General features: G+C 41.2%; 3 protein-coding genes across 5 annotated transcripts; all 3 read right to left on the bottom strand.

The window, feature by feature from the left end:
* Positions 1 to 54339: 54339 nt before the first annotated feature.
* LOC124121790 lies at positions 54340 to 106815 on the bottom strand. 3 transcript variants are annotated; one of them, XM_046484872.2, is made up of 8 exons: positions 106601 to 106815; positions 84883 to 85368; positions 84278 to 84364; positions 69534 to 69691; positions 63556 to 64299; positions 61839 to 63089; positions 58586 to 59983; positions 54340 to 56506 (listed from the first exon to the last, which is right to left on the bottom strand). In XM_046484872.2, exons 2-8 carry the CDS (start codon positions 85160 to 85162, stop codon positions 55412 to 55414), a joined length of 5013 nt encoding a protein of 1670 aa, XP_046340828.2. In that variant the 5' UTR covers positions 85163 to 85368; positions 106601 to 106815; the 3' UTR covers positions 54340 to 55411. The 3 variants fall into 3 exon arrangements, with proteins under 3 accessions (XP_046340828.2, XP_046340819.2, XP_046340835.2); XM_046484863.2 differs by lacking the exon at positions 106601 to 106815 and adding an exon at positions 106337 to 106531; XM_046484879.2 differs by lacking the exon at positions 106601 to 106815 and adding an exon at positions 85537 to 85686.
* Positions 106816 to 125329: 18514 nt separating this feature from the next.
* LOC125380970 lies at positions 125330 to 127215 on the bottom strand (the record flags this gene model as incomplete). Its single annotated transcript, XM_048396759.1, has 1 exon — positions 125330 to 127215. A coding segment is annotated over one exon (1263 nt), but the record flags the coding sequence as incomplete, so codon positions are not given.
* A 1794-nt stretch (positions 127216 to 129009) lies between these two features.
* On the bottom strand, positions 129010 to 141723 carry LOC124121781 (glycine-rich domain-containing protein 2-like). Its single transcript, XM_046484851.2, has 5 exons — positions 141565 to 141723; positions 135983 to 137385; positions 133343 to 133493; positions 131041 to 131179; positions 129010 to 130115 (listed from the first exon to the last, which is right to left on the bottom strand). The coding sequence occupies exons 2-5, from the start codon at positions 137377 to 137379 to the stop codon at positions 129421 to 129423; spliced, it is 2382 nt and encodes a 793-aa protein (XP_046340807.1). The 5' UTR covers positions 137380 to 137385; positions 141565 to 141723; the 3' UTR covers positions 129010 to 129420.
* Between the last annotated feature and the right edge of the window lie 2456 nt (positions 141724 to 144179).

Raw genomic sequence — 144179 nt, 5'->3', positions numbered from 1 at the left:
GATATCATCATGATGTGACGTAGATATGATCCTGATGTGACGTAGCAATGACCCTGATGTGTCGTAGATATCATCATGATGTGTCGTAGATATCATCATGATGTGACGTAGATATGATCCTGATGTGACGTAGATATGATCCTGATGTGTCGTAGATATGATCCTGATGTGACGTAGATATGATCCTGATGTGACGTAGATATGATCCCGATGTGACGTAGATATGATCCTGATTTGACGTAGATATTTTGTGTGTGTGTGTGTGTGTGCGTTAGCGTGTGTGTGCGTGTGTGTGTGCGTGCGCGTGCGTGCGTGTGCGTGTACGTGAGTGCGTGCGTGTGCCCCTGCTTCCCCGCCTTCCTTTACATCCAAGCATGTAGTTCATGTTCCATGGTCCACACTATTACATTACCCCCAAGGCCAGAAGATAATCGGCACTGTCCTATATATAGTCGTTATTGTAATTGTAACTGCATGTACTTTAAAGATAGAGCATATGAAATATAACCCAGACCAGTGTGGCGTGCCCCATTGTGTGGGGCATGAGGCTAACGGCGATATTGAGTATCCAAGTAATCGGCTCGTAGATTATGATAACTGGTTTGTTTTTTCGTGGGTAAAGAATTGCATTTCAACGGCGATGGCTTCATGAAAACACAGACAAGATCTGGCAAAAAATATTTAATTTTCAAGGTAGCATAGTCCTCTTTCGTGATAAATTATCTTTATCTTAATTGTTTCGAAAAAAACATTAATTTGGCTTTATTGCAACATGCAGATTATAATCGTCTAGTAATAGCTGTTCTTCTAAAATGGTTAGCCATTTCTGGTGTCCCCCGACGTGATATTGCTGGAATATTGCTAAAAGCGGCGAAAAACCATACTCGCTCACTCACTCACTCTGAAAGGGTTAACAAACACGCCCCTCCCAAAAAGCAAAAGCACCTAAAACAAAATTAAAAAACAAAAACAAACACACACAACAAACAAAACATATGCCCGTCAAATAAACGAAACGTAGCAACTCTGTTTGAAAAACGGACACATCAGCATTCGAAATGAAAACCCTTAGTTCCGGGGGTGACTGAACACTTCCCGATACAAAGTACCACATATGGGTTCATGTGTGTGTTATTGCTGCAGTTATTGCAAAAAGTCAGTTATATTATTAAAGTATAATTCAAAAGGCATTGTGATTGAAGATCTGAGTACGAAATGATATCCCGCAATACTAACAGCTGATAAACACAAACTGAAACAGAATATCGAGACAAAAACTTTCACAGTCTAAAGGTTAGTCTGACACACACACGCACGCACGTACGCACGCTGACTGCTGATTTGATAGTGCAGAACATTTTCCTATTCTTATCAACATCAGGTGAAATATCATGTTTGAATCATCCACACACTCCAGATATTTTACAGTATGAACTGTATTTGACAGTATCGATGTTTCTGTGGTGTCTAGGGCGTGGTAGAGTCGTGATAGGATTTGTTCGTTTGCTGTTTTACCCTGCAGTCGACAGGTGCATGAATCACGGTGAATCTGTGCCAAGGAAACCGGTGACTGTCAGAATGGCACACGCCCCATGTCGTTGGGGTGCGACGACACACAATCAGCCAAGCCACATAGCCTTACCACCCGATCCCCACTTTCTTAAGACACGCGGGTCATTGTGACGTATTGTGACCTTGGCCCACAGGAAGCCTGTTCGATGGCGGTGTGTGGTGTGTATATTTAATTGAACAGTTTGATGCAGAAGTACCGTGGTATTGTACATGGACATGGACATGGTGAACCGTGTAGGTAGCTACACACTGCAGTCAGGTATACTTGAACAAGAAACTGTTGATTGTTCCCTTAAAACAGGCTGTAGAATGGGTACCCGTAAGGATAACACATTAAGGAAATGGCGGAAATCTGCTACAACAGCAGCAGGCATCCCTGCTTCTACTACATATGGTTTTATCACTGGCACAGTTTCATTTGGTGCCTAGTATATGACAGCTACAGCTACAGTTCTTTGGTCTCTTCCATACCTGACACAAGAGTGCCGTGGTCTCTTTTATGCCTGACAAAAGAAATCCTTGGTCTCTTTCTTGCCTGATACAAGAGTTCTTTAGTCTCTTTCTTGCCTGATACAAGAGTTCTTAAGTCTCTTCCATGCCTGACACAAGAGTTCTTTAGTCTCTTTCATGCCTGATACAAGAGTTCTTTAGTCTCTTTCTTGTCTGACACAAGAGTTCTTTAGTCTCTTTCTTGTCTAACACATGAGTGCCTTGGTCTCTTTCATGCCTGACACAAAAGATCCTTGGTCCCTTCCATGCCTGACACAAGAGTGCCTTGGTCTCTTTTATGCCTGACAAAAGAAATCCTTGGTCTCTTTCATGCCTGACACAAGAGTTCTGTGGTCTCTTTCATGCCTGACACAAGAGTTCTTTGGTCTCTTCCATGCCTGACACAATATTTCTTTGGTCTCTTCCATGCCTGACACAATATTTCTTTGGTCTCTTTCATGCCTGACACAAGAGATCTGTGGTCCCTTTCATGCCTGACACAAGAGTTATTTGGTCTCTTTCATGGCTGACACAAGAGATCCTTGGTCTCTTTCATGCCTGACACAAGAGTTATGTGGTCTCTTCCATGCCTGACACAAGAGTGCCTTGGTCTCTTTCATGCCTGACCCAAGAGTTCTGTGGTCTCTTTCTTGCCTGATACAAGAGTTCTTTAGTCTCTTCCATGCCTGATACAAGAGTTCTTTAGTCTCTTCCATGCCTGATACAAGAGTTCTTTAGTCTCTTTCTTGCCTGATACAAGAGTTCTTTAGTCTCTTTCTTGCCTGATACAAGAGTTCTTTAGTCTCTTTCATGCCTGATACAAGAGTTCTTTAGTCTCTTTCTTGCCTGATACAAGAGTTCTTTAGTCTATTTCATGCCTGATACAAGAGTTCTTTAGTCTCTTCCATGCCTGACACAAGATTTCTTTGGTTTCTTCCATGCCTGACACAATATTTCTTTGGTCTCTTCCATGCCTGACACAATATTTCTTTGGTCTCTTTCATGCCTGACACAAGAGATCTGTGGTTTTTTTCATGCCTGACACAAGAGTTATTTGGTCTCTTTCATGGCTGACACAAGGGTTCTGTGGACTCTTACATGCCTGACACAAGAGTTCTGTGGTCTCTTTCATGCCTGACACAAGAGTTATGTGGTCTCTTCCATGCCTGACACAAGAGTTCTGTGGTCTCTTACATGCCTGACACAAGAGTTCTGTGGTCTCTTTCATGCCTGACACAAGAGTTATGTGGTCTCTTTCATGCCTGACACAAGAGATCTTTAGTCTCTTACATGCCTGACACAAGAGTTCTGTGGTCTCTTACATGCCTGACACAAGAGCTCTGTGGTCTCTTTTATGCCTGACACAAGAGTTCTGTGGTCTCTTACATGCCTGACACAAGAGTTCTGTGGTCCCTTTCATGCCTGACACAAGAGCTCTGTGGTCTCTTTCATGCCTGACACAAGAGTTCTTTGGTCTCTTACATGCCTGACACAAGAGATTTGTGGTCTCTTTCATGCCTGACACAAGAGTTATTTGGTCTCTTTCATGGCTGACACAAGAGATCCTTGGTCTCTTTCATGCCTGACACAAGAGTTCTTTGGTCTCTTACATGCCTGACACAAGAGATTTGTGGTCTCTTTCATGCCTGACACAAGAGTTATTTGGTCTCTTTCATGGCTGACACAAGAGATCTTTGGTCTCTTTCATGTCTGACACAAGAGATCCTTGGTCTCTTTCATGCCTGACACAAGAGTTCTTTGGTCTCTTTCATGTCTGACACAAGAGATCCTTGGTCTCTTTCATGCCTGACGCAAGAGATCTTTGGTCTCTTTCATGCCTGACACAAGAGTTCTGTGGTCTCTTTCATGCGTGACCCAAGAGTTCTTTGGTCTCGTTCATGTCTGACACAAGAGATCCTTGGTCTCTTTCATGCCTGACACAAGAGATCTTTGGTCTCTTTCATGGCTGACACAAGAGATCTTTAGTTTCTTTCATGCCTGACACAAGAGTTCTGTGGTCTCTTTCATGCCTGACCCAAGAGTTCTTTGGTCTCTTTCATGCCGGACACAAGAGATCTTTGGTCCCTTTCATGCCTGACACAAGAGATCTTTAGTCTCTTTCATGCCTGACCCAAGAGTTATTTGGCCTCTTTCATGCCTGACACAAGAGATCTTTAGTCTCTTTCATGCCTGACACAAGATTTATTTGGCCTCTTTCATGCCTGACACAAGAGTTATTTGGTCCCTTTCATGCCTGACACAAGAGATCTTAAATCTCTTTCATGCCTGACACAAGAGATCTTTGGTCCCTTTCATGCCTGACACAAGATTTCTTTAGTCTCTTTCATGCCTGACACAAGAGATCCTTGGTCTATTCCATGTCTTACATAAGAGATTCTTGTTCTCTTTCATATCTGACATAACAGATTCATTCGTCTCTTTCCGTGACCTCTCCCTAACCAGCACATCTGCACATGATCGAAATGTCACCTAACGACGGGCCTGTCTATGACTTTATTCAAATAATGCCCTGCAGTTTGTCATCGGCTTTGTTCTTGGGGAGCTATTAAAATCTCTGAGTCAGTTATTGTTCATCGTAAGTTATCAGGTTGGAGTGACATCCATTAGCCTCACACATAGAGTGGATACCTAATTGTGTCACAGAGTTGAAATATAACTGCGTACACCTCAACAGCAGAGTCATAGTCGTAGTTATGGACAGGTGAAGACAAGCAGAGTGCCACACACTCTCTCACTCTGCACAGTGAGACGACTCAGAACGTGATGTAGACTGTTCTGTGAGTGAAGTTAAGTTGTTGGTTAATGGCATATTCAATGAAACGGCGCAGCCAATAACACCATACCTCGGTTTTGTTGTTCAATTATAACATATCCGCTTCACGACACAATGCAAAGGGTCATCTATAAGCTCTAGTGAAGCTACATACACGTACCCAATGTGTGAACAGACTAGTGAAACAGTGGACGAAACATGAATGTTATTAACCCGTTCATAATTACTGATTCCAAAATAGAAAAATCATGACGTATTTCATTGTGTATATACTGTTGAATGTCAGACTTTGTACGTTCCCGTGTTTATATATAATTGTGTATATCCAGTAGTTAGATACCACTGCTAATATCCCTGTTAAGCACAATGTCATGCTGTATATCCCTGTTTTGTGATATCACTTTGATTGCCCAAGTATACTTGATCATCCTTTTGTGTAGGTGCCCCTTTTGATGCTTACCACCGGGTATAGTCACATATAAAGATATATACATCCCTGGGACTTTATCATTGTGTTTGTCTTTCGTTTTTTCTCATTGTACATATAAGCGTAATGTTGGCTATCATTTTCTGTGTAGTATATTGTGCAAATTCTTGTAGTTTGATATCATTATGTTTATCACCTTGGTTTAATATCCTTATATGCAACCACAATTCGATATCATTGTATTGTTACCTGTCGATTCCCAAATTGAGAAAATATGTTCACCCAAACATCTGTACGTAAAAGAATTAACATGTAGTGTGAAACCAACAAATAAACAACAAATGGTATACAATCAACATTTGTATTACAAAATTAACTAGGTTTACTAACCAATACAAATTACTGCACAGCAATTACTTTGGCAGTACACAATAGAGTGGTAGTACAATATTCAATGGCATTATCAAACACAAGATATGATGGCAGTGGTGATATAAAAAAGTTCAGCGATAATACTATTCATCTATCCACAACAGTGGTCAAGCTCCTGGGATAGGCCTTGGTTGAAAATCCGGGTCTTGATGTAATGTCAGATGAAATGAGAGATGAAATGTGAGATGACCCAGGAACGCGCCCGCTCCACTTATAAAGTCTAACTAGCTTCCAGTACTTTCCACACAGTGTTAAACCAGTCCAGTGTCACAAGAACATCACAGAATATTCAACATGTTTCTATAACGTCCATGCTATTCAGGAAGTTTAGAGCAACTAAATAAAATAACTTCCTCACCACTGCTTACATTAAATAGTACTACAACCCTGACAACTAATCATTGTCCAAATACAATGCAATGAACTTCAACTGAATCTCCAAAGAAACAATGTAATACAGTTACAATCACACACTAATCATACAAACACCTTGGTATGTAGCTAGGCTGTCAAACATGAACATGCCAACAAGCGTCAAAAGGTCTGAGTATGTTGACAATGTGATTAAGAGTTGAAGAACATGCTATTTATGCCTATGCCACACTGATTGATGCTTTTATGAAAGTGGCAAAATGGACAGCGACTTTTGAAAACATTGAAAAGTGCACAATATGAAGGTGATGGAAAAAGGAACCCAAAACCAAAGACGTACATACATACATCTTTGCCAAAACACACGCCTAAACGCAACCAGTGCATGTGCAATACATAACAAGTAACAGTCAATGTGGGTATAAAATGGTTCATTCCAGATGCAACTGCTTGCAACTGCACTCTTGGAAGTTGAACATGAGACGTTTTATTTCTAACTATCTGCATGACTCCTCAATAATGACGCTGGGTATAGTCTAACGTGTTTGTGTATATCACGTGTATTGATTTCATCGTGTAGATCCACGCAGTTGAACATGTATGGATGCACCCCTGCGTTTGAGAACCAAAGACTCAATCATAAATGTTCATTTGTTATGTTACAGTTTGCATGTTAAGTTTATCAAATGGCAAGAATAAATCGGTATTCGTGAAACGTTCTACTGCCATTCAAAATGCGGCTACCATTTACGCTAGGTTTGAAGAGACTGTAGTTTATATAAGCTCTGTGTGAGTAGGCCACGGTGACCACTCCAATAAGTTGCATGTATTGTGTCTGTGTGTAATAAAACCACTATCAGCGATAGTTGTACTTCCACGGGAGCACATACACTAATTTGTTTGCTCAATGTTTTACACGATGCACCCGAGGCGTATATACAGTGTATACAGACAATGGACAATGAGATGCAAACCTCATGTCAGCTCCAGTGTTGATATGGACAATACCATGCGATGGTACAGGCACCCTGTTGTTATTTTAACAGTGTAGTCGTGGCTATATTGTAAATAAAAGTGACAAACCCCTTTCCCCAATTCATAAGAAATCTCTGCCAAAAAACAGAGTCGATGGAACGATTCCGACTATATCCTGAGCGTGTGTTTATGAATCACTATCAAATAGTGATGATACCATTTGTTCGAGAAAAGGCGAACGGTAAGTTTAACACTGGTGATCAGTTTGGCGTCATGTTGAAGCCTTCTTGCGGCTAAGGAGCTGAGGAGCTATAACTTAGCTTTCTATCTAGCTTGATATATTGCCGATGCGACCTTAAATTGTAACTAACTCATTCTAGTACCTTGTAGGGTGGAGTCCATTCCAGGATTCGAGCCCACACTCACAGAGTAAGACACCTAATCGCCAGCACAGTAAGTCAACCACCTCACCCACTCAGCCACCGAGGCTTTCACGAAATGGAAGTAAGACAACTGGTCGTCTAGATCACGTACTTTGTGTACCCCTCTCATAAGAGTAACATTGACCTCGATGTAATGTTTTTGTTATTGTTATTGTTATTATTATTATTATTATTATTATTATTATTATTATTATTATTATAACTATTATTATTATTAATAATAATAATAAAATTAATAATAATCTTATTTATTCATTTAATATATGGATGATGATTCATGTAAATAAAAGAGCCCTATACGGCCGCTGACGTGAGTCAAAATGTGATTGTTGGTATCTGCATTCAAGGTCCACTTTAACCATGTGTGTTTGAAAATATCGCAATACATCATTGCTATCCTCTTTGCCATACGGCAGGAAGGGGGCCCTCCACTATGACATGACAATCCCCTCTTTCTAAGATAGTTCAAAGTTTACTGCCGTTCCTCACCAGCTGCCATAACCTCTTCATCTTTACACTGATCGTGAGTTGCGTCACTGTCATAGTCATCTACCCCGCCATCTTGAAGCACAATGGCGGCAGGACATGCTCTTCGCGTCACTTCCGATATCGCATCTGCACCGGATGCGCAGATTCGAATAACGGAAGCGTAACACTCACTTGAATAAGAGGCCTTTAGCCAGCCCTTGCCATTCAAGAGATTAAATACTCCATGTCAGACCAATTAGAGTCGAGATCGGCTTAACTAATGACCTTCTTCGGACCGGATGAAGCATGCGATTAGGTCAACACAAATGCATCTATAGGTCATGGGAGTTTACACAACATGCACGGGTGACGTTGGGAGTCAACAGTTGCTCGCGGATAAAACATAATAGTATTTGCTATTATGTATAAAGTGACGATATTTATATCTTGCCATCGAGTGAATAGAAAAGCCCCTGTCTTTTAATGGCATTTAGAAGTGATACACATTGGAAGATAATTTATGGATGTCAACTTTTTCATTATGAGGAACACAACGTTTCGGAGTATATACTTACTCCTTCATGTGAATAAATGCTGATGAAGGAGTAAGTATGTACTTCGAAATGTTGTGTTCCTCAATATAAAGAGTTTGACATCCAGAAATGCTCTTCCTTATAGGAAAGCTGTCTTGAAATTTTCTTCATTCTAGGTATGATAAAAAGTCGGTCTATTTCGTTTAGTATACCCTCTTCGTTAGTAAAATCTTATGCAATATTTTCAATTCAAGAGATTCGGCAAGAATATCAATACTTCCAATCTACCATTTTTCACGTTAACACATGACGTCATCCATTGTTCGATGCCGTCACTGAACTGTACAGCAGAAGGGCAGCAGTACCGATATAAGATATATTTAATAAAGTTAGATATATGTTCCAAGGATATAAGATATATTTAATAAAGTTAGATATATGTTCCAAGGATATAAGATATATTTAATAAAGCTAGATATACGTTCCAAGGATATAAGATATATTTAATAAAGTTAGATATACGTTCCAAGGATATAAGATTTATTTAATAAAGTTAGATATATGTTCCAAGGATATAAGATATATTTCATTCATATATTTTGCAGAGATATAAGAATATTATTATTTTTCATTGATGTATTTTGCTACTGCATTGCCAATGGTTAAATCAAATGCCCATGATTAAGGGACCTGAATTTATTGAAGGAACTTCAGCATGTTTGAACCAAAATACCTATACCAATCATTCTCTATCTTGAAATATTTGTAACACATGTCAGACATTACTTTGATAAGCTAAATGTGTTGATACTTAACGTATGGAGAACAATGAAATTAAACTAAGAAAATACCGGTTGCTCGAGGCTTGCCTACATGTTTTACAGTGCATTTTTTACATGCCCAAACCTTTGATTACTTACAACATTAATTCAGCTGTGAACTACGTTGAATATTCAGACAATGTACTGTATGTTGACGCCGGGAAACTAATGGATTATTTACAACCACATTGTCATTGTTGTGATCTTGTCAGGTCAGAGGTCATGTGATGACTTGGGTCGTATAGATGCGCGTGAAACCTCGTCCCTGTCCCTGAATATTCCGTCCATTATATCCTCAACTCGGGACGGCACCGACATGAACGTCATACCACTGCATCAACCCCGACATAAATGTGTAGGTTCAAATGTACCAAAGTAGCCCTAGGAAGATGCTGCTTGGGAAATTGAGAAATAAGCACCAGTGCCTCATTCACAAAATGTCTTTGTGGTACGATGATCTTGACGCCCATGTTTTAACACTTATGTTTCGCGAAAACCTGGTTTGTTTGTTTGTTTGTTTGTTGTTTAACGCCGCATTCAGCAATATTTCAGCTATATGATGGCGGGCTGTAAATAATCGAGTCTGGACCAGACAATCCAGTTATTGATATCATGAGCATCGATCCATGCAATTGGGACCGCTGACATGCATCAACCAAGTCAGCGAGCCTGACCACCCGATCCCGTGAATCGCCTCTTACGACAAGCCTAGTCGCCTTTTACGGCAAGCATGGGTTGCTGAAGACCTATTCTACCCCGGATCTTCACGGGCCAAAACCTGGTGTCATCACTGGTTCTCAGTGATCTATTCATAACATTTTCACCACCAGTTTGCCTTTTAGGCCCAATCTGTTTGGGCAGATAAACGAAACCGATTATTCTCTGGCTTTGATGTTTTACATTATATTTAAGACAGTCCTAGGTCTAAGATCTCTTTGAGGACCAGGGCCAATGTATTCATACGTTATCTGAAACATGATCAAGTTGGTTTTTGAGCTCTGTATTAATGTCATATTCATTCAAATGAATGATGTAAGGTGTATTTCAAATTTAAGAATAACTTCCAGAATATAGATCCAGATTTTTAAAAATAGGTTCGTTTCGTTTCACTGCATTTGCGACAGGTGGTTCCTTCCAGTATTGGGATAGTTTTTCAACCAACCATTTCATGTCCACATTTGCTTATACTGTAAGACTGTCGCGTTTATTTTGTACAGTTGAACTAGTGAGTGAGTGAGTGAGTATGGTTTTACGCCGCATTTTGAGCAATATCCCAGCAATATCACGGCGGGGGCCACCAGACATGGGCTTAACACATTGTACCCATGTCGTGAATCGAACTCGGGTCTTCGCGTGATGAGCTAACGCTTTAACCACTAGGCTACCCGACCGCCCCTACAGTTGAATTAAGAGCGTAAGTTAATTGTATTCTCTATGCAAATGCATCATATAGTTGTTCAATATATGTCGGAAGTAGGGACGCCCGAGGACATGGCTATCAATCTTACTAGTGCTTTGGGAGCGGTGGAGTAGTATAGTGGTTCAAACCTCCCGTTACCACGAAATCCTGGATTCGACTCCCAATATGGATACATAACAAAAACGCTATTGCTGGTGTCTCCCGTGGTGATATTACTGATATATTGCTAAAAGCAGTGTAAAATTATACTCACAGATTCACTGTGTACAATGGGATGATGAAATTGTTATTTCGAGTTGGTCAGTTTAATTTAATGCCACTTTTAACAATATTGAATTATGTAACGGCGTGTCTGTTTGATTTTGGAGGAACGCCCGAAGTAATAGTTATTAATGTAGCGCACGACCCTACTCAACCACTCACTCACCCACCCGCCAAGGGGAGGTTTCAAGACCAATACAGTGATATGCGATGAAAAAAAATGATCTTGCCTTATAAAGATTTTTGCTTTTTTTACCCATGACACATTTATACGCGTGCGTTATGCAGTCGCGACTATACTCAAAGCCAAAATGTCTATCGTCTTTGGAATTTATTGATAACTGAAATTAACGATAATCATGATTATATGAACTACATGGCGTTACATATTTATAATTCTACTGCTTTTTTTATTACATACAGATCGCAAGAGAGAATCACAGCTTATCTTTTCCTTCAAACTGATGTAAATTTCTAGTGTTGAATTAAAATAAACACACACGCCACCATAACTTTCACAAATTAAAGGCAGAATTCCATTTTTTAAATTTATTCTTTACATATGGCTTTGTTTTATTTAAATGTTCAGAAAAAACATAGAGAAGTATTGAATGAATATTCGTACTCGGTTGTTTATATTGCCATGCTATAGTCCGGTGTTTTCACGCAGGAGGATAGTGTTGTGACATATGGCGGTTATAGATAGTGAAATGGCCCATGTAATGGAACGAGCTGCTATCTGGTGACTGGTGTGTTACATTTCTACTATAGATACGACAAGGTGGATATTTATTTCACATGTCTGTTGTGTCAAGGCGAGTTGAAGGTCATGGCTACAATGCCCGCGTGTCCGACTGAAAGGAGGGTACATTTTTATTTCTACAGATAGATATGTTATGCTATCGCGTGCCGTTTTGATAACTGATACTGATAATTCATGTTATGTTAAATCATAATGGTCCACTGCCGTAAATTGATCCTTTCAAAACCGCATCCTTGGTCCAGTGGACGGGGCGTCTGCCCCGAGACCGGGAAATTACTGGTAAAAGACGTTGGAAATCACACGCACGCACGCACACACGCACGCACCCACGCACGCACACGCCATACACGTCATTTAGACCCCATTTCACCTCATCTATTAAACGCTTTTAGAGATTTTCGTAACACAACTTTTGTTGATTAGTCATTGACGGTTGTGATGTTGAATCTACAATTAAGGATTATCATCTGATTTATATTTTTAGTGTCTTGTTTGCATTTTATAAAGTTAACATACTTTTTAACGAAATATATTTAAAAAAACACGTGTGTTTAATGATGCATAATGTGGTACAAAGTACGACCGACATTCTTGCATGGTTGCACCTGTGCGTCACCTGGTCGGTGACATATTGTAAACATTTCCAAATATGGACATGTTTTGCAAGAAATGCACGTGGCAGTCGTGCAATGCACGTTTTGCACGGATTGTCGATCAGGAGTGATGACCACGACTGTCGATATCAGTTTGGTGGGCGAATATGCTAACAGATCTTAGTCACTCTTTTTTCGAATGACTTAGTTAAATATATTTGACATTGCTCACTTTGTTAAGTGACTAAAATTAATACATAAAGAAGTTGAATTGTAAAAAGATAAGTTGGATGTTTTTCGTGACTTCACAGGGTAGCTTTGACGCACACGCACGCAAGCAAGCACGCACGCGCTCTCACACACCCAGTTTTATCTGAAATGGCGTATGAGTGAATGTTGTTTAACACCGCAATAAGCAATCTTCCTGAAAAAGACAGCGGTTTGTAACCAGTCGACTCCCGGGGAGCAGTAACCATGCAACCCTTGCTTGCCGTAAACGGTGACTATGTTTGTCGTAAAAGGCGACTAACGGGATCGGGTGGTCAGACTAGCTGACTTAGCTGATGCATGTCATCGTATCGCAATTGGATCGATGCTCTTGATATCAATCACTGGATTGTCTGGTCCAGACACGATTATTTACAGACCGCCGTCATTATTGCTGGAATATTGCTGAGTGCGGCGTTAAACATAAAAAAAACACAATCAAAAAGTTCTGGATAAAGTTCTGGATAACCTGGATATTGGATCTCATCGAGACCCGTTAAAAGTCTAAGACATTCAGCAGTTTGGTGAAACCCACGAGCATGGGTATGATGAAACTGTGAGTGAGTGGGTATGGTTTTACGCCGCTTTTGCAATATTCCAGCAATATCAGAAATTTGCCTCACACAATGTGCCCATGTGGGGACTCGAGTCCAGGCCATCGGCGCGACGCGCGAACGCTTTAACCACTAGGCTATAATGTATTAATTTGTGAACAAGCTGATTGGGTATTATCGGTGGATTGTTTGCTTTTACATGTTGTAAAAGACAGATAATTACACATTTTTATCTCCGAAACGAGGAGCTTCTGGTTGAACGCATTCCTTTTCAAAGCATCAAGCAAGTCCATCGACCTGAGCCCAAACTATTTTTCCAGAATTTCTTTTGACTAAAAACCCCCAGCTTCCACCTTCGACACTTTCCTACACACACACCCCTCCCCCCCCCCCCCCCCCCCCCACACACACACACACACACACATCACCGACCCCCATCCCTCACCCACCCCACCCCACCCCACCAATATCAAATTGTCGGTCCGTCCGTTATAATGTCACAATAGATTTCATGTTGCCTTAAACCAGATTCGTTGTGCATATATTGATGGCACGTCTACAATATGAAGTTTACAATACCTTAACACGAACGGGTAATATTGTAAGTTGAACTTGTGAATACCACGGGAATGACCATTTGTCTTGCTAACACAATGACCGTCGTATCCTTTCCCTACCCCGTCCCTTTATGTCCCCATTTCCGTGACCCCTAACGTCTACCCGTCCATTGTGCGGCCCAATAAACTATGTTAAATATATTCCGCTCACGAACAGCAAATAACGCGGGACATCGGACACTCATAAGTATGTAAATAGTTAATATATGACCACTGTTGCAATTTGTACTAACGCTGGTTAAAGTGTATTTGTTTCTTATACCCTTATCGTGTGATATTTTTATTTGCTTTAATAGAACTTTGCTACTACTACTACTACTACTACTACTACTACTACTACTACTACTACTACTACTACTTCTACCACTACTACTTCTTCTTCTACTACTACTACTTCTACTACTACTACTACTACTACTACTACTACTGCTGATGCTATTACAGCTGCTACTACAATTACTACTATATGTACTACTCTGCTACTACAATTACTTCTGCTGCTACTGCTACATGTACTACTACTACTACTTCTACCACTACTACTTCTTCTACTACTACTTCTACTTCTACTACTACTACCCATTGATGCTAATGCTATTACAGCTGCTACTACAATTACTACTATATGTACTACTCTACTTACACAATTACTTCTGCTACTTCTACATGTACTACTTCTACTACTACTACTACTACTACTACTACTACTACTACTACTACTACTACTACTACTATTTCTTCTCGTCCCTTTGGCACGCCAGAAACCTTTGATCATGGGTTCGAATCCCGGTTCGCCTCGATAATGTTTCCAGGTTTGTCAGCACGATACCCGTGCTCGTGGGTTTCACTGAAGTGGTAAACGTCTAAGACCTGTATTACTTCGGGCTTTCCTCCCACATTAAGCTGTGATATAACTGTAGCACTGTTCAAAGCGGCTTTAAATCCAGTTCACTCACTTACTACTACTACTAGGGGCGGTGGTGTAACCTATTGGTTAAAGCGTTCGCTCGTCACGCCGAGGACCCGGGTTCGATTCCCGACATGGGTACAATGTGTGAAGCCCATTTCTGTTGTCCCTCGCCGTGATATTGCTGGAATATTGCTAACAGCGGCGTAAAACCATACACAGTCTCACTACTACCACTACTACTACAACCACCACCACCGCAACCACCGCCACCACCACCACCACCGCTGCTACTACTACTACTACTACTACTACTACTGCTACTACTGCTGCTACTACTACTACTACTACTACTACTACTACTACCACCACCACCACCACCACAACTGCTGCTGCTACTACTACTACTACTACTACTACTACTACTACCACCACCACCACCACCACCACCACAACTGCTGCTGCTACTACTACTACTACTACCACTACAAACAAACATTCAGTTATTATCCAATACCTCACGCAATATAAAAAATAGCACTACCCTTTTTATGACATTGACGAATACTCAATATTTTATTTGTAGAATACACTCATGAGCATAACACCAACATTGTCCCCACACCCTCCTATGTAACACCCACCCCCACCCGCAGAAAAAGTAAAGAATTTCATTTGTCGCCGTTCATGTCCATCTATAGTGGCTTGTACATAAGCTTGGGAATGTCAGTTAGTCAGTTTAGTCAGCTACCCAGGCAAAGTGAGGCATTGGTTACCAAGTTTCACCCAAGTCCACACACTGTTTCTTAAGCGTCCTCCACTTGAACATGGCCGACTAGCACGAAAAAGCGCCATGTCACATGAAAGATTATATAGGAGGGGTAGGAGAGTGGGTTTAGGGGCATCAGTACTGGACCTCCCCTCGTGACCGTTCAGCTAATCTTGAAACACATCTGTGGTATGTGTAATGCTTTTCCAATGCATGACACGTGCGTTAAACGCAGAAATGTTGAATCGCGTTAAACGGGGTAAGTTGTGTAAAACGTGACTGGCCGGCCCTTTAAAATGTATGTTAATTTAAGTTGTCAAACTACAGGTTCCATGTCAGGGGATAATGAATGTGCATGACGTAAGGTGGTAAAGACTATTCAACCTGACTGGAATATCAGCAGAATGTGGCACGAAATGATCATGCGCCGGAGTCATCTGGCCTATATGTGATCAGGTACATAACAGTATATGATATGTATCGACATCAATCAAAATATGAAACACTTTGTTATGACGTCATAGCTTTGAATACTGAAAATATAGTTAGGGATCAAGGATATTTTGGGAATATTTTTATAAAATTGTGTCCTCGATATAAATACAATATGATCACGTATGGCGTACAGGGTATGGACGGTTTGTGCAGGTACCCAAGTATGCTGAAATGCACAAGTATACAGTATGCCCTGTGCAGTAATACACGTGTTCGGTATGGTCTGTGCAGTAATAACGTGTTCGGTATGGTCTGTGCAGTAATAGACGTGTTCGGTATGGTCTGTGCAGTAATACACGTGTTCGGTATGGTCTGTGCAGTAATAGACGTATTTGTTATGGTCTGTGCAGTAATACACGTGTTTAGTATGGTCTGTTCAGTAATACACGTGTTTGGTATGATCTGTGCAGTAATACACGTGTTCGGTATGGTCTGTGCAGTAATACACGTGTTCGGCATGGTCTGTGCAGTAATAGACGTGTTCGGTATGGTCTGTGCAGTAATACACGTGTTCGGTGTGGTCTGTGCAGTAATACACGTGTTTGGTATAGTCTGTTCAGTAATACACGTGTTTGGTATGATCTGTGCAGTAATACACGTGTTTGGTATGGCCAGCAGTAATACACGTGTTTGGTGTGGTCTGTACAGTAATACACGTGTTTGGTATGGCCAGCAGTAATACACGTGTTTGGTATGATCTGTGCAGTAATACACTTGTTTGGTATGGCCAGCAGTAATACACGTGTTTGGTATGGTCTGTGCAGTTTTACACGTGTTTGGTATGGTCTGTGCAGTAATACACGTGTTTAGTATGGTCTGTTCAGTAATACACGTGTTTGGTATGATCTGTGCAGTAATACACGTGTTCGGTATGGCCTGTGCAGTAATACACGTGTTCGGTATGGTCTGTGCAGTAATAGACGTGTTCGGTATGGTCTGTGCAGTAATACACGTGTTCGGTGTGGTCTGTGCAGTAATACACGTGTTTGGTATAGTCTGTTCAGTAATACACGTGTTTGGTATGATCTGTGCAGTAATACACGTGTTTTGTATGGCCAGCAGTAATACACGTGTTTGGTATGATCTGTGCAGTAATACACGTGTTTGGTATGGCTAGCAGTAATACACGTGTTTGGTATGGTCTGTGCAGTTTTACACGTGTTTGGTATGGTCTGTGCAGTAATACACGTGTTTGGTATGATCTGTGCAGTAATACACGTGTTTAGTATGGTCTGTGCAGTAATACACGTGTTTGGTATGGCCTGTGCAGTAATACACGTGTTTGGTATGGTCTGTGCAGTAATAGACGTGTTCGGTATGGTCTGTGCAGTAAAACACGTGTTTGGTATGGCCTGTGCAGTAATACACGTGTTTGGTATGGCCTGTGCAGTAATACACGTGTTTGGTATGGTCTGTGCAGTAATACACGTGTTTGGTATGGCCTGTGCAGTAATACACGTGTTTGGTATGGCCTGTGCAGTAATACACGTGTTTGGTATGGTCTGTGCAGTAATACACGTGTTTGGTATGATGTGTGCAGTAATACACGTGTTTGGTATGGCCTGTGCAGTAAAACACGTGTTTGGTATGATCTGTGCAGTAATACACGTGTTTGGTATGGTCTGTGCAGTAATAGACGTGTTCGGTATGGTCTGTGCAGTAATACACGTGTTTGGTATGGCCTGTGCAGTAATACACGTGTTTGGTATGGCCTGTGCAGTAATAGACGTGCTTGGTATGGCCTGTGCAGTAATAGAGTGAGTGAGTGAGTGAGTTTGGTTTAACGCCGCTTTTAACAGTATTCCAGTTATATCGCGGCGTGTCAGCTTAATGTGGGAGGAAAGCCCGAAGTGATGCAGGTCTCAGACGTTTACCACTTCGGTGAAACCCACGAGCACGGGTATGGTGCTGACAAACCTAGAAACATAATCGGGGTGAACCGGGATTCGAACCCACAATCATAGGTTTCTGGCGTGCCCAAGGGACGCAACTCTGCACAGCGAATTGCGGCGCCTTAGACGACTGGGCCACCCGTGCCCCCTGCAGTAATAGACGTGTTCGGTATGGTCTGTGCAGTAATACACGTGTTTGGTATGGTCTGTGCAGTAATAGACGTGTTCGGTATGGTCTGTGCAGTAATACACGTGTTTGTTAGGTCTGTGCAGTAATACACGTGTTTGGTATGGCCTGTGCAGTAATAGACGTGTCGGTATGGTCTGTGCAGTAATACACGTGTTTGGTATGGCCTGTGCAGTAATAGACGTGTTCGGTAAGGTCTGTGCAGTCATACACGTGTTCGGTATGGTCTGTTCAGTAATACACGTGTTCGGTATGGTCTGTGCAGTTTTACACGTGTTCGGCAAGGTCTGTTCAGTCATACACGTGTTCGGCAAGGTCTGTCCAGTCAGACACGTGTTCGGTATGGTCTGTGCAGTTAGACACGTGTTCGGCAAGGTCTGTTCAGTAATACACGTGTTCGGCAAGGTCTGTTCAGTAATACACGTATTCGGCAAGGTCTGTTCAGTAATACACGTGTTCGGCAAGGTCTGTCCAGTAAGACACGTGTTCGGTATGGTCTGTGCAGTTTTACACGTGTTCGGCAAGGTCTGTTCAGTCATACATGTACAAGTATGCTGAAGTGTACAAGTATATCAAATTATTATTTTGCTGGATCTTTTGGAACAAATTACGTTTACAAGTTACAAATTACCTCCACCACCACCCACCCCCAACCACGTACATCACACACACGCGCACACGCATGCACGCACGCACGCACGCACGCACACGCACACGCACCAATAAAAGGATGGTACCCAAAGTCTAGTCATGTAAAGGAAACGGGTTCGTGGCTCCCTTGTCTTGTACTCATGTATTTAATGCCGTGTGTGAACTGGAGACTTTTGTAATCAGTGTGATAGTTTTGAAGCTTTGTTGACGTAGAAAAAAACACAACCAAATCATTGTTTGAATGTCCAAATCCAAAGTTACTAATCTTCCAGAGCCAAGTCTCTCTTTAATGTCCTTGGCTGAGTAAATATGAAACGGTGTCATATATTATGACTCCTTGCAGGTATTTGATTTAATTTTATTACCAGAATATTTACCTCATGAATATGCCCTAAGAGATATGCTAATGTATATATCACCGCTGTGTCGGCCATATTGGAGCCCCATATACATGTTTGCGACAGCGGCCATGACAGTGACATACGATGGGGGTTGCACAGGTCACCATATCAGGTCAAGGGTTAATCAGCCCGTGACCTTCAGACATGTGACGCTGCCGGTCTGTGAGTTACATGGACGAGAGTGCATAAAGAATGCATATGTGTCACCTTGGAATGCTGCCGCGTCCAAGTCAAGACCTACCGGTTGTCCAATACGTTATAACTCAACGTCATGAAGATGTAGACGTAACGGCACGTGATCCAACGGAAGCAGATACCACTTCCTTATAAGTAAAGTCGAGGTGCAGTTTTTTTTTATCAAATTACTGTATATAATTGAAAGTCCTGCTTCGATGCTGAACATGCATGAATGGCTTTGGAGACAGCAGCATTTAAGCTTATACACTGGCGAAAAGTTCTCTCCATATAAAAAATGTCGACTTATTTACTGCATAAAATTTGAAAGTGATAACGAGACAGTTCATACTAATGACATATTGCAGCTGTGTCTTACACATTAACGACAAACGGAATAAAACATTCTGAAGTTGTATCTTACACATTAACGACAAACGGAATAAAACATTCTGAAGTTGTATCTTACACATTAACGACAGACGGAATAAAACATTCTGAAGTTGTATCTTACACATTAACGACAGACGGAATAAAACATTCTGAAGTTGTATCTTGAACATTAACGACAGACGGAATAAAACATTCTGTAGTTGTATCTTACACATTAACGACAGACGGAATAAAACATTCTGTAGTTGAATCTTACACATTAACGACAGACGGAATAAAACATTCTGAAGTTGTATCTTACACATTAACGACAGACGGAATAAAACATTCTGAAGTTGTATCTTACACATCAAAGACAGACGGAATAAAACATTCTGAAGTTGTATCTTACACATCAAAGACAGACGGAATAAAACATTCTGAAGTTGTATCTTACACATCAAAGACAGACGGAATAAAACATTCTGAAGTTGTATCTTACACATCAAAGACAGACGGAATAAAACATTCTGTAGTTGTATCTTACACATCAAAGACAGACGGAATAAAACATTCTGAAGTTTTATCTTACACATTAACGACAGACGGAATAAAACATTCTGAAGTTGTATCTTACACATCAAAGACAGACGGAATAAAACATTCTGAAGTTGTATCTTACACATCAAAGACAGACAAAATAAAACATATTTTAGCTGCTTCTCAATCTTAAAGAGAGACTGAATAAAACAAATTATAACTGCGTCTTTTACCTTGAAAAGAAACAGAATAAAACATAATCTAGTTGCATCTTAATCTTGAAGAGAAACTGAATAAAACACATTATAACTGCCTCTTTCTTCTTGAAGAGAGACGGGGTAAAATATATTGTAGTTGTGTTTAACATTTTAAAGAGAGACGGAATAAAACATAATGTAGTTGTGTCTTACATCTTAAAGACAGACAAATAAAACATGCTGTAGGCGTGTCTTAGATCTAAAGAGAGACTGAATAAAACACATTATAACTGCGTTTTTTCCCTTGAAGAGATACGGAATAAATTATATTGTAGTTGTGTCTTAGATCTTAAAAAGAGACTGAATAAAACACATTATAACTGCGTCTTTCACCTTGAAGAGAGACGGAATAAAACATATTGTAGTTGTGTCTTAGATCTTAAATAGAGACTGAATAAAACACATTATAACTGCGTCTTTCACTTTGAAGAGATACGGAATAAAACATATTGTAGTTGTGTCTTAGATCTTAAATAGAGACTGAATAAAACACATTATAACTGCGTCTTTCACCTTGAAGAGAGACGGAATAAAACATATTGTAGTTGTGTCTTAGATCTTAAAAAGAGACTGAATAAGACACATTATAACTGCGTCTTTCACTTTGAAGAGAGACTGCATAAGACACATTCTAACTGCGTCTTTCACCTTGAAGAGAGACGGAATAAAACATATTGTAGTTGTGTCTTAGATCTTAAAAAGAGACAGAATAAGACACATTATAACTGCGTCTTTCACCTTGAAGAGAGACTGAATAAAACATATTGTAGTTGTGCCTTAGATCTTAAAAAGAGGCTGAATAAGACACATTATAACTGCGTCTTTCACCTTGAAGAGAGACGGAATAAAACATATTGTAGTTGTGTCTTAGATCTTAAAAAGAGACTGAATAAGACACATTATAACTGCGTCTTTCACTTTGAAGAGAGACGGAATAAAACATATTGTAGTTGTGTCTTAGATCTTAAAGACAGACAAATAAAACATGCTGTAGGCGTGTCTTAGATCTAAAGAGAGACTGAATAAAACACATTATAACTGCGTTTTTTCCCTTGAAGAGATACGGAATAAATTATATTGTAGTTGTGTCTTAGATCTTAAAAAGAGACTGAATAAAACACATTATAACTGCGTCTTTCACCTTGAAGAGAGACGGAATAAAACATATTGTAGTTGTGTCTTAGATCTTAAAAAGAGACTGAATAAAACACATTATAACTGCGTCTTTCACTTTGAAGAGATACGGAATAAAACATATTGTAGTTGTGTCTTACATCTTAAAAAGAGGCTGAATAAGACACATTATAACTGCGTCTTTCACCTTGAAGAGAGACGGAATAAAACACATTATAACTGCGTCTTTCACTTTGAAGAGATACGGAATAAAACATATTGTAGTTGTGTCTTAGATCTTAAAAAGAGGCTGAATAAGACACATTATAACTGCGTCTTTCACCTTGAAGAGAGACGGAATAAAACATATTGTAGTTGTGTCTTAGATCTTAAAAAGAGACTGAATAAGACACATTATAACTGCGTCTTTCACTTTGAAGAGAGACTGAATAAAACACATTATAACTGCGTCTTTCACTTTGAAGAGAGACGGAATAAAACATATTGTAGTTGTGTCTTAGATCTTAAAAAGAGGCTGAATAAGACACATTATAACTGCGTCTTTCACCTTGAAGAGAGACGGAATAAAACATATTGTAGTTGTGTCTTAGATCTTAAAAAGAGACTGAATAAGACACATTATAACTGCGTCTTTCACTTTGAAGAGATACGGAATAAAACATATTGTAGTTGTGTCTTACATCTTAAAGACAGACAAATAAAACATGCTGTAGGCGTGTCTTAGATCTAAAGAGAGACTGAATAAAACACATTATAACTGCGTTTTTTCCCTTGAAGAGATACGGAATAAATTATATTGTAGTTGTGTCTTAGATCTTAAAAAGAGACTGAATAAAACACATTATAACTGCGTCTTTCACTTTGAAGAGATACGGAATAAAACATATTGTAGTTGTGCCTTAGATCTTAAAAAGAGACTGAATAAAACACATTATAACTGCGTCTTTCACTTTGAAGAGATACGGAATAAAACATATTGTAGTTGTGTCTTACATCTTAAAGACAGACAAATAAAACATGCTGTAGGCGTGTCTTAGATCTAAAGAGAGACTGAATAAAACACATTATAACTGCGTTTTTTCCCTTGAAGAGATACGGAATAAATTATATTGTAGTTGTGTCTTAGATCTTAAATAGAGACTGAATAAAACACATTATAACTGCGTCTTTCACCTTGAAGAGAGACGGAATAAAACATATTGTAGTTGTGTCTTAGATCTTAAATAGAGACTGAATAAGACACATTATAACTGCGTCTTTCACCTTGAAGAGATACGGAATAAAACATATTGTAGTTGTGCTTTACATCTTGAAGAGATACGGAATAAAACATGTATCTGTGTCTTAACCCTTAGAGGGAGACTCGGCTACGCGCTTTGGCTTACTTTTAGGGAACTTCAAGACGTTTCATTAGTGCCATTTGTGAAATTACACATAATCTCTCTGCCAGGTTGAATATCCATTGTTAGATTGCTCCACATATAACATGTGTAATAAAACATGTCGACATATACTAATAACAAGTTCAAATCTATACTTGCTCGGACAAACAATCAACGCGAACCTGGTCTCGCTTATGATGTCATGGATGGCTGAACTTAAAAAACTTACAGGTTAAGGTCAAATGCAACGATTCGAGGATCAACCCGAACCTGGTCTCTCTTATAGTGTCATGGATGGTTGAACTTTAAACACTTACAGGTTAAGGTCAAATGCAACGATTCGAGGATCAACCCGAACCTGGTCTCTCTTATAGTGTCATGGATGGTTGAACTTTAAACACTTACAGGTTAAGGTCAAATGCAACGATTCGAGGATCAACCCGACCCTGGTCTCTCTTATAGTGTCATGGATGGTTGAACTTTAAACACTTACAGGTTAAGGTCAAATGCAACGATTCGAGGATCAACCCGACCCTGGTCTCTCTTATAGTGTCATGGATGGTTGAACTTTAAACACTTACAGGTTAAGGTCAAGTGCAACGATTCGAGGATCAACCCGACCCTGGTCTCTCTTATAGTGTCATGGATGGTTGAACTTTAAACACTTACAGGTTAAGGTCAAATGCAACGATTCGAGGATCAACCCGAACCTGGTCTCTCTTATAGTGTCATGGATGGTTGAACTTTAAACACTTACAGGTTAAGGTCAAATGCAACGATTCGAGGATCAACCCGACCCTGGTCTCTCTTATAGTGTCATGGATGGTTGAACTTTAAACACTTACAGGTTAAGGTCAAATGCAACGATTCGAGGATCAACCCGACCCTGGTCTCTCTTATAGTGTCATGGATGGTTGAACTTTAAACACTTACAGGTTAAGGTCAAATGCAACGATTCGAGGATCAACCCGAACCTGGTCTCTCTTATAGTGTCATGGATGGTTGAACTTTAAACACTTACAGGTTAAGGTCAAATGCAACGATTCGAGGATCAACCCGACCCTGGTCTCTCTTATAGTGTCATGGATGTTTGAACTTTAAACACTTACAGGTTAAGGTCAAATGCAACGATTCGAGGATCAACCCGAACCTGGTCTCTCTTATAGTGTCATGGATGGTTGAACTTTAAACACTTACAGGTTAAGGTCAAATGCAACGATTCGAGGATCAACCCGAACCTGGTCTCTCTTATAGTGTCATGGATGGTTGAACTTTAAACACTTACAGGTTAAGGTCAAATGCAACGATTCGAGGATCACGTCATATCTACACGAATGGAACGATACGTGTGTGAGTGAGTTTTAACACCGCTTTGAACAGCATTTCAGTTATTTTACAGGGTGTTATCTTAATGTGGTGGGACAGCGTGTGGTCATCATAAAATCGATAAAATAGATCCCGTACATTGCATCACATTATGATGAACCAACGGCCATTACCTGGGCGATTCTTGGATTCGAACTCATCAAATCCTGCAACTAAAGGGCAACTATACGAATAAGGGGTCACTTGTGCCTTCGTTATAAATGTTAGGTCGAGGGTGGGATATGTAAAACACATTGGTGAAACCCTCAAGCATGGGTATGTTCCTGAAAAAACTAGGATAATAATCACTCCGAGGCAGTCTTCACACTACATACACTGAACGTAATGAATTATTTATCAATGTCTGCACTGAATACTTTGTAATACCGTAAACTACGGTTATTACGAACTCAAAGGGATAACTTATTATAGTTCGTTTTAACCGTAGTTCGTTATAACCGTAGTTCGTTATAAGCATATATACAGCAAATGTTCGGGACCAAACAAAAGTTCGTGATATCCGTCATTCGTTATAAGCGTGTTCGTTATAAACATAGTTTACTGTACGAGTAACTATTTTGACTGTACACCAGTGTGGGCGAAGGCGGAAGTGTGGAATACACCGGCAAACATATAACTTGTTGTACACATAACGTTATTTCCTGAAATCAGGATATCAGGCAAATATATCAGATTGTTATGGCCCGTCAACTAGTTTCCTGCATCATTCGTGTTAGTGGAGACGGTCGACTGGGCTGACTTGTTGATTTTACAATGGTGTATAGTGTTTGATAGCTGGGTGAAAGATCAACTGGTACTAAGTTACAGATGCGCCTCCTTGTGCATGCGTTGAAGATTACCGATGGTATATGGGGCGATTGGGTCACCTACTGGAAACGTATTCGTTCGCTGAATTGAATTTTGAAAAATGACCGTAGTTATGATAGTTATTATAATAGTAATAGATATGACTGTTGTTACAGTAATAATTGCATTATACTGATTAATAATATAAGACAAAAGAGCACTATAATTATAGCTGTTGGTGTAACGCCTTGAGTAGTATTCCAGTTATATCACGGCGTGTCATCTAGTGTGGGAGGAAAGCCCAAAGAGATGCAGGTCTTAGACGTTTACCACTAGAATAGGACCAGTGATGATCCGTGGAAGAATAGGTCTTCATCAACCCATGCTTGTCGTAAAAGGCGACCATGCTTGTCGTGAGAGGCGACTAATGAGATCGGGTGGTCAGGCTCGCTGACTTGGTTGATGCATGTCATCGTATCCCAATTTCACTGGATTGTCTGGTCCAGGCTCGATTATTTACAGACCGCCGTCATATAGTTGGAATATTGCTGAGTGCGGCATTAAACAACAAACACACCACTAGAATAGAAACATAATCATTGCGAATCCGGGATTCGAACTCACAACAACAGGTTTCCGTCACACCAAAGGGACGCAACTCTTCACAGCGAATTTCGAGGAAACTGATACATTTCTTTAACAGAAATCTCTGGTGAATGCAAAGTCCGTTGTACGATTCGGACTACCAGTATGATATCACCACAAGCGTGCGTTTATGAATCACTATCAAGCTGTGATGATAAAATGTGAGTGTATCCTACCCACCGGTGCACCCGTCACAAACACACGCTAAGGCAAGTCAAACGTTTGCCTGAACATGACAGGGAGATATGACAAAATAGGAAATTACATCCGACGTCATTTTTTTGTCACTGATGCGGCAAATTTGGAAAAGTCCTCATTATGTCTTCCATAAAAGTTTTTGAAAGTATTATTTAACCCTGATCGAACAACTTTTGAGCAAGCCGCTCTTTGAAATGTTAAGAAAGGAATCGCACGAAATTTAATTAAAGAAAGATTAATGCCTTTAAAATGCTATTCAGGAATATATGTATAGACTAGGAAGAGGGTGCATGTATTTAGCACACAGATGATAAGATAGCAGTATCTATTGAGATTTGCCTCGACCTTTGAACGCGACACACGATGACAGTATTCTAATTCCTTTCACAAACAATGCTCTTGACTTACTAACTTTCATCTGCCCTGCTAATGACAAACGAGATCATATTACACGCGCGCAGTGTTGCGCATACTCCGGACATAACTTAGATATACATAGCACTGCTTCAAACCGACACTTTTGACCGTGTTTGGAGTTCAATGTTGACCTCTAACCTCCACCTCCTCACGTCACGGGATCGCGATATGGCGTCGTATTTAAACGTAGTAATTAACTTCATAACGCGCTGGGATGTCTCGAGCTGCCACGGGCACGTGGGGCCAGTATTGAGTTTCCTTTATGAGCGCTGAGTTGTCTGCAATTAATTTTGGGAACGAGATTACTTACTCTCGAACAAGGCGGTTCAAGCCACCAATTGTACACATTGCGGCATAATGTGTATGTTATGTAGCAACTATTTGAAACTTAGCAACATGATAGGGCTTATTTCGGCGAGACTAGGACAGGGCACGCTTATGATGCTCGCTTGTTTGTTTAATGCCTTGTTTCATACAGTTAATCAGCGCGATCTGTCCCGATAACACAATAGGGAGTGCAGAGGGTCCAAGCTGGATGGCTGGAGCTATCTGTGACTGCAGAGTAATCAGATAGCCGGCTGTACAATACAGGTTATCAGTTGGAGTAATTTTCCTTCATTGAGAAATAATTATTTAGTCCTGTCGCTCTGACGGTGATTAGTGGGTGGGTGTTGTTGTACGCCGCGCTCGGCAATATTCCAGCTATATGATGGCGGTCTGTCAACAATCGAGTCTGGACCAGACAATCCAGTGATTGACATCATGAGCATCGATCCACGCAATTGGGATACGATGACATGCATCAACCAAGACAGCGAGCCTGACCATCCGATCCCACCTGTCCCTCTTACGACAAGCATATTCGCCTTTTCTTTGGTTTATAAGCATATACCTGTGCTCTTGGGTTTCCATAACTCCACAACTCCCTCACTCACTCATTTAGTTGCTAGGCATCAAGCGTGACTGCCATTGTAGCATGGATTGCTGAAGACCAGTTCTAAACCGGATATGACTCGCTGTCTTGGTTGATGCCTGTCATCGTATCCCAATTGCATAGATCGATGCTCATGATGTCAATCTCTGGATTGCCTGTTCAAGCACAGTAATATTCACAAACTGTAATAACCATGCATATGCATATTCGTAATAGTTTATGAAAGGGGTTTTGTTTATATGTTGTGACAGGAAATAGGTATAACCAGGAAATATGTACAATTCCCGCAAATTTCAGGAAATATGTGTAATGTCTGATTTACTCAGTAAATGTGCATATTTCCTGAAACTTTCAGGAAGTTTACATGTTTCATATAATGATAAACAATAATAAGAGGAAAGAACAACTTACTGCACCTTTGACAGGAAACGACAACATAAGTGTTTTTAAATGTATTTTTTTTATTGAAACATCATTTAAAACATCCAAATATCATGACCGTGTTGATATTATTCATATTCTGAAACTGACAGGATGAACCACGTACGCTTGTTTATTGAACACGGCATTGTTGAATAATATACGTCGAAATTTGAAGATCATCTGATCCGAACCATCCAGTTCCGACAATCAAACACGTTTATGCCTGATTTACATTGGCTGTGACAATCATGCTATTAATTATGATATAAACAGTGTTTTGACGTTCATGCGTTACAGTGTTTTTGTGTTTATCGTCGCAATCATTAATTTTCGAAAAAAACTCGTTCTATAGATCATCATTGGGATTGTTTTTAATGATAAAGATTTACCGACCTATTTCAATGTATGTATTGTTTAGGACATTATTATGACTGAGATATTCTGAAAATGTATCCCCGAATCCTTGTGTTTTATACACATGTAGATGTTGTCGGAAAGCATCATAACAGGCTACTTCTATTTCCTGACAATTACTTGAATCTAGCCGTGATTAAAGACACTTCCTCATCTCACTTGATGCTGAAGCGCTCACAAAACACTTAAACTCCAGCGTGTACATGGCGGATAAGCGAAGGAATGGGGGTTACCATGGTGAGAGTTCTGTCAGATTTTTTGCCCGTGAAATGTGTGGATCCGTCACCGTTTCTGTGGAAAACTTGACACATCCTGCAGCGGGATATGTCTCCGGGTTGGCTCAACTTGTCATGCTCGCGCAGGCGCACAAACACTGCCTGACGTGTATACTGTGTATTAAGCCAACAATGATATAACAATATGATTTATTGCAAGGTGTTTGTTCATTGAGGCGTATGTAAAATATATTTTGAAATTAATTACTGGTTAAATATACACCCCGTGGCACGAAATGCACTTAATGTTAAATACACAGGAAGCTTTGAGATGTGGATATACAGAGGCAATGCGTTATACGGATCTGTCATATATAAGGAAGTTATACTTTATAGGGATCTGTCAGAAAAGTCGAGATGCATTATAGGGATCTGTCACATATATCGAGATGCATTATAGGGATCTGTCACATATATCAAGATGCATTATAGGGATCTGTCACATATATCGAGATGCATTTTAGGGATCTGTCATATATATTGAGATGCATTATAGGGATCTGTCATATATATTGAGATGCATTATAGGGATCTGTCACATATATCAAGATGCGTTATAGGGATCTGTCACATATATTGAGATGCATTATAGGGATCTGTCACATATATCAAGATGCATTATAGGGATGCATTATAGAGATGTCAGATATATCGATGTGCATTATAGGGATGTGCATTCAAATGGGCGTAAAAGACAAAATGGTACCCGCCACTTAATTTTCATAAACAAAGTACTGATGGTTAACTAAACTTTGATCTTCAGTTGGTAAACTAATGTATGCAAAGTTGCATGACATATCGCGTAGAAGTGAAATAGTACAGAAGATACCTATTCTGGATGCAGGTAGGTGTGATATATGTAGTCGTTGTCTGGACGTTGTCTATGATAAAAGGATTACTGATAATACGGCGAGCTTCACACAGAGAACCGAGAAATTGTTTCAACCTTTTGCCATTACGTTAAACATTTCGGAGCATCGAATTCTGAAGTAATGCATAGGTAAAACAGACAACACCCTTTACATATCCATCAGAAGTCTCTGCCAAAAGCAGAGTATATTGTACGATCTGACTCTTTCATGAGCATACGTTGCCCTGAAGGTAAAGAATGACAATTAGCAGCTCCAGTAAATCAAAGTAATGAAAAAATGACCAGGACATCTACTTTGCTAAGCAGATTTCTATGAGTGAGTGAGTGAGTTTGGTTTTACGCCGCTTTCAGCAATATTCCAGCAATATCACGGCGGGGGACACCGGAAATGGGCTTCACACATTGTACCCATGTCGGGAATCGAACCCGGGTCTTCAGCGTGACGAGCGAACGCTTTAACCACTAAGCTACCCGACCGCCCCAGATTTCTATGAACTTCGAAATGAGACGTAGAAGAATTGAAAGGTGGCCTGGAGATCTGGGTGCGGAGCGCGGAGTTCTGTCCTGTAGATGCTAGGATCCGCATTGCAGAAAGGGTAGACTTATAAGAACACAGTCTGAGACAACATATTTAGTTTGGGAGCAGGGGTCGCAGATTGTGGCGTGACAGGTTGCGATGGCCCCGTTGGATGAATTGCTTGTCTTTCAGTGAATTCATTTACTTGCTACATATAGCTGTTAGCATGTGATTGTTCAGTCAGACATTATAACATTAAACTAACAATAAAAATTGTTCAATAGTGCGACAAATGTGACGACAAATTTTAGATGTTTTGAGTAATGCGAAATAATTCTCTACATATGAACCTTATCACCTTTCCAGTTCCACAAAACGTTACCGTTCGTGATTACACGCCATCTAGTAAAAGTAAGGTAAAAGCCTGGAGCCATCAATTGACTTCACGGAGTTTAAAACATTACTTATAAGATAGGCCTCGATCAGGCGATCTAACAATAGGTGAACTTCTGTCGTAGCCTTTTAAAATTTAAGAGTTTTCAGGGCACGTGCGAAACATTTAGAAAACACAAAGACTTGAGAATAATTACCGAATTCTTTTCCGATCTACCCTGCCATTTACCCCTGTTTATAGGCGTGTTAATGGGCGAGCACGGCAATGGGAAACTATGGAACCCCAGGTAGGTCATCTCGCTGTATATTTGCCGACATGTGAACACGTATGCGAGAGTTTGTTGAGATTAACTCATATGAGGGCAGTAGTTCAGGTCTATCACGTCGTTTCAGCTTATTGTGGGATCAAAGTCCACATATAAAGGAAGCAGATCCCAAAGTGACCATAAAGCAAATAGTGCACGTTTACCACAATGGTTAAACCACGGACACGACATGGTGCGAATTAATCAAAGATCATAATCAGTACGATTCTAAGATTCGAACCAACGGTCAGCGGATCCTGCATAGACGGGATGACCAGTTGTAGATGTTTAGACTTCTGGGCCCCAAATGCCGTCTGGACATATATTAGGTCGGAGATATTTTCCACTTTGCCGAACACACCGCCCCCCCCCCCCCCCACACACACACTGACATACCCCCCCCCCCCAAAAAAAAAAAAAAAACCACCCCCCAAAAAAAACAATAAAAAAACAACAACAAAAACTACAAAAAAACAAAAACAAACAAACAAAGGTCTTAATCAAGACGAAACGTGGATTCGTACCCACGATCAGCGGATCCTGGTAGTTTAAGGACGATCATTTTCAGTTCTTCAATCTAACCAATGGGCATACACCGGAAGCTGGACAGTTACATATTCATACGCTAGCTACTATTCTTCACTAAATAAAGTTATTTAAGAAACGAGAAATCTAGGTGTTTGTTTGATGTTGATGTATTGATAGAGAAACAAGTACGACCTCTTGTTTGTCTGAAACTACAAACAATGTCTATTTTCCCAAACTGGAGTTTCGCAGGTTTAATTGCTTTTTTATGCCACGAGAAGCAGAGTGCAGGTGAGGAATAGAACAGGAACACAACTAAACATGACACAACCGTACTTGCGGTGACACAGATGACAGCCGAGGCTGGCAGTATATACGGTACATGACAGCTGGGCTCTAATGAATTTCGTCCACCTGACGGGATGCATATTCATAACATTATACACGTGAAAAAAACTATAGACCTTAACGTAGATTATAATTTAGTCTAAAATGATAATTGAGGTTTATTTGCACATTCATCATTTCGTTTGTTGCTTGATTACGACAATGCATTCTCTTGACGTTGCGGGTACAGGACAGTGACATTGACCTTCATGCTTGATAGGTACTTCCGGTAGGTTAGACATGTACATCCGGTTATCGGCTCCCAGGTGTATTATTGTCAAGATTCCTTGGCATCAACATCAGGCTGTCCTGGCTTTCAGGACATATAGGCCAAGAGGTAGGCGACCCATGCGCACCAATATCTGCTCGGATTGGCAAAGCCAGAACAATGTAATTTGACCAAGAGCTTTAACTTAAGCTCCAGGTGTGTCGATGATCTGATATTGTTCTATCACCATCAAAAAGCCAATTCCCTTTCACGGATTAACCCACCTGAACTAGAAATAAAGGAGACCAGTGAGACCGCCTCATCTGATTCATATTTAGATCTATGCATAAAGATTCAGAGTGACAAAACACTCTTAAGAAAGCAACGAAACATGTAATACTACTACTAATAATAATAATGAAAAAATATTTTAAAAATATAAAAGCGACAAAACCCTTTCTCTCGATTGTATCATGAGCATGTATATGAATCACTATCAAATAGTGATGATACCAGGTGTTCGCGAAAAGGTGAGCACCCGTGGCACCCGTCACAAAGACATGCAAAGGCAAGTCAATTGTTCACTTGCAAAACACGGGAACATACGGTACACGTCAATATAGAGATTTGCCTTGGACATCATGTGTGTCACTGATGCGTCAAAAAGTCCTTTACATGTCGATCATAAAACATTTCGAAAACTTTACTGAGGCCTTCAATATTGTAGCCTTGATCAAGCAACTTTTGAGCAAGAGTCGTATGACGCTCTTTCGAAACTTGGTTGAAAGAGCAAGCTCGATTTTACTTCAACAGATGTGAAATGTAGACACCAAGAGCTGGAGCTGCGGTAATGTTGCTCGTCATAAAGGGAAAGTTGACCATAAGTCATGGGGAGGGGGTGGGGATGGGGTGGGGATGACCCCCCCCTGTATTACGTTATACCGTTATTGTTACGGGTGCAACACAAACACATTCCGAAATATACTGAACGCTATGTCCCCGTTAGGCTTCCATAGTATGTATGCATTATATCTACATGACCTTGTACTGTTCACCGAGAGATACACATATAACGGCCTGAAGATTCCATACTTTGATGTTTTCCAGTGAAAACTAAGCGGTGGAGGGCAATATTACTGTTAGCATAATGCTCTACTTTATAATCACAACAAAGAACATAGAGTAATACTAGTGGTCTTCGCTGGAAGGGGAGCAAAGAACTGGGTCTATATATATGTCTAGGAATTATCAGTTGAGTATCGGGGGCTGCACTTTGTTACAGATGTGTTACAGGTGTATAGTCTCATTAGTGTCTTCTTTCTGAAACAATAGTCATTTTAGTTACAGCCGCACCCAATCATGCCTTCTCAGTTTACAAAGCGGATACTATTGTGTATATATAGCCTGATCACGTGACCAAAACGTAACAGAGTACGGCGAGGCTGTATGATCACGAGTGAGTGAGGGAGTTTGGTTTATCCCGCTTTGCTTCGATTTTCAGCGATATCAGGACGTGTCAGCTACATGTTTTCCACTTGGTGAGTGAGTGAGTTGGGTTTAACGCCGCTTTTAGCAGTATTACAGTTATATCACGGCGTGTCAGCTTAATGTGGGAAGAAAGCCCGAAGTGATGCAGGTCTTAGACGTTTACCACTTCGGTGAAACCCACGAGCACGGATATGGTGCTGACAAATCTCAAAACATAATAAGGGCGACCCGGGATTCGAACCCACAATCATAGGTTTCTGGCGTGCCCATCGCGGCGCCTGAGACGACTGGGCCACCCGTGCCCCTCCACTTTGTGAACCCCCCTGGCATAGCATGGTGTTGACAAAACTCATTGGCGGATCGAGAGGGGGTCGGGGGGGGGGGGGGGGGCGAACCCTCCCTTCAACTCTTTGAAATCAAATGTAGCATGTTGCAGGCAGTAACATAGAGAGAGGAGTTTTATAGTTTAGGCCCCTCCCTTTTCAAAATGTTGGATCCGCCCTTGAAACTAGAATCATAGTCAGGGCGAACTGGTGCTCCCTGATCATGAACTCATGTACTTTATTAGGATACAGTCCGACACAAGTTATGTCTTCCCTTCTAATCCTAAAATACTCACCCGTGAACATGTCACTGCCGAAACCAATCACATTTGCTTACAATTGTGTTGATCATGACATTGCTTGCGTATTAGAGAACGGAACATACTGTTGAAATATCAGTCAGTTTAAAATATGACATTTAATGTACCATTCATGTAAGCTTTCTGGCAAAATAGAGTGTAACCCATGTTTGTTAGGTGGTGGGTAACATGATACCAACAAGAAATGACTATTCGATGGTGATGTATTTGATACGGGTATCATAGGCGATATTACATCCATTATCTAAACACGTATATCACTACAGGCGACTGTTTTTAATCTGGTAACGTTTGAATTTTTCCGTCAAATCCAATTTTCAAGTGTATACTTTCTTTTGGCCGGCAGTTTAGTTAGGAAACAGTTTAAAAGTTCGATATAGAATTAAAACATCTTTATTTTAGAAACATACTCCACCCACTCACAAAAAGATTATTGGTAAAATGCTGAAATTGTCTAAGGGAGCTTTTGTCAAGCAAATCTTACTTCTTAAAAGTAAATAAAGCTTGGTGATGCAGCCGAGATATGAGAACGTCAAAATGACATTTTTGGCACTCAACTCAGAATGATGCCATTGTGTTTAGACGGTTTCAATGTAACTGCAAGCTAGATCCCAGGTTATAGAAGTCGAATCGTTAAGGCAACCCATCTCTGTGAACTATTCACTTCACAGCTGTAGAAATGATGAAAGATGTAGAGGGTCCGATTTGTCTCCTTGGCGTACACCTTTATCTGACGTAATAAGTCAGGTAATCAGAGCTCAAATTGAAGATTAATGGGGGCAAGGAGGTTCGGGATTAATAGACACTAGAGGATAATAGAATGTCGTCTTGTTTAACAAACTGCCATACCAGGGAAGCCTGGCTTAGCTGTACAATGCGTTTGCTAGATGTCCAGTCAGATGGGTGAGTGAGTGAGTTGGGTTTTACGTCGCTTTTAACAGTATTCCAGTTATATCACGGCGTGTCAGCTTAATGTGGGAGGAAAGCCCGAAGTGATGCAGGTCTCAGACGTTCACCACTTCGGTGAAACCCACGAGCACGGGTATGGTGCTGACAAACCTAGAAACATAATCGGGGCGAACCCGGATTCGAACCCACAATCATAGGTTTCTGGCGTACCCAAGGGACGCAACTCTGCACAGCGAATCGCGGCGCCTTAGACGACTGGGCCACCCGTGCCCCCTCCAGTCAGATGGAAGTGAAGATAACTATATTTACTTGCGGTTTAATAGTTGGTTTAATCATAACACACCATGTATATTAGGCCCCTTAATCTGGCGGTATTGTGAAATCGTCCTGATCAGCACATGTCCGATCTGACGACACGTTTGTACCGATAACGTGATAAAGATTGAATAAGATAAAACAACGGTGTTAGAGCAACTAGCTGTAAAGTAGTGTCAGGATTTAACCCCGAAACAGCTTTAGAAACTTTTCGTAAACAGTGTCAGGATCTAGCTGTAAAACAGTGTCGGCATCTAGTTGTAAAACAGCATCGGGAATTAGCCCTGAGACAGTGTCAGACATTAGCCCTGAGACAGTATCAGACATTAGCTCTGAGACAGTATCAGACATCAGCTCTGAGACAGTATCAGACATTAGTCCTGAGACAGTATCAGACATTAGCTCTGAGACAGTGTCAGACATAAGCCCTGAGACAGTGTCAGACGTTAGCCATGAGACAGTGTCAGACATTAGCCCTGAGACAGTATCAGACATTAGCTCTGAGACAGTGTCAGACATAAGCCCTGAGACAGTATGAGACATTAGCCCTGAGACAGTGTCAGACATTAGCTCTGAGACATTCCTCCCACATTAAGCTGACACACCGTGATATAACTTGAATACTGTTCAAAGCGGCGTTAAGCCAATCTCACTCACTCACTCGGGACAGACACTTGGGATCCCCGTTATTCACAGGTTGTCCTGTAAGTCCCGCCATGAATAAGGTTAAATCATGATATAAACAATGCATTAATATTCATCATGTTGAAACACAAATTTATTCCAGATGTGAGCGCGATGCGCTTCGTGCTATCAGTGCAGCATAAAAACAATGTTGAAATACTGTTACAGCATGTATATCATTCTTTACTGACAGATCTAATAAGAATGTCCATCAGCATATATACATTATTCAGCAGTACATTCGTGGCACCACATGTTTTTCTACCCCACTTAAATTGGTGGTTGTAATGTACCTAGTTGATTTAATTTTTTTTCAAGCTGTGGGAAAATGAAATTATTTTGATTCACAACTCTCAAGATGTTTACACGGCATTTTCCACCTTTCGGGCAATTATCAGCTCCAGACTACTATTAAAGCTTCGTACGCTTCACGTGTCTCGTGGCCCCCGGTCGTCTAACGTCTCGCGATAAAATCCGGGAATCCCGCCCCAGGCGAGATGTTCCACCTGTAAACATGCAGGGTTAGTGACGCCTCCCCCATACTCCATCCCCCTCCCCCAACCCCCTTCCACAGACACAGCGTGACAGAGAGTAACAGTAACAGGCAGCAAAACGCATGTCCTAACTTGATTTTGTATGTTTGCTGATACAAATAACACGTCGATGTGTTTTGCATTACAGAAAACAACCTTTAAAAGTTTCTTCAGGGTAAACAGTAGAATATGCAAGACCGGGTATTTCTTCAAGCTACTTATGTTCGTTTGACGAGCGTTATATCTACACATATACACAATCACTGAACCAATGCATCGGTTCCCTTTAATCAGCATTCTAAATATTTCTAATCTTTAGGTGGCTCAACTTGATGTGCATACAAAAATAAAACTCGATGCATGTGAACTGGTTTAAAATTAGCAAAAGCGTTTATAACTATGCAAAACATTTTTTTCAAATCCAACACATTTCTTTTTCATATTTTCATATGGTCTTGCACGATTAATTAATATTGCATGTCGGTGAGTAATTGGTTTAGGAGCATTTTGATCAGTAATTCATTTACACAATGGCTTGTCAAGTTAATGTTAGTGATTGAGTGTGGTTTTACGCCGCTTTAAGGAATTCCAGGAATATCACGCCGGGGGACACCAGAAATGGGCTTCACATATTGTACCCATGTCGGGAATCGAATCCGGGTGTTCGGCGTGACGAGCGAACGCTTCAACCACTAGGCTGCCTGACCGCCCCTCAAGTTTATAGGAGCGGAACGCTAAAAAAGACGCAAACTGTAGATGTGTACCGCTTTCATTAAATAACTGAATAACAGTATGGACAGATACATATTTTATTTGAGTACACCTTGACTACAACATTATACATTATAAAACATCTAGAGAAATACACAAGCCATTTCTTATGGCATGGTGCTAAAACAATGATGATCATTAAAGGGACGAACCCGGGTTCGAACCATGATCAGCGATCCTGGTACTACTAAAGGACACGATTCTGCTCAGTAAAATAGCAAGTTGCCCACCCCTGGCCGCCATTCGTGCCGTTTATTAGTACGAAAAGTATACATACACAGGAAACTCTACCCATGCTCATATTTATTGTCACACCTATGCTAAGACGCATATATCTAGTGACAATAATAACCCTTTACTAAGATGCATATATCTAGGGGTGACAATAATTACCCCTTTACTAAGACGCATATATCTAGGGGTGACAATAATTACCCCTTTACTAAGACGCATATATCTAGGTTGACAATAATTACCCCTTTACCAAGATGCATATATCTATGGGTGACAATAATTACCCCTTTACTAAGACGCATATATCTAGGTTGACAATAATAAACCCCTTTACCAAGATGCATATATCTATGGGTGACAATAATTACCCCTTTACAAAGATGCATATATCTAGGAGAGACAATAATTACCCCTTTACTAAGATGCATATATGTAGGGGTGACAATAATTACCCCTTTACAAAGATACATATATCTAGGAGAGACAATAATTAACCCTTTACAAAGATGCATATATATATGGGTGACAATAATTACCCCTTTACAAAGATGCATATATCTAGGAGAGACAATAATTAGAAGCATCGGTATATGTAAGAAGGCAGATACCAATCTTCTCGTTCTTATGTCCGCATCTCGTTGTTCAGCAGTAAAGAACTACAACATACATGCTAACATAAAAGTCCTTTCATTTCTCAGGTTGTCATGTGTGTACTGTGTTTTTTCAAAGTGAGATCTGCGTCTGTCACCTTATTGTCACGGCACACTGTCTCACGTGTGCATAAATCTCAAGGCCCATCTGCGGGGCTGCGGAGTCCTTCACAGGTGAAACCGAATATATTCCCGACACCAGCTTCTGTCTTAACACCTTGTGTACAGATTCATTTCTCCACATTATTATTCATAGTTATTTGTCAACATCAAGGTGCAAGTGTTATGGTATGTATTTATGTATGTATGTATATATATATTTAAATAGGGTATATAATTCTTCTCGGTGTCACCACATACGTCTATGTCTTTCAACCGACTCTTGCGTCCATCTTACTGTTATGACTGCTGACTGTGAGGGCTATGACGCATTGTATGTAGATCGCGGACGATCGTCAAATCAGGGTTTAATGTCTCTCTACTGTCTAACATGTGTATCCAGCGAAGCGAGAAATACTACGTGTTTGGGTTGAATGCGGAAATTAGAACGTGGGAAACGGAGATTTAGCACCCGGAGGAGATATATAGACTGCGTGTGTGTTTGTTCTTTAACACCGCACACAGCAATATTCCAGTTATTGGATTTGTTTGTTTATTTGTTGTTTAACGCCGCTCTCAGCAATATTCCAGCTATATGACGGCGGTCTGTAATTAATCGAGTCTGGACCAGACAATCCAGTGATTGATCCACACAATTGGGATCGATGACATGCATCAGCCGAGTCAGCGAGCCTGACCACCCGATCCCGTTAGTCGCCTCTAACGGCAAGCATAGTCATGATAGTCGCCTTTTGCGGCTAGCATGGGTTGCTGAAGACCTATTCTACCCCGGATCTTCAGTGGTCTTCAGTTGTAGGACAGCAGCCTGCATGTTCTTGAGTCTGGATCATACAATCCAGTGATTGATATTTTGAACAACGACCCACATAATTGGGATACGATGACCAAATCAGGGAGTCTGATCTCCCGTTCCCGTTAGTCGCCTCTTACGACAAGCATGGATTGTTGAAGAACCCGGATCTTCACGGGTCCCTACGTAGGTTGCTAGGGACCACATCTAACCCGGGATCCCCACATAGGGATGCAGGAGACTCATTCTACCAAGGGTCCCCACGGGGCATATACAGACTGCATTAGTCTATAATTTCATCTATGTTATACGCACACAGTGGTTAAAGGGATAATATTATTGATTTCGTATTAGGTACAGGAAAATATATTTTTCTTATGTAGAATTATATGTAAACTGCCGGGCAAAAGAAAGTATACGTTTTATGTTCGATGGTCCCTAAATGAAACAAACAAGAAAGGTTTTTGAGGTTCTGGTGATGTATTTGATATGGGTATCATAGTTGCTGTTTGGAACGTTTTGAAACGTTTGTAATTTTTCGGTCAAATCCAATTTTCGAAGCGTATGCTTTTGCCCGGTAGTGTATTACTGTATGTCTCCCGAGTCAGGTGTTGCTGTTTATGAAAGGAGACTAGGTCAAGGCAAGGTTTGTCAGTTGCAGTTTAGGAGAAAGCTGATAATCCATGTTATAACAGCAGACGATGGGGATATTGAGTGATACACTCCATGACATGGTGTATCGAAGTTCAAGTGTAGTGGGATGAGGGGCTCTACTTTGACGTAGAACTAGGATATCATTAGGATGGAGGGTACACGGGTGGCCCAGTCGTCTAAGGCGCCGCGATTCGCTGTGCAGAGTTGCGTCCCTTCGGCACGCCAGGAACCTATGATTGTGGGTCACAACCCAACTCACTCACTCACTCATTAGGATGGCGGTGACCAGCCTTCGTGTGGTAGAAGAAACAGTTTAACTAGTTTAACAGTAGAACTAGGATATCATTAGGATGGAGGGTACACGGGTGGTCCAGTCGTCTAAGGCGCCGCGATTCGCTGTGCAGAGTTGCGTCCCTTCGGCACGCCAGGAACCTATGATTGTGGGTTACAACCCAACTCACTCACTCACTCATTAGGATGGCGGTGACCAGCATTCGTATGGTAGAAGAAACAGTTTAACTAGTTTAACAGTAGAACTAGGATATCATTAGGATGGAGGGTACACGGGTGGCCCAGTCGTCTAAGGCGCCGCGATTCGCTGTGCAGAGTTGCGTCCCTTCGGCACGCCAGGAACCTATGATTGTGGGTCACAACCCAACTCACTCACTCACTCATTAGGATGGCGGTGACCAGCATTCGTGTGGGAGAAGAAACAGTTTAAATCAAGTCATTTGTTAATTGCCTTCCTGTAGTTGCAAAATTGACATGACGCTTTTTAGATTATAAAACCATACTATGTATGTTATGTTTTATTTCGTATGGCAAACATTTTATAGTTTAAGGAACTGATAAATTAATTTCTACATGCTGAGTTACCGCCCACTTCTAGGTACACTGTATAACTGGTTGCTGGCAAAGGTCCCGTTGCGTTCCTTAGTCGCACCAGGATCCGCTAATAACGAATCTTAAACCATACACGTGCTCGTGGTTTTCACAAAGTAGGTCAACGAAAAAGATCTGCGTCATTTCAGGTTTTCCTCCAACATCAAGCCGACGGGCTGTGATATTACCAAACAGTTACACTTTGGATAATTACAAATGCAGGTAGAAAGACGTGTGTAGATAAAAACTGATTGAAATTGTAGATTAGCATATGAAGACAGTAATAAGTGTGGGTTGGGATGTTGAATGTATATTGATTCGTATTGATACGGTCTGTCAGGACCGTAATCGTCCTCATGGAATCCAAGCAAAGCGGCGAACGTCTGAGACCTGCATCACTTCCGGCTTTCCTCCCACATCAAGCTGACATGCCTTGAGATAACTGGAATACTGTTGAAAGCGGCGTTAAACCCAACTCACTCACTCACTCACTCACTCACTCACTCACTCACTCACTCACTCACTCACTCACTAACTAACTCACTCATTCACTCACTGTACATATCAGTTCCTGACAGTTATCGACCAGATGGTAGTATTTCCGGATTGACGGGGTTTGATTGATGGCAGGGTCTCCTCTGACTATCGTCCGATTTGTTAACCCAAGTCACACGCCTTGCTGGGGAATGAACGTTGCCCGACAGAGAACAAACCCCACTTCCTCATTCCATGGCGTCCTACACGCGATCACGGATACTAAAAGTACGTTAATAGTGTGGCAACTGCAGCCCTGTTGATGTTGTGTTTCTGACTTTATACCCCTTTATGGCCTTGCTAGGTCATGCATCAGAATGTCAACGTACTATAACGCCCCTGGACAACCTGGGTGTGTTGTAACAGCCCCACCCCTGGGACAAGTGAGTGAGTTAATATGGTTTTACGCCGCTGTTAGCAATATTCAAGCAATATCACGGCGGGGGACACCCCTGGGACGAGACACGCAGCTTATAGCCTTATCTACTGAGTGAGGGCTGGTGTGTGTGTGTGTGTGTGTGTGTGTGTGTGTGTGTGTGCGTGCGTGCGTGTGTGTGTGTGTGTGTGTGTGTGCGTGCGTGCGTGCGTGCGTGCGTGCGTGCGTGCGTGTGTGTGTGTGTGTGAGAGATCTATTTGTTTTTTGTATTTGTGTGTTTTTTGTGTGTGTTCTTTGTTTGTTTGTGTGTGTGGTGTGTGTGTGTGTGTATGTGTGGAGTGTGTGTTTTTGTGTTTATGGTGTGCGTGTGTTTTGTGTATGTGGAGTATGTTTTTGTGTGGTGTGTGTGTGTTGTGTGCGTATGTGTGAGTATGATATATGTGTGTGTGGGTGGTGTCTATGTGGTGTATGTATGTGATTTGTGTGGTCTGTGTGTTTGTGGTGTGTGTTTGTGTGTGTTTGTGTGTGGTATGTGTGACGGTGGTGTGTGGTGTGTGTCTGTATGTGTGGTGTGGGTTTTTTTTGTATGTGGTGTGTGTGTGTTTGTGGTGTTTTTTTTGGTGTTTGTGTTTTTTTGTGTGTGGTGGGGTGTGAGTATGTGGTGTGTGTGTATGTGGTGTGTGTGTTTTTGTGTTTGTGGTATGTGTGTGTGTTTTGTGTTTGGTGTGTGTATGTGTGCGTATGAGATGTGTGTGTGGTGTGTCTATGTGGTGTATGTATGTGATTTGTGTGGTCTGTGTGTATGTGGTGTGTGTATGTGTTTGGCGTGTGTGTGAGTGGTGTGTGTGTTTGAGTGTGGTATGTGTGTTAGTGGTGTGTGTGTATGTGTTTTGTGGGGAGTGTGTTTTTGTGTGTAGTGTGTTTTTGTGTGTAGTGTGTGTTTGTGGTGTGTGTAGTGTGTTTTTGTGTGTAGTGTGTGTTTGTGGTGTGTGTAGTGTGTGTATTTGTGTGTGTGTTGTTCGGATTCGAACCCACGAGGGGGTTGTACTCGGAGTTTATGTTGGTAAATGAAGCACCACCAACTGGGATTCCCTAGCGTTTGACTAAATTCCTACATTTGCTACAGTTGTTGCATTGGTGCCACTGTTAATGTAAGACGTGAAACCAGAACACAATACACGTATGTGTAAAAATATTCATTGACAATTTAAATATATGAAAATAGTACTTTTTGCGCCCAACTATACCATTTAAATAATACAAGTTGTTTCTTTGATACGTACATCTACAAAACAAACACGAAACACTCCAGCACACTTCTCTTCCTGGTGAGCACAGGCATCCGTAACGTCACGGTAGATGGCGCTGTCAGCACGTGCCAGGCGGCGTCGAGGGGGACAACCTATGCAGAGATGATATCTCGACATTTAACATTAAGAGAGAACGGTGAAGGCTTTGATTGTTGATTCGGTTTTGTTTACCATGAGGTATTTCTCACCCGCATTTCTAAGAGCCACCAGAAACGCTCAGAGCAGGAAACTATTTTAGATATGTTTGTTTCATATCGTGTTTGAAAACATCGTTTTTTTATCTAAATATATGAATAACTCATTTAATTCGTGGCAATGTGTAATAATCACATAAGATTTTATGGAAATACTGTTCAGTGTCATTCCCCGTTTTGATCTGAATGGCTGCACATGATGTTTCAGAGGCGGGATCCAACACGCCCTGGGTGACTAAAATACCCGTCCCACATTGTTGTGTGAAAGTGTTTAAGTATATGTACTTATTTGATCTAACGTAATGACGTTGTTATTATTATACAGACTGAAATAAATAAATGCAGCAAAGACGGTGTTGGTGATCCTGGCACAGTCAGGCTAATCATCAGCTCAGGGCCCTTGTCACCTCCACGCGCAGCCCAGACTTCTCCCAGGGACCCACCGAGAACTTTTCGGAGAATGTGAATCTGCATTACCCAGATTGTCAAAAGGGTTATATTCCTGGCAGCAAACCGGGCTACTCTCCCAATGTCAGACAACAGATTGGAAGGTACCAAACATAATGCACCTAGAACAATGAGTCAGACAACTTGGTACTTGTGATGCTAGCGTGACATTTCGAAAGCAGGGTATGCTATTCCCATGTTTTTCCTGAACTTGCAAATCATATTAGTGTCAAAAGGGACAGAACATTCAATGATATTCAAATGATTTCATTGCATTTATCAAAAAGGACAAATCAGATTTCTTGACCCGAATTGGTCTCAGGCAGTTTTCGGGCCTCTTCCAAAGAGTTTTGTATGCATCATTTTTCATGACGCCCTCTACATATTCTGGGTCGTGCCAAAGATGGAACTCTGTGTCGAAACCACAAGCATGGGGAAGACGGTAATAAAATGACCGAGCCACTCTATCATGTCGCTTAAGATACTGTATTTGTGCCAATGTTGGGCATCCACTGGCAATGTGTTTGATAGTCTCATTAAATTCATTGCATAATCTATATTTCATATTTACACTTTGATGCCAAAATCACACATTTGCGGTTTCGAGTGGGAAGTGACTGGTCCTGAGCAGCAAATCAAAATCCTTCCGTTTCACTACATCCAATCGAAGGACTCTGCAGGGATGCTGACCCTCTCAACACACTGCACATAAACTCGATGCAGTGGTCGGTCAGAAAGCCTGGGCAGAGTCTGAGCAGATAGGATATGGCATTTCGCTTGGTTGACACTCATTTCTGTACCGTCAAGCAGTACAAAATCATCAACAAAATTAACATTGCCATTGAGTGAGTGAGTGAGTGAGTATGGTTTTACGCCGCTTTTAGCAATATTCCAGCAATATCACGGCGGGGGACACCAGAAATGGGCTTCACATATTGTACCCATGTCGGGAATCGAACCCGGGCCTTCAGCGTGACGAGCGAACGCTTTAACCACTAGGCTACCCGACCGCCCCCATTGCCATTGAGATTATGTCCCACATCCTTGACTCTTTTAAGAAAACTTGTTTTCATCACGAGTCTTGACATGCTTCACAAGAGGATCATCAGACAAATAAATGTGTGAAAAGTGCACAGTATGATTCTATCACGAAGAACTTCCGCGTTAATCAAATCACGCGATTCACGTCACTACCCTGCATTTTTGGTATTTCTTCTTCTTCTTCTTTTTCTTCTTCTTCTTCTTCTTTGGGTAATTGAAGTAATTTGAGAAAGAAACAATCTCAAGGTAGTGTATTCATTGCTAGCTCACGATCAGCTTGTGATGTTGGGTCGTATTGTTAGCTGCATGTTCGTTATAGTGTGTGTATAGAAACACGTAAGACGCTTCGCGACCTCTTGCCCGGCCGTTGTACAAGCCTCGAGCATTAGTTATAAGATGGTTCTTCCTTATACACAACGGATGCACTCGTAAGATCAGGTTGACCTATTTCAGGAAGGTCTACACGGGATCAAACAGTAGCGTGTGTTAGATCTGCTTCAGACATGCCCAACCCTGATATTCTATATAGGTTACTGCGTATACAGCAGGACATGTCGGACCAGGCGCCGATAAGCGCTAACACATAGGTCTGGATCTCGAGGGTGCCTAAGGCGACAAATGAAGAACATAGACACCGTCTTCATCTGGGTTTTTTTATGTGATAAGCGCAGTACACATACACTTCGATCTCAAGGTTGTTAAATGCAGAAACACACAAGAAACGCAGGTGATATAAGCCTTGATCGTGAGGGTGTTCAAAGCAAGAAGTGCAGGTGATATAAGCCTTGGCCGTGAGGTGCTCAAAGCAAGAAACGCAGGTGATATAAGCCTTGATCGTGAGGGTGTTCAAAGCGAGAAGCGCAGGAGATATAAGCCTTGGCCGTTAGGTGCTCAAAGCAAGAAACGCAGGTGATATAAGCCTTGATCGTGAGGGTGTTCAAAGCAAGAAGTGCAGGTGATATAAGCCTTGGCCGTGAGGTGCTCAAAGCAAGAAACGCAGGTGATATAAGCCTTGATCGTGAGGGTGTTCAAAGCGAGAAGCGCAGGAGATATAAGCCTTGGCCGTGAGGTGCTCAAAGCAAGAAACGCAGGTGATATAAGTCTTGATCATGAGGGTGTTCAAAGCGAGAAGCGCAGGAGATATAAGCCTTGGCCGTGAGGCGCTCAAAGCAAGAAACGCAGGTGATATAAGCCTTGATCATGAGGGTGTTCAAAACGAGAAGCGCAAATGGTATAAGCCTTGATCGTGAGGGTGTTCAAAACGAGAAGAGGAAAAGGTATAAGCCTTGATCGTGAGGCTGTTTAAAGCGAGAAGCGCTGAAGATATAAGCCTTGATTGTGAGACTGTTCAAAGCGAGAAGCGAAGAAGATATAAGCCTTGGACTTGAGGATGTTCAACGCGAGAAGAGCAGAAGATATAAGCCTTGAACTTGAGCGTGTTCAAAGCGAAAAGCTAATCCTGTATATGACTATGTTTACTCAAAGTAGACCTAAAATATAGATAGCAACGTCTTTATTATACTGTAATAGGTATAGATCATTATAGTGTTGCCAAGCAGAATGAATATTAAGTGAGTGAGTATGATTTTACGCCGCTTTTAGCAATAAGCCGGCAATATAACGGCGGGAACACAAACTATGGGCTTCACACATTGTACCCATGTGGACTGTATCATGAACATGGTACAAAATAACATATGATGGGTGAAGGACTAACAGTAACAACAATTATCATTCGTCGGGATTAACATGAGAAGGTAACATAATAGCAACAGAAGGCAAAACATAGTAAAACATGGGGGACAGAGGACACACGACGATGAAGCCAATTAAAGTGGAAGCCAATAATCCATTTCAACCGGATTAAAGACTTGGTGAGATGCTTGGAAAAACTATTGCTAATGAGAACATAATAGGCGGGTGGGATGAAATAGCTTTGATCTCTGTTGATACGAGTGGAAGGCTTGTTGCGGAGGATCTGGACTACTTCTTTCTTTCAGTGAAGAGATGGAGGTTGTTGGAGAGGATTTGGATGGTTTTTTCAATTGATACTGTGATTGGGGAAATTGCTGATATGGTCCGAGACGGTTGATTTACTGTCTGAATTGATGGTTGAAGTTTTGTGTTCATCGATTCTGGTGTTGACAGGGCGTGATGTTTCGCCTTCATATTATTGTTCACATCACAGTCAATTTTGGAAATTACACCCATTCGTTCTTGAGGTTTGTGGTGTGTCTCTATAACACTTCAGCTATCCACACTCTGTCTCAACCATTGCATCTCTGCTCTGCTCGTCTATCAAACATCCCAACTATCCACACTGTGATTTCTGCCATTGCACCTCTGCTCGTCTGTCAAATATCCCAACTATTCACACTGTGGTCTCAGCCATTGCACCTCTGCTCGTCTGTCAAACATACCAACTATTCACACTGTGATCTCTGCCATTGCATCCCCGCTCGTCTGTCAAACATACCAACTATTCACACTGTGATCTCAGCCATTGCATCTCTGCTCGTCTGTCAAACATCCCAACTACCCACACTGTGATCTCAGCCATTGCATCTTTGCTTGTCTGTCAAACATCCCAACTACCCACACTGTGATCTCAGTCATTGCATCTCTGCTCGTCTGTCAAACATCCCAACTACCCACACTGTGATCTCAGTCATTTCACCTCTGCTCGTCTGTCAAACATCCCAACTACCCACACTGTGATCTCAGCCATTGCATCTCTGCTCTGCTCGTCTGTCAAACATACCAACTATTCACACTGTGATCTCAGCCATTGCATCTCTGCTCGTCTGTCAAACATACCAACTACCCACACTGTGATCTCAGTCATTGCATCTCTGCTCTGCTCGTCTGTCAAACATACCAACTACCCAAACTGTGATCTCAGCCACATCATCTCTGCTCGTCTGTCAAACATACCAACTATTCACACTGTGATCTCAGCCATTGCATCTCTGCTCGTCTGTCAAACATACCAACTACCCACACAGTGATCTCAGCCATTGCATCTCTGCTCGTCTGTCAAACATCCCAACTACCCACACGGTGATCTCAGTCATTGCATCTCTGCTCGTCTGTCAAACATCCCAACTACCCACACTGTGATCTCAGCCATTGCATCTCTGCTCGTCTGTCAAACATCCCAACTACCCACACTGTGATCTCAGTCATTGCATCTTTGCTTGTCTGTCACACATCCCAACTATTCACACTGTGATCTCAGTCATTGCATCTCTGCTCGTCTGTCAAACATCCCAACTACCCACACTGTGATCTCAGTCATTGCATCTCTGCTCGTCTGTCAATCATCGTATCTATCCAAACTGTGATCTCAGCCACATCATCTCTGCTCGTCTGTCAAACATCCCAACTACCCACACAGTGATCTCAGCCATTGCATCTCTGCTCGTCTGTCAAACATCCCAACTACCCACACTGTGATCTCAGTCATTGCACCTCTGCTCGTCTGTCAAACATACCAACTATTCACACTGTGATCTCAGCCATTGCATCTCTGCTCGTCTGTCAAACATACCAACTACCCACACTGTGATCTCAGTCATTGCATCTCTGCTCGTCTGTCAAACATCCCAACTACCCACACTGTGATCTCAGTCATTGCATCTCTGCTCGTCTGTCAAACATCCCAACTATTCACACTGTGATCTCAGCCATTGCATCTTTGCTTGTCTGTCACACATCCCAACTATTCACACTGTGATCTCAGTCATTGCATCTCTGCTCGTCTGTCAAACATCCCAACTACCCACACAGTGATCTCAGTCATTGCATCTCTGCTCGTCTGTCAATCATCGTATCTATCCAAACTGTGATCTCAGCCACATCATCTCTGCTCGTCTGTCAAATATCCCAACTACCCACACAGTGATCTCAGCCATTGCATCTCTGCTCGTCTGTCAAACATCCCAACTACCCACACTGTGATCTCAGCCATTGCATCTCTGCTCGTCTGTCAAACATCCCAACTACCCACACAGTGATCTCAGTCATTGCTTCTCTGCTCGTCTGTCAAACATCCCAACTACCCACACTGTGATCTCAGCCATTGCATCTCTGCTCGTCTGTCAAACATCCCAACTACCCACACAGTGATCTCAGTCATTGCATCTCTGCTCGTCTGTCAAACATCCCAACTACCCACACTGTGATCTCAGCCATTGCATCTCTGTTCGTCTGTCAAACATCCCAACTACCCACACTGTGATCTCAGTCATTGCATCTCTGCTCGTCTGTCAAACATCCCAACTACCCACACGGTGATCTCAGTCATTGCATCTCTGCTCGTCTGTCAAACATTCCAACTATCAACACTGTGATCTCAGTCATTGCATCTCTGCTCGTCTGTCAAACATCCCAACTACCCACACTGTGATCTCAGTCATTGCATCTCTGCTTGTCTGTCAAACATCCCAACTACCCACACTGTGATCTCAGTCATTGCATCTCTGCTCGTCTCTCAAACATCCCAACTACCCACACAGTGATCTCAGCCATTGCATCTCTGTTCGTCTGTCAATCATCGCATCTATCCAAACTGTGATCTCAGCCACATCATCTCTGCCCGTCTGTCAATCCCAACTATCCACACTGGGCAACCCAAGGCGAGATATGTTTGTGCATGACGGGACAATGGGCCCCCTACCAGCATCTCCGCGGTGTTGGGAAGAGAGGCGTGATGCTGAATACCTGTACCTGCATACCCTCGCACTCCAGGTCACGGCGACCTGTGACTATGTCTCGTCAGAACCCGCGTGATTTGCAGTAGAAAATATAAGTTAAAAATATAAGTATAATATAGATCACAGCACGTGGGTCACAAATACAAAACGCTATTGTGTTGTTATGTGAAATGAATGATTATATACCGGTCAACTTACATACTTACATACTTAGGCTCATGGGTCTGTCTGTCGTCCCATTTTGTAACGTTGCATCTTGATCACTGCGCCGGATTGCAATAATGGTTTTCATTAAGTGCCATATGCTTAAAGTTGCAGATTATCTAATGAAGTTTCGGCATCCAGTTATTCTTAGACACATTTGGTGACCTATCATAGACAAATGCCATTATCTTTGCCTTGACTCGGATATTTCTAGGCCGCTTCGGTCACTTTCGCCTTCCTTCATTGCATTAACAGCCAGTGACTGTTGAGTTAACTTAGCAAAAGTTTACAAAATATCTGAAATTAATACAAACGTAATTGTAATTTGCGATGTGTTCATCATCTTGGAAACAATTTCAGTCAAATTAAAGAGACTTTTAAGAAGGGCTCCTTCTGTCTCAATCGTGTTGACGTTTCCGCACAGTTCATCAGAGTTGCTGACCTTGGTCTACAAGTTAATGTTGTCAATTATAAAATCCCGGTATGATGTTCATTTCATTCAAAGCTATGTCACGGTGGCCTGTAAATGATAGAGCTTGGGCCATGCGAACCAGTGATTGACCGTATGAACAAAGACTCAAGTAGTCAGGGTGCGGTGCCAGGCAGGCAGACCGATCAACAATGTGAACCCCCTAATCCCCATTAATCGGCCTCGTCTTAGATACTGCCGATGTGACGTTCAATTGCAACTCACTCACTCATTAGTAGGTTCTTAGGAGAAACATGTTGTTCTGTGGATCAGGGTGTCGTTGTACAAAACAACCTTAGAGCTACGACTGTATTAAGTCTATGTTAAGGTATGGGGGTTACGGTCACCTTAGCGCTAAGATCGCTTTGTACAACGGCACCCTGTCCTGCCCCGGAGATGGCTAAGGTTTCTAGTTTTCACCTAAAGTGTTTCTCGTAAATCCGATTATAAATATATATTTTTGAACATTTTATAGTTTCGATTACCTAAAACTAGAGATATCCATAATAATAAAAATATATGGAGCCGAATTTACACTGTCAGTAGATTTTTGCAATCCTCTTTTCAATGAAAAGAATATATCCATGAACGCTAAAGTTTTCTTTAGGCGTTGTATTAGAAGCGGGAAGAGGACTGCTTCCAAACCTAACATTTCGCTTATGAATATGACCACTTCTGCCTGTTTCTTTCAAAAAAATGATGCATATACATCAGATATTTAATGGACAAACAAATACACACGGACGCTGTAATATTATGCTGTCACGCGGAGTTAAACAAGGATGTTATTATTACCAATACTTCCATGTCCTGTAGATCATGGTACTTGTGAATGATGAGTGAGTGAGTGAGTGAGTTTTGTACTACGCCGCTTTTAGCAATATTCCAGCAATATCACGGCGGGGGACACCAGAAATGGGCTTCACACATTTACCCATGTCGGGATTCGAACCTTGGTCTTCGGCTTGACAAGCGAACGCTTTAACCACTAGGCTACCCGACCGCCCCTGTGAATGATGAATGAACTGACTATAACCCTCTGTCCATAGCCATGTTTAGAAGTGAAGCGTTCATATGATTTTTTCTTTTTGTCTAAGTCTAATTACTGCTAACTGTTTACTTCAAATGCTTGTAAACAAGCTTTCAGTTAATTTTATCATGTCAACTACCTCTGATATACTTTTTTAAATGCATTTGCCCACATTGTCTTGAAATAAGAAAAGGTGTAAACAATTATTTTTCCTGTTTTTCGCCGATGCCAAGGTAGATACTTTTTGTGACAGGAACTAGGCAGCATCCTTGGAGTTAATACTTGGGAACTGCATCTTCCCGAAGAAACGTGTTCCATTCATACTAAGACATCTCGATACATTTAACAGTAGAAGCATGGATGACACAGTGGTCTGAGGCGCTGCAATTCGCTCTTCAGAATTGCCTCCCCTAGGAGTGACAGGAACCTATAATCATGGGTTCGAATCCCACATTCGCCCTGATTATGATTCCAGCTTTGTCAGAACCATGCCTGTGTTAAAACGTCTGAGACCTGCATCACTTCAGGCTTTGCTCCCAAATTAAGCTGACACGCCGTGGCATAGCTGAAATAATGTTCATCGCGGGGTCACTCACTCACTCACTCACTCACTCTCTCACTCACAGACATTTTACGAATAATAAATGTCTACCCTGTAAGTAATAATAGATTTGTTATATGTCCCATTTTTATAGGGTTTACAAACTTCACCTTCGTGTTCAACCATCACAGGTCGTGGTGTTTACATGTCTTGCATATAATGAATTCCGTTCGCCACTAATAAATGACGCATTTACGATATATTTATTCCTATTGTAGCCATCGCTACTGTGTGTATATATGTACAATGGCCTATGACCTTTTCAGTACTGTAAATAAAGACGGATTTATTGAATTACGCATGTAACCCAAGCGTATTGGCAAGATTAGACAACTGATGTTGACTGCTAAAGATTGGTCACCAAAAATGGGCTTCCCACATTGTACCCACGCAGGGATCGAACCCGGATCTTCTGCGTAACGAGCCAACGCTTTATATTTAACCACTAGCCTACTCCGACGCACCTTAATGATAAGCAAAAGGAAGTAAAGTATGAAATTGTCTGCAGAGTGTTCTGTTGGTGTTAAAACCGTACTTATACTATTGTATGACACAGCACTATGTTACGCGCCAGTGTACTACACTGACGTCAGCCTGTATCTGCAAATCCAAAAGTTGGCTAACACCTCCGCACTTAGAATAAACACAAGAAAATTAATAGTATAAATATTTATTTACATATGGTACATACATATTTATATGTGATATCTTTATCGCCTGGTAACAAGTCATTATCAAATACAAGAAATAAACAATAACATGTTAACTGAATTGTGGAAGTTAGCGCAAGTATAGGGTACAACAAAGTTGAAGAGACTTCGTAATATCCTGCATCGTAATGTGGGGGGATCATTTCCTATTCTGCAATGTCCGCGTTTCCTACTCCACAATGTCCGCATTTCCTACTCCATAATGTCCGCATTTCCTTCTCCTTATGCCATCATATTCTACTTCTTGTCCGTATTACTTCGAAATTCCTTCTTTTCCATTCCAAATTCCTTCTTCACGATGTCCGTCTTTCCTACTCCTTAATCTCCGAATTCCCTACTTCGTAATGTTCGCAGTTCCTACCCCGCAATGTCCGCATATTCTATTTCGTAGTCTCCGCATATCCTACTTAATAATTGCCGTATTCGTAGTGTCCGCACATCCTACTTCGTGATGTCCACATATCCTGCTTCGTAATGTCCGCATTTCCTACTTCGTAATATTTGCATATTCAGTGTCTCCTTATCATTTACATCGGAAACAAATAAAACCTCAAAGGCACGAGTTTTATGATCTTAGCTCCATGGACAAGAAACTATGTTTCATATCATTTTGTATATTTCGATTCCATTCCGTTAAAGAATGAACACGTCGTAAGAAACGTAATGTAGAATTTTGAGATCTGATTGGTTCACGTGATTTTGATAGAGGGAAATAAATTTATCAGCGGGAGAATAAATCCCTTATACCCAATCACGAAGAAAACAAACTTCACGTTGATTCCGGAACGGCAGAATAAATCCCTTATACCCAGCTTCGAAGCAAAAGCCACGCTTTTTCGAGTCAAGGAAGTCACGTGACACAGCACAAGTTAACCTCAGCTCAATCGAACAGCTGTTTTCTATTAATTTTGATTTTTTAAAATTCTTTTACAATGGCAGATTATAACATGTCGGTGAGATAGATTCGTTGTGGCAGTATCGCTCGGTCCGGCTCGTGGTATAAAACATTACGCGGATGCATATAACCACATGTACCCCTCGTGATACTTCCACAACTTATAATGTTACACGACACAATTGTCGAACCACTCACATAAATAGTTAAATATATAGATAGCATTGGTGACTCAATGTCATCTGAACGTTATATCATCTACTTCAGTCTACGATGACGCCCACGCTACTGATCAGTACGATACAACTGCCAACACCATAACACCATGTTGTTATAATAATGGAGAAAGTAACAAGTGGGGCGCATGTCAAATTTCAACATAAACTGTTATAAGATAAACACTTTTTTCTCTTCATTACGTCATTTCATTTATATCTCGCCACAGCTGACTGAGGAGGTTCGATTCATGCAAACTGATCGGCATGACTTGTGTAACGAAGATTACAATAGGAATAGCCGCGGCACTAACCGGTAATAGAGGAACCTGGATATAATGGACACCCTGAATACTGGACATGGCGTGACTTCACATTGATGGTGGGTACTATAGGCAGGAACACTCGTATGTTGCTGGGTTGAGAAGCTAAGAGAATCCGAAGTTTTACCACGCATGGAGCAATGAAAATGATATTGTTCCTGCCGTTATCTGACACATTTACAGTGACACCCCTTTAATACTGGTGGTGCCGTTCCGGGTAAAATAGTTCGGAAAAAAATAAATCCTGATTTGGGAATCACAGGCACATTGTAATGCATCTATAAGTATTGAAGACGTAACAGAACTCGTCTGGATAGCAGGGCATCTGGATTAGCGGGGTCCAGACTACTGGAGTTTCACTGTACATGTAACTACATTATTCCATGTAGGTAACGTCATGCGTCTAAATTGTATACAACGTAACAATTGTCGAAAAGTAAGTTGAACAAACATTTTGGATGACTTTGTTGAAATTTATGTATTCTCTGATACGCTGGAACTGGTATCACCTGATCAACAGTCGTAGCGCTACGATCGCATTGTGGGAAGATTTTGTCAAAATCGTTGTTTACATATGAATATGACAATGCATCGCTAGACTATAATACGGGGATCAATGCATAAAGTATCTACAAATGTGATCTGATTGTCATAACGTCATCAATATCATAGGAAAAATCAACTGGCCAGCGTGAACACAATGTTAGTGAGCTACATGCGCTCTGGAGTCAACTATACACACAGGTTCTGATATGGGAATAAGTTCATTGCTTATGTATAATTCATAAACAACGCAGTAACACAGGGTAACATGACAGTGTGACCCTGACAAGCATATGATGTACGTACTTCCAGCGAGGTTCAGACATTTGCAAAATTTGTATTTCGTTTTCACAAATTCGATCAATGGTTGAAATATTCTAGCGTCAAGTAGGCTAAATGGAAAGCATTCTGGCCTCGGGTAGGTTAAATGGAAAGCATTCTGGCCTCAGGTAGGTTAAATGGAAAGCATTCTGGCCTCAAGTAGGCTAAATTGAAAGCATTCTGGCCTCAAGTAGGTTAAATGGAAAGCATTCTGGCCTCAAGTAGGCTAAATTGAAAGCATTCTGGCCTCAAGTAGGTTAAATGGAAAGCATTCTGGCCTCAAGTAGGTTAAATGGAAAGCATTCTGGCCTCAAGTAGGTTAAATGGAAAGCATTCTGGCCTCAAGTAGGTTAAATGGAAAGCGTTCTGGCCTCAAGTAGGCTAAATTGAAAGCATTCTGGCCTCAAGTAGGTTAAATGGAAAGCATTCTGGCCTCAGGTAGGTTCAATGGAAAGCATTCTGGCCTCAGGTAGGTTAAATGGAAAGCATTCTGGCCTCAAGTAGGCTAAATTGAAAGCATTCTGGCCTCAAGTAGGTTAAATGGAAAGCATTCTGGCCTCAAGTAGGCTAAATGGAAAGCATTCTGGCCTCAAGTAGGCTAAATTGAAAGCATTCTGGGCATTTTATCCGCGTGAAGAAATCGAACAATGCTTTGTTAGTCCTTCGTCCCTTATTTCAAGTACAATAGTAAGGTCTATGTTATAGAAAAACATGTAGCAAAGAAGCTGATGTACTTTATCAGCTGACTGACTACACAATGCCAGGTGTATGGAAACTGCCTGGGGTTCTCGAGAACCCACGCACATATAATAGAAGACACATTTTATGACAATACAAAAGGTGGATTATACATAACACGGTTGCTGTAGTGAGGTATCGTCAACACAAATGACAAGAATTCTGGCCTTGCACTTGAAAAGCGAGTCTCTATCTCACCGTTTGAGTGTTTGTTTTCACATACGACGAAACCCCTTCATCCGGACCGTACGTTTCCCATTGAGTCCGGATCAACAGGTGCCCGGTTAACCAATCGTAGTTACATGGTTCCTTCATATTTCAAGATCTTCCCAAATGTTGTCGTTGAGGGGGCGTTCACATAACCAGTTTCCGGACTAACGAGGTTTCACTGTAGCCTGTACTAAGCTGTAGCGTTTACTGGCATGACTAGTAACTCAGTGACGAGTCAAAATGTTCAATGCTTTTGGGGTAGGTTTTCACCGAGGAGTAGGAACTCGTCAAGGTTCCTGGCAGAGAGTATGGCCTCTCGAACATAAAGTCTGGATCCACCTTGTATCCGTTCTGCATGGAAGTTGTTTGTTTGGAGACATCATATTTCAGTCTAGCGACCATATGTATTTTTGGAATGAAAATGACCGTGAGCATGAGAGTTGCGCACGCCATGATCCCTGCGCTGATCACTGGCTCTATGAGCGTCACGTCCAGGACCATGAGCACCACTGTCCACCCCACCCACACAAACACGCACAACCAACTGCTCGTTAAGAGGAGACGTGCTTCGCCCATGTTTTTTTGTTCTTTGCGCACCCCTATTCCATATATGGAGCTGAGCACGAGCACGAACATGACGTACACCAAATACACAAGGAACTCGCTCCGCTGGAATGCGCATGCGTAGAATGTCTGAGATCCGGTGGATTTTTCTGTGACGAAAGGCGCTTTTAAAACCCAGTACTGAACCCCAATCGCAATTTGGACACTTGTGACGAAAAATACGGATAAGAACTGGTTCAGATTGGACACCTCCCCACCTAAACCAATCAGCTTATAGTCCCGGATGGAGGTCATTTTAACAAGGACGGTAGCAAAGCACAAACAATATGTAAAACCTGGCGCGAAAAACCGTAGGCCACAGACTGTATTGGAGGGAGTGAACACAAACGGTAGAACAGCCAAGTAGAGGATGAGAACCCCGATGAGGAGGAGGAGACCCAGTCCGACGTAACGCTTGGCTAGTGCGCCTGCGCAGACTTTGTAGATGACGTAGAAGATGAGGATGAGGGTGACGAAGGCTCCTGCTGCTGATATGGTGACGATGATTGTGGCCCACAGCTCCCCGTTAAATCTTCCCGAGGTTTCGTAGAAAACTGCGTCTGCCGGTGTGATGTTGCGGTTGGAGGTGACGTTGTTGAGGCAGATGCATTTACTGTGACAATGAGCAACGTTGGCAGAGGATTGTCCGTCGATGTAGTAGAGTTTGCTGGCGTCCAGAAGGAGCTGACCACTCCGCCATTCTCCAACCTGAAACAGGACACAACAGTGAACAATTATTGGTGCTGAGACCTTTTTAGTAATGACCTTCTTAAGAAATGCATGCGTGTCTAATATGGACATTGTTTGTGTACAACACATGCTAGACCATCATAACATAACTTCAGTATTTGACATTTTCTATTCCTGTAAGGAATATGAAAAACATAGCAAATTCGTTACTATTGGCGTAGGAATACATAACGTACACTACTACATTTTAATATTATAAAGTGAACCCCGGTGACCCGGAATCGGTAACGTTCCAGGTTAACATAAGTACTGATTGTATTTATCTGTGGGAGTGTGTTCTGGAATCTTATTGGTTCAAAAACGTTGTTATTGAGATTTGATCTCGGAAATCTTTCCAGACTTTTCACCGCGTATGAATACTTCATGTGTATCGTCTTCTCACTCTCCTTCCCAGAGTTCCTTGCGGTTAATCCAGTACTTCCGCCACAGGCACGAGAGAGACATAACAATTCTTACACAGTCCTTTCAACAAATTACGCTGTTTTTCATCTTTTTGATGTTTGAAAAGTGTACACATTTAGGTACACGTCATGAAATGATTAAATTTAATTGAGAAAATATGATGAAACGTACAAAAAACATTTCCATTCGCGCATTTATCCTTTGTTTATATTGGTTGAGCTAGCGATAAAGATATAATGTCTTGCACGTCAGTGTTGCAGGTAGCATATCTATGCTATTATGCCAAACAAAACGTAAATCGCAAGGACCAGGGGCGGTATTCACAAAGCTTCTTAGTATTATCTTAAGCCTTAAGAATTCTTAAATCCACAATGAAATCTTTGTTTCCCTAACAACCAGCTTAAAGTTTAAGTAATTTCTTAAGTCATATTCACATAGGTTCTCAGTGCTTAGTTCTCAGTGCTTAGTTCTTCAGGAGCTTACCTTACTCCTTAGGAATGTTGTTAAGACCTCCAATATGGCTGCCATATGTATTCCACAAATCACATCTAGACGAGATGTACTTCAAATATTTTCTGATAATGAACTAATAAAAATATACTGGTGGAACAAAAGTGGTATTGAATATGTGACTGGTTTAATATCTGATAAAATATTAAACTTAAGTCAATATCTTAGAAAATTCTTAGAATCTTTGTGAATACCACCCCAGCTTTCACCAGGCCAGTCTTCCTTGATTTCACCATAAACGCGTTTGTTTACAAACATGTATCTTGACGGTATGCCATTCCAGCATAACGTCATATCATTCCAAAGTGACGCCATGTTTGTCTGTCTGTTCTGGTGAGAGAATGCTATAATGCCACAATGAATGCATTTGAAACCTTATGTGCGTTCAGGTTTGCGGTTTTTTAAAAGTAATACAATGTTAGAATTTCCGGGCGTCGAATATTCAACAACACCGCAATTCTGAAAACACAAATAGTTTATCTCCTACACAACGAATCGTGGGTATGGCGTACTGCCCATTTGTTTGTTTGTTGTTGTTGTTGTTGTTGTTGTTGTTACTGAACGCCGCACTCAGCAATATTCCAGCTATATGACGGCGACTCGAAATAAGCGAGTCTGAAAATCCAGCGATCGATATAGCGAGTATCGATGCACGTACGATGACGCGCAATCAACCAAGTAACCGAGCCTGATCACCCGATCCAAATGGTCGACTCTTACGACCAGCATGGGTTGCTGGGGATCTATTGAAACCTGGCATCTCAGCGGGGGTTCATTAGTCATCCTATGACAGTAATCGTCCGGAATATAGGGTGTCTGGATTAACAGGGTTCCATTGTGTTGTAAGGTAAATAAGCCCAAATCTTGTCTTGCACACAGGCGAAGCCCAGCATTTCTATGTTGTTATTTGTTGTTTAACGCCACACTCAGCAATATTCCAGCTATATGAGGGCGGTCTGTAAATAATCGAGTCTGGACCAGACAATCCAGTGATTGACATCATGAGCATCGATCCACGCAATTGGGATACGATGACATGCATCAACCAGGTCAGCGAGCCTGACCATCCGATCCAGTTAGTCGCCTCTTACGACAAGCATAGTTTCTACCCTGTCCTCTACATACCTTCACTCTTCCCCGGGGGTGCACGCTGAGGAGGCTGTACGATGACACCAACTTCCCAGATTCCGCAAACTTGACAATTTCGTCCTCAAACTCAAATGCCACGGCTTTAGCCGAAGCTGGGACTCGTCCAACACCCTCATCAGCGAAGCGCCGACAGAACCCCTTCTTCTGGTCACATAACGTCACGTACTGATTGTGCACCGCGTGCAGTATGACGTCAACACCGAGTATGATCCTCGTGGCAAGCTGGGAAGGTATCGGTCTCTCATCGGAGGATGTCGAGCAGGGTTGCAGAAACGGAGATGTGTCGGTGAGAGAACATCTGCTCTTGTCCTCCCAGTACTGTTGCCACCAAGCTGAAGCGTTCTGTCTTACCATCATATTGGAGTAGAAGTCGGCGAAGGCGGGACTCTGTTTCCCGTTTCTGTCCAAGAGGAGTGTGCCTGTGGGGACGTTCAGATCACTAAGGACTGACCAGTCTGCAGCCGATGTGCTTATGAGCCATGTACGTGGAACTCTCTTTATACTGCCTTCCTGGAACAGGCGCACAGTGTCTTCTTTCGATGCCATCACTACTATGGGGACAAATCCAGTTAGGGTAAGCTGGCTTGTTGCGTATTGTAATGAGCTGAGGATTGTTCCATTAAACCGTACAAGTTTAGAGACACAGATTGACTTCGCGGCGGTTTGAGATAAAAGAAGGTCTGACTTCAATCTGAAAACGTCCTTGTCAGAAATGATTAATACTACCTGAGTCCAGTTAAGGAAGGTTAATGTTTGCACAATGGCTGATACCTCGCTTCTGGCTTCGTAGTCAATGGTTAAGTAAGACTTGGTGTTGGTGCTACTTTGTCCCCAATCTGATACAGTGGCAACGGCTAACTTATCGACTGCGGACACACACTGCTCCAACTGTTGCACATCACCCTGGCTGCCGTGGAGAAGGTAGCCGAGAGTCTGGGAAGGATGTGGAGGAGCATCAGCGTTGGTGTTGAACGTTGTTGTGCACGTCTCAAAATTCACAACCTTCTGAACTGCGGTGTTTGCATCTGAACAGGAGTCTATCACCAGACCCCCAACTTTCACATTGGGCAGGAGATACGGGTAGCGCCTGGGGAAGGTCTCAACTGCAAACATGAACGCTTCAACCACTTGTTCGGATTCAACTGATGTGGACAGCCCCCCACACTGCAGGCCTCCTTTGTCGCTGTTCCTGAGGGGGAGGACTCCCGCTACTATGACATCCCCAGGTAGATACAGAGATCTGTTTGTAGGAGAAGGTTCCCCCTGACAGCGTTGACATCTTGGACACCATCCTTCACATTCGCTCGTGTGAGGAAGAACTGCTGTTCCGTCCAAGATGAGTTTGGCGTCACCGTCTGTTCCAACTGTGCCGATCTGAAACGATACACCATTTTATCATCCACAACTGGCTCCCACAGGAGATATCGCTTGGGTGAGATCAAGCGATTTATTACCTGCACGTGAAGAGATCACCCGTTTAATAAATATATAGCTGTATTACACATTGTGTAATACCAAAACGAGTGCTTATGTACTCTAGGAACACGTTTCACGAACAAATATTGAAAGCTCTCAACATCCCTTGGCTTATTCAACGACATTGCGTGTGGAGATGATGGATCACTGAGAGGACTTATGCACACTCGATGACCCCAGCATCCGTGTTGCTAGGCTGACGTCACATGGCATTGTTTCGCGGATGGATCTTGCAACAAAAGTTACGTCATCGGGTATTGTGACGTGATTGTAAACTTTGAGGTGCAAGGCCCCGGACAGTCGTTAGTCTAAGTTAACGTATGTGAGTTGCGATAACCTTAGCACTACGATAATTTTGTGGAACGGACTCCTGAATTCTAAAGATGGGCCGTTGTATGGTATTAAATTCATACGTTTTAACTTTTGGCGTGTTTGAAATATTATTCTGTTAAACTCACTTGGATTATGCCGTGGATCGTGTAGGTGTCAGCCTATTCACACACAACAGTATAATTCTAAAAACGTTATTTATGGCAAGTAATACATAAAATACTAAACTCGCTCCCGTGTAAAACCAATTTTATGAAACTCGGGAATAATTGTGGTATCTGACTCGCTTTCGCTCGTCTGATACAAGAACTATTCACTCGTTTCATAAAATTGGTATTACACGGGGGCGAGTTAAGTATTCTATGTATCTACACTGTAGATATTTCTGCAATGAAATTGCCACTCTCCTACCCAGAGTTCCATGCGGCCGGCAGCCAGCTAGCATAGTACCTCTGCCACAGGCCAGCGCCATGTGACGATTCGTCACATCTTTCACAGTCCATTCAAGATATTGCATATGCTTTTCATCCGTTTCATGTTTGACAAGTCTACACATTATCATAAACAAATGGCAAAGAATGGTTAACTTTCATTGAGAAAGTATGCAAATACGTAAAAATCTACTTGTTTTTTGCGTAGTTATCCTATGTTTACATTGGTTGTACGGCTCCACGCGCTGTCATCGAAGCCCAACGGAGAGCTAGCGACACGGTCACTTTGATGCATAAATATATATTGTCATGCAACTCACTGTCGCAGTTGTAGTAGCATATCTATATAGTTATGCAAAACAATATGTAAAGCGCCCCCAAATACTTGCATTAGTCCGTTCTATACTGATTTCTGAAAAAGCGCGTTTGTTTACAAACAAGAGAAAAGTCCGGTCACGTGATATGCAAATTAGCCTGTGGCAGTGGTGTTATGCTGAGTCACCACTGCGACGGAGTGGGTGAAATTGCATCACAATGCTTTGCAAACCATTGTGACGTCATTGTTACCATGACGTCACAATCGAAATCACTAATGGCTCTGCTACTGAAGCTGTTAGCAGTACTTTTTACACTTAATACACTGCTTATTACTGTCTACAAACTGAAAATGTTGGAAGAATAGATGTTGGATGATAAATACAATCTCAACCTCGTGTCTTTTTATATCAAATATATCAACACTCGTTGATAAAAGTGGAAAAATTCCTCGGCAAGCCTCGGAGTTTTCCCACTTTTATCAACTCGTGTTGAAATATTTGATGTCAAAAGACACTCGGGGGAGATTCTGTGTATGTTATTCGTAACAGATCTAACTATTCGTGGAGAGATCTTTGTTAAGCTCCAACTGAGGAAATTAGTCAACGTTTAGAAGTCCTTAATAAACATGAGGGACACATGAACAAATATTATCATTGCATAAACCTTGTTCTTACCTTTTTAGATACAATTGTTCCGTCGATGAGAAAACGTTGAACAGAGATTTCATACTGTGCCCGAATAGCATTTTCTTGTGATTGGATGTGTGACTTCACATTCTCAAAGTCAGCGAATGCATCACAAAGACCGTCCCTGCTCGGACACAGCATTGTGTAGGCCGAGTTAATCTGCCTAGCAAGAGCATTGACCGCATCAAATATAAGAGAGGATTCAGCCATTTCTTGAGCTGCAAAGAACTTGGAACTGGATGAGATGTTTGTAGACCCTTGAAAACCTTCGAACCATGGATTACCAGACATGTCCATTACGTCATCGAGGGAACTTGTCACTGATTTAGGCCACACAACGAGAGTCTCCTCCACGACGGAGCTGAGATTCATGCCAGAGAGTACTCCCACGTTCCATGTGAACATCACCAGGCGATACTTTCTCCCACTTGGTGACAGGCTCGCTAGGATGATCTCGGTGTCTGTGGTGTTCGTGAGAAGGATGACAGTTTCAGTGTCAGCTGTTGCTTTCCTCATAGCACTGGATGCTGGTACTGCCTTGGAGATGTTATACACCCTGTCGAAACAGATCGGTGTTTGGGGAAGTTTCTGGTTCAGAAGGTCTAACATGTTGGATGAATGGTCGTCGTTTGAATGTATGAGGGATACATATGTCCATTTCACTTTAAGAAGAGTAGATATGACTGCTTCGATGTAATATTGAGCAGCCTCCCCATTCATACCGATACCGTAATTTGATACAATTGCTGTTGGCGATGAAGTTGGTGGGTTTCTGTTTCCACCGAGATTGATATAGGCAATTGTTCTCGCTGGCTGAACGATGACATCTTTTTCGTTGGCATCCTTATATTTATACAAGCATGTGTCAATCTCATGATGCTTTCTCTCAAACCAGGTCGTGTCGCCACAAGAGTCGAACATAACCCATCCAATTGATACACCAGCCGGAAGATCCTTCGTGAGACCTGTTGAGTTGATTTGACCAACTGCCGCAGTGAACGCCTGGGCTGCTCGAAATCCTGGAATGTTGGGATCTGCGCATGCTACACCGGATGTTGACTTGTGGATGGGAAATACTCCGACGATGTACAGCGTTCCCTCTTCCACCACGACTCTCTCATTGGACGTTATCAGTGGCTTGCACTTGACACACTCGGAGCAGAAGCCGTGACAGTGTGAGTTGTAGAACATCTCGGGCAGGGACAGCGGAAGTTGGAGACGGCCATGCTTCGTCTGGACCTACAGAACAAAGAAAACCATGAGATCCAAGACATGGTGCATGGATAGTGCCTTTCCCGCCTGCACCAAACTGAGACATGTTTTATCCCTTCACCCTTTCATTTAAGGTCAAATTTCAATCAATTTTGCAAGATTCCTTAATTATTGCATACGATTCATTGGATATTTTAGATACATGTATAATCGATCTGAAGACACGAGGCATTAAAATGGAACTTTGTGTAATTTTGATATATTATACGAAACTATAATCCCACGAGGCATTAAAATGGTATTTTGCATGTGTTTAATTTTGATATATTATATGTAATTCTATTATCCCACGAGGCATTAAAATGGTATTTTTCTCTGTGTTTAATTTTGATACATTATATGTGTTCAGATTTTTTTGTGAATAACTTGAACCAATAATGCTGCCTCAGCAATTCTGAGGTCTTTAAGAATAGGATTCCCTACTACAACGCACCTCTGTCAGGTTCACGGGCCACGGAGATGTAGAAGCAATTATAACTCGTGTATTCTGTTCCACCAACAGGTGTTCATGCTCTCCAGACCTCTGTGTATAACGAGCACGTTGTCTGAGGGTCACTGGCGTGACGGCCATGGACAATGCAGGACACGTCAGAACATCATATTGCGAGCAGGACATATTCACTGCGGTCGCAAGCGCCCCGCTGATCACCCCTACTGCGTCCGACATTGCCAAGGCCCCGGCACTTGATTCTGACTTGATGCAGGAGGATATCATGGCTGTTACGTCACTTCCTGCCACTAAACACGTTCCTTGGAAATAACTAGTGTCTCGAATCCACTGCAGGGTTGTATTTTCCGTAAATGTTTTGAGGTAGTTATCAAAACCCTCAAGGTTTACAGGTTCATTCGTTACTTCGATGTAACTGTCTTGGTCATGTCTACTTGATAATAATTCTTTAGATACAAGTATTGCAGTCTTTGGTCTTTCAAGGGTGAGGGTAAAGACGCCGTCAAGAGTTGCATCTCCAGTGAAGACAACAATTCCGTTCGAGGTGCTTCGGGAGACAGCGCTTGTAATGTCTTGCACGTTGCTGACAACATGGCGTCCGGACAAGCACGCTTTATCAATGGAGATCATGTCTGCAAAAAGACGCTCCTCGGCTAAGGCCCGGGTGTTGGGGAGTGAGAAGGTGGTCACATAGGTCCAGTTGAGATGTCTTGTAAGCTCGAGCACTGCCTGAAAAGAAAAACGTGTGTATATACAATGTGTGTTCTATCCTTTTGAACAAGGCCATGAACAGGATTTTTTTGTGGGTGTCCTTTGGGCTACAACTAACTAATTATTGTTCGTTGAATTTGTTTCTGTCGAGAATGTCAAATACCTCATAAAAAGAACTGAATATATTATTTGGGCTTTCCTAGGACCATGCTAGGGAAGTTCATACAATCCTAAAAACAGAAATTAGTTGTGGCCAACGTATCTGACTGTACTGATTGTGGTCTAAAACAACATTCATTCACTCACCCTTCATCGGGCATAGGTATGAAATCGGGTGATTGATACAGAGCAAAAGGCCATAGTATCATATGTAATTTGAAATGGGTCTCCGGACACACTTATTAATCCCAATGATACTAGTTTTGTTGTATCTCAGCGCTACTAAAATAACGAACGTACATCTCGTGAAACAAGCAAGTATTTCAAATACACTGATGTTATCAGAATGCATCATTGCCCGAGACCGAACTGCTTAAAATCCGACACAATATAAAGTGGTTTTGTCAGTGTGTGTAACAGTCCACACGTACACCCTCACTGTCCTTTAACAATCCACACGTACACCCTCACTGTCCTCTAACACTCCACACGTAACACCCTCACTGTCCTTTAACAATCCACACGTACACCCTCACTGTCCTCTAACAATTCACACGTAACACCCTCACTGTCCTCTAACAATACACACGTAACACCCTCACTGCCCTCTAACAATACACACGTACACCCTCACTGCCCTCTAACAATTCACACGTAACACCCTCACTGTCCTCTAACTATTCACACGTAACACCCTCACTGCCCTCTAACAATACACACGTACACCCTCACTGTCCTCTAACAATCCACACGTAACACCCTCACTGTCCTTTAACAATCCACACGTAACACCCTCACTGCCCTCTAACAATACACACGTACACTCTCACTGTCCTCTAACACTCCACACGTAACACCCTCACTGTCCTTTAACAATCCACACGTACACCCTCACTGTCCTCTAACAATCCACACGCAACACCCTCACTGTCCTCTAACAATCCACACGTACACCCTCACTGTCCTCTAACAATCCATACGTAACACCCTCACTGCCCTCTAACAATACACATTACACCCTCACTGTCCTCTAACAATACACAGGTACACCCTCACTGCCCTCTAACAATCCACAAGTAACACCCTCACTGTCCTCTAACAATCCACACGTACACCCTCACTGTCCTCTAACAATCCACACACACACCCTCACTGTCCTTTAACAATCCACACGTACACCCTCACTGTCCTCTAACAATCCATACGTAACACCCTCACTGTCCTCTAACAATCCATACGTAACACCCTCACTGTCCTTTAACAATCCACACGTACACCCTCACTGTCCTCTAACAATCCACACACACACCCTCACTGTCCTTTAACAATCCACACGTACACCCTCACTGTCCTCTAACAATCCATACGTAACACCCTCACTGTCCTCTAACAATCCATACGTAACACCCTCACTGTCCTCTAACAATACACATTACACCCTCACTGCCCTCTAACAATCCACACGTACACCCTCACTGTCCTCTAACAATCCACACGTACACCCTCACTGCCCTCTAACAATCCACACGTACACCCTCACTGTCCTCTAACAATCCATACGTAACACCCTCACTGCCCTCTAACAATACACACACACACACCCTCACTGTCTTCTAACAATCCACACGTAACACCCTCATAATCCTCTAACAATCCACACATACACCCTCACTGTCCTCTAACAATCCACACATACACCCTCACTGTCCTCTAACAATCCACACACAACACCCTCACTGTCCTCTAACAATCCACACACACACACCCTCACTGTCTTCTAACAATCCACACGTAACACCCTCATAATCCTCTAACAATCCACACATACACCCCCACCCTTCTCAACAATCCACACGTACATCCTCACTGCCCTCTAACAATCCACACGTACACCCTCACTGCCCTCTAACAATCCACACGTACACCCTCACTGTCCTCTAACAATCCACACGTACACCCTCACTGTCCTCTAACAATCCACACGTAACACCCTCACTGCCCTCTAACAATACACACGTACACCCTCACTGTCCTCTAACAATCCACACGTAAGACCCTCACTGCCCTCTAACAATCCATACGTACACCCTCACTGTCCTCTAACAATCCACACGTAACACCCTCACTGCCCTCTAACAATCCACACGTACACCCTCACTGTCCTCTAACAATCCACACGTAACACCCTCACTGCCCTCTAACAATCCACACGTAACACCCTCACTGTCCTCTAACAATACACACGTACACCCTCACTGTCCTCTAACAATCCACACGTAACACCCTCACTGTCCTCTAACAATACACACGTACACCCTCACTGCCCTCTAACAATCCACACGTACACCCTCACTGTCCTCTAACAATCCACACGTACACCCTCACTGTCCTCTAACAATACACATTACACCCTCACTGTCCTCTAACAATCCACACGTAACACCCTCACTGCCCTCTAACAATCCACACGTACACCCTCACTGTCCTCTAACAATCCACACGTACACCCTCACTGTCCTCTAACAATACACATTACACCCTCACTGTCCTCTAACAATCCACACGTAACACCCTCACTGCCCTCTAACAATCCATACGTACACCCTCACTGTCCTCTAACAATCCACACGTAACACCCTCACTGCCCTCTAACAATCCATACGTACACCCTCACTGCCCTCTAACAATCCACACGTACACCCTCACTGTCCTCTAACAATCCACACGTACACCCTCACTGTCCTCTAACAATACACATTACACCCTCACTGTCCTCTAACAATCCACACGTAACACCCTCACTGCCCTCTAACAATCCATACGTACACCCTCACTGTCCTCTAACAATCCACACGTAACACCCTCACTGCCCTCTAACAATCCACACGTACACCCTCACTGTCCTCTAACAATCCACACGTAACACCCTCACTGCCCTCTAACAATCCACACGTAACACCCTCACTGTCCTCTAACAATACACACGTACACCCTCACTGCCCTCTAACAATCCACACGTACACCCTCACTGTCCTCTAACAATCCACACGTACACCCTCACTGTCCTCTAACAATACACATTACACCCTCACTGTCCTCTAACAATCCACACGTAACACCCTCACTGCCCTCTAACAATCCATACGTACACCCTCACTGTCCTCTAACAATCCACACGTAACACCCTCACTGCCCTCTAACAATCCACACGTACACCCTCACTGTCCTCTAACAATCCACACGTAACACCCTCACTGCCCTCTAACAATCCACACGTAACACCCTCACTGTCCTCTAACAATACACACGTACACCCTCACTGTCCTCTAACAATCCACACGTAACACCCTCACTGTCCTCTAACAATCCACACGTACACCCTCACTGCCCTCTAACAATCCACACGTACACCCTCACTGTCCTCTAACAATCCACACGTACACCCTCACTGTCCTCTAACAATCCACACGTAACACCCTCACTGCCCTCTAACAATCCACACGTAACACCCTCACTGTCCTCTAACAATCCACACGTACACCCTCACTGCCCTCTAACAATCCACACGTACACCCTCACTGCCCTCTAACAATCCACACGTACACCCTCACTGTCCTCTAACAATCCACACGTAACACCCTCACTGTCCTCTAACAATCCACACGTACACCCTCACTGCCCTCTAACAATCCACACGTACACCCTCACTGCCCTCTAACAATCCACACGTACACCCTCACTGCCCTCTAACAATCCACACGTACACCCTCACTGTCCTCTAACAATCCACACGTAACACCCTCACTGCCCTCTAACAATCCACACGTAACACCCTCACTGTCCTCTAACAATCCACACGTAACACCCTCACTGCCCTCTAACAATACACACGTAACACCCTCACTGCCCTCTAACAATCCACACGTACATCCTCACTGCCCTCTAACAATCCACACGTACACCCTCACTGTCCTCTAACAATCCACACACACAAATGTCTTCCAACAAGCCAACTGTGCCCCAGCAACCCCTCACAGTGAAAAGCCATCAAGCCAAGGGATAATTCGTCTTTTTAAACGAAATCCAAAGATCGTGAACTGTAAATTTAACAATAGCTCGTACTATGTTACTAAGCAATGAGTCAGGAACAGACACACAGGCCACTTAAACCTATCCGACGGTTCACTGATACGTTCTACAACCATATAAGGACTCCTGCTGATACAGATACTGTACTGTGCGTTGGCAGATTGGTTACAAGGGATCTACCTTTGCCATTAACACGGCAAACACATTAAACAGTAACAAAGACATTGTCATTGTGTTTTTCAGTCGGTTTTTTTTCTTTTGTCTTGGATAAAACATATCAAGGGTGCATTCAAGGTGTATCACGTACTTCCTCATACCTGATCTTAACCTTGCAATAGTTGCTGCAGAATTTACATTGCACAGAAGATAAGCCGGACTTTCGTCCACCTGCCATCTTGGAAATTTAAGAATACGACACGTTAATGAGATGCACTTTGTGAAAATACGGGTGTATATTTACTACTTGATGCCGGGGTAGCAATTGCCTAGAGGATAGAATTGTACTGAAACATTTTGCAGAAAAATAGAATTGAATACTTGATACTTGTACTATTGCAGGTGTATTTATCAGTTTAAGTATTGATAACATGCCACAGGTGTTGTCATTGTCACCAGCCTGACAGTTGCAAAGTATTTGAAACAAAACTTATTGGTACAGTAAAATCTTGTTAATCGGAACCCCGTTCATTTCTGCTGGCGGGGCGGTCAGGTAACCTAGTGGTTAAAGCGTTCGCTCGTCACGCCGAAGACCCGGGTTCGATTCCCGACATGGGTACAATGTGTGAAGCCCATTTCTGGTGTCCCCCGCCGTGATATTGCTGGAATATTGCTAAAAGCGGCGTAAAACCAAACTCACTTACTCACTCATTTCTGCTGGCAACATCTACATAAACTACTCAAAAGAAGTAACTGTTAAAAAACACTCGATTACACGGACGTTACAACTGGGGACCATACGATTCAGATTAACGCGGTTTCACCGTAATACAATTATTTATTCTTACCTCTGACTTTGCTCTTGACGCAATAGACATACTGACGCAGCTGCTATCTTCACGGCACGACATGACATCATCGGTTATGTCAATGTTCAGCACATTCAAGTGACGTAGGATACCATTCACTGCTGACGTCACACCAGGGGAAGTATACGTTATAACACCTAGAACATAACGACATATTGTGTTAATAAAATCTATTTCCGTTAATACAGAATGAAGATGAATAGTATAATAATGTGAATATAATAAGTCACAACATACATCTTAATTATAAATCCCCAAGACACTCATTGCGTCTTGAACTAAACTTGTGTGGAGAGCACATATTTATCCGGGGGTATCTAATTTCAAGTCAAAGAGGAAAGACCAGCATCCTTGATCTCTGCGCGGTCAATACCATATGACTAACAGTGGCCTTGCCTCTGTATTGAAAGAGAAGACAGCTATTGTCGCAGGTCTGTTGGATTAAAGCATCAGAGGGATTTAGGCAAACAGTATGTTTTCATATCCAATACTGTCAATCTCGTCTAACGGTATAAGTGGCTGAAATGCACAACAAGGCGACTGAAATGTACAAGTCCACTTGCATAATCGATGATCCCTAGAAGCCATTCCTTGTAGTGACGAGAACTGTATTTACAAACTTCCTATTGATATAGATAAGGTGTTGGACGAAACCAGATCCTCGATACATAACAAGAATATTTCACCTGCGCTGGGCACGCCTTAAATACTTTCAAAATTATGTTCCTTCCTTTACATTCCAGCAATAGTCATGACACAGATGATTACACAACACTGAAATTTAGAAAGTAAGTTAAATTATTAGATAGGCGCAATCGACATGGCCTCGCCGTGTAATTATTTAATATGGATTTAGATAGAACGTCTCTTTGTGACGTCCGAACAATTTTCCCATACAGGACACCAACGTGTGATATTAAACCTATTTATATCCGTGGGAGAGGAGATCGAAGGATACAGACCATGCTTGGTTACCTGGAGTGTGATATTAAAAGGGTGATTCAAAAGCCACTGGAGTGTAAAGAGCGTTGCGGAAATGGGGCATATTATTCATACCACTTGCATGGTATCAACACTGCTGGCCGATGGTCCTAATTGCAAGACACTGTTTGTGTGTCAATTATTGTACTTGTTGTATTCGTTAACGCTGTCTCTGTCACACTGGAACTCTATGTTGTTGTCAGCAGATATCACTGTATTGACCACACAATATTATCTCGCATGTGCCATTCGGGTGGATACGAGAAACGGCGACAGCCTTTATCAAATGACAAAAACAAGCCTGCTTCATTCAAATATAATTTTGAGATCATTCCGAAACTCTCTTTATCGGCGCTAGTAGTGTGTGGAAGATGCTCCGTCACAACTAAATCTCCTTAATGTCACTGAAGCAATGTGAATCAACTTGTGTTTTTCATGATATACAAACCATAACAGTTAATTTAATATTCAGTTCATAAATGTCCATGGCAGGAGTAATAAGTAATTTGCTATGCAAATTGTGAGTGGCGGGTGCTGCCGGTAGGGCAGGACGGTTATCTCCCAAAACCCCTACATCCCATTTCCCCTACAACCCAGTTCCCCTACAATTAGTTAAAACAACACGCGGCATTTACCTGTCTGGTATTATGAACTCACCTAAAGGAGAGATTAAGGTCTGGAGTAGAGGTAGTAGAAATGAAAGGGGTAGAGCTTTAGGGGACTAGGGGAATTTCTCTTTTTTTTAAATAATGTAAGTGTAATGAAAGATGCCTATATGATGAGAAGACAATTTTAAAAAATTACAAAATAATGTATTATGAATTTTGAAAAATGAACATTTTATTATAATGTATTATGAATTTTGAAAAATGAACATTTTATTATAATGTATTATGAATTTTGAAAAAAGAACATTTTATTATAATGTATTATGAAATTTGAATAATATCGTAATTGTAATTTAATATTTATCTCAATCTGTTCGTGTTTCTTGGGTTGTTCCATTGTATGAAATAGGTAATAGACTAGGGATTAGCAGTGCCATGGACCGTGAACTTTGTTGTCTTAAGCTGTAGGGGAAATGGGATGTAGGGGTTTTGGGAGGTTACCGGCAGGACATGCTTACCCTTTTCGCGAACACGCGGTGTCATCACTTATTTACAGTGGTCCATTCATATACATTTCACAGCTATTTGCCCCATACGTCAAATTTTAACCTGTTTTGGCGGTTAATTTAGACTGGTTATTCTCTAGCACTGGCAATATATATTTTCAAAAGAAGTGTGGACCGAGATATTAAACGACCCCATCCCCTCTCCACACGACGTTATATATTTACATACCTCCTTCAATTCTGGTTCTAGATGTTTTAATTAGTGACTTTGGTGTAACACTAAGATATAGTTCCAATGTTATTGGCGTAAGTTGGTCTACATTGATTAGTCCTATGTGTGGCGAGTGTGGTATTGCTCGAGATATCTGCCAGGTCAGCACATCTGCCGGAGCAATCCCACCTTGACGTGATGAGAAACATCCCCTGATGAGAAGGGTGCTACCAGCTGACAGACCCGCCTTGACATGGCAGATGTGCACCACTCTCTGCAGAAACATTATCTAGTTAATGAAACAAAACTGAGGAACTACACTTCAAACAAGCTAGGAACGCTGTAGAAACCTACGCTCCAGCTGGTGAGACTAGGTGTTGGCGGAACACGTGAGCGTGTCCTACTTAATCAGCAGCATGTATACTCTTGAATAAAATTACCCTGACAATGTATACAGTGTACATGCACTCCATTTGAAATGTACACGGTAGACACGCATATTATTGAAATATACAGGATGGATATGCATATCATTTGAAATATACATGATATGCATACATATCATTTGAAATATACACGATATGCATACATATCATTTGAAACACGATGTGCATTCATATCAGTGAAATATACACGATGTACATACATGCATTTCATTTGTAATATAACCTACTTGCATTCATATCAGTGAAATATACACGATGTACATACATGCATTTCATTTGTAATATAACCTACTTGCATTCATATCAGTGAAATATACACGATGTACATACATGCATTTCATTTGTAATATAACCTACTTACATGCACATCAGTGAAATATACACGATGTGCATGGATGTCCTTGAAAAATACAGGATGTGCACTCATGTCATTTGAAATATACCCGACGTTCATGCATATCCTTGAAAATATACACGACGTACATGCGTGTCATTTGAATTATACACGACGTACATGCATATCCTTGGAAATATACACGACGTGCATGTATGCACTTAAAAATATACACTATGTGTATGCATATCAATTGAATTATACACGACGTACATGCATATCCTTGGAAATATACACGACGTACATGCATATCAATTGAATTATACACGACGTACACGCATATCAATTGAATTATACACGACGTGCATGCATATCCTCGAAAATATACACGACGTGCATGCATATCCTCGAAAATATACACGACGTGCATGCGTGTCCTTATATATACGTTGTGGATGAATAAGCATAAACTAACGTGGGTGAGGTGTATATCTATAATAGATGACGAGACATGAAGTTAGTGTAATGCGTGTATCAAGGCATGTCAGCTGAAACTGACACGAAATGAACTTGGAATGTCTGCACATTAATTACTGTTGATACATCAAGGAAAGGGATGCACGAACGCCAATGACTATGCCCCCTACATTTTCCCAGCACTGAGTCTCCAGTGAGAGGACAGGTTACATGCTTCTGACAACGATTGGAGTAATGTTGGCATCAATAAACACAGGACCATGTCGTCCACGCTCACAAAAATTAGCCTTTTGCCAAATATTTTTACATTTTTTTTAACAAACAAAATGCACCCAGAAACATATTGTACCGTTATATTTATATGATTCCCAAAGTCCTAAAATAATCACGTACATGTGACGATTCATAAAGTATACTCAAGCTCTGAAGAAATAAATGAGCAAAGTGACAAAACAAATCACATCACACATTAAGTACCACACAATGGCACTTGAAACACGCGTTTCCAAACCACCAATGATGCATTTGGGCAACACACGAAACTAAACGGTGTTTGAAATTCAAGGTCCCACCGGTAATGCAATTAAGGCAAATTCTCTTGTCCAATGCCACAACTCTCAATACCAGATTCCACAAACAACATGCTTCCCTTCCGTGAGTCAGGACAATTAAAGGAGGCCTTGGTTAATACCGGTCATAGATTCTACCGGGAAGACACCTCATAGCTCACTGCCAACCTGAACTCAAGCTGTTTGACATGAGGATCGACTGGGGCCTTTGCTTCAGTGTGCCTTGGTGTGTGGGTGTTTAACGCTGAAATCGACCTCGGTTAAAAAACTTCCAGGTGTCTAGCATGCTTGAAATACAGCATCTGTTCAGGAATGGTATAAAACAGTGTCGTGAAGTGTTATTCAGGAAGAATTAATGGATGGTTTGGTTTAAGTAAAGGGGAAGTTTGACTACCGTTGATATGTAATATTTATTTTGACACTTGTTTTATGTTGGCGTTAAAGTTGTTGTTTATTCCGTATGTGATTACGAATACATGATGTCAGTGGATTTTGTAAATCCTTCGATGACGCCATTTTGTTTTGCTCCATTCGTATGGTAAACAATTGATTCGATGGGAACTGAACCAGTTCAGGGTCCACAAAGCGATCTTAGCACTAAGACTATTGTAAGCCTATGTTAAAGTATGGGAGTTACGATCATCTTAGCGCCAAGATCGCTTTGTGCAAGTTGGCCCTGGTCGTATACAGTTGTGAATAATCAATTGTGAAACCTGTTGCGATATATGGTGATAAACAGAATATAACATAATGATCGCGTGTTTCTGAAGTAATCATGTTTAAATCAATATATATAGTATAGTCTGAATGCTGCCAGCGCGACAACCGTGTTGCACTTATATTACCCTGTACTAGTTCAACCTCATAGCATATTGCATTTTTTATGTTCATTATTGCTACGGAGAAAACATATGTGCATATGTCTACCTATGTAAAAGTACGACTTAATGGATCAAGTGATCAAGCTCAGTGACTTGGTTGATGCATGTCATGATATCCTAGATGCGTGACTCGATGCTCATGATATCAATCACTAGATTGACGCGATTATTTACAAACCGCCGTCATATAGCTGGAATATTGCTGAGTGAGTGTTAAACAACAAACAAACAAACAATACATGTTTATGACAGATACCGAAAATTTGGGTATTTTAAGGAACATCAAGGAACATAATAAAATATAAAAGTATATGGGTTGTGTGACATATGGATATCTAATCTTTCATTTATGTGTGAAAAGCCAAAGACGACACGGTTGTAGAGCCCACTATGACGTAAGGAGAAGCAAATACGACGTCATCACTGAGCTATATAATGAAAGCTAAAAAATATGATTGAATAAGATCGGTGATAGAAATTGTTGGAATGTTACTGGTTGTAAATATAAAATGTTAACGTAAAAAAATAATCATCATCCCGATTATCCGCCGAAACAGATTCCACGGGGCGTAAAGGGCAACATAGCGGTGACAATTACAAGAACGGATCACTGACAATCAGTGATGACACAAGGAAATCGTGAAGTCAGATGCTGGAAATTGTGTATCTCGTTTCTAGATTATTCCTTTGTTAATTACTCATTAAACCAATCCGACTGGGTGCTGGTAATCAGCGCTGTTTAACCCTAGTCTGTCTTACAGGCCCTGATACAAATATATCAAATACAGCCCATGCAAGTCTATAATGTTTGGCAAGTCTAGATTTATGCAGTATCATGAAGAGAGTATCAGTGCTCCTTACAACTATTTTCTTTCGGTACGATAGGTTCATTTCAAAGACTAGATGTTAGTCAACGTTTAACCCAGCAGATGCATTGTATTTTACACTGGTGTAATACATGTACGTTAAACGTACCCAAATGGTTGATTGAACTTTAAATGTTTTAGTGATAATTTAACGTAATCTAAATAGTATTACGACAGTGTTCCAAAACACACATTCGTCCCAGCACGACCATGTCCTAACGCAGCTAAACGCGTGTAATGATTTTGTTTGTAAATATTTGAGACCACTTTAACACGTCCTGAAACCCTCACATATCTTTAACGAAAGGAACAAATGCATCTTTCAAGTTGTCACAGCTGTTTTTCATGATAATCACTATTCAAAATATGTTATTTTGTTTGTAACCCCAAAAGTATCAGCTGATGTTTGTGACCAGTTTCCCATCACTTAGCGTCAACAGGGTTTGCCGTCACCGCTCCCCCAACAATGGGTCCTTTACTCCGTTGTTTATCGTGACTATTTGACCACTAGTAGCCATCAGACAGTCTACAGTAGGATGGTCACTGTGCCCGGGACAGTCAAGGGTATGTCCACCATAGTTCAACTTCCACGTCTAGCTTAAGACACGTGTGGACAATCAATGACGGACAGCGGTCAAGCAAGGACAGCGCCTTGATGGCAGTGAAGCTTAATGCTAAACTCCACATGTACAAACATGATCGCGAATCTGATATTGTCAAAGATCCATTAAGGCATCTTATAGACATCCCAGCAATGTATTTAGTTTATTTGCCAGTTCAGGTCAGAGATCTTAATATCTTGCAACCTGTCTCAGAAAATTCCATGAAAACGTGTTTCTCTCAGTAAGTTCTTCTGTCGGTATAAATAATTTTGTGTTGTAAATGTTGAATTATATAAGTTATTAAAAACGTAAATTTATAAGTTTCAGTGGTTCTTTTATATAAATTTCACTACAGTTTTGTATTTTACGCCCAGTGGAATCTGTTTACATTAAAATGGTTATTCTTTGGCGTTGACGTTTGTTTATATATGACCGCCATTTAAAGATAACGTTGATAAAAGAAATGCTTGTGTATCATCTGAAAGTTCGTCTTTTTTCAGGTGAACAGTTGACTTGCTGTTGCATGTGTTTGTGACAAGTGCCGCCGGTGGGGCAGGATAAAGTCGGCTTCTCCCGAACACTTGGTATCATCACTGTTTCATAGTGATTCATAAACACATGCTCACGATACATCATCATCGCATTCGTACACTCGTAGCCTAGTGGTTTAAGCGTTCGCTCGTCACGCAGGAGGCCCGGGTTCGATTCCCCACATGGGTACAATGTGTGAAGCCGATTTCTGGTGTCCTCCGCCGTGATATGGCTGGAATATTGCTAAAAGCGGCTTAAAACAATACTCACTCACTCTGCTGTTGGCAGACATTTCTTTTGAATAGGGAAAGAGTTTTGTCGCTTATATTCTTGTCAATTATCAGATGTATAAAATCGGATCATTGTTGAATGTTAGACAATGATTTGTCAAACCAGTGGATAATGTTATATAGGTTATTTCGAAGACTGATAAAAAACATACGATGAGAGGAATTTCATAAATAACATCAAAAATATATCGTTACATAAAATACCTTCGACATACTATTTCTAAAACGAACTATTGGATATTAAACTTTGATGTTATAGTTTAATGGTACATATAATCTGAAATGATTTCATTATCAATGAATAGACACACGACATTTAGTTACACATTCGAAATCTATAATCTTATGGTTACAGAGGAACGGTAAACCAGGACCGACTGTCCATTGTTTCTCTCACTGCGTTATTCAAGAAGACAATCGACAAAATGTACATGTATAGAGGGAAACTTTTCTTATAACATAAAAAGGGATAAGGACGTACACGTCACAGATAAATTTATGATTTGACTAAAAGAAAATCGATTATTGGCCATTTCGGAAAATAGATCTGTAACGTCTTCATACGCGCATTCATACGCCCAAGCACCGTCTCAGTCTTTTATTTATCCGCGACACTTTCTATTTCATGAGCATCTCTTACACGTGTAATATAATTGGGAAAAAAACTACTAAATTTCTGATGGACATACAGTAAACTACGGTTATAACGAACACGCTTATAACGAACTGACGGATATAACGAACTTACTTTTCAGTCCCGACTAATTGCTGTGGTTATGCTGTATATATGCTTATAACGAACTACGGTTATAACGAACTAAAAATAGTAGTCCCTTTGAGATTGTTATAACCGTAGTTAGTAGTATCAGGTTTGAGTGTCACGGAATAATAGAAATATCCTTAACAAAAGTTGTGCAGTATACCTTGCAGCGTATATACGTAGGAAGAATCTTATGAATACCACATGTCTCGTGAGATATAATAAAAATCAACAACTGTACACTCGACAACACCAGTAAATAACAATTCAAGACTCCCTCGGTAACAATATTCACATCACTAGTTTCTTAAGGTGACCTACAACCACCACGTGTTACCAACCCGCCTTGTAACACACGGGACTGGCTGCTATATGGCTAGTCGATATAACAGTGTGCATTGTGTGGAGTTTCCAGTGAGGACATGATGAGTGTCAAGCTGCGCCGTAGGTTATTAATAAGAGCTTTGTACTTGTGAGAATAACTGATGAAGGAAATGTTGGTTGATTTGACGATGTTTGTTATGTGTCGTGGTAATGAATTATATGTGTGTATAAAATCCATTTTGATACATTTGTAGTGACACGATTGAAGATGCTGTGCTTAGCAATAAGTATTCACTGTACTGGACGCTGCTCAAATGAGACTTGTTGGAATACATATCGCCTTACAATATCAAGTAAACATTCTGAAATAATTCAAATCGAAAATTGATCGCTTCGTGTTCTTGTGGTGGAGCTTGTTTGTTTGTTTGTTGTTTACCGCCGCACTCAGCAATATTCCAGCTATATGACGGCGGTCTGTTAATAATCGAGTCTGGACCAGACAATCCAGTGATTGACATCATGAGCATCGATCCACGCAATTGGGATACAATGACATGCATCAAACAAGTCAGCGAACCGGACCAACCGATCCCGTGAGTTACATCTTACGACAAGCATAGTCGCCTTTTTGCGGCAAGCATTGGTTGCTGAAGACCTATTCTACCCCGGATCCTCACGGGTCATGTGGTAGAGCGTCTGCCCGAAGAACGGAAGGTCGATTCCAAAATACGTTAAAAGATGTTACTTGTTGTTACCCTGCCTGCGCTCGGCATTAAGGGGCTATAACAAGGACTGGTCGGAGTCAGTATACTGTGTCTGAGTGGGGTATTCATAAGTGGCATGGTATCTCACTATAAAATCGGCATTAGACTGTACTAGTACAAGCAGCCATACACACATGCATGCACGTCGCTATATAAGTGCAATAATCTTGGACGCGACGCTAAACCCAATTTCACCTCACCTCTTATCGAACATTGGCCACATGTTTGAATAGATAGAAACACAAGACAGCAGCATATGGCACTGCATTACTGATCAAGTAGTATTTCCATCACATATGGCCACAATGAATACTCTCCGCTGTAAGTATATTGAGAAATACATCACGCAGGTAATGCCATGTTACGCATGATTATCATACATGATGACAGCCATCAATGACATGTATGCCATACGATAGCCTTTCAGCAAAAACAATAAACTGTTTTATATGAGTGAGTGAGTGGCGATTTATGTTATACATCTGTGTCCATTTAAAGCAGTACCTTGCAAAGTACGGGGAGAGATGAACTCCATATCCTTCGGTGTGTCGGACAAACTCGTAGACTGGTTCACTTACCAAACTGTTAAGACAGACGTCGAGCTCCAGCGACCTTAGTTATATCAAAGTATTGGAATGAGAGGGTGTTTGGTTTGGTTTGTCTGTTGTTTAACGCCACACTCAGCTTTATTCCAGCTATATGACGGCGGTCAGTAAATAATCGAGTCCAGACAATCCAGTGATTGACATCATGAGCATCGATCCACGCAATTGGGATACCATAACATACTCAACCAAGTCAGCGAGCCTGACCACCCGATCCCGTTAGTGGCCTCTATAAAGAAGTTGTTATCCATAAATTATCTCTACCTTATCTCAGTCATGTCATGAAGGGTCATCTTGATGTGGAGAAAGATCATTTCAGTAAAGCCTACAAGTACCATGATATCAGCACACTACACATGGATTTCACTGGACTGTATGACGTCTACGACTGGTCCCAAGACTTCGTCACATTAAACTGATACGCCGTGATGTAACAGAAATACTGTTAGCGGGTTAACCCAACTCAACACATCGTCAAGGACTTTGTCAACATACGAACCTAATCATGTTCAATCAGATGCAGTATCCTGACGCCATCGGAACAGAGACCTCAATCATAAAATCCCCGGATTAATGTACGGGAATGTGTGAATTCGGGCACCGTTGTCAAATATTGCATCTTCTAAAGGAGAAGAAACCTTGACTTAACGTCACAGTTGATCTGTTTGCTGCCTAACATGCCACTCTGCCAAGACACTTCATCTCTCGCAGTGATTCAAGCCCTGTCCATAACGCGCTAATTCCACAACCCAAGTCTCGTAACCTTCACGTGCTGTAACGAGATCACGACAATGCCTGAGTCGGGAGTCTGTATCCTAGGCATGCCTGAATACCCAGACCTAGGCATCTAGGCATCCTGGCCACGGGGAAGACCCGAGGGCATTCTGTGAGGAATCTTTGCACTTTCAATGAACACCTTTCTTCGGGTGAATACCGGGAATAGGCTAACGACATGCCGGGCAGCGGTCGGCATGCCACGAGAAGTGTTTTACTGTGTTGTCAGTTGGGTGTTTTTACCGAGATGTATTTATATCGCAATGGATGTTTCTGGTGTGAGCGAGAAGTGCAGAATGGGATTGTGACAGTAATTTGGACACAATGGTCTGAAGTTAACACGACACAGGTGTGAATAAACTGTTTGCTGAATGCATTATCTGACAAGATGTGCACAAGATGACATCAAACATAGAACTGCCAATTCCCATTGTTCTTCATCAAACACCTCCTTTCGGGAGGAGGAGCATTCAAGCAATGCTTCCCGACATGTGTGCATCGAGATGTAACCACACAAAGGACTAGTTATTGTCATTGTGCATATCATGCTTGACGCTGAATCCGCTGGAGGTGGCGGTCGGGTAGCCTAGTGGTTAAAGCGTTCGCTCGTCACGCCGAAGACCCGGGTTCGATTCCCGACATGGGTTCAATGGGTACTGGTGTCCCCCGCGGTCATATTGCTGGAATATTGCTAAAAGCGGCGTAAAACCATACTCACTCACTCACTCACGCACTGAATCCGCTGGCATATTCTTATGAGTGAATTAGTATATATTTTGTACCCCTATACCCCCCCCAAAAAAAACAACAACAAAAATTAAAAAAATATATATATAAATACCCCCTTATTTCTTTTAACTCCGGACAAATGACAGTTTGGATTATTATCCCTGAATTACTGATAAAATATTCGCTTCATTGTTATTTTTGAACTATTGAATATAAGTTACGTTTTTTTGTTCTATAATATTGTGTCTCTTTAATCAGGACATACCACCTCTTGATCCTATACTACGTACACGGGCGGTCGGGTAGCCTAGTGGTTAAAGCGTTCGCTCGTCACGCCGAAGACCCGGGTTCGATTCCCGACATGGGTACAATGTGTGAAGCCCATTTCTGGTGTCCCCCGCGGTCATATTGCCGGAATATTGCTAAAAGCGGCGTAAAACCTCACTCACTCACTCACTCACTCACTCACGAACGAACGAACGAACGAACGAACGAACGAACGAACGAACGAACGACACTGTCATATCCAAATACCATCACTTTCAAGAATATCGCATTTCACTCCCTATATTATCAGCAATAAGAGTTGAAGTTATAAGAACATAAGTAGAATTATAACAATAGACAAGCTCTGGCAAGAAGACATGTGTATGAAATCGCAAATAATGATCCCTGAGTTAATGTTCATCGTTATTGTGTTGTTAACACATGTCAAACAATCATCTGTGGGACTCTCAGTACAATATAGCATACCTACACGTATAAAGAAGGTTATCTCTGTTTTGATGTTGTTTTAAATACTTAATAACAGCAGACAAAAACACTCAAATTTACTTCTTATAACATTTTTCAGTGTTTTTCTCAGTCGAAAGTTTGAGCTTCAAAAAATGACATGGATCCAGAGAGAAGGCCTTGGAGCGCTCACCTGACTTTATCAACCAGGTATAAACAAACACGTGGATTCCCACCTTGTGTATTAAGATTTGCGGCTGAAATCCAACTATATGGCCAAATTTTCAATGTGCGTGCATGGAGGACAGCCCTAACACTGAGCCTGTCATATATCAAACACAACTTGCAACATCCATGCTATGCGCCCGGGTTTGTATTGTAGATTTACAAAGGGATCAACTTAAACCCGTGTTTATGCTGTGGTTAGTTCTGTCGCCCCAGCCCTTTTTCGGGGGCACACGTGGTGGTCGCTGTTTAGCCATAGGCAACCTTTGTTTATGCAGGGTTTTTCATAATGCTGTATGATATCTATGATAAACTGCACGCTTTTGAACCAACAACATTGTGACCTATTCAGCATGTTGTTCCGTCGGTGCAGGGATCACCCACGTTTGAAGAAGCTACATTCCACGGGTTAAACTTACGCACTTGTAAGAAAAAAGGTCTTTACAATTATCACGAACGATAAGCGAATATCAAATACTATTTTAAACAGCCGTGTATTATTTGACAAAAAGATTTGAGATTTTGTTACCCCGCCAAGGGATACTGGACGCTGACATTAGCGTTCCCGCTACATGTCCAGATATAAACATTGGTAATATAAACATATGCTATTGTTGGATCATGTTGTAGTATATCTGGATTGTGTTGGTTTGCACCGTGGAAAGCAGGTCTGGAGGAGGGAGTCATCGGGCTGCTCGCATGGAGTTTGGTAGAGTACAATCAATATTAACATCACCCCGGCCGACATAGTATGTTGGCTTGTTTTGGAGTTTAATCTGCTCACATTTCGTACATGACCTCATGAAATCTGATATGTCATACACATAGTGGCCTCTACGTAGCGTCATGTCTTCTGTTTTTATACGTTTATCACAGATTGGATAATATCAAGTTTTGTTATATATTCTGTTTTTGCTTGACATTTCTTTAAATGATCCAAATGTTAAACTTCGTCATAAACATGTTGTTTGATCGTTAATTGTTTAACGCCACATATTTTAGCGACATTACTACAGTCTGTATATATTTAAATCTGGACCAGACATTCCAGTGATAGATATTATGACCAACGATACACGCCATCGGGGTACGACTACGCGCAATCAAACAAGTTGATCAAATCTGACCACCTGATACATGTTCTCGCCTCTTGAAACTAAATCGTCCCAGACAATACCAGAAAATTAATTATGCTTCAGACTTTAAAAAAAGAAAGAAATTGTCTGCTACAAAGAACACTGCTGCAAGGCTGAAATTTCATTTGAAAAAATATCTGCTTTTTCATCTGAAGCTGAAGAAATATCCAGTCTCAATACAAAAAATCCCTACCCCACTCAGGTAACTATGGAAGCGAAATATGGGCCCGTGTCCTTTACTACCACTTCGGGGTCTCTTGGATGTTGGGTACTTAGGGCTGTGTGGCTCGTACAGAGGTGTTTATATGTTGTGCGAAAATGCTGCTTGATCAACAATTTAGCCTCGGGAAGTGTCCTAAAGACGGCGGATAACCTTATATACCCGTGGACTGTGATGGTTCTGGTCATGTGGGAGGATGCCATCTACTTCAACCTTACATTTCTGTCATACGTCAATCAATGTATTTCAACGAATCATCACTAAAGCTACTGGTATATCTGAATTTGTACTGCACGGGAGGACCTAAATCCATTGTAAATGTCAGCACATGTTAGTCTTGCTATTACAACTGCGTTGGTGCAGACTGAAGAGGGGTATATCATATCGGTCTGTTGACCAATACCGGTTTGGGTCTAGACGTGATGAACAGTGACTTTGTGCTGTGTAATTTGGCAAATGATTACATCAGACATCAGATCATAAGATCGATACGATGCAGTGAAGCGAGTGTCGGAATGTTGTTTAAAGCCGAAGTCGGAAATATTATAGTTACATCACGGCGCGCTGGGACAATAATCTTGTCTGGACCTGACAAACCAGTGGTTGATATAACGAGCATCGCCCTACACTGTTGGGGTACGAAGACAAACGATTGGAATAACTTGAAATTACATGCAAGGAATTTCAGTTGGCTCGAGCCTCTCTCTTTAACAACAACAACAACGACGACGACGACGACGACGACGATGATGATGATGATGATGATGATGATGATGATGGTGATGATGATAAAGGCAAAATTAACATTTCCGTAATCATACAAAATCTCTATACCATAAGCATGTGTTTATGAATCACTGTCAAATACATATAGTGTGATACCAGATGTTCGCGAAAAGGTGAGCGTATCCTGACCCACTGATGGTACTGTCATCAACACATGCTTGTTTTGAAAACAGTGTCAAAAAGTCAATGGAATTCTGCACCTTTTAGTTAATCGCAGTGATGGAGGTGGAGGAATACTGACCAGCGAAATATGTACAGGACAACGGTGTCTAGATCCCTGGGTGTGCATTAATTGTAATCAACATCATTCATGGCTTACACGTAGAGAATATAAACACAACGTATATGGTGAATAAATCTACTTACCTCCAAGCTTAACACTATCACTGATGGCTGAGCTGAGAATACGGACTGCGCGTTCCTTGGATCCACAGGTGTCGTATACAGAAATACCTGTAATCAACAGGTGACAGGTGAGACACGTGGTGTGAATCGTCATTACAATAGTCAAGTTAATTTCTTCAGTGCAGCTTTTGTCGTTGCCATGAACTATAACCATGACAGAAACATATTATTTTGTTTCTTACATTTTGAATTCGTACTGGTGACCATTTAAGTTAATGTTTATCATAAGCTATGAAGATTTTCATAATAAGACGAATTTATCTGTGTTATCCAATGTGTGATTCATGTCATAACATGATAATGTTGTCGATAATTCAGAGTTTGAATCAAAGTGCTTTGTCGTGTATCAGTAGGATTGTGTCATTTACAAAAATCGATGTATAAAGATAATATTGTTGTACTGGGATAAATTGGTTTTTTTTAAAAACACAATGTACACGTAACGTGTTTCACAGTGCAATACAACGAAAATGTTAAAAACATATGCTTTTTCATATTACTTATATTAAACTACAGAAAAGATAACTAAACGCAGGTGAAAAAAAGTGACAATGAAGTACACTTACCAACTGCTTGTGACCCAGTCTGTTTTATCATTTTATCCAACTTCCACAACGAAACGAAAGCCATTTGCAGAACGTATGGGTTCGGGGTATTACATATGTTATGCTCTGTATCCGAAGTCGTGCGATGTAAATCCAAGAGACAGACAATTTTCACAGAGCCAGGCGTCGCCATTACTGGCTGATGATAAATATTTCCTCTACAAGTATGTACGTATATCAAACACATCACAAAAAGCACCGAAACTCCTCTTGTAGAAATCATATTGATGCAAGTTGTCATCACGTGTGATCATCCACGCGATCAGTCATTAACGTCTGCTGATGGGAGAAATCACGTCTGCTGCTGGTGTCGTCTGCTCGTCGTCTGCGGGGAGAAAGCCTCGACCGGGGCTGTGCTCGTCACTGCTGCGTCCCTTAGATCAACATCGCTCACCGCGCTCAAGTAATTGTCATGCACACAACATATCAACAACGATGTTTGGTAGTCTGGAAAGGCAAAGAAACGACAACAAATTAATTCAAACGGCTCAAAACAACAGCCAATTGACAAGCCAAACTGTTAAGAAATCAATGAGAGGGCATTATTGTTGCCATTCATCCATCGTTATGATACAATCGCAAACTGACATGGTGAAAGTGCGCCAAACATTTTACCTCTCTGACGTCACAACCATTGTGATTGCCGGGGATGGGAGACTATCCAATAGACATCCCTTAAGTTCCAGTAATTCCGGTCAACAGACCACATAGTGGGCATAATAATCCTTGTTTTCTGTGTGTGCTTCGGACAGTGTATACTAGTTTTGTCATTTCTGCTAATTGCAACGTTTGGTTGTCCGTGACATTTTGAAGACTATATATGGTCGTTGACATTCTGGGTCGACAATAAACATACAATTAGGCACATAAGGATACCGCCCAGTTCGTGATTGATGTAGCATTTGCGCTAACCTACAGATAATTGCAATGACTTCATCAATTCATGTTCGTTTTGTCGTTGAGAATGAAACTGATTACCCATGTGAAAATATCTGCGTTGTTAAATGACGCTGTGCTAATGATTCATATCACACTTGTTCTTTGAAGAATACACATGCTCAATGAACGTTACATCAGGTCACCTTATATGTCATATAGTACTAGTGAATGGGTTAACATTTTAGTGGGCGTGAGTGAGTGAGTATGGTTTTACAGCGCTTTTAGTTATATCCCAGCAATATCACGGCGGGGGACACCAGAAATGGGCTTCACACATTGTACCCATGTCGGGAATCGAACCTGGGTGTTCGGCGTGACGAGCGAAAGCTTTAACCACCAGACTACCCGTCCGCCCCCCCCCCCCCCCCCCCCCCCCCCAGTGGGCGTGAACATTGCTGGGGGCATGAAACTACTACTGCTGCTACTACTACTACTACTGCTACTGCTGCTACCACCACAACCACTACCACTACCACTACTGCTGCTACCACCACCACCACCGCTACTACTATTGCTACTACTACTGCTACTACCACGACCAACACCACCACTACTACTGTTACTACTTCTGCTGCTGCTACTACAACTACTGCTACAACTACTGCCACTACTACCACTACCAACACTACCACCACTACTACTGCTTCCACTTCTGCCGCTACTACTGATGCTACTACTACAACAACTACTACTGCTGCTGCTGCTGCTGCTGCTGCTGATACCCATGTAGATCCGGTGTAGAATTGGTCTTCAGCAACCCACGCTTGTCGTAAGAGGTGACTAACGGGAAAGGGCGGTCAGGCTCAGTGACTCGATTGGTGCTTGGCGTTTTATCCCAAATGATTCGATCAATGTCTATAATGTCATTACTGGAGGGTCTGGACCAGACTCGATTACTCGATCGCCGCCATATAGTTGGAATTGCGCCGAGTACGGCGTTAAACAACTAACAAGCTACTACACATATTAGTACTACTACTACTACTACTACTACTACTACTGACCCGTGAAGATTCCGGGGTAGAATAGGTCTTCAGCAACCCATAATTGCCGTAAAAGGCGACTATGTTTGTCGTAAAAGGCGACTAACGGGATCGGGAGGTCAGGCTCGCTGACTTGGTTGATACATGTCATTAATCCCAATTGCGTGGATCGATGTTCATGATGTCAATCACTGGATTGTCTGGTCCAGACTCGATTAATTTACAGACCGCCGTCATATAGCTGGTATATTGCTGAGTGTGGCGTTAAACAACAAACAAACAAACAAACAAACAAACAAACAAACTACTACTACTACTACTACTACTACCACTAGGCAGTAATATACGTCGTTTATACAGGAAGTACAACGTGGAAAGTGTAAACTTCTGGATAGAAACAAAGGTATTATTTGACAACAGGTAACTCGTTCGTACTTTCGGCAGCATTACTCAAAGAAAAGCAGGTTATTATTGTTGAGACGATGTTGTCATGCCATGTCACGTCATGTTGCGACATTATGTCATTATAAGTGGTACGCCTGGCACCGTGGTTTAAGGTGCCTCAAATAGTTGTGCAAAATCATGCCCCTTAGCCCTGATCATGTGCTCCAAGAGTTTTATTAATATCTAAATAATTTATTTTGGAATAATCAGGTCTTAGTTGTTTTTTCGTTGAAAACAGTCGTAATTCACAGCAATATTAAATACGTACATACAAACTACAAACCTAAACGTAAATAGACATTGTGTCGATAGTATGCGCACACATGATTTAACATTATTTATAACATTTCGTCTTCATGTTTATGCTGCTGGCAAGAATACAACAAATGTCTTTCGTCAACAAGCAGACTTCTGCAATAAGACTTGACACACATCTTCATATCAGACCGAACGTCTTGTAATTCTTGCGTAATTAGACCTGCCCGAAGCCTAATCCTCGCGTAGCCGACTTGATAGGTGTTGATATCCAAGGAAACGTGTATCCCCCCAGATAACGGTAATCGCAGCGTACCTCCTTGCCAAACCCCCACAGCTACTGCTACCGGGATTGGGCTGCCAGCGTAGATCACCAAAGATTACAGGTTCATCAAGCGGCCTTTACCACAAATACTGCCCATCTAAAAACCCTCGACATAACCCCACCGACTGTAGTAATCAGTGTAGAACAAAACAAACATATAGTCCTGTTTGTTTGGGGCAGGAAAAGACGGCCGACATTTGGTGAGATGAGACAGGTTAAAATAAATTCTCGCGGTAGGCCATCAAATTTGAACTAGGATTCATCTTGGCGCACGCTCTATTTGTTGAAAAAGCCAAGGAAACGATGAGGCTAAAAACATGAAAACACAGGGAAACGTGCTTCCGGTGAGAAGGAGAAAAGAGGTGGACGGACAGCACCATAATACCCCACGGTAAGGAGGACCACGGGCAGTACGTACGGTCAGGGAGGCCTTCAGGACCAGTTCCTGTGCCAATTGGGCGAGGGGGGACTCAGCGTTTCCTGGTTGGAGACAATTACATTATTGACAGTAATGAGTGAATGTGGACTGAATTTAAAGTACAGGCGGCTTTTGTAATTGTTGATTGAGATTTGTGCGTGAAATCGGTGGACCTCAGAATTACAGCTTTATAGAGGGTATCTTCTTTATAGTGAAGACACTTTGACTTCCTCATACCAACGAAGATAAACTTTAAAGCACTGATACAGATTAACTACAGATTTGGGACAGGTTGAAATGTAAACTTATTTTTTCTCAAAGCCATGTTTGATTGTAGTATCTTACGATTTGTCAACATTGATTTCCGAGTTTTATTGAAAACATTTCTCGGTAAATTGACGTATGGCAGGCCAGTTGCCTTTGGTCTTAAGCTTACCTTGAAGTTCACAGCTTAACAACTGAAAATGCAGAAGGATGTTTTGAAGAAAACCGCGTGGTTGTTGTGTTCCTTTCTTATATAGAGTTTTGTAGTTTGAGGACAGCGATGATGGTTTCGGTTGTAATTTGAATAATTTAATGCATTTGCTTTGATATAATTGAAAAAAATTATGCAATAATCAAGGTATACAAAAGGAAGCGACGTTATAACATTGAAAATGAGAAACAAGGAATGAACGTGATGGCGAATGAAAAATCATTTGGCGTGAATATAATTATTTATCAATTATTTCTTATTTAAAACCTGAACGCATTGTCATTACATTGAATTTCGAATATTAAACACTATTAAAATTACTAACTACAACTACAACATCCGAATAAAATACAAACACTTGACTTAATTTTTATAGATAGACATAAACTACATGCATATTTCACTATTATTTGTATCCGAACACAACTATCACAAAATAACAGACGCAATATTGGCATGACGAAAACAGACACTTGAACATAGGGCCAAAGGAACAAGATGTATCGATGGCCATGTGAGCTGAATTGCTAATACTTTTCTATTCCTGTTAAGAATAATTAGCATAGAGCATTCTGGCTATTTTACAAGACTATTTTCTGTCTAATTGTTAACATGACTCTTTGGATCAACATTGGCACTTGTGAAGAAAGTTCAGCTACATCCGTCCAAAAACTCATAAGTGATAGTTTTAGCTGGATGCAGGTGTTCTTTAGAAATACCCCCAATACGTCGTTGTTGACATGAACGTGTGTCGTCAACTAACTGCGAAATCTTTACAAAAGTCTTTTTTTCATATTTTTTAATGTACTGAAGTAAAAGTCAACGAACCGCTGGCTCGAAGTCAACGTTTGATTGACTGTCAACGTTGTAAAGTCGTCTCCCAATATGGTGTGGCTCAACTAAGGGCTCATTAAAAGATAACCAGATTATGCGATGTTCGGGAGTTTTAAGAGAAATTGGTATCTTCATCGTTACGTTATTATTTCTGGGAGCACGTAATCAAAATAACAATGCACACTTTATGTTGACCGTTGCGTCACTGACGGCCATGTGATAATCTTATACACCAGTTAGCTCGTCGTGAGTCAATATTAAACTCAATTATTGAAACTTGCTATACAAAAACACCAAAAACACACATTAACCTTTTATAATGTCAGTCGATATCGCACTTTAGAGTATAAACTAGAAATAAACACGCTTTTTGCAAAGAAGCAATTCCTAGAACGGGTTGTCTGGGAATGTATTTGAATGAGAAGATTGCGTGTTTTCAATCGGTGGTTACATGCTTATTTGAAAATATTGATGGAGAAAGTTTCGAAATTCCATAGCTAAAATGTTTTTTAAGATGTGATTCGCAAGGACAAGTGTAGCGTGTGCAGAATATCATAAACACCATGTAACTAGCTCATGCGTCAGAAAATTCGAAAACACAAAAAGGGATATTTAAAAAATGCGAGAGCATTTGATTATCAAATATTGAATGGTGAGAGAAACGTCCCAAGAAAATAGCAAAACACACAGCAACACTGACGTGATTGTTGCTTGTCAATTTAGGTAGGTTGGCGGTGTGGGGATAAAAATGAATATATGAAAAAGATCCATCAGGTGTGAAATAATGGTATTCCATTGCATTTTCATGCTTTTACTGGATCAGTTGTGTGTGGGTTCGAATCCAGTATTCACCCTGACTATGATTCTGTGGGTCCGACTCCAAGATTCGACCTCATTATGAATCTTGGATTGTCAGCACCATATCTCTGCTCGTGTATTTCACCAAAATGGCCACATGTCCACAAAATGCATCACTCTAGGCCTTCCTCCCACATTAAAACGCACATACCATGTAAACTAAAATGCTGTTCAAATTCTGTGTTGAAACCCAAACTCACACGCATTTAAGGACCGACCATTTGATATTAAATCAATTGTCCCCGAATATTTTGAAAAAAAAGTTTTAAAATTTGTGAAAAGAAAAATTCAGGCACACATTTTTAATTGCAACTAATATCTGCTTATGTAGCTGTAGCTGAACAATATCTAATCTCAATTAATAAAAAATTGAATTACAGTAAACTACGGTTATAACGAACTCAAAGGGACCATTAACTTTAGTTCGTAATAACCGTAGTTCGTTATAAGCATATATACATCATAAATACATCAAATGGTGGGGACTAAAAAATAAGTTCGTTATATCCGTCAGTTCGTTATAAGCGTGTTCGTTATAAACGTAGTTTACTGTAATCGCTAATACTTCCTTACAAACAATAGCCTTGGAGCTACATGATCTACAACTAGAAGTTCTTTATACCTTACTTTAGCGCAGAAGTCTTAGCGTCTTAGCATCTGGGTCGTAATGGCATTGTAGCAGTACTCGTATGTTTAGCGCAACGGGTCTTTGTAAGAGAGTCTGATGTACTTTAAAGGGGCAAATAACGCGTCTTGACTAGTACTTCTGCGTTGTAGCAGTATGGCTGTTGTGTGTATGGGAGTGTCAGGGTTATTATCGAAAACTTGCTGAAAACAATATTTACGCTTCTGACTCATTTCATGGTTTGTCAGCTACTATCAGGTTTGTCTTGTCTCCATCAACCCCCCCCCCCCCCCCCCCCCCCCCCCCCACACACACACACACACACACACAAACACACACACACACACACATCCACGGACTGATCATCGTATGTAAGTATACGGACAAGGAGATCTGCTTGTGGACCTATGCCACGGTTACAGATCTTGCCGTCTATATTGCATCCTGTACTCTGACCTGGGCCCTTCAAGTGACTGCTTTATAGCTTTTTAAAACTTCACAGGACGGCTACATCAGATAATTCAAACATATGTAAATATACAAATGCAGTACACTAGATGTTTTGTGAAAATGTATCATAAACTTCCCTGGAACAATATGTCAATTACAACGAAACGTTTGTTTATTTATGGCACATGTTAAACCATGTCTGTTTTTAAGAATGACAAGTTGGTCCTTGGTTTTACAGCAAGTTCCGTTTTGTAATATTTAACTGTGTTTATGTCCTTTTCAATATTAAACCTTGTGAAGTACCTGCTTGACTGTCTGGTAACTAATTAATCACATATGACAAATTGTTTGATAGGCATTACTTATGACAAGTGCATTTGTATTTTAACATACCCTTTAACGTCAAGCCCATGTGGATTATATGAAACATGTAACGTCATATGAATTGTGCGGCACAACAAAAAGGAAACACAACGTCCATCCGATATGTTATGTCCATAAAATAAATGTGACTCCTAAATTTTACCATTCTAGTAAGGTTGACGTTTCTCTGTTCGTGATGATTGTACCTCTAAAGTAATGGCGTGTGTGCAGATGGTAGGTGTACTTGCCATGTTGGTGTATGTAACGCCTCAGGTATATTCACAAACCTTATCTTCTTTTTCCACACTTCCCATCGTCAACACGGAGGAGGAAGAGTGTCTCAGAACTTCTAAACTCTGTAATCTATGTTTTAACTTTAAAGGCAACCTGCTTCGGCTTTTTGTGGGAATTTAAGCATACTCGAAATAAACAAACCGTTAATGCGCCTGAGAAAATTCAAGAAATTGGCTAAAATCCCACTCCTAGTTGGACTAGTTTGTATGTAAATACAAATCGTCAACGTCAGAGACTACCAATCTCGGTTATCCGCTGGTAAAATAGCAGTTATATGAATGGATCACTGAAAATAACTGATAACGCCAGGTGACATTTTTTTTATAAATCCGTCAATAACCTTAACTTTCACACACAGATACCACTTCAAACAATACATTTTTTTAACATCCGAGTAAGTTGTTTGGTTTGATCTCGTAAGTACGAGGAGTAACAAGTCAATGAATCGAGTGGACGATTGTACCTTTAAACAATCTGAAATAAGCATTATTGCAAAACCAATCCACTTGTTTTAGCTTTCTTTTCTTTATGAGAGGTCAATGTCGTGAGACTTAATATTTACCAAATACTTGCAATATCATGGCATCTGGCTATATTTATTGATACTCAAACACAATATGCATGTGCCTATTAACTTGTATTTGTGTTCCAACGACGTAATTTCGTCTGCAAACACTGTCCTCTTTAAAATCATACACATAATCTCTCAACAACAACCACCATCCATGTCCAGACGTAATCCTTCTCTCAAGCCTTGTTTTCAACACAAACCTAGACCCTCTCTCAGCCAAAAATGTGTTGGTTCGCACTCTAATCTATACCTGCATATGAGATTGTTTGATGAAAGCAGCAAATATCAAATCCAAAGTTAAAACACAAAAAATCCCAAGTCAAATTAGCATACGATGTCTGTGGCCGAGGTATGGCTGAACTCATGGCTAGTCAGGATACATGGTCCAGTAACGCAATGTTTGCTGGAGGGATTTCACAATTGACATTTCAAAGACACAATTTGCTCCAGTTTGAACCCGGCTGTGCCGTTAACAACGAAAGTTACGAGTTTGGGAAACTGGAACAAACATGGATTTAGACAAAGGCTCCAGCTGGTCATCTCTGACCAAGATTGTGACACAAACCTAATTGACAAACCTAATACACTTGTGATCATTGCCCGAGATTGGGAGGGAGTGTCCTCACTTTAGCTCAAGTCAAATGATCTTGTTCAACAATCAACTTCCTCTTCACCAGTGTATCAGTGGGCATGTTTAGCTTGGAGAACATCGTTTATCTAGAGAACAGTACTATTTCACCGTCTGTAGTCAGGGGGTGGGGGAGTTATACACGGTGGAATCTCATAGGATATAAACCTTACCAAATAGGAGACTTTGTTGGGAGAATTAAAGACGGCGAAATCTAATAGGATATAAACTCTACTAATAGTAAACATGTAAACGCGAATTACAGACGGTAAAATCTTATAGTATATAAACTCTACTAATAGTAAACATGTAAACGAGAATTACAGACGGTGAAATCTAATAGGATATAAACTCTACTAATAGTAAACATGTAAACGAGAATTACAGACGGTGAAATCTAATTGGATATATATATTATCTAAAGTAGACTTTGTTAAGAGAATTATAGACGGTAAAGTCTAATAGGATATAAATTTTACCTAATAGTAGACTTGGTAAGGATAATTATAGACGGTGAAATCTATTTTGATATATGTTTTACCTTATAGTAGACTTTATTAGGTGAATGATAGACGGTTGAATCTAATAGGATATACATTTTACCTAACAGACTTGGTCAGGAGATTATAGACGGTGGAATCTAATAGGATATATTTCTTTCCTAATAGTAGACTTGATAAGGATAATTATAGACGGTGAAATCTAATAGGGCATACATTTTACCTAATAGTAGACTTTATTAGGAGAATTATAGACGGTGGAATCTAAAAGGATATACATTTTTCCTAATATTAGACTTGATAAGGAGAATTATAGTCGGTGAAATCTAATAGGGCATACATTTTACCTAATAGTAGACTTTATTAGGAGAATTATAGACGGTGGAATCTAAAAGGATATACATTTTTCCTAATAGTAGACTTGATAAGGAGAATTATAGACGGTGGAATCTAAATTTACCTAATAATAGACTTTATTAGGAGAATCATAGACGGTGGAATCCAATAGGATATACATTTTACCTAACATACTTGGTCAGGAGATTATAGACGGTGGAATCCAATAGGATATACATTTTTCCTAATAGTAGACTTGATAAGGAGAATCATAGACGTTGGAATCTAACAGGATATACATTTTACCTAACAGACTTGGTCAGGAGATTATAGACGGTGGAATACAATAGGATATACATTTTTCCTAATAGTAGACTTGATAAGGAGAATCATAGACGTTGGAATCTAACAGGATATACATTTTACCTAACAGACTTGGTCAGGAGATTATAGACGGTGGAATCCAATAGGATATAAATTTTACCTGATAGTAAAATATGTTAGGAGAATTATAGACGGTGGATTCTAATTCTATGCATCCCACATCCAACAGTAGAGGGGAATTCTATACAGGATTATTATAATGCAGTAGCTTTGATGGTTAGGGCTGAGTTTAAGATCAATTTACTTTGTATCAATTATACATACATGAATGCAATCCGATGTTCCGTAGCATTTGATTGGCTAATTTATCATTTCTTTTTTTTCGTTGAGGTTCTATAAACCGAAAAAGATATAGGTCACGCTAACTACCGCACTGCTGTTTGTCGATTGGCTGATAAAAGAATGGGCGGGACTTACTGTGTTAATGCTGTCAATAATGTCGTGTGGTTGTCTACGGTGTTCTGCGCTCATCATTAAACAATCAGTCTGGGAAGTTATTATTGTTGACGGTGTTATTTATAAGTTTTGATTTCACTATATATTTTTGTCTCAGTGTATACAGATCGCCGTCATATAGCTGCACCATTATAGTATGCTCATTACGAACAATGGGTGTTCCAACTCGCAAATTTCACGTCAACGTTCAGGGACACCTTGGGCTTCCCCCTACATTACCATGAAACGCCATAGTGTAACTGAACAAATCTCCGGCGTTAAACTAAACGCCCCCCGTGGAAGTTCCGGGACAGAACAGGTCCCCAGCTACGTGTGCTTGTGACCCGTGAGGATCCGGGGTAGAACAGGTCTTCAGCAACCCATGCTTGCCGTAAAAGGCGACTATGCTTGTTGTAAAATTAAAGGCGACTAACGGGATCGGGTGGTCAGGCTCGCTGACTTGGTTGATGCATGTCATCGATCCCAATTGCGTGGATCGATGCTCATGATATTAATCACTGGATTGTCTGGTCCAGACTCGATTATTTACAGACCGCCGCCATATAGGTGGAATATTGCTGAGTGCGGCGTAAAACAACCAACCAACCAACCAACCAACTTGTGCTTGTAGTGAGAGTTGACTCTGTAGATCTGGTGGTCACTCGATGACTTGGTCGATGTACATTCATCATACCCTGGCGTTCTCATAGCATCAATCACTGGATTGTCTGTGCCAGTCTAGATTATTAATTTTATAGGACGCCGGGGATATATGACGTTAAGCAACAACAAATCAAAACAAACTACCCGCTTAAAACTTATGATTATTAAAACCTATGCCTTTGGGGTATTCATTAGCGTATCTCTGAAGAACAGGAACAAAGTACAAAGAAATTGCTAGCGACAAAGTGAAATATCTCGTCATACAGTTCACAAGGCATCATAAAGTTGACGCACCACACAGCATATCCTGTCAGAGGCCCACTACCTCTACATGCCGCACGGCGAAATGGGTGAGTGGGTGAGTGAGTGAGTTGGGTTTAACACCGCTTTTAACAGTATTCCAGTTATATCGCGGCGTGTCAGCTTAATGTGGGAGGAAAGCCCGAAGTGATGCAGGTCTCAGACGTTTACCACATCGGAGAAACCCACGAGCACGGGTATGGTGCTGACAAACCTAGAAACATAATTGGGGATAACCGGGATTCGAACCCACAATCATAGGTTTCTGGCGTGCCCAAGGGACGCAACTCTGCACAGCGATTCGCGGCGCCTTAGACGGCTGGGCCACCCGTGCCCCCACGGCGAAATGGGATTGAACGTTGCGTTCAAGATTATTGCACTCATATAGCGACGTGCAGCACTTGTGTGTGTAGCTGCTTGGACCACTCCGGACTTATGCCGTTTTATAGTGCTAGCCCACTGAGATACCATGCCTCAGTTTAACATGGACACCACATTCAGACACAGTATACCGACTCCGAGCCGACCAGTCCTTGTTTTCGCCCTTTAATGCTGTGCGCCAGGCAGGGTAACAACAAGTACAATCAATTGGTCTGACGTGACCCGGGGATCGAACCATTGATTTTCCGCTCTCCGGACAGGCAATCTGTCCAGTTGACCACGGAGGCAGTCAGCGGTCGTTCCGAGTGTCGCAGCTATTGTCGACAATTTGGAGATGAGATTAGGGCCCCCCATCTCGACATAAGGCCAAGGTCAAACCATCTGTGTGAATGTAATCGCCAACAGCCTCCAGGGATTACTGGATTTTCGCCCAGATCACCGGAGACATGTGTTTCAGGGGAACACTACTTGGAGTCGGGGCCCGGAACACTTGTGGTACCGGTGATCGTTGTTCAAATATGAGAAAAAGAAGCCGTTTTTACTTTAGGACATTGTAAACAAAATTCATTTACGGTCATACTCCGCTGTTTCATCGGGACGTTAAAACAGACTATTGATTGAAGTGGGAAATATTGTCATACGAGGCTCAGTAGCAGTAGTAGTAGCAGCAGCAGTAGTAGCAGTAGTAGTAGCAATAGGAGCTGCAGTAGTTGCAGTAGTAGCAGTAGTAGTAGCAGCAGTACCAGTAGTAGTAGTAGCAGTAGCAGTAGTAGTAGTAGTAGTAGTAGTAGTAGTAGTTGCAATAGCAGTAGCAGTAGCAGCAGTACCAGTAGTAGTAGTAGCAGTAGCAGTAGCAGTAGTAGTAGCAGTAGCAGTAGCAGTAGTAGTAGTAGTAGTAGTAGCAGTAGCAGTAGTAGTAGTAGTAGTAGCAGTAGCAGTAGTAGTAGTAGTAGTAGTAGTAGTAGTAGTTGCAATAGCAGTAGCAGTAGCAGCAGTACCAGTAGTAGTAGTAGCAGTAGCAGTAGCAGTAGTAGTAGCAGTAGTAGTAGTAGTAGCAGTAGCAGTAGTAGTAGTAGTAGTAGTAGCAGTAGTTGCAGTAGCAGTAGCAGTAGTAGTAGTGGTGGTAGCAGTAGCAGCGGTAGCAGGAGCACTAGCAGTAGCAGCAGTAAAACGTCAATGGTTTCGGGGAATGTATATTTGTATGTATCATTACAAAAGTAGAGCGTCCCCGATCACCCCCTAATGAATTTCTTGACTTCACTGAGTGCAAAGTTACAGTAATGTAGTGGTGTGAGGTGAGGTGAAATGGGGCTTTATGTTTGTGCGTGCGTGCGTGTGTGTTTTCTCGTGCTAGCCCACTGAGATACCATGCCTCAATGGTACCATAAATACCCCTATCAGACACAGTATACTGCCCAAAATGCCGAGAGCCAGGCAGGGTAACAACAAGTAATATCCTTAGCGTATCCTGGTATTACTCGACCAGGGGATTAAACCACCGAATACCCTTCCGGTCTTCGGACAGATGCTCTATCAAGTTGACCACGTAAACAATAGTAGTAATAGTGGTGTTTGTGGTGGTGGTGGTGGTAGTGGAAAAGGTAGAGGTAGTAGTAGTGGTGGGATGGTAGTGGTGGTTGTGGTGCTGGTGCTGGTAGTGGCTGTGGTAGTAGTAGTATCAGTGATGTAGTATCACGTGCCTCGCATTTACCATCAGCCCTTATATCATCCTACTTAAATATATCTTCCCATAGTCCCACATTAAAACCAAAAAACTAACTTTGTTGAGACTTCAAATCGTTTCCTGCTATGTAAAACGGTCCCAAGGTTCAATTACATGAAAAACCCAATGAACGGCAGCCATCACTACTCTCGCCATGACACTGTAAAATTCACAAGCAGTCCTTCAAGTCATCCTTCCTTTCAAGCGATCCTACTGAATGGGACAGATCTATGAATACACGAGAATAAATACATGTGAGAACGACATAGATTCCTGTCTACATTACTATTATTTAATAGTCGAGGGTTCTAAAGGAACAAATCATATCTACTCCAACATCACACACTCCCCGCCCCTCCACGCTCAGTACGGGCAGTGACCCCAATTCATTGGATAAATAAATGTATGTCAAACTCAACAAAAACGCATTTTTCGATGCAAGAAGAGATACCACACAATACAGGTAACTCCGCTGTAACCCGTGACCCTTCATCCGTAAAAGAGGTTTCATGAATGAACTCGGCTAAACGCACGACCTACCCACAGTTGACAGGGGGCAAGAATTTCAAACATTTAAAAGGTCCATATACCCGCTGAACTGTATAGGGCGAGGATTATTTATCAATATAGCATTCTTTTCCTCCCGCGCTCTAGTGGGCGTTGAGAAAAAAACATGGTCACAAACAGAGAGATCCTCTTTTTGTTGAGGGCTGTCTTTTAAGGGTCACGACTATCGTGGATGTAAGTATTGTAGACATAGGCAGTGTGGCGGTACGAAAGAAGCTCGTTTTGCTCTATTGTGCTTTCAGCTGTTGGACTACTTTAAAGGATAAGGAGAGGTATATATAAATTGATTTGTACAACGAGTATGAAAATATTATTTCAATTCAGTGCACGACAAACGAAGTGACAAAGTAGGGTTTAGTCATCGCGTGTCGCGTTACCAAGTAAGTGTGATTTGTAAGCTGCGCAGGGCTGCAATAGCTAAGGAGATAATAATATATCGGGATCGGATGTACAAAACTCGTTAAAGAAGCGGGGTGGTGGGTAGCCTAGTGGTTAAAGCGTTCGCTCGTCACCCCGAAGTCACATGTTTGATTTCTCCCATCGGTACAATGTGTGAAGCCCATTTCTAGTGTCCCCCGCCGTGATATTGCTGGAATATTGCTAAAAGCGGCGTAAAACCATACTCACTCACGTTAGAGAAGCTTTATTGTATATTAAAATAAACACTACACTGTTTTTTGTGTGGTCCAGACATGAATAATACCACGTAGCTGTTTGCTTGTTTGTTTCACTGAGTCAGCGAGCCTGACCACCCGATCCCGTCTGTCGCCTCTTATGACAAACATGGGTTGCTGAAGACCAATTTGAACCCGGGTCTTCACGTGGAGACCATGTTGTACACGAGACAGTACAACAGTGTATAGTTCAAGCATTACAATAACAACATCCTCCTAAAAGTAACACTGTTGTACACGAAATACGTTGTAAACGAATTACAATCACACTGTACATATGACGCAACAGTTTTGTACACGGGATGCAACACAATTATGCACGAAATACAACAAAACTGTTGCACATGTAATACAATAACAGTGTTGTACACGAAGTACATCACACTGTACATATGGAGGACCACTGTTGTACACAGAACACAACACGAGTGTACATGAAAAAAGTAACACGGTTGTACAAAAGTCATGGAATACAACTGTTGTACACGGAATACAACAGTTGTACACGGAATACAACAGTTGTACACGGAATACAACAACACAGTGTTTCCCTTCACGACATGATGGACAGTTGTTTGAGTCAAACAGAACAACAAACACAGTGATTGTAAAACAAACAAAAGCCGTCACAATGTATATTATATATGCATATGCACAATACATCATTGTAAATAGCATGTCTTGTGTACGCAGCTATCGTCAGTTTATGTTGGCATGTTTTGTGTAGGCAGCCATCGTCTCTGAGGTCGAGCCGACTCCTTTACTGAACTTTATTAACCTCAGATTTCATTATATTTTATCACCACAACTCAACATGTCAGCGTGATTCATAAAAAATATTTACAAAGTTCATATTTATAAGCATGTTTAAGAATACAAAGGAATCTAACAATAATCTGATAAAATATTGCAACGGTCAATATGTAATTTTCTATCAAGCGAGTTCACGGCAACACCATTCTCCTTGTGTAGGGTTTCACCGTGATAGACAAATCCTGTATGGCACTTGAGTATTACATGCACGTTTGCAAACAATATGTCAGACGCTGATATGTCAGAATACGTTGGGTTATAATTATGTGAGCCGGGGTCTGTGACTTGGTAATAACATGCAAATAGCAAAGAAATGGTGCTATTGTTAATTGTGAATCTGAACAGTTGTACGATTGAGACACAGGTGACGATCCCATCTCCGCATAAATCTCAAAGTTTCTGGAGTGATGCATTCAAGGCGGAAACAGTAAATGTAGGATTTATGTACACACCACATGACATGGAATTAATGACTTTATGTGTCACAAGGACATATATGATTGTCTAATTGTATGACTGATGGCTTCGTGTGGGAGGAAAGCTCCGAGTGATGCAGGTCTCAGATGTTCACATCGTTGGTGAAACCCACGGGCATTGGTTTGGTGCTAACAACCCAAGGTTCGTAATTAGGGCAAATCGTGGATTCAAACCCATGATTCTAGGATTCTGGCGCACATAAGGAACGCAACTCTGCACAGCGTCTTAGACGCTTGGGCCACCCGTACCCCGTGGATTTATGAAGTTTACTTTAACAGCATTCCTGTTTATGAATGTTTACGAAAATGAAATCTATATACGGAAAACGGTCAACAATGGCAGTGCTTTTGTCAAAAGGAAATGACTCGGTATCCTGACATCCCATCCTGAAAGAATACCCTGAAGGATACCCAATCCTCATATTCTGGCCTATCATAATATACCATCTAACGGAGAGCACATGGTAGAGAGCGACACTGTAATTACCAACACATATCATAGCGGTATTTCAATTGCTAGGTTTCCTGTAGGTTTAATCACGCTACTTTAATGTGTAGCCCAACACGAGATACAATCTCTTCTTCCATCTATGTCGTGTGTACTGGATAAAATGCACTGTCACACATCCTCCGACTACTGTAGTAACCAAAATAAAGCTGTGTACCTATCATTGTATATGTTGTATATATAGTAAACTACGGTTATAACGAACACGCTTATAACGAACTGACGGATATAACGAACTAACTTTTTAGTCCCGACTATTTGCTGTAGTATATAGTATATATGCTTATAACGAATTACGGTTATAACGAACTAAAATTAGTAGTCCCTTTGAGTTCGTTATAACCGTAGTTTACTGTATCATTATTTCAAAATTCCTTCCGACAATGACGAAGAAAGAAATACATTTCTATAACTGTCCATTTTATTCTGACTTAAAATATGATTTATGGTCGAGAATTATAAAGTCTGATCCCATATTTATTTCCTTCTCTCCTGTGGACCAGTCGGTGTTCTTAATGAACTGTAACACGTATATAAAACCTCTTGCCGCACTTATTTAAAACATGTTTGCACGTAGGCAACTTTTCCTTACTTAAAACTGTAATTAATTTTTATCGGGTTTTGCAATCCTATAACTTATAATTCTTTTATATAAATAATGTTTTTGATTGTCCATTGTGTCGCATCGGCCTTTCATGGCCTGATGTTGTATGTATTTAAGCAAGTTTTTTATGTCTAATGTGTACACATACAACATGTGACACATAAATAAAATATATATGTCTATGTTTTATGCCAATAAAATTTAGTTTCCGTGGTTATGGAGCCGTCGAATCGACCTTTTCAATCAGAGGTGTTTTTTGTGATTTGAAACCTTTGCTCAAACAGAATCGAATATTTTCTAAAGTTATGGGAGAATTTATACATATAGTGGTCAGCTGTTTTTCAGTATTAACGTCAAACACAAGGAGTACAGAACTGTGTGTATGAGAGACTGTTACCTTCTCTGTTTTCTTAGTAAAAAGTGCTCTGATATACAAAAAAACACATCACGACTCATCAGTGAGTGAGTGAGTGAGTTGGGTTTAACACCGCTTTTAACAGTATTCCAGTTATATCGCGGCGTGTCAGCTCAATGTGGGAGGAAAGCCCGAAATGATGCAGGTCTCAGACGTTTACCACTTCGGTGAAACCAACGAGCACGGGTATGGTGCTGACAAACCTAGAAACATAATCGGGGCGAACCGGGATTCGAACCCACAATCATAGGTTTCTGGCGTGCCCAAGAGACGCAACTCTGCACACCGAATCGCGGCGCTTTAGACGACTGGTCAACCCGTGGCCCCTCACGATTCATCACGGTAAGGTACCCTCGCCATTACTCTTTAACAGAAGCCATATTAATCCGTGAATAAGCCCAATCAGATGTCAATGTCAGATACTGTACAGTCTCCAACCTTAAGTTATCAACAATATCAAGCCCCAACTCTTTGGGTTAAACACAAGTCGCCCCCCTAGGCAGCCGTAGGGCGCGGGGACTCCCTCATTACAGCCCTAGTCGGGATAATATTATCAGAGCCTGACCTATGACCTTGCTAAGGGCCCAGTTTGACCACTCGGTATGATCAAATTAGTGGCGGGTCAGGCTGACGGTGTGTTTGACGGTGTGTTTGACGGTGTGTTTGAAGCTGTGACCTAACTCGAATTTAGCTACTGCGTCTGACGAATGTCTCGGGTGGTATAACGGTACAGATGAAGAGCCGGATTTGGGATGGTGTCTTCTGGATCCACAAGCTGCTGTTGACCTTCAATAGCGAGAACGTTAATGGCTGAGTGGTATTCTATGCTCCTGTCTCTAATAGACGTGAAGAACGTTTACAAAGATGAATTCTTAAGTAGATCAGTGACAAGATAATTCCTGTTCTGACGAATAATGACTTCTTGATAGAGCTGGTCATAGAACTTATCCGAGTGTATGCTGCAAGGCATATATCACCGTTAATAGCTACATGACAATCGCGAACCGAAACGCTTTTAGAGAATACATGTAACATACGCGTTTGACTTTTTGCGGATGGGTTTCTTCAAGAAAATGCACTTAACGTGACATGAACGCTAACATATACCTAACATCGCACCTTTAGTCCAACAACTTGAAATAACAACAAAGATAAGAAATCGAGTAAAACAAAGCGGGTTGGTGGCTTCGATTGCAGTCTTAAAAAAGTTCCTGGGAACTGGCAAGGTTGTGTCATAGGTCCGTTGTTGTTATTTATTTCTCCTTGTGGACCACCTCATCAATACACCTGTGTGTGGCGGCATTGGGCCAGGATCGATGACAGTGCTGTGTGCTGCATTCTCCACATATATGTAACCACCAAAGGCATTGGATGGCGCCTCTGCATCTAAACAAATGCTGCCTGTGTTTAACACATTACACAAAGGCCGCAGTAATATTTCTGGTAAGGTCATTGCCATGCTGCAAAAAGAATGTGCATTTTGTGACTGTGGTGTCATTTCTATTTAGTCTCCTTGGCCGCCTTTCCCAAGTGTAATTTTAGAAACTTGCACTCAGTTCCGTAATTTAACATAGCAGCCTCAAGGGAATGGCTAACATAGCTGCGATGATGAATACAACAGATGACTACCGTAGTGTTGTGTGCCGGATATATAATATACACTGCCGCATTGTTGTTTCCACAAAACGTGTTATATAAGGCGTCGTGACTCGGCACCAGCAACGTTTTGGGTGTTGGGTGTCTCAAGTTTAAACAATACGTGACATAAAACACGCCAGTTTGCTGCTAAAGCAACACTATTACTTGGTGTACCAGAGCTATAAACCTCCTGAAGATAAAATGTTTTATAAAAAAAAACACCTAGCCGTGTGTTTACTCTATCCTAGGCACCTCGTTATGAACTGCCTCGTGGGATGCAGTATTAAAGACTTAGCCATATACCTCGTGTAGTACACTCATTTATAGGTAACGCCTCGTCGATCATGGGCCCCACCCAGTTAGCCTTCTTTGCTAGCATTTGAACTCCAGAGTATTTTTCTGTCTAAAATCTTCCAATTAGGTTTTTGCTGAATCGAAGTTAATCCTTTTGATGTGCTGAATCAAACTTAAGAATATCTACGCCCAGTCCCTAAATCTACCCATCGATTCAGCATTTCAGCAGTTTGGCTTCATAATCGGCCCACCGCATCCATCCTGACTCCACCTGGGGCGACGTACAACGCCGGACGCACCGAGACCCTTAACGGCCTTGACTATCTACATACTGCAGGAATGAAACCGGAACACTCCCAAATGCTTACACCAAAACCACATCAAGCTATCTCAGTCATGCACCTTGCCGTAGAAGCAGAGCAGGGTGGATTTATATGCGATTATAGCGTGGTGCTGAGTTTCGCATTGATTTTTGACACCAACTCCAACTTAAGGGATGCCAATGTAAACCGTCGGGGCTTGTGGTTACATGCATTACAGAGCAGTATTAAGATAGTATTAAAGTATCGAACAGAAGGTCACACTTAGTGAAAAGATGGGGAAGCCTTTGTTCCCCGAGCCAGCCATTCCGACAAGCACCAGCTATCTGCCTCCCCAGGATGTTTAAACATTTAACAGATAACGATTATGCAAGAACATTGCGGAAAAAGTGGGAAAAACTATTTATGAAATCCACGATTGGGGCACATGAAACAGAAAAAGAAATCCCTCGTTGTGGATAAATGTCATGTATTTTTATCTAGATTTACGTGCTCTTCTGTGAAGAGGAAATCCGTGGCGCATCGAATCAATTGAGAATGTCGGTCTCGGCCCTCAAAGGAAATAGATGACATGCAAAGGGGAGACAACCTATCATGGAAACGTTACTGGTAGGCAAACAACAGGTAGACACACTCAAATTGTTTAAGAAAGAAAATGTCTCCACTCGGTAGAACTATCGTCCTCTCTACACAGAGCGCTTTAGCCGAAATGGAACTGAAAGTGACACCAAATGCCGCAGGGAAAAACGGAAATCTTCCTCTAGGTGAAATTCACAAGATAAGGTGTGATATGTACAACGCTAGTTTACCACAGGTAAATCCTTATCGACGTGTATTATTCAAGCCTCGGGACCATTGATTGAAAGGAGATACAGATACAATGTAATCAAGATGTTCAGGGGTATGAAAGAAAAAACAAAAAGTATTTATGACAACTACCTCGAATTGGACAAGTTCAATAAACAGCGCCCCAGTTGGAATAATTACAATTAACGCTTTGTTTTTTATCACGCGTGACAGACGTCACAACATAATCCGTTATACCTGTAAGGTTACTTAAAAAGGGGGTAATTACAAAAAGGGGGATGTCTTTGACAATCGGATTAATGAACCTGGTATTTATCTTTTTCCAAGGCCCGACGCCATTTTAGATCAATACCCCTAATGACCTATTCAAGCGTGGCGGTGTTCAGGGAAATACAGGTTTCTTAACCGCTCAGGATGTGACAATTCATTTGTAATTCTTAGTTATTTAAATCGATGCTTTGACAGGTACGTTGACGCTGAATCTACACTGTCCATGTTTTATTAATCTGTTTTATTATTAAAAAAATAAATAAATTATGAACATGGCCCAAAAGAAAATGTGAAGGTTTAGGGAACACCATTACGTTACTTGTTACGACAGATACATCTAACACCCAGGTTAGCTTCTTGTCCTCCATCAGCGTGTTATACATTCAGGAATATAAACAAGTGTTGCGTGTTGCATAAGACGGTGTATTTCCTGTCGCTCAAGCCTCTTTGTAGGCTGCGTGGATGTGAAGGGATAGAGGGTTGTGTGATCAAGCCAGTGTTCTGCAAATGCCAATACTGATCCCCTGTATTTGAGACACAAGTTGGAAGTAACACAGAGTAGTACCTTACATCATGAGGATAAAAATACCATGCACATTTAAAGCCGCACAAGAATTGAACAATTGAGAATAATGCTTTTGTCACATGTCAACCTGATCGTCTTTAACGGAGACGCCAGGTGATGCGTGCAAATGACTGCCAGTGTACCGGTTCTCGATGGATGCAAGTGTACATACACGTTTTCATCCGTTATAGTATAGCCATGGGCTTCGCATTAACGCACAATGTCGTGTGCTAACCAGTCGTTCGTGAATGAATAAGTAGACATATAGATCTCTACTCACCCTCTCAGAATGGCAGCCTTCGCAACAGGATACAGCAGAATCGGTACCCTATCCCTGCTTGAGACGGTAATATGTGACAATGTTGAGAGAGAACGAATATGCGAGCGGACCGCACCCCAGCACGCCTAACACTGTCCGTAGCACAGGTACTGTCAACACGCCTATCCCGCACTGCCTTGCCCCACCGCCCTTAACCCTATAAGCGTAGACCGGGCATGACAATATTTCAAAACATAGCTGTGTGAACTGAATAAAATCGTTTACCTTGTTCAGTGATGTGGATGCTAACAGTCCGTGTTGCTTGATCGCTGTAGTCGCATCGACTGAACCAGAGAAGTCAACACGTTCGATCAAGGCTTTGGGGACAGTCAGAGCTATAAATAGCTGGAGGGATGCCGTACTTGCAGGGCGACTGAGCGATCCTCTTAGATGGAGAGAAGGCCAGTTGTGACGATTACAGCATCACGGCGAGCATTGGAGAAGCTAATCGGGGTCTTTGAAGCAGAAACGAACTGTACAAGCCTCATAGCGGAGGAATGTGTGGGTATACGTCACGCTTCCTGCTCGCGTGTAAGCTGCTTAGATGGTCAGACGATTGTGATCGTTCACAATGAACAGAAATTCTGCCGTTTGTCTTCTACACAATGTTTTAGTATTTAGTTAAATGCGTTGAGTTTAATCTCTTGATCTTACAAATATGTTCAGATTAACAGGTTTTAAATACTTGACACATAAGTAATATGTTATTTCATGCTCCCAGGCATAAGATACGCGAACTGTTTGTTTGTTGTTGTTTAGCGCCGCATTCAGCAATAATCAAGCTATATGTCGGTAGTCTGTAAATAATCGAGTCTGGACCAGACAATCCAGTGATTGACATTATGAGCATCGATCTACGCAATTGGGATACGATGACATACATCAAACAAGTCAGCGATCCTGACCACCCGATCCCGTCAGTCGCCTCTTACGTCAAGCATAGTCGCCCCTTAAACAAAGATGGGCTGCTGAAGACCTATTCTCAGCCGGATCTTCACGGGTCAGTACTCGAACTGAATGTATTTGAAAACGTCGTGGTGTGTCTTACTGTATACGTTTAGTGTTTAAGTGAATATGGGTTTGCGCCGCTTTTAGTAATATTCCAGCAGGATTACTGCTGGGACACCAAAAATGGGCTCCACAACTTGTGGGGGGTGGAGCTCGGGTCTTCGGTGTGACGAGCGAACGCTGTAACCACAAGGCTCCCCCACCGCCCCATATGTGTTTAGAAGTTAACACAACACAACAATACTAATAATAACAATACAATGACAATGGTTATAATAACATTCCTAATAAAAAAATAAGAATACGGTACATACTATATTATCATATTTTTTATACGAATAATCGCACTTCATATGGTACTTTCTAATCTTCTTGTAACAATTCAAACAAAAATATATTTGGAAACACAGAACGCATGGACGCGTTGGTGGGCTAGTGGTTAAAGCGTTCGCTCGTCACGCCGAAGGCCCAGGTTCGATTCTCCTCATTGGTACAATGTGTGAAACCCATTTCTGGTGTCCCCCGCCGTGATATTGCTGGAATATTGCTAAAAGCGGCAAAAAACCATTCTCACCCACAGAATTCATTGTAACGTAAAACTGATGAGGCAGTAAAAAATAACATCAAAAGACCTGAAGCCATTGATTTTTACAGCTCTCGGACGCATCGCGTAAAATGAATGTATAATACAAATCAACAATGAATAAATGACAACATTCACACCTTGCTTGGGCAGATATTTCCCCTGGGAGGGGCGTCACGCTATGTACACTGTACCCAAGCTGTGTTAAGCACTGACACTGCCAGTCAGAACATATGGGCAACACCACCACCTGAACATGATCTCTGGTGTCAAATCATGTACTGATATGTACAACGCTATTCTACCACAGGTAAATCCTTATCGACGTGTATTATTCAAGCCTCGGGACCATTGATTGAAAGGAGATACAGATACAATGTAATCAAGATGTTCAGGGGTATGAAAGAAAAACAACCAAACTGTATTTATGACATCTACCTCGAATTGGGCGAGTTCTTTAAACGGCGCCCCAGTTGGAATAATTAAAATTAACACTTTGTTTCTTAGTCACGCGTAATCCTTGCTACCTGGTTACTTGAAGAGGGGGTAATTACAAAAAGAGGTTGTTTTTGACAATCGGATTAATGAACCTGGTATTTCTCCTTTTTCTAGGCCCCGAGGCATGTCTGTCAGTGCATCATGTGTGTGTGTGTGTGTGTGTGTGTGTGAGTGTGTGTGTGTGTGTGTGTGTGTGTGTGTGTGTGTGTGTGTGTGTGTGTGTGTGTGTGTGTGTGTGTGTGTGTGGCTGCTTGTACTAGTACGGACTAGTACGGACTGATGGCGATTTAAAGTGCACGCTTACTGAGATACGGGGGCACGGGTGGCCAGTCATCTAAGGCGCCGCGATTCGCTGTGCAAAGTTGCGTCCCTTGGGCAGGCCAGAAACCTATGATTGTGGGTTCGAATCCCAGTTCGCCCCGATTATGTTTCTAGGTTTGTCAGCACCATACCCGTGCTCGTGGGTTTCACCGAAGTGGTAAACGTCTGAGACCTGCATCATTTCGGGCTTTCCTCCCACATTAATCTGACACACCGCGATATAACTGGAATACTGTTAAAAGCGGCGTTAAACCCAACTCACTCACTCACTCACTCACTGAGATACCATGCCGCAGTTTAACATGAATACCCCACTCAGACACAGTATACTGACTCCGAGCCGACCAGTCCTTGTTTTAGCCCCTTAACGCCGAGCGCCAGACAGGGTAACAACAAGTACAATCTTTTAACGTCTTTTGGTATGACACGGCCGGGGATCGAACCCCGGACCTTCCGCTCTCCGGGCGGACGTTCTACCACTAGAGTATTTGAATGGACGTGTAAATGAACGTATGCAATGAAGAGAGGTTAGACAAATGACTTAAGTGCTTTCCATATAACTCATATAGCATTAACTCGAGATTATATGTTATAGACTCATCGTATGCACACAGAACCTATCTGATTAGATATTGAACTTATTAATGATTATAAACTACCGATAAAAGAGTTATGATAGAGTATGGGAGTCATGAGAGAGTATAGGAGCCATGTTAGAGTATGGGAGTCATGAGAGAGTATAGGAGCCATGTTAGAGTATGGGAGTCATGAGAGAGTATAGGAGCCATGTTAGAGTATGGGAGTCATGAGAGAGTATCATGAGGAGCCATGTTAGAGTATGGGAGTCATGAGAGAGTGTCACGAGGAGCCATGTTAGAGTATGGGAGTCATGAGAGAGTATAGGAGCCATGTTAGAGTATGGGAGTCATGAGAGAGTATCATGAGGAGCCATGTTAGAGTATGGGAGTCACGAGAGAGTATAGGAGCCATGTTAGAGTATGGGAGTCATAATAGAGTATGGGAGTCATGATAGACGACAGGAGCCATGATAGAGTACAGGAGTTATGGTGAGTGAGTGAGTGAGTTGGGTTTAAAGCCGCTTTGAACAGTATTCCAGTTTCATCAGCGTGTCGGCTTAAAGTGGGAGGTAAGCCCGAAGTGATGCAGGTTACAGACGTTTACCTTTTTGGTAAAACTCACCAAACACGGGTATTATGCTGACAAACTTAGAAACATAATCGGATAGAACCGGGATTCGAATCCACAATCATAGATTTCTGGCTTGCTCAAGGGACGCAACTCTGTACAGCGAGTTGTACAGGTCATGGTGAAGTATGAGTAATGATAGAGAACAGGCATATAGAGAAAGTTAACCAGGTGTATATTATGTCTTTATGTAATGAGGGAATACGAGTGCATAGGACTCGTGAAGATCCGGGGTAGAACAGGTCTTCAGCAACCCATTCTTGCCGTAACTGGCGACTATGCTTGTCGTAAGGGGCGACTAACGGGATCGGGTGGTCAGGCTCGCTGACTTGGTTGATGCATGTCATCGATCCCAATTGCTTGGATCGATGCTCATGATATCAATCACTGGATTGTCTGGTCCAGACTCGATTATTTACAGACCGCCGTCATATAGTTGGAATATTGCTGAGTGCGGCGTTAAACAACAAACAACATAGCTTTCTGACCTTGTATACCGGACTCGCAATAACATAAGGCTTCGTAGTTTATACAATTGTACAGGGTAGGTATACATATACCAAACCTGGCTCATATGAGGGTATACTGCACATGATTTTCACTCGAATTTTAATTTCAATTTGGTCAATAGAATATTTTTGTAAAAGAAAATTTTTTTAGGGAAAGGAGTCTGAGTAGCACTCATAAATATTCATGAAGAGCATATCTGCCGATCTGAATACATCAAGTCTCATGAAACAGACGCGTGGTGAAGTAAGCGCCTTATCGCCGGAGCCAAGTCAGAGAGGAGAGTGATATGTCTTAATTAGCCGAGCCATCTGACAAGCGGTGAGATACAGTGCACAACATCAAAGCATGATTGACGGACAGGGACAGGTGTCACGCCAGGTAACGAGATGGAGGTTTACAAGAAGAAATCAATAATCAGCGAGGCAGGTTTGATTTCACTGTCAGCAAAGTGGCTTAAGTCACTTAAGTGGTCCTGGGTCAATGGAGTGAGACACATCCAAGTCGTCGGGGTGCGATTACACACAACCAGCCAGGCCAACGATGAAGGTTGAAGCCGCTGTGAACTTCCGATTTTGCGGGATTGTCTTTATCTCTTCCTGAAAAATACGAAAAAGGTAATTTGTCCTTGCGTCTTATGCTTGGCGTGATGGAAATCCTAAGAAATATGTTTTTTGAACTGGTTTGAACCAGTTGGTGGAAATATATCCTGTCTATGAAAACATCCCCGCAGACCCAAACCACTCTCCCTCATCCGCCATGGTTGTTTTATGTGCTCAGTGTAGAGATTCGCGTAGGTACACGTATTTAGATATAGACCGCAATTATGAGACAAAATGTCATGTGTAACCACAGGTCCTAGTGTCGTTCCTTAAATAGTGCTAGATCAATTAATATCACGAGTCTCAGGAATGCACTGTCCTATCAGGACCGCCTATGTGGTCTAGTGGTACAGCGTCCGCCCGGAGAGCGGAAGGTCCGGGTTCGATCCCAGCCGCGTCATACCAAAAGGCGTTTAAAAATGGTACTTGTTACCCTGTCTGGCGCTCGGCTTTAAGGGGCTAAAACAAGGACTGGTCCGCTCGGAGTCAGTATACTGTGTCTGAGTGGGATATTCATGTTAAACTGCGACATGGTATCTCAGTGAGCTAGTACTATAAATCGGCATTAGTCTAGTACAAGCAGCCACACACACACGTGTATGCACGTTGCAATATAAGTGCAATAATCTTGGACGCGACGTTAAACCCCATTTCACCTCACCTCACTATCCTATTATATCTTTTACAAGGGCCAGTGTGTGTAACAGGGTCACAGGAGACATCGGGTGCATAGAGGTTTTATTCCGACCCACCAGACAGTACCCCACGACATGAAAGTCCTGGTAAACGAAGACAAAATCTACTGCTGTAACGAATATGCTGTAACGAGTACACAAGGCTGCAATATCAAATATCAAAATACGATTCAGCCAGACAACACGTGATGGTGACTAATAGAATATTAAAAACTAATATATTAGCACTTTAAATTCTTGGTTTATGCACATGTGAACAAAATAATTACCAACTGTGGGCCTACAAACAGCCAATTTACGAAGAAAAGTTAAATAACTTGAACGTTATATAACAATAACAACTTATTTATGCACATTAAAAATATTGTTTTGTCACTATCTTAGAAAGAAGTAACAGTAAAAAATCAAATTAACTTCACCAAACTCTTACAAATAACTCTTCAAATATTGATATTCGAACATTTTATATAATTGTTTTTGTTATTGTTGGTATTGTTATATACTAATTAATAAAATCATAAAACTACCCAGTGACTACCTGCATGTCCCCTTTAATATTACTTCAACAGTGACTGTGACAACATCTGTGGCAAAATTCTTGACAACATCAACCACCGTATCACCATCAACGCTCTTAGAAGAATGACTTTTACTATAGACAATAGATGGCTACCACGGCCTCCGTAACACCATCAACCCTCTTGGAAGAATTACTTTTACCATAGACAATAGATGGCTACCACGGCCTCCGTAACACCATAAACCCTCTTGGAAGAATGACTTTTACTATAGACAATAGATGGCTACCACGGCCTCCGTAACACCATAAACCCCCTTGGAAGAATGACTTTTACTATAGACAATAGATGGCTACCACGGCCTCCGTATCACCATCAACCCTCTTGGAAGAATGACTATCCCTAAAGACTATAGATGGCTACCACGGCCTCCGTATCGCCATCAAACCCTCTTGGAAGAATGACTTTTACTATAGAAAATAGATGGCTACCACAGCCACCGTATCACCATCAAACCCCCTTGGAAGAATGACTATCCCTATAGACTGCAGATGGCTACCACAACCTCCGTATCAACATCAACCCTCTTGGAAGAATGACTTTTACTATAGACAATAGATGACTGCCACAGCCTCCGTAACACCATCAACCCTCTTGGAAGAATGACTTTGACTATAGACAATAGATGGCTACCACGGCCTCCGTATCACCATCAACCCTCTTGGAAGAATGACTTTTACTATAGACAATAGATGGCTACCACGGCCTCCGTATCGCCATCAAACCCTCTTGGAAGAATGACTTTTACTAAAGACAATAGATGGCTACCACGGCCTCCGTAACACCATAAACCCTCTTGGAAGAATGACTATCCCTCAAGGGTATAGATGGCTACCACGGCCTCCGTATCACCATCAAACCCCTTGGAAGAATGACTTTTACTATAGAAAATAGATGGCTACCACAGCCACCGTATCACCATCAACCCTCTTGGAAGAATGACTATCCCTATAGACTACAGATGGCTACCACAACCTCCGTATCAACATCAACCCTCTTGGAAGAATGACTTTTACTATAGACAATAGATGACTGCCACAGCCTCCGTAACACCATCAACCCTCTTGGAAGAATGACTTTTACTATAGACAAAAGATGGCTACCACGGCCTCCGTATCACCATCAACCCTCTTGGAAGAATGACTTTTACTATAGACAATAGATGGCTACCACGGCCTCCGTTTCGCCATCAACCCTCGTGGAAAAATGACCTCTACTAAAGACAATAGATGGCTACCACAACCTCCGTATCAACATCAACCCTCTTGGAAGAATGACTTTTACTATAGACAATAGATGACTGCCACAGCCTCCGTAACACCATCAACCCTCTTGGAAGAATGACCTCTACTAAAGACAATAGATGGCTACCACGGCCTCCGTATCACCATCAGCCCTCTTGGAAGAATGACTATCCCTAAAGACTATAGATGGCTACCACGGCCTCCGTATCGTTATCAAACCCCTTGGAAGAATGACTTTTACTATAGAAAATAGATGGCTACCACAGCCACCGTATCACCATCAACCCCCTTGGAAGAATGACTATCCCTATAAACTACAGATGGCTACCACAACCTCCGTATCAACATCAACCCTCTTGGAAGAATAACTTTTACTATAGACAATAGATGGCTACCACGGCCTCCGTATCACCATCAACCCTCTTGGAAGAATGACTTTTACTATAGACAATAGATGACTGCCACAGCCTTCGTAAAACCATCAACCCTCTTGGAAGAATGACTTTTACTATAGACAATAGATGGCTACCACGGCCTCCGTATCACCATCAACCCTCTTGGAAGAATGACTTTTACTATAGACAATAGATGGCTACCACGGCCTCCGTATCACCATCAACCCTCTCAGAAGAATGATAATAGTCGGAATATTGTCGGAATCGTAATATCGACAATCGACGCTATTACTTCAGAGATTTCTATTGGATATGGAAAAGGTTTTGTCGCCTTTTTGTACTAGATGGCAATGCTGAAATGGGGTGAAATGGGATTCGACGTAGCGTTCAAGATTGTTTTACTTATACAATTACATGCATTCACGTGTGTGTGCCTGCTTGTACTTGCCTGGACTTGTACCGTATTTTATAGTGCTAGCCCACTGAGATACCACATCGCAGCTCAACATGAATACCCCACTCAGAAACAGTATACTCCCAGCCGACCAGTCATCGTTTTATGACATTAATGCTGGCAGGATAACAAAAAGGAAAAACGTCTTCTGGTATGACGCGACCGGGGATCGAACCAGCGACTTTCAGCTGTCCGGTCAGAGGCTCTATCCACTAGACTAAGGAGGCTGTCTGATTGCACGTTGGATGCATGTATAGCTTCCTGGGGGTAGGGAGCGGGGTCGTTTCCTTTGCCAACCGCAACCATCCTCCCTCTGAAGCGCAATACTGGAATATCTGCACCTTTTGGTCAACGACCAAATATATTGCATCCTACCATTTTTCGGAAATTTTGCTTAGTCATACAACTAGGTCTTTGATAGGCATTTATGAGTTGGCAGAGCATGAATACATGACACTTTTTATGGACAGCGGCCTCTTTTATTGTTTGTCACTACGTTTGCACTTACTTAGCATTAACCTGATGAAGGAGAAAGAAGTAGCTCTGAAACGCCTTGACAAAGAATAAAAGAAGTTGCTATCCATAAAAAGTGTCATGTTCTCAATTTACTAGTTCAGTCGTTGCTTGAGATAAGCCATATATATACTGACCGCAAAAGAAACGTCACCATGGATAGACATATGAGAAACCTTATTTGTCAAAACACTGTAAACATAATTTGAGACATATTTAAAAGATGAAACTTGGCAAAACTAATCATCAAGGTTGAAATTAAAGTGTCAAATGTTTTTAAAGTGAGATACAACACTAGTCTCTGAGAAAATGGCATCACAAGTCAGTATCTCGTGTGTCCGCCATGTGCATTGATGACTGCCGTGCAAAGTCGATACATGGAATGGATGAGGCGGTTGATGAAAGCCATAGGCACTTGAGCCCACACTCTGAGGAAGGCCTGACGCAGTTCAGGTGCAGTTGTCGGCCTTCCCCTGTGTGAACCGCAGGACTTCAATTCCCCTGTGTGAACCGCCCGACTCCATTTCCCCTGTGTGAACCGCCCGACTCCATTTCCCCTGGCTGAACCACCCGACTCCATTTCCCCTGTGTGAACCGCCCGACTCCATTTCCCCTGTGTGAACCGCCCGACTCCATTTCCCCTGTGTGAACCGCCCGACTCCATTTCCCCTGTGTGAACCGCAGGACTCCATTTCCCCTGTGTGAACCGCCCGACTCCATTTCCCCTGTGTGAACCGCCCGACTCCATTTCCCATGTGTGAACCGCCCGACTCCATTTCCCTGACTAACTGACTATGACAGTCCCTTGCCTGGGGAAGATGTACAGAAGCGCACTGCCGCAAGTGAATCCCAGAATTCCATATCAAACTTTCGAATTCATATCTATATAAGTCACCCAGACTGACGGGGTGACCAGCCATACAGTCGGTCCAAGTTTGATAACCGGGCTCGGGCCGCGCTTTTCATAGTTTCTCGTCCACCGTGAGTCGGAATGACTGTAGTGCACGTGCTGCACGAGGTTGAAATGTAACACGACACACCGGGTGGAACAGTGGTACAGTTTAAGCTTTGCTGTTGACACTCAAGTGGGCTATCTGCAAAACGACCAGCCTGATATATGAAAAGCGAAACAAACTTTCATGCATCCGACCCCGCTCTCGTACTCCGCCAAACAAATTCGTGAGGTGCTTGCCACACTTATAAATCCATGGGATATCTTAATCATCCCAGCTGGGCTCATGATCGTAAATTCATTCATCCGGGGGCACGGGTGGCCCAGTCGTTTAAGGCCTTGCGATTCGCTGTGCAGAGTTGCGTCCCTTGGGCACGCCAGAAATCTATGATTGTGGGTTCGAATCTTGGTTCGCCCCGATTATGTTTCTAGGTTTGTCAGCACCATACCCGTGCTCGTGGGTTTTACCAAAGTGGTAAACGTCTGAGACCTGCATCACTTCGGGCTTCATTGGGTGAAGTGAGTGAGTGAGTGAGCTGTTTTCAACGCCACTTTTAACAATATTACAGTTATATCCCGGCGTGACAGCTTAATGTGGGAGGAAATGTCCCGCGAAATCATCATCAACAACCATGATACGACGTCACATTCAAAATGACTATATATTACGAGTGCTTCCATAGATTTATCTACACGAATGAAGAGAAATAAAATATACTGTCGTCCTGGCAGGATCCTGACACAGATACGTCAAACATACATACTTTTAAGTGGTTTGTTGTGTGTAACTTGCAAAAGCATTGATGTCAGTTGTGTCATGCAACAGGGGATATAGGAAGAACGTATGCATCGACATATATTTTCAACTTCTATTCTGAATTTGGTTATACTCTGCAGTGGCGTAGCTATCAATTAGCACAAAAAGCAAGTGCTTTCACTTTGAAATCGTTACAAAAGAAAAAGAAAATAAATAATTTGAAAAAGGACTTTAGTGAGTTCTTCTTTCAGTCGTTTGTTATAATTACATGATCTTTTCTTAATTTACAGGTTGACCAGCCTACTAATGTCAAAATTGTCGTTGATAAGTTGGTCCGATGTTTCCTTTACCCTTTTCGCTAACACCTGGTGTCATAACTGATTTTCAGTGGTCCATTTATTTAATTTCCACAGCTGTTTTGCCCTTTACGCCAGATGGAATCTGTTTTGGTGGTTGTTCTCTTGCATTGACTGTTTTATGAGGATATCTTGGTTTGATCACAATAATCAAACTGTTTTATAAACATAAATGTGTTCTGTACGGTGAGTGAGTGAGTGAGTTTGGTTTAACGCCGCTTTTAACAGTATTCCAGTTATATCACCCAACCCTACCCGGGTACCCACTACAAGAGTTGGGGACAAAATGTCTATTTGGGAATTGTTTTACCGCAGCCCTGGCCAAAATTATTTAGATACACGTATCAAACGATCAGATCATGCGTACACTGAAGTTGACTGAAGCTTTATCTTTACTCAAACATATACAAATACATGTGGCCAAAAGAAATGTGTGCGTCGTCAGAAGGAAATGCGAATATTAGCGACTTGTAGTGTAACCACTGAGTTATAGCGAGTTTTTTGCCATTAAACAATATATCATGTGACTAACCACGGGTCCGGGTAGTCCTGTGGGTACCTGGGTCCTACTCAGGACCCACCCAACCCGAGTACCCGAGTTATCGGACCCAGCCCAACAAGGTGTGTTTTAGAATGTTTTCAGCAGGTTCCCATGTGGTTGGTGATGAACCGTTCCTTTTACCTCAAGATTTTCATACACTTCGCCAGCGGTACCGCAATATTTTCTCCACTGGATACAGGAAGCCGTCCTTGAAGGTTCAAGCAAGAATCCACACCATCAGGGTACAACGACATGCAATCAACCAAGTAACCAAGCCCGACTTCTTAATCGCCATGGAATCTGTGTGATTGACACTCCCCACTTTATCTACCATATTTCAGAACTTCTCATTAATGAGGGTGGGGATTGAGGAGATATTTAATATGCACTGATCAACAAATATGTATCAATAATAGTGGATTAATTTTCTGTCTGCTTTCTGCAATATTGAACAAATGATATAAATAAGAGCTACAAACGTTCAAAGTGGGCTTGATCTGCTTGTTTATAGACAATATCTTTCGTGCTTTGTAAGCAATTCCGTGAATTTTCTACCCCATAATGAATATTAGGTGTGAGTTGCGAGTCTGACCGAGAGTGTGATCAATCCCCGTTTGAGTGAGTGAGTGTCTTGGGTTTAATACTAGTTCGACCAGTGGTTCAGTTATGTCAGCTCAACGTGGAAGGACAAGCCCTGAGCCATAGAGGTCATAGAAGTTCACCACTTTCGTGTAACACTTGGCCACAGGTATGGTGTTGACAGACCAAGCATCATCATGGAAAATCTGGGATCTGAAGTTTCCATCATAGGATCCTGGCATTCCCAAGAGGTGTAACTCTGTACAACAAATGGGCCACCTGATTCCCCTCACCCTTTGTTAGATACTTATACCAATTCTTTTTTGTTTGTAAGGCTGTTTGTTTATTTATTGTTTAACCCTGCATTCAGCAATATTACAGCTATATTACGGCGGTCCAGTCGAGTCTGGACCAGACAATCCAGTGATTGACATCATGAGCATCGACCTATGCAATTGGGATACGATGACATATATTAACCAAGTCAGCGAGCCTGACCACCCGATCCTGTTTGTAGCCTCTTACGACAAGCATTGTCGATTTTAACAGTAATAGCACAACATAATACTGGATTGCGAACTCAACGTTTTTTATTCTGATACATTCAACAATATGAGCGAGAACCTCCTGTGAAGGCTATAAGTATGAGATACAAAATGAAAGACAACACTTTCTTCTAGGCCACTTGTAATATATAGGTGCTGAGTATAGGATATAATATATGTCCTAGTCTTTCACAAAATGTTGAATAAACGTCAACAAGAACAAAATATAATCTAACAAGAACTTCAAAGAACCTCACAAAATATATACATTGTATTTGAAGAAACTGTCAATATCACAACAGGCTCTATTCCAGTTAGTACACATGTCTACCTCTGTTTACATGAGTAAATCTGATATATGTATAAAATAATGAGCAAAAACATATGTAGGTAGGTGTTCACTAAAAGCAACAATGTATAGACCTGATTCAGATTGTAGGGGTTTCAAATTGATCTGGACAGTCATAGGTCACTGACTCCTCAACTGAAAGGGATGGACAGAAATACAGGTCCAGGTACCTCATAGACCTCAGGAACAGAGGGGTTAATGATTAAGGCTCCCTGGAAGCCAGGTCACAGAAACACAGGTCCAGGTACCTCATAGACCTCAGGAACAGAGGGGTTAATGATTAAGGCTCCCTCGAAAAATGAAGCACTTAGGGAAAAGTCTTGACTTTACAGTGAAATAATAATTTAGAATAAACAGTAGCATAAAAATATGATGTCTGCTGCACATCTTGCACTACAGGGAAATCTTTCTTTAAAAATTGTATCAGTCAATTTATTAAACAAAAGATTATTTTCTTTGGCCTATTTTGGAAGCATCTATCACAAAGGAACCTCTTTGGAAGCATCTCATAATACTACTTTCATTATGGTATCTTATAAGATATAAGTTCACTAAACAGTAGGGATGTCATGATTCACTGACGAGTCGTCAAGACATGCCTACTCATATACTGATTCTTCTTGTAATTCTGTAACGATCAAATCAAAAAAATTAATGGACGACTGAACTATCTGTAACATGCTCAAACTGGCCTGCATCATATAGAAGAACAAGGCCAATACAGCTTTAGGGAGCCAAAACTAATACTTGAAAACATATGGTTTAGGTAGTCATTTAATAAGTATGTCATGAAATGGGTATTATCATACTGACAATAACTGCACATGGAAATACAATAATTATAACTTTATATAATAAAACTGGTCTCTTTTCACATGTCAGATTAATCAGATACATTTGTATTTGTCTGAATGAAAAGAAATCAACGGGGCCAACTCAAGCAAGATGGACAATAGTATGAGATTATGAAAGTAAACAAAGGAGCAAAAGAAACTATACCTCACAGGTGATGTTTGATTTTGAATAAAAAATATTTAGGTCGAAGATATTATATTAAAAAAATAACTTGTACTGGTACTTAGACAGCACTCAAAGAATACTTCCGTGTGGTCTTATTTGAAAAAAACATAATTTGATTTAAAACTTTTAAAAATTAAAAAACAAATTGCACAATAGAAATTTGCTGGTGGGTTTCTTAGACATCTTTTTTTGGCCCCCACTTACAACATTTCCAACATGGTAGGGGTCTTATGGTTGCAAAAATTTATTTCTTACCCCCATCTTTATTGAACCATTTTATTTTTCCACAAAATAACCCAGCCACAGATTACGTTTTACAAACAGGAATGACATTAAATAGACATATTCAAATCTTAACAACACTTCTTAAAAATTTTCAACTTCCTAAAAAAGAAACATGGTATACATGGTATAGTTTCTACTGCCTCTCAGTTTATGACATATTCCTCTGGGCTTTGAAATCGTGAAAATATCAAAATGATGTTGGATGTTGGAAAACATCTACTAGTATGATTACTCAACAGCTGTAAAACACAAATTGATTGTTCTGTTTTGTTAACAGCAGTAATAGTAACACGACCTGGTCCAAGAGTACAGGTGAGAAATACATTTTACACATCTGATTGCCATTTGCTCATGTACACAGTACAGATATGAAGAAGATCTAGAAATGTGGACCTTTTCTAAGTGCATTGATATTGCACATACAAAAAGATTTTGAGCAAGATATATGTCCAGCTCTAAAATGAACTCAAAGACTGGGAAGAATACAAAGACAGAAATATCAGAATCTGGGCCTGACTCTTCTGAGGATAATACACAAAGAATTGATGGTGTTATAGATCAGACACATTGTTCAGCCTATTTCTTAAATATTTTCAAAAGGCTATATTTTAGATTTTGAGACAGGCAACCCCAATGTAATGATATTTATGCCAATTAACATGTTGAGTGTGTAAAGTTCGGAATCATTTTCTTAATTTCTAGTTTTGTTGGAAGGAAACATGGCTGGTGTAAAACAAATACAAAATGGTGTCCTCTTGAACCTGAGCACAACTACAAAATACATTAGATAGTAGTAATGTTAGTTGTTACTGAAAGGAAGATACTGGGTGTAAATATTACATCAACATAAAAAACAAGATCTCAAAGTAGAATCAAAACAAAACAAAAAAACCTCCAAAATGGTATGGGTGCCATCATGCACAGTTTGATGCAGTAACGGTTGCATGGATTACAGATTTCACATATCATGTACTTGTAGAAAATACATGAAGTCAAAAACATTGTAAACATCAGAAGCAAAAGAGGATGTTCTCAAAAGTTTATAGTTCACAACTAGCTCCAGAAACAACCCCTACAATGAACAGGGGAATGGGTCCAGGCTATTTATCCAAACAGTAAGGGGATACTATTCCCTGTATCATCGAGGATGGGTCAGGACTGACTGTCGGCCTGTATACTGAGGTGCTTTTCATGTCTGGCAGCGTGTCTTGGTTCCACATCATCAAGTTTGTAACTTGGGACATATGTGTCAAATTAGTCATATATGGATGGCTGAATTGGTACTTTAAGTGCTTAAAATTCAGCATAAAAGACTCATTTTGAAAATTCTTAGAAAATGCTACATAACCTTAACAGTAAATGTGAGTGAGAGGGTTGGGTTAAGTGCAGCTTTTAACAGTATTCCAGTTACATCACAGCTGTCACACTATGTGGGAGAAAAGCCCGAAGTGATGCAGATCTCAGGCGTTGACCACTTCCGTGAAACCTTCGACCACGGTGCTGACAGACATAGAAACAGAATCAGGGCAAACCAGGATTCTAACGCACAATCATAGGTTTCTGGCACGTCCAAGGGACATAACTCTGCACAGCGAATTGCAGAGCCTTAGACGAATGGACCACCCATGCCATCAATAACAGTAAAAGAATCTAGGACGAATATGGTCACTTATTGTTCAGTATTGTTCAGTTTCTTTACCTCAGATAACCAATGTTCATCCTGTTAAATTCAGATCAACATGATTAGTTGTAAACTATAAAATTTTGCTGAAACCCCTACATCTATGACAACATAAAAAATATATTACATGTCCAAATCATTCACAGCACTTCATTCAGTTGTTGAAAAAAGTGTCAAAAAAACATCTTTCAACTAAAGCATAAAACTGGCCCAAATCAAGACATGCAGAAAATTAGTCACATCGCTTTCATTTCTCAAACTTTGGCTATTTTGAATACACACATATCAAAGACATCAAAAACGGCAGATTACATACAGGTAATTGTTGCAAAAATATGTACAGGGTTTATTGCAGTTCCTCTAAGAATCTGAACATGCAATATTTGATATTTTAGTCTCAAGTTTACAGTTTGTTCATTTGTTTGTTCACAGAATGAAAGGTTTTGCAAAATGAAAAATCACAATTTCTTGGAATGAAGAAAACCTGTGATGCATTTTCTCATGTTGGCCTGCTGGAACTAAAACAAAAAAACACATGCCTTTGACTTTTAACCTTGAAATGCTGGGTATTGTGAATTAACCACTTTTCAGATCTTTCAATACAAAGAATAAATGACATATACAATCAGCACTTATCTTTTTCTATTTTCTCATCCAAGTAACCTGTTTTGACTAACTTCGGGCATTAAGAAGTTGGAGTACAAAGTAAGGATTCTGATCCTTACCTGTTGTGACTACATGGCTACATCTGGTAATCCACTGCATGTCACAATTCAACATTAGGGGGGTCCTGAGGTTTGCTCCTGATGTAGATGGTGGAATCAATGGACCCCTAAATCACTTACATTTTTACATTTTGGTTTCTTTTTAAATGGTTATTGATAATAATTGTCTTCTCGAAATCAAAATGTCTTAGAATGAACACAGATTAAGTAAAATGTAATGCTACATCAGCAATATCTGTCACATACTGACTGCTCAAGGATGTAATAAACATATAAAGATATAAAAACATAACATATGACATTAATATGGCCAGACCTTTGTAAAAACTTGGTTTACGAATCCGTCCAGGCGACTAAAAATAAGTTAAATATAAAAAAAACTCATGTTCTGTCGGTATCAACATATATAAATTAATTAAAATACTATAAATAAAACCTGTTTAACATTGTTCTCAGGGAAAGGGAGGTAACTCTAAACATCTTTCTTTCCCTTTTCCTCATGCCCCATATTCCCCCCCTTACTTAAAAAGAAATATAAAACAAATATTTAAAATTTGATTATTATTTTTTTCAACCTACCAAACTGAAATTGGGTCAAATATCTGTACCCTATTTTGTGACATATCAGATTATGCAGTATAACAAATGATGTCCATATTCTTAGATGTCTGCAATAACGTAAAGAAATTATTAGTACGGGGTAGTTTGTGAATCATACATTATGCCGACTTGCACAAGAAAGGCACATTTACCACTTAAGCTTTAGCCACAACGAACACATACAACTGGAAGAATATCAATTTATAAACACTGTCCAAGTCTTCCATCAGCATCAACAAGAAGAAGATAACAACAAATCACAGATAGTCATGCAATCGGCGCGATCAGCTTTAAAATGGAAGTGGCTCTCAAGCCAAATATGTCTATCAAAGGTTGTTTTTGACTGTCTATTTACAGATTTGTTTCATAAAATATTATATCTATGTTAATATTATGAAGAAAACAACATGCAATATCACAATCAGAAATGATATTGAGGATAACATATCGCATGACTAGTGTACCAAGAGTTCAGCTTTACGGGACATACACTCACATGCCTTAGCTTTCTGGGTTATTTCAGTGAAACATGAGTGAGTGAGTGAGTGAGTTGTGTTTAACGCTGCTTTTAACAGTATTCCAGTTAATATCACGGCATGTCAGCTTAATGTGGGAGGAAAGCCCGAAGTGATGCAGGTCTCAGACGTTTACCACTTCGGTAAAACCCACGAGCATGGGTACGGTGCTGACAAACCTAGAAACATAATCAGGGTAAACCGGGATTCGAACCCACAACCATAGGTTTCTGGTGTGCCCAAGGGACGCAACTCTGCACAGCGAATCCCGGCGCCTCAGACGACTGGGCCACCCATGTCGCCAGTGAAACATGAACAAGTGAGTGAGTGAGTTGAGTTTCATGCTGCTCCAGGTATATCACAGCATGGCGACATACAGTGGGAGGAAAGCCCAAAGTGATGCAGGTCTTAGACGTTTACCACTTTGGTGAAACCCATGAGCACCGGTTTGGAGCTGGCAAACCTGGAAACATAATCGGGGCGAACCAGGAATTTATCCCACAATCATAGGTTTCTGGCGTCGCCTTAGAAGCCCGAACAATATTCACATCCTCTTAACATGTTTCATGAATGATGTCATATGATTCCTCTAACAGAGGTTATTAAACAAGTTTTCAACACTATTACGATTTACACTACTCAGAAAAAATTAAGACCACCCAATTCTTTCATTGCATAACAGATACCTTCAGTCATATAATAGAAATGGGTCATCCTTAACATTTTTCAGCAGTACAAGAATGTGTTTATTATTGTTATGATGACAGCAGTGTATGTAGGTCAGCACTGTACAGAAAGCCATAATGATTGCCAAGAAGGAAGCAGCCTTCACCTTGCAGTACATGTGTTGCTTGTTTTGTATTACCAAACTGATCCTATCCAGTTAATGCACACACAGTTTCTGTAATGTGTCCTAAATGTAAATGCCAATTCTTTCTCATTCAGGTGAACTAATAAAGGCTTTAGAACATTTTAAGCCACACTGGAATAGCACAGAAAACTTAGGGATTCATGGTTACATGACAAATGTTCGGCATGTGAGTGTAGCATGTTATGGGTTGTCCTCACATCTTTGTTAGTGGCAGCTAGAACTGAAATCTGATGTAAATGAGATTGAGCTAACACTTTAACCACTAGCCTACCCCACCGCTCATCTAGATCTTGTAGTACTCATCAGCTCTAGATTCTGTAACTAGTCCGAAGTTGTAATCAAAATTCATCATGGTTAAGATTGCCAAAAAGCAAACTATTACTTGTATTTTGAAGGTGAGTGAGTGAGTTGTGTTTAACGCCGCTTTTAACAGTATTTCAGTTATATCACGGCGTTTCAGCTTTATGTGGGAGGAAAGCCCGAAGTGATGCAGGTCTCCGACGTTTACCACTTCGGTGAAACCCACGAGCACGGGTATGGTGCTGACAAACCTAGAAACATAATTGGGGCGAACCGGGATTCGAACCCACAATCATAGGTTTCTGGCGTGCCCAAGGGACGCAACTCTGTACAGCGAATCGCGGCGCCTTAGACGACTGGGCCACCCGTGCCCCCTTGAAGGTTTTCAACACATATCGAAAGGACTAGACTAAAAGAAGTAAGTTTCTATCCCTGCATACCATCTGGAATACCAGTGCATGCAATACAATGACAGTCCATGACAAAGTTTGTCAATATACTGTCAGAGACTGAATCTAATTTTCTGTAGCCATTAGTTTGAAACCAAGGTGAAATGTTTTCAGTCCAGAGATGAGTTAATAACAGTCCATAAAATAAGATTAAAATGTACTCTCAACTTACTCAAAGGATACAAAGGAAAGGTTCAAGTCTGTGTACCCGACCGAACGCTTAGTGGACAGCTTGTATGTGCTTTCCCCAAGAGTACTTCACAAATGACAGTTGTTCACTTCAAGAAGCAATGTAAAGATATTGCTGGTTGTGATTCTTCACAAGTTGGGCCCACATCTTTGCAAATGGCCCAGTATTTTGGTCAGTTGGCATGGTATAATGCAGCATGGGCTATTTGCCATGTTGAAGGTCACATCCATGTCTTCAACTACATCAGTCTTCAGCTGTTTAAACTACATCCTCCCCAACTCCAGCAAGACACTGTCCTGTCAGACCTTCACGTATATAGCAACACTGTCGTGTCAGACCTTCACGTATATAGCAACACTGTCGTGTCAGACCTTCACGTATATAGCAACACTGTCGTGTCAGACCTTCACGTATATAGCAACACTGTCGTGTCAGACCTTCACGTATATAGCAACACTGTCGTGTCAGACCTTCACGTATATAGCAACACTGTCGTGTCAGACCTTCACGTATATAGCAACACAGTCGTGTCAGACCTTCACGTATATAGCAACACTGTCGTGTCAGACCTTCACGTATATAGCAACACTGTCGTGTCAGACCTTCACGTATATAGCAACACTGTCGTGTCAGACCTTTACGTATATAGCAACACTGTCGTGTCAGACCTTCACGTATATAGCAACACTGTCGTGTCAGACCTTCACGTATATAGCAACACTGTCGTGTCAGACCTTCACGTATATAGCAACACTGTCGTGTCAGACCTTCACGTATATAGCAGCACTGTCGTGTCAGACCTTCACGTATATAGCAACACAGTCGTGTCAGACCTTCACGTATATAGCAACACTGTCGTGTCAGACCTTCACGTATATAGCAACACTGTCGTGTCAGACCTTCACGTATATAGCAGCACTGTCGTGTCAGACCTTCACGTATATAGCAGCACAGTCGTGTCAGACCTTCACGTATATAGCAACACAGTCGTGTCAGACCTTCACGTATATAGCAACACTGTCGTGTCAGACCTTTACGTATATAGCAACACAGTCGTGTCAGACCTTCACGTATATAGCAACACTGTCGTGTCAGACCTTCACGTATATAGCAACACAGTCGTGTCAGACCTTCACGTATATAGCAACACTGTCGTGTCAGACCTTCACGTATATAGCAACACTGTCGTGTCAGACCTTCACGTATATAGCAACACTGTCGTGTCAGACCTTCACGTATATAGCAACACTGTCGTGTCAGACCTTCACGTATATAGCAACACTGTCGTGTCAGACCTTCACGTATATAGCAACACTGTCGTGTCAGACCTTCACGTATATAGCAACACTGTCGTGTCAGACCTTCACGTATATAGCAACACAGTCGTGTCAGACCTTCACGTATATAGCAACACTGTCGTGTCAGACCTTCACGTATATAGCAACACAGTCGTGTCAGACCTTCACGTATATAGCAACACAGTCGTGTCAGACCTTCACATATAATATCAACACAGTCATGTCAGACCTTCACATATATATCAACAATCTCAGTCACAAAAGTAACATATTGACCATCAAAAACTGGTCAGTTAACAAAACAATTATTGGCCAATTATTATAACTTGTACATTGTATCGTAGGCTCATTTAAAAGGGACCTGTACGTTAGCAGGTCGGAAAACAAACATTTTAAAAATGTAACAAAATTGAATAATCTAAATTTGTCATCTTATATCTATTTCTGAAAACAAAGAACACATACATATCAGACCTGGTGATCTGTCATGCAAGCCAAAAACAAAAATCTAAATATTTTAACATCATAAACTTTCATGTTTACAGAATTCATCAAAGATGATGGCCATCATTGTGTCATGTCATACTAAAAAATACAAGAAGACTATAAGCTACAGAAGCAACAGATTGTTTTACATTTTTACTCTTGCGTAGATATTTTGTCAAGGCAGGTGACAGAAGAAACAAATTTCTGACAGTTTTTCTCTTCTCTTGCTTTTTTCTTTATAACATCCTGTCAGTAATAAATCTCTTATTAGCAAAATACATGTACATGGAAGCCCCTTTCAGTGAGTACTGACGAGAATACTGGAAATTTAGGGGTCAAGCAGGAGTTTTTAAAATGCCATAGCAATATCAAACAGTAATTTATGAAAATGAAAGACAAAAAAAATAATGAAAAAAATGAAGGTCCCATGCGGCTGTTTGCCAAAGAAATTCATCTGTTTCCACCAACAACACTAAGGTGTCACAAGAGTAAAATGGTTACATCAGGTCACTGGTAACATTTTCTACTGATATCAAGTACTGTGTTAATCTCCATCACAGCCAAACAGTAATATATATATTTAATGTCAATCTTCAGGTTGTGAGTGAGGGAGTTGGGTTTAACGCCACTTTGAACAGTTTTCCAGTTATGTCACAGCGTGTCAGCTTAATGTGGGAGGAAAGCCCGAAGAGATGCAGGTTTTAGACATTTACCACTTTGGTCAAACCACGAGCATGGGTATGGTGCTGACGAACATTGAAATATAATCAGGGCGAACCAGGATTCGACCAACAATCATAGATTTCTGGTGTCCCCAAGGGACACAACTCTCTTAGATGACTGTGCCACCCATGACACCTGATCTTCACGTCAGATTATGTTCTGGTCTAATTATTTGACGATGTACATTCGCCATATCATATAATGATCTATCACACACAAAGCTGTTTACAAGTAATTCAAAGCATCTGTGTTCCAATCTTATCATGTACAAAAAATTCATGATAATCCTGCTCATACAGCAGTACGCTACCTCTGAACATCATGATTATATGTGTGTTAATGTATTGAAATATAAAGTTACACTACAGCATTCTAATATTCTGAGAAATGGGATAATGCATCCCATAGTAACTATGGTAACACAGATGCTCCAATCACTGCTAAGATGTTTTCATCTTGACTCAGAGCACTGTAAAATACACCAATCAACTCGAACATATTACTGCTGACATCTTAAAAAACTAGATTACAAGCCATTACAAGTTATGATTATGCAAACATCAAATATATATTAAAACATGCTTGCAGCATGCGATTGCATTTACAAATCAACACTCACTGTACATTATTCTAAAAAATATTGGGGTTTTAGTAATGGTTTTGACAATACAGACATCATTAGGGACTGGCCACTTATTACTTGTGGGTTGGAGGGGGGAGGGGGGAGGGGGGAGGGGGGGGATGATGGTTGTGAGATTGGACTCGGGACTGTATCATATTTTGCCGACCCTCCCATTTTTTCATCCCCCCCCCCCCCCCCTTTCCCAATACATAACATGTTTACATGACATCCACCCCACCACCTGGTTGTGTTAAATTCTGGTGTCCCCACATCACCCCCCAACCTCAACGCACCCCTAATCTCACAGGCCCCCCTCTCCCCTATAACAGATCACCAGTCCCTTACATGTATTGATCATGCACAAACAGTATGTGAACACATGGATCTGCTGTCCCTTGAGGAAATCATTTCCTGACAATTAAACCACTCAAAGCTAACACTATATATAGATATTGAGAGATGTATGTTTTAATTCTGCTGTCAAATATTCTTGGTCTCTAATAAATGCAGATCTTTCCTGTTAATTTACCAAATAATGTAAACATATTTTCCCATACCGCATTGATCTTTTCATCTTCATCCATTTCATGCTTCCATCTAGCCTCCACATCCTCCGCCACACCCTCCTCCACACCCACCACCGCACCCACCCCCACATCCACCGCCGTCACCACCACCACATCCACCCCCTCCTCCCCCTCCCCCACATCCACCACACCCTCCACATCCACCACACCCTCCAGTATCTCCAACATCTCCACATCCTATGTCTCCTCCATCCATGCCACCCCCAACATCCGTGTCAACCACCCCAGTGTCCACTCCATCAATGTCACCCATCCCACCTCCACCACAACCCGCACAGGCATTGGCGCCATAGGTGTGGTAGATGTAGTGGTTGGATGGTGTCATGGTGATAAAGCCTGCAGCCATGATGAAGGCCATGTCATTCGACGGGATGTATTGCACGGATTGTGTTCCCCTTGAGCTTTGCTTCTGAACAGGTTCCCCTGGCTTCCAGTCGGAGGAGCGGGGCTGACACAGCACGTGTAGAAGGGAGATAGAGAAGGCTAGGGCGATGTGCTCCGGGATCTGGCTTGTGTCTTCTTCCACGCGAACATAGCCATGCTTCAGGTCCATGAACAGAGACCCAAACTTGAAAGAGAACTTCTGATGCAGATAATCTGTAAGTTGGATCTCCTTCGAAGATCCGTGGAGTAAGTCGTAGAATTTGAAGGTCAAGTAGCCTGGACACCCAGGCACTCCACGCTTACCCCGATGATGTCTGGTTCCTGAATAGAGAGCACACAAGTGAGTTTGTGGGCGATGATTGAACGCTGAACAGTAATTTGTTATAATGAGGCAGTAAAGCTGGAAGCAACATAATGTTTAGAAGTATAACATTTTTGTGAAATCCACAAACATGGCCGACAAACATTACCATAATTTGGTCAGATCAGAGTCTCAACTCATGACGGTTATTGACCATTTGAATCCATGCCGGGCTGCAGGATGCACCACAAAGTGGGACAACCATACCCAGACTAAACAATTGATACTTGAAAGCTTTTGCATGACAAATGTTTGTGTTGAAAAGTGGAATAATTGCGAAATATGAAATACATAGCTAAGTGTTTACACCAAAGTTAGAAGCGGTGTACACCAATAACAGTTAACAGCGTCCGACACTAATTGTTTCAGTCCACTAGTCCTTATAATGATAACATATAGCAAAACCACCCAAAAAGGCAAATTTCTACCAGTCCTTATTGTACCTTAACTATTGGGCAGTTTGGCAAGGACTATATGACTTGTGCCAATTTCTAACACTGCAGTTATTGCCCTTCAATATGACATATCCGGTTATGCAGTTGTTTAGGCAGAACAATGGCGACATTCATGTGGTTCAAGTACAGCGGAGGGGCAAAAACAAGTTTATTTCAACCACTGACACTGACACTTTTAGAATTTTCGATCACCGACATTGTAAAAAAAAAAAGGAACAAGTGATTGCCTTCTGAACAGTGCCGTACGATCATCAGGATCAGGACACATCGTAGTTCATATTAAAGCATCAGAATGTGGTAGTCTTTGTGTTCATAACTCAACAAATATGTTGACTGCTGATCTCTTAAACATGCCAAATGAAAAGCAACAAGAGTTTAGTCTCGTTTCATAAGCATAGTGCACAAACATAAAATCATTCCAATTTCTAACCTTTGACCCCTGCCACTCCTTTTCTGTATCCTCCCCAGCGACCTTTCACAATGCCCCAGTCTCCTTCACTGTTCTTGATGAGGATGGCTCTCTCGCCTGACCTGGGGTTGAGTGTTATACACTTGTCAGGATGCTTTACCTGTAACCATGGCAACAGATGTAGCGAGTGAGTGAATGGGATGGAGAGGCCTCAAAACTCCAACTAAAACTGTCGGCAATGCGACCTAAAGTTCAGTCTGTCTACTATTAAAAAACTCTGAGGTCACCAAATGACGACCTTGAAAAAATATCTTGTGGTGACTGAATTTATTGCTTCACATGTGTAGACACACAAACAAATAACATGTTTGAATTTGCTACGCCGTTTTCTCAATCGCCTGTTTTTCCCGATTGCAGTGGGACTCGTATCACCTTACTCATCGTCTGTGTTAAGTAACATTTTGATAGCTCCATGCAGCGCTGACAGGATTTGGTTACGCTAAATATTGTTACTATGTGCGATGCATCAGTTTACGAACTTCTGGCATGCGTAGACTGTTCTGTTTTATTTGACATGGCAAAGTACTTTTCCATTGTTGCACAGCAAAAAATGATCGCACGACCAAAAGTTGTGAGTGAAACCGATGATGATAGTAACTTTGGGAATAATAATTGTGATGATTGACGTGCTTCTGACCCACTGACATTTGAAAGTAAATCAAAATTGTTTTCTGTGAAAAGAAAATTAAACAAAGTTTGGGTGACGAAGTATGCGTGGCTAATATACGATTCCAAGATTAATGCTAGGCTTAACTTGTCCATATCAATAATAATAATATGAATTTGATTAAAAGATAATTTCAAATGTTTTCATCCACAACACAATATCCTATAATAGTAAATTTTACATTAATTTGGACATTTATATACTTATTCTATCTCACACTGTGCATTCTTCCTTCTTCTTTCGATCCTTATGTGGAAACATGCTGGAACAAAGTTTCCAGCTTCTAAAAACATTTTGTCCGAACACATGCCAGCATCACCATGGTCTCACCACCCAAACAAATGGGTCACACACTGTAAGTGTAATCCTGTGCGTTGTGACCTTACACAAGCTGATCACCTGACTATCATCCTCTTTCTTGATTATTGCACTTATATAGCAATGTGACCCCTTTATGCTCATCGAATGTAACATCATGAAAACGGGTATAACATGTGTTACGTGTACCATGTGTACATGACATTCATCTTGTGCACTCAAAAGAACCCATGCATCTATTGGTAGATGAGCAAGTTAGTGAGTGAGTATGGTTTTACGCCGCTTTTAGCAATATTCCTGCAATATCACGGCGGAGGACACCAGAAATGGCCTTCACACATTGTACCCATGTCGGGAATCGCACCCGATGTGACGAGCGAGCGCTTCAACCACTAGGCTACCCGACCGCCGCTGTTGGTTTGTTTGTTTGTTTGTTTGTTTGTTTGTTGTTTAACGCCGCACTCAGCAATATTCCAGCTATATGAGGCCACTGTTGGTAGATGACCAGATAGTGGAAACACGAATAGGTTTATTCAGCTGCTGCACAAGTGTCTTAGTTCAAATGTGCCTCTGATCATCCAGCAGCAAATAGGTACCTGATATCATATGTGAGGTGGGTGTAAAAACCCTCTAGCGCCTGTAGGCAGCATGGGATGTATATTCCCCAGGGAGTTGAGAATGATAACTGGAATGCATACAGATCCACTGATCAGGGAACAAATAAACTGCATATGAGCAGAGATGTCTGGATAAATCAGTGTTCCCGCTGGCTTTTGAAACTGCCAGTCCTTGTGGCCAGTCCCCTTTAATTTTTGTCAGTCGCAACATGTTCAACATATATACGATGTCATCATCTCTGAAGTAATTTAGTTAGATCATTCACGCAAAGTTCAGTCACAATTTTCTCTAATTTTAAATATTTCGAGACTAAATCACAACAAATATATATTCAACCTTGAAGCATGTGAAGCAATGAAAATGTTATTTTCCTGCACAGAAAATAGTCATGGGGAAACCCAGATAGCAACAAACAAGCTTACTTTGTTCGAAAACTATACTTATATGAATATCGTCGATGTGATGTTCAATAACAAAGATTTATAAGGTACTTTATTTGCCAATCCACAGGGACTGGCAGTCAGATGAATTACCGGTCCAAGCCTAATTTTACGGGTAAAATACTGGTAATTACCGGTAAACGGGAACATTGTAAGTGCTGAAAATAAATGTATGATGTATGTGAACCTTTGAGAAATTTGAATGACAGCAAGTGCCTACCTGTGTTGGGAGAGGTATCTGGTCTGAACCCACCAGATGGGCTACAGCAGCCATCTTGTCGTGATAGAAGACCTGGATAGCAGACGTGAGCAGTGGAAGACTGTGAATGACACGTACTGTGAACACTAATTGTTGGGTGTGGTTCACCAGCCTGTAAGAAACGGGAGGAAACTAACAGTCTCTGTATTTGCTACCTTGTGTTAGTACTGAGATCATCAGGCATAAATACCAATGCCAAGGTTAATATTACTGAGGTGCTACATAAACATGATAAACTAATGCTTTACCATGTCTGCAGCATTCCATCACTTCCTTGCTGGCACACTGAACTTACAAACACCTTGGGGTCTGGTCAAGATGAGGGGGTGTGGGTTTGTTTGTGTGTGTGTGTGTGTGTTTGGGGGGGGGGGGGAGGTGAGGGAAAAGGAGGACCACTGATTGGTATATTTTGCTGATCCCCCCCCCAACCTTATGTCTGATAGTTTCACCCACCACCTCAATCCCCAATACATGCAACATTTTTCCAGGACCTCTCTCCCTATAATCATCATCATAGATGACAAGCTCCCCTCTCCTATATTATTAAATTACCTGGGGGCACGGGTGGCCCAGTCGTCTAACTCTAAGGCGCCGCGATTCGCTGTACAGAGTTGCGTCCCTTGGGCACGCTAGAAATCTATGATTGTGGGTTCAAATCCCGGTTCGCCCCGATTATGTTTCTAAGTTTGTCAGCACCATACCCGTGCTCGTGGGTTTCACCGAAGTGGTTAACGTCTGAGACCTGCATCACTTCGGGCTTTCCTCCCACATTAAGCTGACACGCCGCGATATAACTGGAATACTGTTAAAAGCGGCGTTAAAAACCCAACTCACTCACACTATTAAATTACCTTTCCCCTGAACGTGTTGATGAGTGTCCCATGGACATGATGAAGTCACAGCGTAACAATATCTCATTTCTTTCATCTTGCAGCCTAATCTGCTAAAATACTGGTTCAAAAGTTTAATGTCGGATAAAAAACTTAATTCCTTAAGTTTTGAGACATAACCCTGTACCCACAAGAAAACTTAATTCTGAAAATGTTGAATATCTGAGTTTACTGGCCTCTTTTGTCACCATTTTCGTGTTTTGCCCTTGTTTTATGATGGAACTTTCATCAAACAAAGTTTCTTAACTTGGCGTTGACAATCATTTAAAGGATTTTTATAGATCATCATATATTACACACTAGATGGATGAATAATCTAGTTAATATTTTAGATGAATAAGGCCAAAAGCAGGAGAAATGTGTTGGAATTGGTGAGCAAGCAGTTGGCGCTAAGGTGATCATAACTCCCTTAACATAGACTTACGACAGTCATAGAGATATGATTGTTTCAGTGATGAATAAACAAAATCGCTGTACGACTGTACTATCGGGTATATAGATAGGAATTTTAAAAAGTCAGTGGTACTGTCAATGGTACGCATAACAATCGATAATTAACAATTACAATTAATTATAAATAAAGCATAAATTCTGCATCAGAGCGAGTGAGTGAGGTTTAACGCCGCTTTTAACAGTATTCTAGTTATATCACGGCGTGTCAGCTTAATGTGGGAGGAAGGCCCGAAGTGATGCAGGTCTCAGACGTTTACCACTTCGGTGAAACCCATGAGCACGGGTATGGTGCTGACAAACCTAGAAACATAATCGGGGTGAACCAGGATTTGAACCCACAATCTTAGGTTTCTGGCGTGCCCAAGGGACCCAACTCTGCACAGCGAATCGCGGCACCTTAGACGACTGGGCCACCCGTGCCCCCACATCAGAATTACATCAGAGTTTTAACCTTGCCGTGTGTATGGTCATAATGAAGTGAGGTGAGGTGAAATGGGGTTTAACGTCGCATCGAAGATTATTGCACTTATGTAGCGACGTGATGGTCATGATGATAAGATTAGAGTTACTTCCCTTTATTGGGTAGCAACAGCGTGGAGAATGGCCATATTTGACATTGTCAGCAATACCTTATTCATTTCTACTACACCGATTGATGTAATGCCCAAGCCTAAAAGCTGGTTTAATACTATCGCATTACTATTGGGTAGGGTACTATTGGGTAGGGTACTATTGGGTAGGGTACTATTGGGTAGGGTACTATTGAATACAAACGCAATTGTGAAAATAGCCCCAATAGTCACCCCAGTTATTGAAGTTATTATTTTCTAAACAGAGACATGGTAGAGGTATATTAACATTGTATTCATTCAATCATCATAAGGTCCTTCCCCAATATTGACCCTATTATCAATGAAATACAAATCAATTCACAAGGCTATATATTTTCCATATAAACATGATAAAGTACTAACTGTTTGATAGGCATTACTTAGACGTTGATGGATGACAAGGTGGACACAATTTTATGGATAACAACTTCATTAATACTGTAAAAAACGACAATTGCTTTTACAGTATTAAGAAGTTGTTATCCATAAAATTGTGTCTACCTTGACAACTGTACTAACATGAATTTGGATTATTTTTGATATCAAGTTTGGAATATTTCCTGACAGTTGCCGAAGACTTTGGGCCGAATATTGACCTCTGAGCAGGTCTAGATAGATCTCCGTGTACACACCGAAACAACACTTACTGATGAGTGGCAACTTCACATCTGTTTTCTTCCCCAGGCTTTACAGGTGGGAGCGGAACTGGACCCCACATTGATTCCACATTCTCCGGCATGATGCAGTTGTCATAGCGACCAGAGGAAAGGAACAGCAAGCATGGCCCCTGAACTGGTGGGGAAAGGCTTCCCTTGAAGTTCACCTTCAGCTGATTGTTCCCAAGGTCAATGTTGACATTCAGTGGAGTAGCCGTTGTTCCTCCAGTTTCAATATGTGAGAGCATCGGATACTTACTTTCTCCCAAAGTCATCTGGCTGCCGAAGCAAGCAAAGCCTGTTCTTTCTTCCAGGCGAAATTTGAGGCAATTGGTTGACTTTGTCTCAAATTTGTAGTTGACAAGATTCTTGTCTTTCCATTCCTGGTTAGGACTCTTCAATGAGGCCAAAGTCTGCATTTCTTTGTGGTCTGCAGCAGCAGATATCTTCAGCTTAAACTTCTTCACACTAGACGGCAGGCCCGATAATTTGACCGACTCCAATTTCAATACAGCTGACTTTGTAGCAGCAGCAAAGATCTCGGCTCTGTCCATGTTGTGGAGTTTTCCATCAGGTGGGTTGCCCCGATACATTGCACCATACATAGCAAAGCCTTCTCTGAAGTTTAATTGCCAAAGTTCACGAGTTTCCATGTCCGAGTTGTACAGCTTGGAGCCCACAGAACGGTCAGTGACAGTATCGTCATGGTTGAAGGTTTTCCCCAGAAGTGCTTCACTATCCTTCTTATACAGAAGAGGGTGCAGTTGATGTGTGTGCCAGATTAAGTCAATGTCGTAGCATGGGACGATGAACTTGCCCGGATTCATTTGCTTCAAGTAGATAAACTTCTTGTATCGATCCTGACAAATGTCCAAATACTTCTGGTCATGGTAATGAGGAAGTGAGATTTGATAGAAGAAGACTTTTTGTCTTGACACAGCATCGACAAGGTCATAAGAAGACACCAATGGTCCTTGAAGCTTGGGATCCACCAGGGAACCGAGCAAGTCAACCTCAAATGGCTCAGATGGATACATCTGTCTCCAGTACTGCTGGGACTTGGCTAGTGAGGATTTTCTTTCGGATGAATTCATGAGCTTGTGGTCCACGATACATCCAGCAATTGTGTGGGAATCCTTCTGGTATTTCAGAGGAGCCAACATGTGACAATGCCACACCCATTCTATATCCAAGGGTGCTGCCAGTTGTTCTCTGGGATATTTGGCAGCAAGAGGCAGCCAGAACCTTTCATATCTGTTGATGGCTTGCAGTAGGAGTGGGCCCCCATGAAGGGCAGGGTAGCGATTGACCTCCCTGAGAAACTGTCGCTGTAGGGCAGCGGACGACTTAAGGTCCAAGGAGAACTTCACAGATTTCCACTGGGACATTTTTGTCTGTTGAGAAAATAAAATCATGAATGACTCACAGGATTCTAAAACATTATGATCGTATAAAACATAGTCTGGAATTTCTAATCCCCATATAGTACCGGCATAAATATTGTGGGGCAAAACTATGATTACTTACCATTGTTTGATTCTAATTGCATATCCACAATTTTAGTGGGTATTCATTTATTTTATTACTCACCCATTTCTTGATATTTGGGTACTTTAACTTTCTAACGTAAAGCCATTTTTGTTTGTGAAAACCAAGCATTGTAAGAAAGATGTGTGGTCATTGGACTCAATTTTTAGCAGCACCAATCAGTTACCGTTTGAAACATATTGACTTGGCACAATGTACTTTTCAAATGGAATCTATCTATTTTACCAAACATAATTGATGGAAAATGAATTCTGCGATCAGCTGATGGGCATTTGTTTTATCTTACAGTTGGAATATATGCATTAGTATTATTTCAATGGTGCATTTATAGTTTCTGCACTCTCACAATGTACAGTAAACTACATTGACAATACATAAGTACATGTATGACAATGCGAAAGGTCTTCTCTGTATCTACTGCAATCTCATCAAAAATAAAATCATATTATTATGAGAACACCATCATTTGAGGCTTTGTCAGGTGAACCTTCTAATCAGCTAATCAGAGTCAAGGCTTATAAATTCTTGTCACATGTGAGTGATGCATTCAGACAAGCATATCTGATTTCGGTATAATACGAGAAAATCCAAATTAAAGTAAATAATGATTCGCTGGTTGTCTCCCAAAACAAATACATGCTACATTCACGGTATGCCAAAATCACTACACTTAGTTAAACCAAAGGCAAATTACCCATTGATGTGGTCATGGTAGTGGAACAATCCAAGCGGAGGGAGTAGACCAATAGGAACCAGATGTGAGAGATCAAGTTAAGAAAGATTCCCTCATGTTAACTAGAAGTTGAGTATCTTTGAAAAATGAATTGAAACATACCAGACCATGTATTTGATATTAGACCATGTATTTACATGAGATGATAAATAAGGTGAGTAAACCAATTAGAGGTGAGGTGAAATTGGGTTTAATGTCTCGTCAAAGATTATTGCACTTATATATCGACGTGCATGTACGTGTATGTGTTTGTGTGGCTGCTTGTACAGGGTTAGAAACTAACAGTTTTTGTCTACTAGTCCTTATGACGATAACATATAGCAAAACCCTTAAAACGGGCCAATTTCTACTAGTCCTTAGGATACCTTTACTATTGGGCAGTTTGGTAAGGACTAAAGGACTAGTGCCAATTTCTAACGCTGTTGTACTGGTCCAGACAGATGCCGATTTATAGTGCTAGCTCACTGAAATACCATGCCGCAGTTTAACATGAATACCCCACTCAGACACAGTATACTGACTCCGAGCCGACCAGTTCTTGTTTTAGCTCCTTAATGCTGAGCGCCAGACAGGGTAACAACAAGTACCAATACTACCATCTCTTAACATCTTTTGGTATGACTCGGCCTGGGATCGAACCCCGGACCTTCTGCTATCCGAGCGGACACTCTATCACTAGACCACGGAGGCGGTCAAACCAATTAGAAGTAAGTAAAACAAGAGTCATCGGGAGATGAGATATCCCCCTGGTCTGGTGCAATTCGGAAATGGAGTTTGGCTACTTATACCCCACTTTTGATTCATTGCTACCTTCAGTTCAATGAAGAAAAACATAATGTTGTGTTTAGTATTTTTCTATATCACAAATAAACAAAAGGCACAAATTCACCACTAGATTGATCTGTATAGCACGTTTCATCAAGAAATATTCAACGGTTTAGGAGTTATGCCCCGGAAACAAGCACTACCCTCATTTTCATTAAAGTCCAACTCGTCATCCTGAAAACCTAAAAATTTAAAACAAACCAAAAAAATTATTAAAGTAAAGGGATAATTCTAGGTAGGGGCCTTGTGCTTTTAGCCCCTAAATTTGAAAAAAAGGCGAATGTCAGAAAATTCCTAGAGTGAACCCTGAAAGAAGCCACGGTATAAATATGCAAGATTCCCCTTGCCACACTTAGAACAGGACTTTTTGTGTATTCATTATAAACAAAAACAATTTGGGATGTTACATCATCAATTTGATGAAACAGACACGACCATGCACTGTGGTAAACTCCATATGCATCATGATCTCGTAATACTAATATTACAATTCTTTTTGTATATCTAACTTAATTTTCTAGAATTACTTACAGACGTAAAAATATTTGCAAAACATATCTCATATTTATCGAGTTTGTAGATGATTTTAAATTTTAAATTGCCATCATGCTGTTGTTTTTTGATAAAAAAAACCATGAATTTAAACTCAGATTTAAGATATCTGATATAAGATTATTTAAATCTGTTTAAGTATAGGAGAATGTCAGAAATCTCGCAATTATTTTCGCACGTGAAGCCAGTTCGAGGCTGTTAGGACGAGAACAAGTTTCATATGCAAAAATAATCGAGATTTCGGACTTTCTCCTACTTAAAACAAAGTTCGATCAAGTTAATGTCCCAAATTAATCTTCAAGTGATATTCACTATACTTACTATTCTATACGATGGGAGGGTGACCGCTCTTGTTAAACTATGGGAGGGGAACCTTTCAAGGAAGACTATCGGATGATTTAGTACCTATATTCAAACTATTGGAGTGTTAGCAAAATGATTGCGTCTATCCAACTGTCATTAAAGTTCACATAACTTTGTTTTAACAATTGAGACAAGTTCCTAATATGAAACATATCCCACAGTCAATCACATAATTTGGGATTAGCTTCCCACTTGACATGCTGGACCAGTAACTTTGTCGTTTTAGACTGTAGTGATTTTGGAAAGTAGTATTTTGGGAGGATACCTGCTTCCCTATTATTTATTGTTATAGGTTCTGTGTTTTGTGAACACCTTGGCATCTCCAGACTACACCACAATGGGTTACTACAACGGTACATATGTGTTCTGAGATGGTTTCCTTTGGCAGAGATCGAAATTATTGATTAAGAAAAACAGAGCAGAATTGTTTTAGAAAGCTGACATCCGAATGGCTCTGGAACCAATCGTTTTGACTGGTATCGTAACTCATAACTTTCATGTACATCACTTCTTCTTGATGCGAAGAACGGCAATCTTGCTAAAAACTGGCTTCAATTTTATGTATCTAATTAACACTGGCTTCATTTGTACATGTGTATAAACAGATGTCATGTTCACCTAACACCTGATAAAGGGGCAAGAAGTAACCCTGAAAGGATGTGTATGTAAAATAAAGAAGTTATTATCCAAAATATTACTCCTTGTTATATCATAACTTAGTCATCCAGCACTGAATACTTGGTCATTAAAATCTCAGTTCATTGCAGTCTCAGGACCAATTAGTTTGAAAGTATGAGCATGCAATGTTACTACTGTCTCACAGTCTCTGAACCATATTATTTTCCCTTCTGCCCCGAATTGACTGTAATGCTATAGCCTTCAATGAAGCAAGTCTAGATTTACCACAGGTTTAGTCATCTCACTGGGACTCCTTTTCAATTTAAATGCAGTTGCATAATTGTTTCTATCAACATTATTTATTTTCAGATCTCAATGGGTCTTCTTTTCAATTTCAATTTAGTTGCTTGTTTCCATCAAAATTAGATATTTTCAAACTAAGCCTTCGTCTTGAAATGTTACATAAACTAGACAATTTATCAATTGGCTCGTGGTGTTTACTGTGTACCAAAAGAATATCAATACCAAGTTATTTGACAGGCATGACACCCCTTTATTCATAAACTGGTCCATAGAGAAGCATAAACAAACAACGATTCCAAATTTAACGGAATTTGGAATTTCGACAAGATGGCCAAACCCTTACAGGGCCCCTTTCACGTACAATAACATTTCAGAGTCGTGCGTGTGTGCAGACACTGGTTGGACTAGAACGAAATGTCTCGTATCTAAACAAACCAAGTCACGGGGCGACTGCAGTGACGACCAGCATAGCGACGACAGGCAATATAACGGAAATATTGGGCAAGTTATTCCAACGTCCAATTCAATGTCAGTTCATGTTGATTCATAATCTCGCACAACCTCGATTTAGTCGAGCGAACATCTCGCCAGCATATTTTACAAAGATTTAACACTCTCCTAGACAACTCACCAGCAATTTACATCAAACTTTACTGTTCCGGAAATCTGTAAATGTGCATATCTGTATATACCCGTCAATGATATCGTCAACTTTAGCTCCACTTCTGTTGTTTACGATATACCTCCATATATCCGGATACGCAAATCATCACGTGGTATCAAATTGACCAATCATATCACCTGTATGTGTGTAGACATTTCCACCCTCCAATGACAGAGCGTTTTGCATTTGCAGCAATTTCCATGACGGGGTTAGCTTGACATATCGTCTAAAACTTACGTAATAGCCGATGCAAAGAATGGAAGTGGAATTTTTCAAGCAACAGTGACAGAGTGGTTTTCCCAGTCGGTTTATGACGCAGCTAAAGCGTTTCAGCTGTTCATTTGTTTACCGCTTTGTTATGAAAGTGACAGTACAATTCACGACAAGAAGTTTGGAATAATGCCTGTTGGTTTCAATCAGTGAGTGAGTGAGTTTGGTTTAACGCCGCTTTTAACAGTATTCCAGTTATATCACGGCGTGTCAGCTTAATGTGGGAGGAAAGCCCGAAGTGATGCAGGACAAAAGTACGCAATTAAGGTCAAATATTACGAATAAAGAACTAAATGTTACTACTAAAGGTCAAAATACAATATTAATAGTCAAATGTTACGAAAAGACGTCATAAGAAAAGAAAGAACAATGTGTACGAAAGAACGTCAGAGACCACGAAAGGACGTTTTCAATAAAGAACGTCAGTGAGCACGAAAGGACGTTGACAATAAAGAACGCCAGATGGCGCTGCAATTTGTAAAACATTCCGAGTTTGATCGGCTTGTTCCGCCGTGTATAGTATATGATAACTGCATGCCGAGGTGCACAATGTATTACGTCATTCCTCGTGCACTCACCGTCTGACGTCACATATATATATATACATGTATTTATAATGTATAATGTACACATTGTGTATAAACATGTTGCGTTTCATAAATACAGTATACGGTGTAATCCAACATCTGCCTAACATTGGTACATGTAATTTGTATACAACCTTCAAAAAACACTCACTTAACGCTAAACTAGGATTCATCTACAGTGATCCAATAACTGTTCATGCTTGGTGCAACACGAGGGTGCTATGATGCCGAGTTTTGTTTCAGACGCAGATTTTCATCTGAAAAGTGAACGTTGTGCGAGAGTTTGTTTTATTTAACAGCTTTTCGGAAACTGTGTGCGAACAAAATGCTGCCTAATATCTGAACAACAAATATATATACCAAATGGATTTGTATGCATGTGTATAACTTACACATTCGTTAGGAAAAATAGCTGGCCATAAATAAAAGAAATCGAGTTTCATCTATGACGCCAGGGTTCGTTTTTAAACCATATTTATTTCGCTTGTTTACATCCACATTTATATGTGTGACGTCAGACGGTGAGTGCTCGAGGAATGAGGTAAGACATTGTGCACCTCGGCATGCAGTTATCTTATACTATACACGGCGGAACAAGCCGATCAAACTCGGAATGTTTTACAAATTGCAGCGCCATCTGGCGTTCTTTATTGTCAACGTCCTTTCGTGTTCACTGACGTTCTTTCGTACACATTGTTCTTTCTTTTCTTATGACGTCTTTTCGTAACATTTGACTATTAATTTTGTATTTTGACCTTTAGTAGTAACATTTAGTTCTTTATTCGTAATATTTGACCTTAATTGCGTACTTTTGTCCTTTTTTTAAACTTTGTATTTTTTGACCGAATGGCCGCCCATACACGGTCATTGTGCTGACAAACCCATAAATATAATCGGAGCGAACCGGGATTCGAACCCACAATCATAGGTTTCTGGCGTGCCCAAGGGACGCAACTCTGCACAGCGAATCGCGGCGCCTTAGACGACTGGGCCCCCCGTGCCCCCTAGTTACAATGTCACTGCACACAGTTACATCGTATTACATCCAAGTACATCGTATTACAAAATCATTTGGTTATATTCACATGTATGCCTAGTTTGGGAATGTAGAAATACACGTCATTTACATCAGTGTCAATACTTGTCCATTATCCCGGCAGGTGTGCAGAGTCACGGACTTGTATTAGTTTTTTTGGTTTGGTTTGTTGTTTAACGCCGCACTCAGCAATATTCCAACTATATGACGGCGGTCTGTAAATAATCGAGTCTGGACCAGACAATCCAGTAATTAATATCATGAGCATCGATCCACAAGGAAGTATTATATCCTCACTTTTTTAACTTTATGATTGATTATATCTCCCCCAAACTACCAAATAATATATATCTACAGCAAAATTTGCCCACGATATTTCTTTCCGGACCGTAGCTACATCACTATTACAGGCCCAAATAAAAGAATTCAACTTCTACGAAATGATAAACATATTTTAGAACCGTCCTAAACAATTCATAATTATAAATAACCATCAACAATCACCACTTTCTTGATTTCGCATCGAAATTCCAAGCGCGGATTGCCTTCTACGACGTCCGCGCGCAAAATTCCACTTTAACCATAAACACTAAATGAATAAGCTCTCTCGCCAAGGTTAAGACAACTGAACACGCGCATACTACCACACCACGGACAACCACACAAGCCTGAACCCCGCCCAGCTCAAC

The sequence above is a fragment of the Haliotis rufescens genome, unplaced genomic scaffold, assembly GCF_023055435.1.
Source record: "Haliotis rufescens isolate VD_foot unplaced genomic scaffold, xgHalRufe1.0.p SCAF_16, whole genome shotgun sequence".
In the NCBI taxonomy this organism is placed as follows: Eukaryota; Metazoa; Mollusca; class Gastropoda; order Lepetellida; family Haliotidae; genus Haliotis; species Haliotis rufescens.
Note: the sequence above shows the minus strand (reverse complement) of the source record. Positions and strands in the feature narration are given on the sequence as shown.

Coding starts and splice junctions, on each gene's coding strand:
- LOC124121790 (XM_046484872.2), bottom strand. CDS start 85,162: ATGACAACTTGCATCAATATGATTTCTACAAGAGGAGTTTCGGTGCTT. Junction 69,692..84,277: donor TGATAGTGTTAAGCTTGGAG/GTAAGTAGATTT, acceptor GTTATGTTCTAG/GTGTTATAACGTATACTTCC. Junction 59,984..61,838: donor GAACAATTGTATCTAAAAAG/GTAAGAACAAGG, acceptor GTATCGTTTCAG/ATCGGCACAGTTGGAACAGA.
- LOC124121781 (XM_046484851.2), bottom strand. CDS start 137,379: ATGTCCCAGTGGAAATCTGTGAAGTTCTCCTTGGACCTTAAGTCGTCC. Junction 133,494..135,982: donor TGTGAAGTTGCCACTCATCA/GTAAGTGTTGTT, acceptor CGTTTCTTACAG/GCTGGTGAACCACACCCAAC. Junction 130,116..131,040: donor AGGAGTGGCAGGGGTCAAAG/GTTAGAAATTGG, acceptor CTCTCTATTCAG/GAACCAGACATCATCGGGGT.